This window comes from Cyprinus carpio, chromosome B15 (assembly GCF_018340385.1).
Source record: "Cyprinus carpio isolate SPL01 chromosome B15, ASM1834038v1, whole genome shotgun sequence".
In the NCBI taxonomy this organism is placed as follows: domain Eukaryota; kingdom Metazoa; phylum Chordata; class Actinopteri; order Cypriniformes; family Cyprinidae; genus Cyprinus; species Cyprinus carpio.
In genome coordinates, this window is record NC_056611.1 from 14547482 (window position 1) to 14674857 (window position 127376).

General features: G+C 36.8%; 2 protein-coding genes and 1 long non-coding RNA gene across 3 annotated transcripts; 1 reads left to right on the top strand and 2 right to left on the bottom strand.

Annotated features, from left to right (window-relative positions):
* Nucleotides 1-1355: 1355 nt before the first annotated feature.
* LOC122139805 lies at nucleotides 1356-11477 on the top strand. Its single transcript, XR_006156552.1, has 6 exons — nucleotides 1356-1449; nucleotides 1590-1643; nucleotides 1733-1863; nucleotides 2200-2288; nucleotides 2382-2518; nucleotides 11341-11477. It is a non-coding gene; the product is annotated as an uncharacterized LOC122139805 (long non-coding RNA).
* On the bottom strand, nucleotides 7167-36803 carry LOC109112562 (rho GTPase-activating protein 32-like). Its single transcript, XM_042739376.1, is given in 22 exon segments — nucleotides 7167-10262; nucleotides 10963-11613; nucleotides 11890-11964; nucleotides 13141-13286; nucleotides 13387-13588; nucleotides 13696-13841; nucleotides 13928-14035; nucleotides 14459-14542; nucleotides 14642-14785; nucleotides 15015-15117; nucleotides 15217-15366; nucleotides 17288-17372; nucleotides 17798-17894; nucleotides 17966-18090; nucleotides 18584-18676; nucleotides 20090-20227; nucleotides 21613-21699; nucleotides 32572-32589; nucleotides 32591-32657; nucleotides 32755-32838; nucleotides 32941-33036; nucleotides 36712-36803. Coding segments are annotated over 22 exon segments (5052 nt in total). The 5' UTR covers nucleotides 36801-36803; the 3' UTR covers nucleotides 7167-7998.
* Nucleotides 36804-48976: 12173 nt separating this feature from the next.
* LOC109104307 (protein turtle homolog B-like) lies at nucleotides 48977-117486 on the bottom strand. The gene is made up of 18 exons (XM_042739372.1): nucleotides 117188-117486; nucleotides 99751-99948; nucleotides 90747-90893; nucleotides 80914-81065; nucleotides 75753-75870; nucleotides 61313-61454; nucleotides 59561-59706; nucleotides 57514-57656; nucleotides 57285-57425; nucleotides 57068-57186; nucleotides 56175-56326; nucleotides 54215-54338; nucleotides 53756-53931; nucleotides 53434-53660; nucleotides 52933-53017; nucleotides 52178-52339; nucleotides 51929-51974; nucleotides 48977-50627 (listed from the first exon to the last, which is right to left on the bottom strand). Exons 1-18 carry the CDS (start codon nucleotides 117249-117251, stop codon nucleotides 48977-48979), a joined length of 3993 nt encoding a protein of 1330 aa, XP_042595306.1. The 5' UTR covers nucleotides 117252-117486.
* Between the last annotated feature and the right edge of the window lie 9890 nt (nucleotides 117487-127376).

Consider the following 127376-nt stretch of genomic DNA (forward strand, 5'->3'; position numbering starts at 1 on the left):
CACAGCGAACACTTCCTCCAGCAGATGTTACTGCAACATCTATTGCTTCTATAGCTGAGTGCACAGTGATTACCGTTTTGGCCATCTTATTTCTCTCCATTTCTCACTGCACATCACCTCTTCCTGCGGACAATCACAGGACAGGAAAATAGAACGCTTTATCCCCAAGAGGTCTGCTTAGATAGATGTCAGCCGAGTTGTGCGAGTCATCTTTTTGATCTGTTAGCCACAGCGGGTCGAGACAAAAAGACAAGTTATTTTTATATCTCATTGGGCAATCATAAATTCAGTGTCCACTTCAGTATGGTGATTGTTTATTGAAACGTCTACCACATGAGGTTTATAGTATTCATAGAATATAACTGCACTCGATGCACTATGACATCTGAGAAGGTGAGTGTGTTCATTTATGTACACAAGAGCCAATTATAACAGCAACAATTGACATAGGAAATCATATTTTAATTTAAGTACTGAGTACAAAATAGATCCTATTTTTTCCTTTTCATTGAATTAAATGAGAAGAAGAACTTTTTATTTTATTTTGTAGTTTATTTAAACAATTTTTTTTTTTGTTGTTGTTTTTGCCATAACATTTAAAGGGTTGCAAATTTAGCTTAAATTAAGCTGTCATTCTTAGTTTCATTGTCAATTTTAAGGAATGTAAAAAAATCTATATAAATATAAAAATTCTGGGCTGGGGAAAATTCATACAGTTGTCACGCTACGCTGCCGGAAGGTACACGGAGCCGAGAATAATTGAAAGAGTCTTTATTAATCCAACACATTGGTAACTCCAACATGGAGAACAGGAGGAAGACACACGTACTTAACTTGTAGACCCGACAAAACTGAACTGAAAGGACTAAAGGCAGGATAATTGCGGAAGAATGAGATACACCTGGGATCAAATTAACACAATCAAATAGAAGACAAAACTGGATCACAGGGGCAAAAACACACAATCCATAATCCTGACAACGGTTAAATTGTTGCACACAAAATTAGGGACATTATGCTAAAAATACTTTAGAATTCTTGCTATAATTAAATTACAAATAGTTTAATTCTATTCAACAGAATGGTAATAGATTTTTTTGTAAAAATTATGACTTTACTGTTTGATATTTTAGGTGCATTCAGGAGTTAGGCCTATTTAAACTACTGTTGTATACCAATGCTACAATGCTGTTAAAAGCTGTAGACCAGTGCTTTCCAAACCTGTCCTGGAGGCCCCCTTGCCCTGCTCTTTTTGTATGTCTCCCTTATCTTCACACCTGATTCCATTCATCAGCTCATTAGTAGAGACTGCAAGAACTAAATTGGGTGTGTCTGATTAGGGAGACATACAAAATGTGCAGGGCAGGGGGGCCTCCAGGACATGTTTGGGAAGCACTGCTGTAGGCAATCTATGGACGAGAATTGACGTTTTATTTAAATTACATTTAGGTATACTACTTAAGAGTTTTAGGGAGCGGTCTGCATAATTAAGTTATTAATTCTCTTACCTGTTCAACAAAAATCAACAGCACTCATTAATGTTTATGAACGTTTTTGTCTTCGTCAATCTTTCTGTCTCCTGGCTTCAGGACTTTTCTGCTTATTCGGCCATAAATGTACTGATTCTCCCGTTGTCTCCGCTGGTAAGTTTATTAATTATAGCTAAATTAGGTGTGTTACTTTGTCTAGTTGCCGTTCTTCACGTCACTAAATATCACTATTGTATCTACAGAGGCGGCATCTAATGAGCGTCGACAGGATTCTGGCGTTTAGCAAAACACTGCGATCACGTCATTTCAAGCATTGCGGAAATGCAAATTAACAAAATTAATCCCTTTTACAGAAAACTAGTTTTCATCTCATGTGAGTGTACACAAGATCACTCTTAACGAAATCACAATGTTTTTAATGTGAAAAACTTTTTAAGTGCACTGATTGGACTTTTAATTGTAGACACAATTGAGATCTCTCCAGAAAGGCAAAAATCACAATTAAACAACCTAGTTAGAATAGTTTATCTAGTTCATTTATTACATTTATTAGTTCTCACAAAAAAAAAAAAAAAAAAAAAAAAAAAAAAAAGCAATTTGTGCCTTATACTTTGGGAAAAAAATAATAACTGGATTGTGGACACCAAGGTATATCATATTCATGTAGAAACGGCCATAATTTATCCATTATCCCTTAACCTTTTGGCAGGCAGTGCTCTGCCCTGGCATACAGAGATATCAGTGGACATCTGGCTAAATGGCTAAAATGGACAGCAGCACACAGTTATAAACATTTAGGTCTACTCTTTTCTATTGTATTACCACATACATAAATAATGCAGATGAATAGTTTGCAGAGGTTTGTCAACTTAAACCCATTTTTCTTGATAGATTTTCTCTCCTGGAGTCAAGGCAAATCAGACCCCTGCATTTGCAACTGAGTTATTCCACCGAGGGTAAAAATGCGAATCAGAGCTCGGCTCGTCATAGATAATCAAGCCATCAGCATGCAGATGCCAAAGCCAGAGGTACAATCTCAAATGTATAATCAGGATGAAACGTGTGTGTGTGTGTTCAAGCAGCAACTGATCAGTGCAGACTGTGATATGGAATATCTGAACTTCCCTGCTAGAACTTGCTTTTTACATGCTGTGCTTTTAGTCCCATTGTATGCCTTTTTAGGCATCAGTGATGCTGGTCAAACATTGGCCCTGCTCACTTCAGATGGATTCTATTCTATTCCATGCTCTAATAGCAGCGTTTAACACTAATGACAGAACACAACAAGAAAGGCCAAAGGTGAGACTCTGTCTCTTTAACTGTCCATCAGCACTGGTTTGGTCACTCAAGGGCATATTAATAAAAGGACTATTTGTACTCTGAGGTCATTGGTGCTAGTCTTTTGATAACTCTGTTATTTCCATTTGGGGGGGGGGGGGGGTAAATAAAGGTAACACTTTACAATAAGGTGTCATTTGTTAGCATTAATTAATGCATTAACTAACATGAATGAACAATGAACAATACATTTATTACACGATTTATTAATCTTTGTTAATGTTAGATAAGAAAAATACAGCCATTCGTTGTTTGTTCATGTTAGATCACAGTGCATTAACGAATGTTAACAAGCACAACTTGTGATTTTAATAATTCACTAGTAAATGCTGAAATTAACATTAACTAAGATTGATATATGCTTTGGAAGCATTGTTCATTCTTAGTTAATGTTTACTAATGTTAACTAACTAATGTTAACTAATGAACCTTATGAAAGTGTTACCGAAATGACAAACATGTCTCTTACCAAGGATTCTATATAATTATGCATTACAGTAAAACTGTAATATTGAGAAATATTATTGCAAACACCCAATCTGCATTTATAAGGACTAGTTTTTTTTGCTCACTATAAGGCTGCGTTTATTTGATCAAAAATAAAGTAAAAACAATAATATTATCAAATATCAGCAGCATCAAAATCTTTCAGCAGCAATTACTCCAGTCTTCAGTGTCACATGACCCTTCAGAAATCCTTCAGATATGCTTATTTGCTGCCCAGTTATTATCAGTGTTGAAACCAGTTTTGCTGCTTAATATTTTTGTAGAAATATTTTGAATGGTATATCACAGTTTCCACAAAAATATGAAGCAGCAAAACCATTTTCAACATTTATAATAATACGAAATGTCCATATGCTGTCCAAATAACATATATTCCTACAAGCATATTTTAAATTGAGATAGTATTTCAGAATATTATTGTTTAAATGCAGCCTTGGTGAGCATAAAATCATGAAAAATAGTAATTACTAAAAAAAAATATTTTTGGGCAAAACTAAAAAGGACAGGTTTCATAAGATTGCCTGTCTTATTTTTTTGATTCTCTCATATATGCAAAGTTTTGGTTGATTCATTATTGAGGACTTTGGTTTTTAACGAAGGCACAAACACAAGATCCTTTGTTTGCCTTCAGAATTAGCCAGATAAGACGATAAAACGCAAGTTTTGGAGATTTACCAAGTGAACTTCAGCAAGCCCTGTGAAAACAGCACAGAATACACAAGTCCTGCTGCCATCCCAACATTCATCTCTCTGTAGAGCATGTTTGCATTACAAAATCATCAACACACTGGGAAACCAAGGCCATACGTTTTCCCCAAGTCCTTGATATGACAATTTTCCCCCATATATACTTCCCAGTGCTCAATTTACTCTAACTGATGCTGGCAGAGGGAAAACAACTTCTAAATCAGCAAGTTTTCTTATGTTTTGATCATTAAGAATACATAATGAGATCATTTATGATATAAAGTGAAGGGAGAGTTGACATAAAGTAAACAAGGTTCAGGCCAGATGCATGTAAATTTGGTGAGTCAAGACATTCATCACAGATTAGCACAATTAAAATTCAGTTTCTGGTATCTATGCAGGTTTCTCAAGTAATGAGATGAAATAAATTTGCCCACACACTGAATTACCAAAGCAAACTAAAATGTCTATGTGTATCTGGATCTTAGTATATTATGTATTCTAACATTCATATAACAAAAAATGTCTGTCTGTCAAAGAAAAAATATGCATGAGTTATTTCTTTGTGCATTAATATAAAACTATTATGGACATATTCAGCATTTTTATGCTGATCATATGACCAAGCTCATGGACAATTGTATATACTGTATAAGTTATATAATATGGTTGCCTAAACTGATTATTGAACATTCAACATTCAACTCACTTCTTTTTTTTTTAAATCTGACCCTATTGCAGTATAAAAATATAAAAAAAAACATTATCTGTATTCATTGTTCACATACTCTATGCATAATTCAAGAACTTCAACAACTTCACAGCATGGACTTTTCACTATTTGTCAATTCACTTGTCTGTGTTTGTATTTTCCAAACAGATTGTCAGTCTGTGTATTAGTGGTGTGGATTTTTCTGCAGGATAACAATGTATTTAGAAGTGAGTCATTTGAATCATTCCCTCAGCCGATTCGTTTAAACTGATTCGTTTAGAAAAGCATGTTGTGTGTGGCGTTGTTCAACTATTTTCACTGATGGAGAAAAGTAATTGGCAAGGTTGTGACTAAAATTTACGTTACCCAATGTTACCTTCTTTAGCTGTCATATAAAGACAGTGTTTGTCAAATTATGGATGAGTTGGAAAACTGTTTTTGAATTAAAAAATTTGAATTGAGGACCATTACATTCTTGTATGCTGGTAAGATATATTTGGCTCTACACACATTTGTAGACCTTGTGATACTTTTCTTCAGAGGTTGACAACTGGATTAATAAAGCTAATCACTGTCAAGCTTGTCCATGAAAATAAGGACACATAAGTCATTAACAATCTTTTTTTTTTTTTTTCTCTAACGCAATCATGATAACACTCAACAAAATATGCATATCTGGTAGATGCAGTAACTGTCATTATGCTGGCAAAAAGCATCTTTCTTCATCGACAGCCATTAAAAAAGTAGTCGTGTATTCTGATGAAATATATTTTATTATGATAGATATTTTACTAGTGCCCAATTTGTTTTTGAAAGGCTCCTAAAAGCATGAAATTGGAAGAAAATTCTGCTGCATTTATTTGTGGAGACTCTTTCATGGTTCTGGACTCACTACCCACACTCCACTGTATACGCTTTACTCTATATGTTAAGCTAACCTAAGCACACCACCCAAGGGCATTGCTCTTTATTTGACCGACGCACTTCCTCTGATCTGTGATTTACCGTCATTTTCTTCCCAGAATGCGTGTTTGCTAGTCGTGGCCCCAGTACCTGCACACAGAGCTCTTGCACACTGTGTATGAGAGTATGTCAGCGGGCTCTCTAGTGTAGTGCAGGCATCTGCTGTTGGCTCTAAATCTCCTCAAATAGCAGATTTCTGCAGCTGTTAGTGGCACTGGTACAATGTAGTGATGCTTTAGTGTTATACGGTACATTCCTGCTCCTAAATAGTGTCTATTTCATCGCCACTTTGACGCACAAAGAACGTAACTTGATTTTAAAGAGTGTGTTGATGCTGTTTTAGCCCAGGCCATGCAAATACTTTATAGGCTGAAAATGACAGAGGAGAGTCTATGGGCTGAATCACAGCCACTGTAACAGTGTTTTGTGGTTTACTTCAGTTCTAATTCAGACTTCAGACAGAATGAAAACAACATGAAATCATATATTTTCATTCTGCGTAACACAATGTGGTCCATTTTGTGTTCCACACCATACTGCTGGTGATCTCCTTTCTTCACTTCCAAACTCCTATGAATTATTTGGATTCAGCCTTCAGAAGCATTAAAAATTGCAGCTGGATGGAAGTATACGTTGAATAAAAAAAGAACAGATCTTGTGCTCCTCATGCAAGAGAATCCAAATCTCTTAGGACTCTATGTTTTATTCCACTGTAGACCAGATAGCTGTTATTTTAGAAACTAACAGCTAAGTAGATGAAAAATATGGTTTAAATGCAAAGGCTTTTTAAAGCAAGACAACTTGGTTCCTGTTCAATTCACTTCCCTCTGACTGACACACAAAGTGAAAACAATTAGCGTCTAATATAATAGAATCCGCCACGCATCGGTGTCCCACGAGTCAACACCTTGGTTTCATTCATGCCACCATCCTGACAGTTCAAAACCTTAAAACCAAAATGCCTGGAATAATATGGAATAAACGTCGTCTTGCAGAAATAATAATTGTATTGCATCAGAAACCTAGTGCCTCTGAACCTTTGATGTGCCCTCACGTTAGTGTGTATGGAGGAAACTTCAATGCATGAGCATCATTAGAAATGTCCTCCAGTGCTACAGTGCCCTCTGCTGTTCATTAAGCAATACCTGCAGGGGACTATCAAATATAGTAACCAGTGTCGGAGTTATTAATATTAATGAATAATAAAAAATGCATTAAAACGGAACAATAACTGGACAATATGTTAGTAATATAACTTCCTGACTTGAAGATTCATATTAAAATGCTTTAGGGTGCTTGGTATAATGACAAGACTGCCCAATAAACCTTAGAACAACAGTAGTCTAGTCAAAAAAAGAAAGCAATCTGTCTTCATATGCTTATGATTCTACAATGATTTACCAAAGAAACAAAACATAACGGTCAGCGCACTGATTAGGCATTTGGTGCAACAAGGGTACATGTCATGATTTTGAATAAATAACTTTAATGAGACTAAAGCAAAGTAAACACAAAATCAACTAAAATAGATAACAGTACATGCTTGGTAAAAACTAAAACAGCAGTTGATCAGAACAGCATATATTCCATATGTAACCATGTAATGATTACTGCCACTCAAATGAACGGTTTAGATGAAAGCTCACCCACATCTTTGACTCAATGAACATGATGAAATACAATGAAAAATCATCATGTCTAAAGTGCCCGTTGTTACATAAAACAGAGACCAACTATAAAGTGCATGATTTAAAAATGCAGAGGGAAAAACTTCTCGGGGTGGAGGGGGGTAGATTACGACCTTTCATAGTTATTCAGACCATATACGCTGATGTCATTGACATATAACTGTTTGATTCCACAGTCATGGTAATACCTCAAAAAACGTATACTCTTCACCCAAAAACACAAGGCAATGGCTCCTATATATTGCACCTATGATAAATTTTAAAAGCCTTTGTTAATTTTTCTCATCATATTTTGAGTATTTTTGCAACCTCTGACCTCTAGTAACAAAATGAGACAAGTAACACAACACTTTAACTAATCAATCAGAGTAGCCATAATAACCAAATACCATATCCTGTGAGTGAATTTCCAAATTTACGCAGTGTCTGCTTAAGTCATTTGAACTGTAATATATAGAGTATGCAGTGCATACAGTGAAAGACACCCTTCAGTGAACAAATACAGCATCTTTTTAAATATTATATTATCTGATTAACAATAGAAAACCACTGCCCTGCAGAGGTCATATATTTCTGGTTAATTTGTTTTAGGTATTTATTTATTTAAAATCTGTTATTCAGCATAAATCTGCATCTCGGGTCTGAGCTCTGTCTGATGAAAACCTGTGTGGCCCACAGCTGTGGTGTACAGTCTGTTACTATGAAGTGGCATGCAGCCGTAGTTTCGGAAAACACCCGATCGAGCTCGGCTGGCCTTAGGGACTTTTGGATGTATGGATCCATAGCTTTCGGAATAGTCAGAGTGAGATGGCACATACATACTACGAGTTCTTGTCCTGCTTTGGGAGGAGAAGGACAGTCTGTGATCCCGCTCCAGAGTCATTTTCGCTTCACCAGATGGATAGCGTGTTTTGACACTCTGCGATCTCTTAGACCTCTGAGGGTCCCTGCTTATTGCACAAATGTACTGGTAGTCTTCTTTAGAGTTGCTGAGAGTCTTATACATCTGCCTCTCCTGGTTGCGGTTTGCATGACTGAAACTATCGCTGGACCCGGTGTGTTTGAAGTCAGGGCAGCTGTATTCCTTATGTAGGGTGAGGTTGCGTGGCAGTACTGCAGACTCGAGCCTGTGTTGAGGATAGTTGTGCATGGATCGACTCTGCTTCATTATAAAAGCCGATTTGGCTCCCTGCCCACTGCCATGCCTGTCTGACTTTGAGGGCACAGGCATATCAGGCTCAGAAAGTGGGTGCTCTGGTGAGTAATGTGACACCATGGTCACCCTGTACTTCCCATCAGCCCCTTCAGTTGAAATCAGCATCTCCTTCCCAGAGTTTGACCTGCTCCTAGTGTGTGTTTCTTGGCACCGTTGGTCGCCCCTTACAAGATGGGGCTGGGACCCAACTGGACCCAACTGCCTTTCTTTGGCTGCGTTTTCCTGCCTAATGGACTGACTGAAATGTCGATCAGATAAACCAGAATTAAAAGCCTCGTAAAGAGAAGGGTTCTTCGTTCTTGGCTGGAGACTGGCATCTCTGGTCATGAAATCGGACTCGTTGTTCACCGGGAGGTTGCGTGGAGGCTTGTGGTAGTTCTCGGTACTATCCATCACCTTTGATGAGCGAGAAGGCAGTTTGCTTAGAGTGTAAGAGAAAGTGTATCCATGACTGTTCTCTTGGTACGGATTGTATCGAGCCTCTGAATAGGGGCTGTACCTGTACCGAACCTTTCCATCTTCAAAGTAAGGTCGCACTTGCTGGATGTCCGGTGGCGGTGGTTTTTGGTAAGGTTTGCTCTGGCTGCCTTGACGCTGAAGGAAGAAAAACTTGTCCTCTGGTGGAGTATGCACTGAACGCACCCTGCGAATAGTGGGGTAGACAGAGGCTCCATCCAATGGTGGATACCTTGGTCCTCCATGTTTATAGAGACCGACTGAGTAGTCTTCCCGTTGACCTTTATATTTAATGGACTGGTGCAGGGATCGTGGCGCAAGGGTATTGCAGTAGTTTCTTGAGAGAACTCTGGGATGGGGACGCCCATCATCAGGCTGATAATAAGGGGCGCTTTGCTCAACTGGACTTGACCATTGTTGGGAATAAGCAGACCTTTGGTCTCTGGGTTTGTACTGATACACCACACTCGCTGGAGTACTTGAAGCTTGTGGAAGAACTTCGTGCACCGAGGCAGGCATGGACGTTTCTGCCAATATGGCTCGAAAGTTGGAAGCATTAGCAGCCTGCTTGTTGTGCAACGCTTCAGTGGCTGAATGACTATCCAAGGAAGAGAATCTCTCTGAAGGAGTTGGCTGTAAACTTCCACGTACCTCCATCTCCGCATCAAGGCTTGTTCCACCTTCATCTGTACCAACTCCAACATGGCGGATGTTATCTCTCATTGTTGTGTGGCTCTCTGAAGCCCGCTGAATCACTGGATCTCTGCGATGAGAGAAATCCTGAGAGGGCACATGGGCGCACTGGCCACCAGCTGGTGCATCACAGCCATCAGAGAAGCTGAGTCCGCTCTCACTACCATGGCAGGCGCAGGTGCTGCGTAGGCTGCCGGCATCGGTGTGGCTCTCAGTAGACATGGTGCTTGATGGATCTGGGAAGGTCCTGCTAGACACATACCGTTCCTCTCTATCAGAGGACGTCTGTAGAGGAGGAGGAAATTGCAGTGTGAAGAGTGGGTTCTGATGATGAACTGGAGAAATAGGTGTGGGAGGTTCAGAGCTCCCACGTTTGCTGAGTTGAGTGGCCTGTTGGGCAGATTCAGCTAGTGCTAGAGCTAGCATACGAGCAGCACTCTTTGCTGCAGGCTGGGGAGTTATGAGAGACACAGACCTCACCAACCCAGGCGTGCATTCAAATGTCACCGCACCTAGATGAAGAACAACAAACCAAAATACTTTTAAACGGAGGAACATAGAGCTAAAATACAACTTAACAGGGTGGTTAAATGCTAGCTTGGTTAACTTTCAGTTTTTTTTCTTACAAATATCCTGTGCTAAATACCCTATACCAACATATTCCTTTAGGTAAAATACTAGCTTAGCTAACATTAGCCGCATCTCCATTACCCTTCAAATTGCGCAAACTGAAATTGTGAACTGATAATATGCCTAATGGAAACACATCAAATTTGCAAAACTCCCATATATCGCATGAGGTGGTTTTTCAGGCAATTTGAAAAAGGAATTTATAGCAAAACTGCAATGGTAATAGATTTTTCCGCATTTGGTCACCTGGCGTACATAAAAGTCACATGATCTTTCTTTAATGTACCATAACCTCCAAGAAACACCTCATACTGGTTCCTCTGAGAAGTTTTGATTTTGTTTTGTTAAACTAATATAACAAAAAGTAAAACATTTTGAAAAAATATTAGGGCTGTAAAAATATTTGAAGCTCTTATTTATTTTCTTTTGTAATTAACAGCTTAACACATCCAGTTACTGTTTTAAGGAGAGTAAACAAAATAATGAGTGTAAGTGTTGGGTTAGTCATTTTTTGTGGATGACACTTGTAGTGGAATATATTGATAATTTCATTACATGTATGAATACAAGAATGGTTCTGACCTGAGTCTGCTCTTCTGTGCTCCTTGACTTCTGTTGATCTACTTTCTGCTTTGCAAAAGCTTGCAGAACGCTGATGGCCTTCAACACCTTTTGTGGACACACTGGGCTTTTTCACGAGGGACATAATGTCAGAAGGGCAGGACACAGTACTACTCTTTGCCACTGAGCTCTTTGCAGTGGTCTCATGGCCAGTCTTAGAGGTGCCCAGTTCCAGATTATTTAAGGTGACTGGCACTTCAGAGGGTTTGTGATTTGCATCTTCAGAGCGCAGTGGGATAAGATCAGGTGGCTGGGAGGGACTTGTGACTTTGTCTGAAGTCTCCGACTCTGTATGGCTTCCCCCCGCCTTCTTGCGACTGCTTCTTTTCTTACTTTCAGGTACAGTGGGATCAACCAGCTGTGTGGACCGAAAGGCCAATGGGTCTGTGTCTAAGGAGGCTATGCCTATAAACTCAGCATCTGTTGCAGGGTGAGGTGGAGAAATAAGAGCTGGCACACAAGAGAAAGAGGAAACAGTGTCCTTCTTGTGGTCTTTGAGACTGGAGCGAGAGTCTCCAGTCAATTTGCTGTCCAACAGCTCTTCATTGAAGGAGACTGATAAAGCATCACTGGTGGAGTGCGGTCGACGTGGACGATATATATTTGATCCACCTGAGACAAAATGTCAGAGATCAGCCTATGGATGAGTAACAGCTGTAAAACAGCTTGTATTAAAATTGTATTAAAGGGTCTGTGACATTGCCCTTTCTCCTAAATCACACATAATAATAGCATGTCAGCAAAAACCGGAGACACATTAAGTCACAGAAACAGATGTGATATATCAGGAAGCATACTTCAGTGTTATGTGGCAGTAGTGACTGGTATAAAAAAAAGGTTATAGCACATTTAAGTATGGAATGGAAAAAAGTGAAACATGATTTTTACCCTCAAAGTTATGTGAAGAGGACAGAGATTCTTCACTTTTAGCAGATCGTAGTGTTCCACTGTCTCCTCTTCCACCTATCAAGTAAGCCAGAGTTTAACACCTTTTTTTAGGTAATTAATACTTTTATTCACAAGGATGCATTAAGATAATCAAAATCAACAGTTAAAACTTTTATTTTCCTACAAAAAGTTTCCATTTAAATTTAAATGTTGTTTTTTTTTATTTTGTATTTTTTATTGATTATGGAATCATATATTTCATAACATTAAAGGGATAGTTCACCCAAAAACGAAAATTCTGTCATTAATTACTCACCCTCATGTCGTTCCAAACGCGTAAGACTTTCGTTCATCTGCAGAACACAAATTATGATATTTTTGATGAAATCTGACAGCTTTCTGACCCTCCATAGAGAGCAACACAACTGAAATGTTCCCAGGTTCAGAAACGCAGTAAGGACATCGTAAAAACAGTCCATGTGACATCAGTGGTTTAATCCTAATTTTACAAAACTATGAGAATACTTTGATGTGATTTGGAGGAGAAGAATTGTTGAATAAAATTGTTATTTTTGTTTTCTTTGCAGATAAAAAGTATTCTCATAGCTTTGTTAAATTACGGTGAAACCCCTGATGTCACATGGACTATTTTAATGATGTCCTTACTACGTTTCCGTGCCTTGAACATTTCAATTACATTGCTGTCAATGTAGGGTCAGAAAGCTCTTGGATTTCATCAAAAGCATCTTAATTTGTGTTCCGAAGATGAACAATGTGCTCTTATGGGTTTGGAATGTCATGAAGGCAAGTAATTAATGACAGAATTTTCATTTTTGGGTGAACTATCCCTTTAAGCAGAACAACGGTTTTTGTTTTTGAGGATAAAATCAGCATATACAGTAAGAATTATGCCTTTACTGTGTGACCAAAAATGGAGTATTATCTGTTTCAGCTGTTTGATCGCGCTGGTGCCTCAAAGAATGATTTCTGAAAGATCACGTGAAACTGAAGACCAGAGTAATGATGCTGAAAAGTCTACTTTTCCATTACAGGAATAAATTATATTTCACATTATTATACAATTATAAAAAACAGTTTGGAAAATAGTTCTTTCTAATAAACAGTTCCCTCATTGCTTTTGAGCATTTCGTATAGTGTTAAAATCATGACTAAAATGCCCTCTAGGTTAGGCAGCTCACTAGGATTTGTAATAAATACAGGTTGATATTAAAAGGAGAGTCGAAGCTGTACCTGGAAGGGGAGTGGTTTTCATCTCATTGGGTTCACTGGGATGACGGTGAAGTTTGGGCTTGGCAGTGGCAGAGGACTTTCCCATATTAAAGAAGGAAAACAAGTTTCCCACAGGAGACTTCTTCACCTTGGTTGAGCCTTTTTTCCTACATTTACCAGCAACAGTAACCGGTTACTACCTCACATCTGCATTTTTTCTAAATGATGAAAATATCACAATACTAAAACCATTACAAACTGACAGACCTCTCAGAAGGGAAGTCGATGACGGTGTGGAACTTGCCCTGCAGGGCGGCAGGCCCCTCTCCCACATCAATATACTTGCTGTCCGGAGAAACAGGAGAGCTGAGCTGGGCTTGAGTTCGGGCCTGGGCTTCCTCTAGAGAAAGCAGCTTGGTGGATGGAGAGCTCACCAGTAGAGACTTGGGTCGAGCTAAAGTAGTGTGGCCTGTGGATTCAGGTTAGAGTTATGAGCTCATTTAAGAACCTCATTAGTAGAGTTTCATCTAAAAATCAATTCTGGTGGGAAGAGAATAGCAGAGGCTCATTTCTCACCTGTGCTGTGGCGGATCAGAGTGCTGAGTTTGGGACTGAACAGAACGTCAACGTGATTAAGGATGAACTCTACAACAACCGACTGAACACGCACTTCCATGAAAGCAGAGGTGCCGCTGAAACATGCCGACTCAATCTGTTTAGACCTGCAACAATTGAGGAACAAGGAATGAATGCAACATTTTTGACACAAATCGCATCTTTACAGACAATTTTACCAAAACAAAGTTACCTGAGAAGATTTGGAGCCCACACAATTGCAAGATTTTTGCAGTGCATGTTGGTGACGGCACAGTATGTTCCCATGCGGGATAAATGTCTCATGAGGAACTCGAGAGTCCTGGAAACAAAGAATAAAAACAAAGATTTCATTATGTATTAATGGCACACTTCACATTTTACTCTCCCTCGTGTCGTTCTAAATCTTTATGACTGTATTTCTTTTGTGGGAGAACATTTTTGTCCAAAACAACCACTGGCTTCCACTGACTTTGTATGAACAAAAAATATTGTTCTTCAAAACATCTTCTGTGCTCCACAGAAAAATGAAAATCAAACAGGTTTGAAATGAAATGAGTAAGCTAATGATGACGGAACTTCCATTTTTTGGTTAAACCATCACTTTAATTTTAAAAGGAAAAAACATTTACATTATTTGTCACATATTAACCCAACACCAAGAGCACAAAAGAATGATCATCTGATGAAGAGAAAACTGCACTTCTCTTTTTCATCCGTAGAGGATGCTGTGTGCTCATCTAACCTGTAGTGTGGTGGAGGCAGCTGCTGTATGACATCATGGACTTTGACCAGCCTCTCCTCATCAGTGGCTGCTGATACAGCATCCTAGGAAAATTTGCCAAAGCATCACCTCTGTGTTCTGATACTGGTACTACACAGTTACAGAACATTAGTGTGTCTGTGTAGAAGTGGTTGTTTGATTATTGATGATTTTTTATAATGATGGTGGTTGGGCAGTGGGTTGGGCAGCTCCCGGAAGTAGAGTTTGCACAGCGATCCCACTGAATGAATGTCCTGGACGTAGTTGTCCTTAGTGAGATCTGGAACATGCTCCGAGTCAAACTCGTGCCTATAGACACAAGAGGGTAATTTCAACATTGATAATAATAAGAAATGTTTCTCGAGCAGCAAATCAGCATATTAGAATGATTTCTGAAGGATCATGTGACACTGAAGACTGGAGTGATGATGCTGAAATTTCTGCTGAAAAAATTACATTTTAAAATATATGTAAAATGAACAGTAGTGTATTTTAATTTCTATCAATTTTCCAAGCATGAAAAATAAATAAACCTCACCTCAGTTTCTGAATGTTAGATGAAATCCCAGATAAGCGGTAAATTCCGTCCACGACTCCATGTTTCTCAATGAACTCAGTGCAGCTTCTGATGACCTGTGGAACTGTTGGAGCAACACATTAAATCTGCACTTTAAATATGAATTACACAATAACATTTCAATGAAATATTTAGATGCTCTAATGTCTCTCTCTCCTCTCACCATCATGGCCCGAGTTAAGCAAATGCTCTCCAAGGTCACAGCCGAACACTCTCTCTTTCAGGATACCTCGCTGTTTCAGTTTCTGCTTGGTGGGACGCGACTTCATGAACGTGCGCAGAAATGTGATCAGCTTGCCATGCTTTTTAGACACTACAGAAAATGAAAATAACAAAACTTTTAAATCAATGCTGCCAGCTAGTAACAAACCATACCTCTAAATACAGGTGCATCTCAATAAATTAGAATGTCATGGAAAATTTCTTTTATTTCGGTAATTCAACTCAAATTGTGAAACTTGTGTATTAAATAAATTCAGTGCACGCAGACTGAAGTAGTTTAAGTCTTTGGTTCTTTTAATTGTGATGATTTTGGCTCACATTTAACAAAAACCCACCAATTCACTATCTCAACAAATTAGAATACTTTATAAGACCAATAAAAAATTAAAAAAAAAAAACATTTTTTGTGAATTGTTGGCCCTCTGGAAAGTATGTTCATTTACTGTACATGTACTCAATACTTGGTAGGGGCTCCTTTTGCTTTAATTACTGCCTCAATTCGCCGTGGCATGGACGTGATCAGTTTGTGGCACTGCTAAGGTGGTATGGAAGCCCAGGTTTCTTTGACAGTGGCCTTCAGCTCATCTTCATTTTTTGGTCTCTTGTTTCTCATTTTCCTCTTGACAATACGCAATAGATTCTCTCTGGGGTTCAGGTCTGGTGAGCACACCAACACCATGGTCATTTAACCAACTTATGGTGCTTTTGGCAGTGTAGGCAGGTGCCAAATCCTGCTGGAAAATGAAATCAGCATCTTCAAAAAGCTGGTCAGCAGAATGAAGCATGAAGTGATCTAAAATTTCTTGGTAAACGGGTACAGTGACTTTGGTTTTCAAAAAACACAATGGACCAACCCTGCACCCCAAATCATCACAGACTGTGGAAACTTAACACTGGACTTCAAGCAACTTGGGCTATGAGCTTGTAAGAAGTTGATCAAGACTCTAGGACCTTGGTTTCCAAATGAAATACAAAACTTGCTCTCATCTGAACAGAGGACTTTGGACCACTGGTCAACAGTCCAGTTCTTCTTCTCCTTAGCCCAGATAAGACGCCTCTGACGTTATCTGTGGTTCAGGAGTGGCTTAACAAGAGAAATACGACAACTGTAGCCAAATTCCTTGTTGGCTCTTGATGCCTTGACCCCAGCCTCAGTCCATTCCTTGTGAAGTTCACTCAAATTCTTGAATCGATTTTGCTTGACAATCCTCATAAGGCTGCGGTTCTCTCGGTTGGTTGTGCATCTTTTTCTTCCACACATTTTCCTTCCACTCAACTTTCTGTTAACATGCTTGGATACAGCACTCTGTGAACAGCCAGCTTTCTTTGGCAATGAATGTTTGTGGCTTACCCTCCTTGTGAAGGGTGTCAATGATTGTCTTCTGGACAACTCTCATATCAGCAGTCTTCCCCATGATTGTGTAGCCTAGTGAACCAAACTGAGAGACCATTTTGAAGGCTCAGGAAACCTTTGCAGGTGTTTTGAGTTGATTAGCTGATTGGCATGTCACCATATTTTCTAATTTGTTGAGATTTGGATTGGTGGGTTTTTGTTAAATGCGAGCCAAAATCGTCACAATTAAAAGAACCAAAGACTTAAACTATTCAGTCTGTGTGCATTGAATTTATTTAATACACAAGTTTCACAATTTGAGTTGAATTACTGAAATAAATGAACTTTTCCACGACATTCTAATTTATTGAAATGCACCTGTATGCTAAGGCTGACTTAAAATTGCATTTGAAATTGAATAAATTATGTACCTATAACAGAAAACTGATATAGAGGAACATTTTTTTCTTCTGCCTTCAAACAAAGTCTTAGTATTATAAAAATAAAAATGTGTAATGTTTAAACACATTTTATTTTAGTACACTGATCATTTGATGAGTTAATATACCTTAATGAAGTAATGAAATAATAATCAAGCATCATCACTTTAATTAATGTCCTCTGGTGGAGTATGCATTAATTACACTATATTTTTACACACACAAAAAAAAGTGTGTACCTGGTTTGGCCAAAGAGTTGGTCACATTTGAGGGGATTTTCTCACTAATGAGTTCCACACATTCAGAAGGAAAAAATCCCACCTGTGAATGGAAAAATAATACACTGAATAAAACTAAATTCTACATCGCTCACTTCATTTCAACAAGGGCAAAATTTTCATAATTAGGCCTACTCTTTAAACAGTCTAAAATCTCTAAAAGACACAGCTGTGAATAAGTCTGTGAATCCCTATGTACATAACATTTACAATCTTGCTGCAGCACAATATGAATAATCCTGCATATCAGTAACAATTACTTCATGACACATTTATCACCGCTAAAATTCCTCCCTTATCAGCAATAGAGAAATATGACTGTAATGAGTGGATGTTTTGACTCAGATGTGACATAAAAGCTGCAAAAACAAGTTTCAGATGTAAAGCAAAGTGATGACAGTTTCCAACACATACAGGCTTTTTCATGAAACTTATAAAATAAAATAAAATAAAAAAAGACAGCATACTTGAAAATCCATGTTTGCCCCTCCACCAAAGCCCAGTGTCTTCTTTAGGAGGCATATCAATCACTGATACTATGTCTCCAACCTTTTAAAGATAAATTATGCTTCAGTTTACTAAAACCAAAATCCAAAAAATATATTATGCAACAAAATTAAAAAAAAAAAATATATATACCTCAAAGAAGAGAGTTCATCTGCTGCTTGGGCGATATAACGCTTTATGACATGGGCCGCAGCTACAGCGGGAACGTTAATAGAGGATTCGTCATGAACCAGCAGGTGATTCCCTTTGTTATCAACCTAGAAGAGTGAAGAAAGACTAATCAAATATATGAACACATGCATATAATCAGCAACCAATAAAACATCACCTTATGTAATGATTTCATATTTCCTTTTACGATGACTCGAAAGGTGCGACATCAGTGTGAAACACACACAATATGCTGGGAAAGAGCAATCTCATGCGACTGAGCACGCCGAGACATGTAAAGCCAGGTGTCTCTTATCCTTGTTAATGACTAACTGAATATAAAAAATGGGGTGTGATTACTTTTTGGTTTTATACACTAAATCCGAAGTCTGTCCTAAAATGGGATTGTGTTTTATGAGACACTGTGAGCAATTTACTGTTGTTAAAGCAAAGGTGTTAAACACACCTCTTTTGTTAAACACCGTGCCACGGTCAATTCGCTGTCAATCGCGTCTATATTTAAGAGGCAGGATTTAGGCAGGCAGCCACAGGAAGCATTCAGGTGTAGTGCAGGTTAAAAATCAGGAGTGACATTAATACCTCCATCCATGTGAGTGCTGGCCCGCAGTTGATCTTGTTATCAGCAATGGCTGAGAGACAGGAAATATACGCAGTAAGCATTTGGGAAAGTGTCTGTGGAGAAAGAATAGAAACCGAGTAGGGATAATAAACAAAGAGACAATTTTCAACACTCTCGGTTTGCTCCCTTTAAGATATAAGCCTTTGATCCAACACAATAGCTTGGTTCTAAAGCTTAGCAGGTGGCCTTGTTGTCTGCTATCCACAGCTATCTACTGTACCTTCATCAGTTAGGGAGTATCCTAACTGAAATGACCCTCAAGACACTGATTTAATATGATCTATATGGGCAGCAACACGATGTGAGACATAAATAGATCTCTGAACAGGAAGCATGTATGAGTTTGATGTTAGCATGCTGCTAAGCTAAATACACACAATACTCTTATAGACCTTATGTAGCTCCCATTTTGTTTTCTGTCTTCCAGATTGTATTTCCACAGTGTGAAGGAAAAATTTTACAAATTTATGAATTTTATGAATTCCGGTCTACTGCTATTTGTTATGACATCTTCTTTAAACATTAAGATGCTCATGATAACTTTTGTGAACTCTACAATAAGTAAATCCACTTCAACACCAGCTAATTACTCTTTAAACAGTGATGCTATAGAAATATATAGAACATCTGCAATATATACACAACACACAAATATTGCAGGAGGTGGGCTCACGAAGTAAAAATTACATTTTTTTCTTCATAGGGAAAGTGATTTTTGACAATAATCTTTTAAAGACAGACCTACTGTGAGCTATGAAGTTGTTAATAGTTGGTTTGTGTTTTTGTTTTGTTGATTAGCATTAGCCTGCATTATTTCAATCATGTTTAACAAAGCATGGTGGAAAAACTACATTACCCATGATTCTGCAATGAAATCTCCACCAGTCAGATAATCTAAATGAGCAAATTGCACCAAATGAACTCCCATGAAGTGCTGCAAATAATGTAATTGAGTACTACTTAAAGGGGTCATATGATGCTATTTAAATTTTTCCTTTCTCTTTGGAGTGTTTCAAGCTCTTGGTGCATAAAGAAGATCTGTAAATTTGCAAAGACTAAAGTCTCAAATCCAAAGAGATATTCTTTATAAAAGTTAAGAGTTAACCACGTCCTCCTAAAACGGCTCGTTCTAACACACCCCCACATGTCTACGTCACGATGTGGGAAGATTTGCATAACGGCTTCTTTAACTCAAAGAAAGGCGTTTATGCTCTCTGTTGCCGCCGCTGCCATGTTGTGGAGATGCTGTGTGTTTCGTTGTGAAAGCGAAACTACTTTGTTTGGCCTTCCAAAAGAGGACACGACTAGAAATCAGTGGTTAAGTTGTATTTACAAAACTGTTCCAGAACAGTTCAACCCAAATATTCAGATGTGTGCAGCACATTTTATGAATTTTCACTGCACTGGGATTGCCTTCACCAAGGATACTTGTAGACAGTCAATATATGTGTGTGTGGTGAACCAACCTCGGGTTTGTCCTTCAGGCTGTCTAATCGGGGCAGCTCAGGAAGCTGAGAGAATCTTCTATCATAGATACAGAGGTGGAGATGCTTGTCAAGGACACGAAACTCTTCATATGAACGCCTCACTGTCCACTTACGACCCTAAGACACACGAAAAGCAATAAGAGTGAATGTAGGAAGAACAGTCATTCTGAATAAAGAAGAGAGAGTTAGAATGACAGTCAAATCTCCTTAAGAAAACATTGGAAATGTGACCTTTTCAAACAATAATAATATTAATAATTCATAACTATTGCATATGTCATATGGTTTCCAAAATTTTCGGCTTTCAATTTTTTTTTTGCAATAAACTAATTCAGCAAGGACTCACTAAATTAGTCAAAAGTGACAGTAAAGGCATTGTTAAAGACATTGTATTGTTACAAAATATTTCAAATAAATGCTGTTGTTTTTGACCTTCATAAATGAAAAATAAATAAAAAAATTACAATTTCTAAAAAAAGCAAAAAAAAAACAAACAAAAAAAAAAACCCTTAAACAGTACAACTTCTCAAAAAAAAAAAAACCCTTAAGGAATGATTTTTTTTTTTTATTTTTTTTTTTATTATTTTTTGTTTTTTTTTATGTTTTCTGAAGGATCATGTGACACTGAAGACTGGAGTAATGATGCTGAATATTCAGCTCTACCATCGCTGTAATAAATTACATTTTAAAATATATTGAAATAGAAATCATTATTTAATTAGAAATACAATAATTTTCTGTTCTTTGTCAGATATAATTGTAATATTTCATGGTTTTTCTATGCAATTTTACTTCAATATGTAAACGATATTTACTTGGATATGTCCACTAGTCTCAGTGGTAGCGTATAGCAGAATCATAATCTCTCTTTTGGTTTATACATTTCTATTATTGCATGGTAGCATCATAACACCCAGTGTTTGGTTAAGAAGGCTGAATTCAGTAGCTTGTATGTCTGTGGTTTGTAGAGATCACACAACTGAAAAAAAAAAAAAAAAAAAAAAAGAGAGATTTGATAAAGTGGTGGAAAAAACTTTTAGGGATTTTGATAGATTTTTAGTTTTATATATCTTTTTGTCTCTTACACTTACCAGCACAAAAACGGCCTTTGATTTCATATTTTTAGAAGTTCTGTGGACGTGTGTAAAACACTCCCAGAGCCCTATTGTTTTAGTAAGAAATGAAGGACCAAGAGTATTTATATTTTGAAGTTTTTGTCTTCATCTTGGCCTCAAAATCCTCTTTTAAAATCCTGTCTTTTCCTAAACGCGGAAACATTCCATGAAGCAGATAAATTGCTGTACAAACTGCATGCGGTTGGTCGGCCTGTTTGATCTGAAGCTCTTAACGGTCTTTTTATAACTTGACAATTTTTCCTAGGCTTAGCTTTCGCTCTGTTGCCATAACAAATCAGTGATGCTGGGATGATATTTCTTCTGCTCTGTCACACAGAAAGGGCTACAGAGGTTCTACGTGAAAAATTCTGTGTAAAACAAGCTTACTTGGCAACAGATCTGGACCAGATACACTGACTCCTTTGAGTTAAGGCCATTGTGTGTGAGGTCGTTCTGATCCTCAGATAAAGACAGCTGTGGAGAGACATAGAAAGCAAGTCTGAATTTTCAGTATCCTTTCATTCTCCTATTAATATACTCCTATAATATATTCAACAACAAATGTCAAAGGGAGACAATAAAAGCAATAAATATTGTTATAGTACATACAAACCACACATCACAGTGCTCCATGTGGCACCAAATGTTTAAAATTGCAAAATTGTGCATGGCTTTTAAAAATAAAAAGTCACCAAAATATTATCATGGCTATATAAAATTATCATTTCAGCTTGTTCTCTGTTCACTTTTGTTTATTAATGCTGATCTAATGTTGACTTTTATTAAGCAACACAATAGAATCAAACAGCATGAAAACACAGCTAAATATTTTATAAAAGGCAGCTTGGGTTTCGAATGATAAATAATAGATATTTCTTAAAATGTAGTTCAAAAAAAGCATTGTGACATTTCATGCATCAGTGATTTCATACATCTATTAAAAATCACCTCAAAACTAGTTGATCATTGCAAAAAGAAGTTAGTTAATTGTCAGAAAAACTGTAACAACATTTATGTGTTATATATAAAAAAAATCAAACGTGAATTTTCAATCAAAAACTGTAAAATATCTGTTGGGCAACTGTATAATGGCATTTAAATGTAAAAAAAAAAAAATTGATGTGAAAAAAAATTGGCACACGTCTTCTTTAACCACTTCAAATCCAAAATTTAGCCTGCGTTGAAAAACTTTCAGCAAAATGCACAGATTGTGTAAAACATTCAAGGCTAAGACAGAAATGTGAAACAGTAGAAGAAAATGACGTATTATAGCTGAAATCATGCTATAAAAGCATTAAAATTAATAATGGCATATAAAAATCTTGATGAAAGGTCATCAGCTCCAGAGAGAGAAATACAAAAACAGTCCTGCTGCTGGGAAAGCAGTTGTAGCACAGCTAAAACATGACAATGGGTTTTTAAAGGCTGCTAAAACAGCAGGCCCTGATGACTGACACACAGACAACAAGACACCTACACACAACAGAAAGAAGAAACAGCTGCAGGTACACCACCCCTCAAAAGCGTCTGATTCTTTCTGGATTCACAAAGCCAACACATCAAGGAAAATTCCCATAACACTAGTGTAGCAGTTCCAGTGCAACTTTATAAAGGGTTTTGCTCAGTACTTTCCACAGCTGCTGGCTGAGCCAAACATTATATGATCCTCCTCTATAAAACATCACAACATCTACTTGTCCCTGCAAATGGATGCCAACCCATGAGCCCAAAAACTGATGTGATTCAGGGGATTCGATCTGCAAATTAAACATCCGGTAAGGCAAACTCCTTTGTAGTGTCTGCTGTAATTTACTTCTCTGCATCATCTCAGTAATGCAGACTCCCCATGCATCACTCAACACACACACATCAGCCTCCACATCAAAGACAAGAACTGCATCCCTTTAATTGATAGAAAATGCTGAGCCACTTCAAAGATGCATTAAACAAATGAAAGCATTGATTATTTATAGATAAAAACTTCCAGAAACCGACAAGCTTTAATGACCTACTTAAACACTGAAGTGCAGTAGAGTAATACAAACTGCAGGATAGCCACTTGAACATCTTTCACCCAAGCACAAATTACTGGACACAAGTCTATTAAAATACTGTAAACATTAATATATTTCTACATCCTAATACATCTGCTTGAATTAAACATTTTTGGATCAACAAAACTGGTTACAAACCACAAAAATGGCAAAACACTTATTCTTAAATACATTTTCTGTTTTATTTTCTAGTAGAAATACATTAAAATAAATAAACTTAAAGTAAATTAACTTGAAATGCAAAACAGTGTAAAATATTAAGGCCATTTTGTTTGTTGTGTAAAACTAATGTGACAAAATCTATTGAATCAAACTTGTCAATGAGGTAAGAAAATTAAACATAACATGACATAAAAAAATAAAAAAATATTATTTTAAAATCTGAAAATATTATATATATAATATAATATAAATAATAGAATATATTATATAATCTATCTATATATATATATATATATATATGAATATATATATATATATTGCAACTACAGAACATCACACAAAATATGTCATGCAGTGTAGTATATACAGTTTTTATGTTTTTAACACTACACTGCATGGCAGCAGAACCCCAGCCAACCATTTCTATATAATTATTCCTCTCTTATAATGAAATAGCGGATGGATACTCACTGATACGCCGTCTGTCTCGTCTTATCAACACGCTCAGGCCCATTCTGACAAATCCAACCTCGATAGTTCCCTATAGTCTCATACCTGAGCCTTTCCTTATTCAGCCTCTCTGCTGATGTTCTGCATGGCTGCTGCACGCAGACGCAGAAACCCGTCACTAACACACACACACCCAACCCCTCCCCCACAGACCAGAAGCCTGTGCTCAGTCAGCCCAGCTCATCAAAAACAAACCGCCCGATTCAGAGCAGAATGAAAATCAGCAATGCGCTGCAGTCAAAACACGTCCTGTCTGAGACACGGACCTTTTCCAATCTTCATCTCCTGCAGTAGAGGGATGTGCATGATGCTGTTCTAATTGCAACTGAGGAAGAGGACAAATATAGAAATGATCCCCCCCTCACCCCCCATCACTCCACCATCTTAGCCCCCTCCCTGCGCTGGATGTTGGTCCTCCCTCTGAATCCATGCAGAACGGAGCTGCGCTCTCAGATACCGACCTCAGAACAGGAGGACATGTGCATCGTCTCTGATGATGTTTTTGGAGTTTAGTGCTGCAGTTTTTTAAAGTGGATGTGGGATTTTTAACATCAGGCATCCATTGGTGACAATTTTATTACCAAAATTGCCTTATTTTACAAAAGTAACTAAAAACATCCATAAAAATCAAACACTAACATTCTTATTAGTTATAGTTGTGAATCACTGAATTATGCAGTTTATTGAGGAGAGGTGTGCTGTGACTTTTATAAGCATCGGTGTGTACGATGCTTGCACAGCGGGTGAAAAATTGGGCAAAAAATTGGGCCATAGACTTAACATTGGACCGAATTTTTGACATCATACCTCTGCATCAGAACGTTGTAGAGATTTGGGGGTGGGCTCATTTCACTCGGCCTAGCAAGCAGACAATAAATGGTGACATTTCAACTTCCTAGCCATGCCCTAGCAACCAGTTACAAAAACCTTAGAAACCAGCCCATAGACTTCCATAAAAAGGTGAGAGGTATGTCTGTGGAACAAAACATTGTAGAGACAAGTAGGTGGCCTCTTTTGACTTTTGGAATGGGGGTCGGTTTATATCATACATACTGACAAGCAGCATTTGGAATGTCATAACTGGCAGTTGCCAAGCCACTCCCTAGCAAACCAAAAGGAGTACCCTAGCAACCGTTTAGCAAAACCTATATCTCTGCATTAGAACATCATAGAGATATGGCACTTGGCTCTTTTGACTCATGCTAGCAAACAAGACTTCCGATATGCTACTCATGCTAGCAGTGAACAGTCACATGCTAACAGAGATTATCTAAGTGTTAAAACATGCTATGGTAAAATTCCTATCTTATTGTTAAAACATGATTAAAAAAAGACCTTAGTGACAGGACCCTAGTGATAAAAAAGACCCTAGTGACTGCACAGTGCTGCATATTATCACATGAAGTACATATCTAGTTATATTTATTCTTCTTTATTATTATTACTATTATTATTGTTTTATTATGCTTAACTAATAATTATACACAAAATTATAAACATTTTCCAATATCATAGACCGCTTTTTACATTCGCACGAGGCATCGGCATCAACGCTTGACAGAGGGCATGTCTGAAGCTTGGCGCTGACCGTCATAGTGACAATAGCCAATAACATTGGACTGCAATTGGCCAGCGACTGAGCTAGACTATTTGCATACGGCGATCTGATTAGCTGAAGCTTCCGTTGGGGCTATTTGATGATTACTAGTCTAGTGAAAAGTTGGGAAGTTTTGTGGTTCTGATGGGAGCAAAGTTAATTTTAGGAAGTGCATGACGTCACCCATTCAAAGTAAATGAGAAGCTTTAACAACGACGCCCCGTGCGTTTCCACTACAGCCTCAAATACCTTCCATTTTCCATCATACTCCTTCCGTTTCCACTATACTCCCTCACACATGCATATATTCCTCTTTTACAGATAGATATTTTCTTTGGACGTACATGCATTTTCTTCCTACACACATTTATTTTTATAATATTAAATGTATGCTTTGAATACATTTGCATATCAAAATGTATAAATGTGTGCATAAAATATATGAATATAAGAGATAAATATACGAATGTGTGCATTAAAATGTGACTATGAAAGCAAAATGTATGAATATGTGCGTTAAAATGTGTGATTATGAGAGCAAAAATATATATGAAAGGAGAATGCAAGTGTGTTAAAGTAGAAATATATGTATGTGAAAAGAGAATAAATTATGGCTTGTACAGCCACTCATAGCATATATTTTGAAAATATTTAACTGTATTTACATGTATATATTATATTAATGTAATTTATATGTATAAATATAATTATATTGTATATAATATATTAATGTAATTTATATGTATCACATCCAAATAAAAGTTTTTTGTTTACATAATATATGCGTGTAGGCTGTGTATATTTATTAATGTATATACAATTACAAACACATGAATGTATACATTTAAGAATAAAATGTTATGTTTATATATTAAATATATTTATATATAAATAAAATATAAGAATATAAATATATAAATGTATATACATGTAAAATTTTATTTTCAAAATATTTACTGTATGTGTATGTATTTATATATACATAATAAATATACACAGTACACATACATATAGTATGTAAACAAAAACCTTTATTTTGAATGCGATTAATCATTTGACAGCACTAAATTATATATAAACTTAACATATTTTTCTAAAATATATACATGCAGGTGTGTGTATTTATATATAAATAATAAATATAAACAGTACACACACATATATTATGTATACAAAAACTTTTATTATGGATGCGATTAATCGCGATTAATCGTTTGTCAGCACTAATATATACATATATACCAGGGGCATTCCCTCCAAGGATGCAAGGGAAGGCAGTGTCTCCTCAAACAATTGGATGACAAATAATCGATATTACAAACATAAAAATCGCAAACATTAATAAATATTGCATTTAAAGTATAATAGTCACTCGTTTTTATAAAGTAACACTGTCCAAAAGTGAACACCCGCAGGTAAAGTTACAGCGGAGGATTGCCTCCCTTCAGTCCATAGACTTACAACAGAGACCCCTTAGCATGGCGTGACTTTTCTGGAATGGAGGAAAGTCACGTGAGAGGAGGCAATGCCTCCATCACGCTATAACTGGATATGATCGGTTATGATTGGATGTGATTGGTTCGTGTGATAAATCCCGCCTCTTGTTTTCCATGCGAGCTCTTGGCCTAAATAAGAAAAATGGCGTTATTGACTAATTATAAAGTAAGTCAACAACTCTCCCACTTAGATACAACGACTCTGTGTCACGTCAAAATAAAACTTGAAATGGTCTGAAAGCGTGATGACTGCGTCAGTTTTTAGTGAGCATTCAGCGTGATGAAATAAAAGATACTGTATATCTTAATGTCTGTGGCAGTGTTTACAGAACTTTTATGACGATGATCCGAAATAAGTTGACTATTAAAAGAACAGCTGAACATCAGTTCACAAATAAAAAATACTGGTAACATTTCACAATAAGGTGTCATTTAACATGTTAACAAACAATGAACATTTATTACAGTATTTATTAATCTTTGTTTACAATAGTTAATACAAATATAGTTGTTCATTGTTAGTTCATGTGTTCATTAGTTCATTAGTGCATAAACTAATGTTAAAAAAAAAAACAACTTTTGATTTTAATAATGCATTTTGATTTTGATCATTTAATATTAACTAAGATTAATAAATGCTGTAGAAGTACTGTAGGCTATTGTTTATTCTTAGTTCATGTTAACTAAAGTAGTTAACTATTGTTAACTAACGAAACATTATTGTAAATTGTTTCCAAAATATTGTTCAAATTGTTACTGCCTTTAGTTATTATTTTGGAATGAATATGCCCAAAAACACTATGAAATATATAATTAGTATTAAAAATATAAAATAAAATAAAAAAATTATATTAATAAAATACAAAATATAATTATATTTGTTCTTTTTTATGTACTATTTATTTAACCAGGAAAATGTGACAACATTAAGTGTAACAGGGACATGAGAAATGTATGAGAGATACAAATTGCCCAGTGAGCCCATGTTTTTCTGACCATAACCACATTGTAATTATGATTTCGCAACTAGGAACTTCCCATGAGTCATCAATATTTTTGGTTCATATTCCCAGAAAAGAAAGACTACACATTTGTAACTGTGTATATTATTTTGACAACTACAAGAAGAACACTCACATACAGTACAGATAACCTCAAAACAGTGAATGCTACGGAGACACTTTGTAACCTTCCAATGACAGGCCCTGTCTAAGCCACTGGTTTGGAAAATTCCTCCAGAAAAGCATGCTGAATTTTTTTCCTTTAGCTGAATCTATGAAATCCCAGATCAGCTCTAAACTTGTTGTAATACTGAATAAAAGACACACACATTTAAGATTAAAGCACCTGGTCTGGTATTTGCAACGGTTGATGAAAATGGGTAAAAAGCAGCCACCAAAGGTCAACGGCCGCAGCTTTATGTCACACAATCTGTGGATTAAAATTCCCCTTGTATAATAAATTGCAGCAAAAGCTTTTTCAGTAGCAATAATCCACAAGGGAATTCCTCAAGCTAGAAAGAGTAACCCAGTGATCATGAGTGGACCTTTCTCCATCTGGAGTCACGGCTAATCTACAGTGCCATAAACTACACAAGGGTTGTCAGCTATTCACTCACATCATGCATCTTCTCTTAAAGACACATACCAGGTTTATTCTTATGTCTTTGAGATGAGCCCAAAGTCTTAGAGAGCAAAAGTTAATCAGATTCCACTTCAGTCAAAATATGATAAATCATAATCCAGCGCTGACCTACTTCATTTGTGTAAATCCTGAATCCGGATCCATCTATATCATATTCTACGAGTTACACTACAAACCATGATGTTGCTCAACCTTGAAGTATCAATATTTAAAGATCAATCCACCCATAGAAATGCCTTTTCTCACACATTTCAGCAGCACTGTTTTGTTTGGGTCCATTCTAATGAAATTGTGGTGAGTGAGGGCTCCCTCCCTTCTGTCCGAGACACATAGACTTAATCAATGCCCCAACCAACTGCTCATATAGAAATGGAGGTGACTGTTCTCAGATCAGTGAAAGCTCATTACACCATCATTGAATTTGGCGCAGTTCTTCCTCCATCTCCTTCTCTCTCTGCACTAGTAGGGAGGAGGCAGGGATCCTGAAAGCTCCTCTTTAAACCTGAGCCGAGGAATGTGGAACATGCACACCACCTCTGGGGAATGCAACCAAAGGTCTACATAAAGATGGAACAGAAGGGATGTTAACTCAATACCCTATTCTTGAACTAAAACACAGGCAAGTTTATTCTACAGTGGTATAAAACAGTATTCAGATACATAAACTACAATTCAAATTTATAAAAGGCATTGTTATATTTAAAATATAAAAGCAGGGTCAGCTGCAAACAAGTACTGTACTTGGTTTGGGATAGTTATTCATGTTTCACCGAATAAAAGAACATGCTTATACAATTTGCTTTTAACATTACTGAAACTTAAAATAAGAGTTTCTGTGTGGTGTGATATCTGAGCAAATGAAAATAAGCATCTGTCTCACATTTCATTTATTTTTTTGTCTCAACAAAAAAAAGCACACATTATTTTAGTATCATACTATTATAGTTTTTGTTAATATTTTTAATTACATTTTATCTGTAGAATTTCTGCTTTTATTTTAATTCTGGTTGACATTGTAGTTTAAATTTGTTTGTGCGTTTTTGTAATGATTACTTTGTTTTTTTTTTTTCAATGTCTATGTAGTTTTATTAAATTTTTATTTCAGGTTTAGTTTTTAGTTATTTACATCAAGTTAAACTAAATGAAAATGAGAAATGTTTGCATTGGAAACTATCTGAAATAAAATAAGTTAACATTTTATTTCAGTTAACATTTATTAACAAGTTTATGGATTTGGTTTTAATTTTAATTAACTGTATTAACCCTGACACACATTCAAACAATCATGTTTACATAAAATAAATCCACCACAAATAATAAATAAATAAAATCAAAATGAATTTTAAAATGTACAATTTTAAACAACACAAAAAGAGATTCATATAGTCCCAAATTAAAAATACAGATACAAAAAAAAAACTGTATGTGTTATTAAAATACTCTAATTTATTCTAAATCTGTGTGTCAGTAATTATGATCAGGACTTGGACACATACATTGTTTTGTTTTTTTTTGTTTTTTTTTTCTCAATTGTCCTCAGTACAACAGAAAAGCTTCCTATCTTCTCTGCATATTTTTTTTTATTTTATTGTTTTATATTTTTTATTTTACACCAGACAGACAAAAGCACCATGGCATGAAACTGCTGTTATCTGATACGCATTCATTGATATCCCTTCAACTGCTGAAATGTGTACATGAGCTTTTGAAAGCAGCAAAAGAGAAACCGAACTAAAGGACATTCCTCCTGAAACATCAAATTACTTATTTAACTGCCAAGTTTTTGAGTAGGAGAGTATCTGGACTCCGCATTCCTCCAGCCCCTGGCCACAGTGTGTCATGTGAAGTGCTCAGGAGACTGAATGTGTTCTAATAGAACAGGATTCTGTATGACCTTGAGAGCTGAAATGCACAGGATGATGGAGGCGCAGAGCACAGAGCTGTAGGATGGGAGGGCTAACTTCCTGTTCCTCAGTTATGACGCCATACCCTGTTCATGATGCATCGAAACCAACACCCTCGGTTCTCAGAACAGTATACTGCTGTACATACAGCAAAGACTGAGGAGGGGCTCAGTGATATTTACTGCTCTCTGCTGGAACCCATCAGCATAACAAACAAAATCTGGCTGGACAAAATGTGTTAGGTGCAGATTTGCTGAACTAAAAATGGAGAAGCTCAGATTGATGTTATATCAAAGATAGTTAGAAGGATAAGACGGGGAGGAGACTAATCAATTATAGAAAAAAGAAAAAAAAATATGGTGGCAAATATGGAATAGAGATCACATCTTTCAATTGAAGTGCTATTTCCTTTTCTGATAGAGTTTGTTTGTTTACTGTAGAATGCACATGCACAATAATGTATATATATATATATATAATATATTATATATATATATATATATATATATATAATGTTATATATATATATATAAATATATATATATATATATATATATAATATAAATAAATATATATATATCTAAATATATATATAATATATATATATATATATATATATATATATATTATATATATATAGATTTATTTATTATTATTATTATTATTATTTTTTTTTTTTTTTTTGGCTGCTGAGTAAACTGACTTTCCTTAAAGGGACTTTGTGTATGTTAGAGTTTGTCTGCAGAGAACCAAAGCAAATCTGCATGGCTAGTCCATCTCTCGGCCTTAATCATCATGGCACCTATTACCATGAACATATTACAGTGTTACCACCCCACATTTACATATCATCACATTAGTATGCTGCAAAAATTGCACAATCATAGATTGCATAAGAAGTCTTAAAGGTGCAGTAGCAAAAACTACCTGATTAAAGGATAAAAACTAAATTTGGCTATTTTGGAGTCTTGATGATCCCTTTGATTTACTTTATATACCCAGATAAATATAAAAATGTAAGGGAAATGTAGAGGGGACAACAATAAATAATTACATTTATTAATGAAAGTTTGATCAATATGTGCATTTTCATGTTCAAAAGTTTGCGGCCAGAAATATTTTTTAAAGAAATTGATAGTTTTTATTTAGCAAGGACACATTTGATTGATCAAAAGTGACTGTAAATACCTCTATATGATGAGTATAAATACTTGAACATTGTTTAAAAACAAATACTTTTCAAAAAGTTATTTTAAACTTTTAAAAAAAAAAATAATAGTAGAATGTTTTATTAATTTTCATCACCACATAACAAAAGCATATTAGGCAGCACAAATGTTTTTAACATTGATAATAATAAATAAATGTTTCTTGAGGCATCAAATCTGCATATTATAATGTTTTCTGAAGAACCATGTAACACTGAAGACTGGAGTAATTGCCTCTAAAAATTCAGCTTCACCATCATAGGAATAAAATTACGTATTAACATATATTAAAACAGTTATTTTAAAATGTAATAATAATTTCACATTCATAACTGTTTCACTGTATTGTTAATCACATAAATTCAGTTTGGGGGAATATAACAGAATTCCCTTCAAAAAAAAATTAAATAAATATTTTATAATTTTATATAGAGGAGTCTTCAGTTTATAAATATTGCCATTATCTGATGAAATGGACAATGTTAATGTTAAAGACATTTTGTATGAATATAACAGCTTGGGGAGGAACAATGACGTTGAAATCCAAACAGCAAGCCAAGAATGTTTTCCACAGTCTAGCATATAACCTGACAGAGGCCAATGGAGGTATTGCTTGTAAACTTAAAACCGCAGCCCTAATTTCAAAATGATGGATAATCTGCCACCAGTGAAACCAAGACCACAGCCAAGAGCCTAATGAAAAACACATTCCCGTCAACCCTGAGTGATCATGGCCTTCAGCAGGACTGCATTTACCATAAAAACCCTCACCTGCACAGAGCCAAAGTCACACATTCTCATAGTGGAAGTGGGCACATTCTGCCAGCCTGGGGAAATGGCCTTTAGTGAGGGACAGTCTGCAAAACAAAAAGAGCTTATCAGTATTCTGCTTCGTGGGTCTGGAAGAGACGAATCAGAGAAAGTACTCTTCCCTTGAACATATAAAACACCTACTTTTTGACGTTCTTGACCTTCATGCTGGCCGTGCTGGCACATGAGCGCAGAGAAGATTCGGCAGGCAGCTCAGGGACCATCGTGCTGTGCTCCTCGTGCCTGCATAATACGAACAGCACATGTAAACAAACAATTACGCAGCACTCTAAAGGCATGAAGTGTGACATACAGAAAGCCAGCACACACGCACCATAAACAGCAATGGCGTCCTCCCAGCCTGCCGTCTCTGCTGGCTGCAAGCTCCTATCTTCCCTCTCACCCTCATCCTCCTCTGGGTGGGGCCTTAAGAAAAGAAAGGAGGTACAGTATGTTGAAATAAGCTTATGCTTATGACATACATACATACATACCTCTGCATGTTGCATCGCACAAGCAATTACAACACCAATGAAATTGCGGAGACTAAGCGATTGTTTTAAAGGAATAGTTCAACCCATAATGTTTCAAATCAGTTTGACTCTTCTGTAGAACACAAAATAAGAGTTTTGCAAAATGTTCAAGGTTGCTCTTTTACCCACCATTGAAATCAGTTAGTGACCACACGTTATCAATCCTTAAAAAAACTCCTTAAAAGTTCTTCTAAAGCCATAAAATGGCTTTTGCCCTGATTTGCAGTCTGGAGGAATCTGCGCTAAATTTGCATAGAAGGAGTTGACAAGTTAACAGAAAAATCATAATTTTTTAGCTTTTATAGTATGAATCTGTCCAGTTGGAGGATATCGAACATCTTAATATGCGGATATCAAGGAGGATATCAAACATCTACAGTACATATTTGGAGCTGATTTAAAAGCACGGATGAATGCATCTCTCAACAACGAAATGTGTTTCTTCTGTGACTTTGTTGTGTCCGGAAACAATTTAAAAAAGTGTGTTAGTGTGTGATCCTCATTTGGGTTTGTGTATGATGCCATTTTTTTCCTCTAATCGTTAGAAAATGAGCAAGTGTTTATTTTTTAAAATATTTGGAAATTTTCAGTTTTGTATTTCAGCTGAATGAAAAAATATCCCTCTGTGATGATTCTCAAATCTCATTCACACTTATGCATATTCAAACTTTACACACCATATGTTGTGACACAAAAGAAATACATGCTGTATTAGCAAATTAATAACTTCTATTAATATATACACTACCATTCAAAAGTTTGGGATCATAAGATTTTTCACATTTTTTTTTTAAGTTCTTGTGCTCATCAAGGCTGTATTTATTTGACCCAAAAATACAAAAAAAAACCCTGTTTATTTTGGGAAATATTACTGCAATTTAAAACAGCAGTTTCTATTTTAATAATTTTTAAAGATATAATTTATCCTGTGATGCAAAGCTGAATTTTCAGCATCATTACTCCAGGTCTTCATTGTCACATGATCCTTCAGAAAATCACTGTAATATGCTGATTTAATTATCAATGTACGAAATAGTTAATATTTTTTGGGGGCCTGTAATTTGTTTTTTTTAGAAATTCTTGATAAATAAAAGAGTTAAAAGAACAGTGTTTATTCAAATAGAAATTTTGTGTTACAACAACACAAGTATTTAAAAGTTTTGGGGTCAGTACATTTTTTTTTTTATTAATATTTTTTTATTCTGCAAGGATGTGTTAAATGGATTAAAAGTGATAGTAAACGACTTATAGGTGTTAGAAAGATTTCTGTTTTAAATAATGCTGTTCTTTTTAACTTTTCATTCATCAAAGAATCAAAGAAAAAGTATCACAGGTTCCACAAAAAATATTAAGCAGCACAACATTTTCCTACGGAAAAGAAATCAGCATATTAGAATGATTTCTGAGGATCATGTGACCACTAAAGACTAGAGTAATGGCTGATTGAAAATTCAGCACTGCATTAAAGTTTTTTTTTTTTTTTTTAAATCCCAATTCTTTTTGGGGACCTAACCTTAGATCTTAGAAGCCACAGCTCTTATATGTCCCGGGCCTGTTCAAAGCCCACTGCGCCATCTGATACATTCCTTCTGGTCCATTTCTTGTTTCTCACTTATGGCTGCCTAATCTAGCAGGACCTGCCGACGAATACTAACCACGTTGAGAGGCCACCACTCATTAACACTGAACTCATGACGCAGGTGAAAAAAATAACCAACCAACAGCTACAAGTTCACCAAGGCCGAGCTGTGTCAATAACACAAGAGTAAAAGCTGCTCACAAACCACACAACCATCCTAATGCATTTGTGAGTGTGTGTTAGGATTCTTGTATTAAGAAAATTGAAAAAATCGATTTGTTAATGAGGGTATTGAACCTCTATATTGTCTTTAATCATTAGTAAAGCTGTTTAGGATGTGTAGTTAGTTAAACTATCAAGATAGTACACAAACCTATTATGTGAGAAAATAACACTTTAAAAAGCCATCATAATGAAAGAATACTCAAAAGTTACATTCATTGTTAGTCTCCAAAGTTAAAACCGCCCCATTTCACATACACATCATGAACTTTCGAAATGATTCTGTCCATTTCAGAAAATGTCCAGGGCCATTACCCAGGTCCCCCTGCAGCTAAGAACATGGCCAGGAGGGTCGAAACAAGGAGGGACGTTTACAGAAGATCAGAATTAGTGGCAGTACAAAAATCACACGATTGTATGTTTTTGCAAAACACAAGGATATCGCTTCAATCATCACATCAGTCCGGTCACAAACTGAATCCACCCTAAATCCGCAAGAAACAGGGCTAAGTGTTAAACACTCCTGGGGTAAGCTCGAAAGGTGAGCGGAACAGCTTTAAGCATTGGGAAAGCCTTTAGAAATGGGATAAAAAGGCTGAGAGTTCAGACGATTCATTCGGTAGACAAAGAGAGTGAGTGATTTGTTCCAGAAACATCCACACCTCCGCCTTCCTCCAACAGATTAGGACCACCGTGAATATTGACACGATCAATGCCTGATCCTGTTCATGGAAGAAACGAGGCAAAAGTTTACTGCCATTTTCAAAAGTCACACGCGTGCAACATAATGAGTTCTAAAAAATTACTAACTATGGTCAATGATTAATGAGAGTGTTCACCAGTTAAGTAGTCGTTTTACTCATATTTAGTCAATATTTAGACAATGTTTTGGTCTACTGGTTTAGTCAATTAAAATTGTTGACATTTTAGTCACATTTAGTCATGCTGCCACTATAATGGGGGTTAACTTACAAACTGATAATCATTTTGATCAAATTATAATTGCAATTATCATGACTGTTGTCATTTGAAAAAACTGCTGCTCATATCATCCAGTGAACAGGATATTTGGAACTTTTTACTGCAATGGTCTTTACATAGTTTTTTGTTTTGTTTCCCCCATCATGTTTCTGCATATTGGTTGCATAATATGCATTTTAATCTGGAGGGGTGGAGGGGGGGGTTCAATTTAAAAAGAAAAAAACATGTTTGTTTATGATAAAAAAAAGGTTTTCCTTTCAAGACTTCTTTTTAATCCGGCTTTTTACTTTATCGTGATATCAGAAAAGTTATCACCCTGCTATTTTTGTTTGTATTTAATTACATATTTAATGAAATAAATTACAGATATATAAAAAGATTGTGTCATGTCACTGACTATTACGTTAAACCATGCCTGCTTCCTTGGGGTGGTACAACACGTTCATTGATGACCATACTGTCCTTGTTATCATCTCTGTAGGGCACTAGTTGCACACAAATCTCCACTATAATTTACTCCTCAGGGGACAAATTCACATCTGCTGCATGCAGTGCTGCTGAAATATGCGGTCTCAGAAATAGAATAAGGTGACTGGTCACATGACGCACAAAATGCCTGTGTGTGCAAAAACCATGCTCTGCACCTGATTATGCAGCGGTTCAGGCCGAATGTAAAGAAAATGCCTCATCTAACCTTGCAAAGACACACATGCTATACGGCATATAACCATAATTGAGCACCGCAGCAGCCAAAGCACACTGAGAAGTACGCAGGCTGTTACTCACCCTTCACAAGGATCATGACTGCATGCATCTCTCAGAGGTGTTGGAGCTCTGCCGTGTGTCGTTGCTGCAGTCCTGCTGCACGCCTCCATGATACTGAGTCACTGCAAGACAGCTGCCCTTCTGTGAGGGGAGGGAGGAGACCGGACTTCAACAATAAACCTCCAACCTCAGCAAAGGATTGAAGGCCTGTGGCAGAAAAATCTGAAAAAACATATTTTTGGGTTGACACAACAAATGAATGATATACAGAACTAATATAATGTTGAGGCGGTAAAAACATGTTTTGCACCCCTAATAATGTGTGTGATAAACTCCCTGTGTAACTCTAGTGTGATGCAGATAAACTTAACTAACCACCCTTTACACAAACTTGTTACAACAGCTAAAGGTCCAGTGTCCATAAAGGTACCAAATGATCAGTAAACGTTTATAAAAATTTACAAATCGTGAAAAGTTCCAACTTTAGATTGGGTATGGCAAAAATATGAACAAATAATTAAAAAGTGATTTGTAAAGATGTGTAAAATAAGATGCATTCAGGTCATTTGAGATGACCTGCTCATAAAGGTACTAATAAAATGATGAAAGTTTAATGACATTTGTAAGCATTAACTACTGATCTATTAAGCATAATGTAACATTTGTTACTAATCAATGAAGCTTTTACTCATTGTAAACCATCTGTCAAAATAATTTTGAAGATTTTTTTTTAAAAAAGTGCATGATTATATGAATTTAAAATTAAATGACATTTGTGAAAGCATTCATTAATTATCTGTTACTCATAAGGTAATGTTTAATAAGTATATTAGTAAACATCAACAAGCACATTATCTCATATTTCTAGCTATGTGAATATATTAAACAATGATCTGTTAAGTAGTATTTGTTAATAGTTTTATTAATGAAAGTTGTTATAAAGTGTTACCATTTATTCCAATATATAAATTTATATTATGTATGTTATGTTGTTATGTATGTAAATGGTAGATTTAATTACTTTATATTGCCATAACAACTATATGTATATACGTATATCACAATATGTATATATGTATGTATATTAAATTTAACAAAATAAATGTTATGCATGAACATGTTGGATTTATTTACTTACTTTATATTGCCAAAACAGCATCAAATGCTGTATTAATTTCAATAAAATAAATACATAAATAAATAGATAAGTAAAGGTTATGTAATATGGTGGATATAAATGTTGTTTCAGCATATAATGTAAAACAGGTAAAACATCCATTTAAAAACATCCATCTGTTATTTGTTCATTTAAATTGTATATTGCTGTTTTTATTAATACAGTTATTAAATCAGTCATACTGATAAAGAAAGCACTCGAATTCATGCAAAAATAAGTTGGCTAAATGGCAACTGTGGACCTTGAAATGCAAATGAACCTAAAGAAAATCAATGATGAGAACGGTTTGTGCCATGTTCAGTGATGCATGAACGTGATGAATACAGGACTTACACAAGACTTACACAAGCAACTATACGCTACGCCATTAATAATTCAAGTGTGAAGTATATAAACAAAAGGAATCCCGGAATATTGAGACACACCCACAGTGACAGTTGAACCACGAATGACATGCACAGAATGTATGATATATTGGTTCTGATAGAGTAACGAGATAGAAACGACAAAATATTCCTCTCACACTCCGGCCCTACTATCAGAAGTGCTGACAGGGAGAAGCTTGATGTTGACTCAGCAGAATGAACCCTCCCTGACAGGACAGACAGCTCCATGTGAGCATGCAGGCACCTGACAGAGTTAACTTTACCTTGAATACATAAGCACACAGTAGCTCTGGTGACTAATCCAAAGCAATTTACACAGCCTGTGTCATTATTTAACTCTTTTCATAAGGTTGTGAGAGGATGCTTTGGAATTCAATATCTCAAAATATGAGCAACTCTTTGTGGTCTGTATTCTTCGATTTGCAACAGAATACACTAGGGTTTAATACTACATTAAAATTGGGATTTAAAATGTAGAATTATAATAGAATTATTAATAATAATTTATTAGCCTATTTTAATTGTTAGTATTATTATTTCTTGTAGCGTGTATATATGATATATATATTATATTTATGATTAAAATATTTGGAAAATAATTTTATTAATATTATTAATTTTGTAAATAAATTGTAATAATAATTAAAGTTCAAATATATAATAAAAATGTATAATATTACTATGTATTATATTATTTTTAAACGTGTGTGTGTATAATATATATATATATATAAACAACACACACACGCATTTTTATTAACGCCAATTTTATTTTGCATATTACTAATATTAAAAAATTATATAAAAAAATATTTATTATATACATATATTAGTAATAGAAGGATTTTCGCTGATGACATCATTTACACAACTTGTGTGAGGGACTGTGTGGAAGCTGTACATTGATGTGGTTGCTAAGCGACAGACTGTCTTGAAATCTGAAAATCTGACGTGGAATGTTTACAGACAGGAAACAATATTCATGCAAAGATGTGGGTTTATTGTTATGCGACTAAGGAGGTGGAGAAGTAAACCTTATTCTATAATTATGTTGAAGTCTTGCTTTTGGATGGTAGTAATAAAATGAGCACTGTTGTCATGGGCAACAGCATGTGACTTTAGCACTTCCGGTCAGCGTCTTTAGAGTTTTGTTTTTTTCTATAATGAAGACTCGTTGTATGGGTTTCGTATTTAGGGCTAAACGGTTTTAGAGAGCTCGTTCTTAACCACGGCTAGTGAATAAATTGGAAGTATTTATGGAATTTATAATGGCGCAGCTATCTGACCACTAGCAAAAAGACGCAATGTTTATTCATGGATAAAATACGATAAAATATTGTAATATTTACAAGCGCTGATGCTTTTTAAATCGCCAGCAAACAGAGGAAAGATCAACACGAGCCACTCACCTGTCTGTGATTGTTTCAGCGTTACTTCCCCAAATCAAATCCAGCAGTTTCCCTCTAGAACAGATCCATTATTGTGAAAAAGAGTCAAACCAAAGCCTCCTCCATCGCGTGTGAACGTGAGTGAATGAATGAATGAACTCGGTCTCGATGCAGGACACAGTAAAAGTTCGCTCTCGCGCATCACCTGATAAACGGACTGCGTGTGTGTTTGGGGGCGTGGCCAGGAGCAAGGTACATATCAGTAGGATTCATTTAACTCTTGCTTGTCCATAGAACAACGCCTGAGATTTGGAGTCAAAACTGACCAACATTGAAAACTTAAAATATTCAAGATTATTGTATAGTGGGTCTAAATACTTCCCTCAAGGAAAATGTGTTGATACCACTGATCTATAATAGAGAATATTATATATAGCTAGATCAGTGGTTAATTCATTAAATATTGATGGAGAAATACAATTTTAAAGAATTCTGGAAATTCTGAAAGAATTTACATATAAAGGGTTACATATAAAATAATATATAAAGTGCATGTTGTTTCAAATCTTGTGAATTTCTTTTTTCTGTGGAACATAAATGATATAGCCTATTGAGAATTACTTTTTTTTCCCCCTTCATTCTTCCAAATATCTTCTTTCGTGTTTCACAGAAAAAGTTATACTCGTTTGGAACAACAGGAAGATGAGTAAATGACAAAATGTTCATTTTGGGGCGAACTATCCCTTTAAACTAAACCAAACTATGAAACTATACTATTGAAACTATACAATTTCATAGTGGTCAGGTCTAATTTAGTAGGCTAAACAAGAAATCTACAGCTCCATAACATGTTGAATGGTCAAAGATAAAAGGACACAACTGTTTCACCTCTCAGATTCCATCAAAAATATTTTAATTTGTGTTCTGAAGATGAACGAAGGTCTTACGGGTTTGAAACGACATGAGGATGAGTTATTAATGACAGAATTGTTAAAGATTTTTGGTTTTTGGTTCTGGAAGAGGGTGTTGGGGTTTTGAAAAAGAAGGTGGTGGTTTGGAAAAATTCAAGATTTATGGTTTTGCATTCTGCAAAAGAAAGTAAAGCAGATCCAACTCCTCCCACCTTACATATACCTAAACCTACCCGTCTCCACCCCCTGATCCCTAAACCCACCCACTGCCACCCCTAAACCTACCCATCTCCACCCCTAAACCTACCAATCTCCACACCCCCCTGGGATCTTGTGTTCTGCAGTGAGGGACTGCTGGTTAAAGGTGCTGTATGTAGGATTTACACCTAGTGGTTGAACTAGGTATTGCAGTTCAAATTCAAAATATTGGAGAGGGTTTTTTCACCTGGCCCCTCCTCCCCAGACTTGATGCACACACACACAGGTTGTCAGATTGACCACACAAACAGGAACGAGCACACTTGACGATGAATGAATTTAAATAGGCTGTTTTCCGCCAACTGGCAACCTAGGGTGGCAAAACGTGCCATTTTCGCAGGACACGTCCTAACCAGGATTTTTATATTGCCTATAATATCTACGTGTTGCCTTTGTTTGTGCTGCGCATACCAATTGTTGTATAAAGTACCGTGAGAGCTCTAGAGAGCAGACGGCTTCTTGTGCTTTTGAATCGCTCTCATGGTACTTTGATGTCATACACCGATCTGTATGCTCAGTGCTGCTTCCAGTCCAACACTAATATGTACACGTATTTGCATTGCTTTGACCGTTCTCTGTAGATCCCACCTTCTTACGCACCACGATTGGTCGATTACATACAATGTCTGCATGTTATTGGTCAAACAATCATTACATTCATTAAGTATGAAAACAGGAAACCAAAGCCAAAACCTGGATATTTTAGGCAATATAGAAATTCTGGCCAGGAATTGTCCTGTGAAAATGGCACGTTTGGCCACCCTATGGTGGATATTTTTGCCAAAATACAATTGGGTAAACTGGCAGTGGGCGGGTTTCACAAACCAAAACAGAGACCTACATTCAGGCCCTGAACGCACATTTTCAAAGGAGAATAACTGACTGTAGCATTGTTTTTCAGATAAACAAGTATGTTAACTTAGCATGTTTCTTAAATATCTGCAAACATTTTATGGTATATTTATGCTTTAGTAGAGTCGAAAACTTACTTACAGCACCTTTAACCAAAACTTAGCAGAGACCATCTCAACTTTTCCTTGGGAAATCATCATCATCATCATCATGATAATTAGCCTATTCAGTTATCTGGCCAATGCCAAGGCGCTGGCTTTGAGACCTATGCCAGGGCCACAGTGTTATCTGTTTTGTGTTAGTCAATCACTTTAGATAAATAGGTGTGTGAGAAGGAGCTGTGTTGGTTGAGGACTTTGCACAAGGATGAACACTTAATTTCCTATATGACAGCATTACCAGTCAAACTTCTGGAAAACACCTTCCCTCTAAGGCATTTTGCTTGATATGTAGAAACAAAATTCATTCAGATTTAACATTATGCAATAGTGGCCTCTAGTGGTCATTGCATATATAAACAGTCAAAAATCACTCTTAAAGAAATAAACACATTCTTATATGTATATTTTTTTATTATATCAAAATACAAAAAGTTTTACGGGGTTATTACATGGACCAAAGCGTTGGAAAATGTCAACCTAATAGAGCTTGCCAAAATGTGCATATCTGGGCATCTGGTGATGTAAACAATGCAAATTGAACGGCTCCACTATACAGAATTTAAGTTGGGCTGTTTAAAGACAGCCCACACACAAAAACACACACACACACATTTAAGACTCCATATGTTTCATTCCCAGGTCTGGTATTGATGTAACTCTCAAGGACAATTCGTTTGTCATGTTAGCATATTCTTTTTGATTGGGGTCTTATTCTAGAGCAAGACTTCTTCATAAATGTTTAAAAATATGATGAAAGCAATTGAATAAAAATAAAATAACAATGGGATTTCCTTTATTCTCTAAAAATGCCATTGCTTACTGCAGGGTTGTTCCCTTTTAATATCAAGAGTGTCCAGCTGAGTTATTGTGGAGGTCAATGTCATACTTCAGAAGTTGGTAGTACAGATACAAAACATCTTTAACATTTACTCCTAGCAGCATGAAGACACACCAGGCACCATATCTTAACATCTGAGTATGTGGAAACACCGAATGCCCAAGAAAAATACTGCAAAGTAGCCTACTAATCAAGGACGAGAAGATAGAGGCACACTGCACCTTGTGTCATAATCAGAGTCGTCTAGCAATTTGGAGAATTCCTTAGCAGTGGCAGAAGAATCAAACAACGCATCATAATAATAGACTATTGTACATAAGGCTTTGGTACAGCACCATACTGTTTTAGAATAATACCTGAAATAAATGAGATTAATTAACAAAAGAAGCCTTCGATCAAGTCATTCAATCAAATCAATCTGAAAGAAAAACAAAACTATTATTCTATGATATTTTTCTTCACGTAAGAACAGTCTCTTATTCATTGCATGTAGGGTGATCAGAATGAAAAACATGTTTGCCCAGAACACATCTTTAGATAACAGACTATGTAAACAATGTACAACACAAATTCAAAAGCAGTTAGAAAGCACAATGCAATTTGAGATATGCTTCCAATAAGCTCTAAGAATGAGGTTTAATGTTAAAACAGTCGTAAATGTGCATAATGCAGTATTACATTCTAAGTTTTCAGTGCTGGTTAATATGAACAGCAAAAGAATCAAGAACAAAAAGATGAAACGAGACAGGTCCGAACGAGTGAAATATCTTGATTATGCAAGGTTAGTTCTGTTCAATCGACAGAAAAAGGAAACAAAGCACCATAAGAGGAAAGCACAAAACTTAATACAGGCAATTAAAGAGTTGATATGACACTTCCTGCAAATGAGCCCTCTTACAGAAGCAAAAAGGGGGCGTGTCTACCTGTACAGTATCATAGCTATATATTCAAGAGAAACATTTCAGTCGGGTTCTCCCTTCAAAGACCAGTGGAGCTAGTCAATCACCATCCACAGATATACAGAGTCACCGCACCTGCATCTTAAATCAGCGTGACAGCTTTATGCGAGGATGCGTCACTTTGTCGTGTCCAAGAAAAACGCTATAAAACAGAAATGCCACCGCTTGACGCATCAGACCACCACCTGCTCGAGTTACCAGGTTCTTCCCATGCTAAATGAAAAGTTTACTGTCATACCTTGGGTACATTTTGTGGATTAGGCCTATACATTGATATGCTGCCTCCTCAAGACTGGCGAGCTGTCTAAATGCACGGGTTTTCATTCATGTGACACTGAATGTTCACGCGATAACGTAAGCACATACTGAATGTCAAAGCCGAACTTTATTTAACCGTTTTCATATTGAAAGATAGATGAGCGCACAGGACCTGCCCTGTGAGATTGATTTTATTGCTTGCGGTCCTACTCACCAGGAGAACTCGAGAACGGAAATCAAAACAGAGCTAGTTTAGTTAGTTTAAGACAGAGGACTGTGCGTGAGTTTGTGTGTTAACCTCTGAACCACAGCACCACAAGTTCAAAAAGACATAGCACCAAGTCATAATGTGTACAATGTGCCTACATCCTTGCACGTGATATTTCTAGATTATGTAAACTTTATGTGGTTGCTGTAGGACTTGTTACCAACTAGTTCTTGACCGAACTTGACAAAACACGTAGCAGAAACAAAGTCTAAGTTGAACACTTCTCTCCCGACAGCTAAAGGCAGGTAAGTTAATCAGGAATATCTAAAAATAAACACTGCCCTTCTCCTCTCAGAGACTACATGATTAAAGCGAAGCAGCCTTACGAATCGCACCACTTGGGGTGGAAAAAGACATAGGCCTACATAGAAATAAGCAATGGAGTCTGCTGACCTAATACTGATTAGCTCAAATACACTGTGAAATGTTTGAGCATTCGTTTTCACGTCGAGGAAAATAGTTGTGTACAAAAAGAGAGAAAGGAAAGACAAAAAAAGTCAACACTTAAAAGTCAAATCCTCTAAACTCAAAATGGCTACTACGAATCTCTACGGACAGAAATTCATCCCAGTGTTTCCTGCTTGTATATTCAGCCTTATTCAAGTACTGCATGAGATTTCATTCGATTTCCTATTAAGTCGTACCTCGTTATTAAATTCCATTCGCAGTAGAAGATTAATTTTGGAGTTGATCGCATTGGCGCATAAATGAGCTAAAAGAGAGGAACATCACACTGAAAATATTCAGATAAATCTGAATTCTTAGAGCAAATCATACATTCACCATCGGTTAAACTAAACTAGCATACGCTCAAGTAGCTTTCACTTTAGGTAGCAGATCAGCAGCTGTTAGTGAACTCTAGAGACAGTTAACATCCTTCAGAAATTGGCTACTAAAGACATCATTAATTCAAATAATACAAACTTTGCTATGTCATCAGATGAGCTGTGATGGATGGCAAATAGTAAAGATTACAATACAGTTTACTTAATTTTTTTTTTTCTTTTCTAAAGAGTCAAGCTATTTAGGAGGTCCACTTTTGTAAGTAAAAAGTAACCAAGAAGACTGGTAATCTTTTTTTCCCCCCAACTGATTAGAATAAGGACTATTTCAAATTTTCTATGTTATATTGATGACTTCATTAGTCTGCACAATATCTACTGTACTTCCTTGGTGTATTGTACGTATGTCCAAAGCAAACATATAACAAATTATTTACTTCAAGGAAGTGACAAAAATATTAATAATGCATTTCACCACTTCTAACTACATTTGTGCAAGACAAGGACCGAGTAATTCTACTTCAGTTTAAATATTACATTTGCACCTATGCCATCTGAACATGTCAAAAAGGATATTTCTAAAATTGACCTGAATCTTTTCTTCAGCAGGGGGCTAATATTAATCTTCCTCCAACCACAGATTAAAAAATGCCTTAAAGCTGTCCAATGATGTTAGTCAAATATAATGTCAGTTATTTAAAAAAAATAAATAAACAAAAAAGCAAGTTTTCAATTCCACCTGCCTTTGCATGGATTTTTAAAAATCTGAGTAACTGTTCAAACATTGTCGCAGGACCAGTCTAGTACTGCAATCATTCTTTTCAAGCTTACAATTTCTATGATATTCTGTGCTTTATATTTCATGTTTAGTATTTTATAAATAAATACATTGTAATTTCTGGGTTTACATTAATCTGTAATGCTATCAAACTTGTCATCCAAAATTAAATATACTAGCTTGCACAAAATATGGTAGAAGTGCTGAAATATGTTCCAGATCATTTATTCCTTTTTTTTCTATTCTCTTTTTTGAGGTATATTTTGTAGAAGGAAGAAAAGAAACCCTGTATTAACTATCATGTCTTGAGAGACATATTTGTACAGAGCATTTGACTCTATCCTTCACAATATACACAGTTCTGACAACATTATGACAAAAATCGAAGTGGCCAGCAAGATTTTTCCTAGCATGTAATGCAATGCTATTATTTTGTTTTTATTATCAAATGAAAAGCTTTTGTCCTGTCCTTTTCTGTTTCTTCCAAAAGAGCACCCCTGTATGTTTTTCCTTTGTGTAAATTTACAGAAAATACAGATATGTGTAGTATATTGTGCCAACCAAAGAACATAATAAATCGTATCTAGTTTAGACTGATTACAAAACAGTACTGAGAGCTTGTCCATTGTACATTTTTGCTAATGGACAAGGAGACGATCCACCCCACAGGATAAGTTTTAGTGAGTTTTTTTTTTTTTTGGGGGGGGGGGGGGTGCTCTCAAAGCAGAGAACCATAGTTTGAGGGGGCAGAGTCCATACTGGCCAGGAGGGATTTTCTGTCTTCTCTGGGGTGAAGCCAGCGCAGCAGAGAGGACAGATGAAGACAGGGGGACTTTCTAAGTGTACTTTTCCACTTTTTCTTTGAGGGAGAGCTGAGATGTTCTCTTTGCTCAGAGGCCTGAGATGCATGCGGCTGCTGGGTCTGAGAGGTGGACACATCTAGAGACAGCAGAGCAAATGAGACACAGCAACAGAACAGATTTTTAAATTTTCGTTGCCTGTGCATGCAAACCTCACTGCCACAATGTTAAGGAATTGTGGATGGTTGTTTTAGCATGTTTTGGGTGGTTTCTTGTAATTATTAAGCAAATAAGCATGTAGTCAGGACATTAGGAGAGACAACATGTCCATTTCTCCCAGTATGTAATGTACGGGTGAAACTGACCTGTCCTGTTCTTGAATCTGGAGTTGTTGTTCTTGTTGGCTGTTGATTTCTTGGCTTTATTAATACAATAATAAATCAGTGCTTCAAAGCTCTCAGACCCTGCAGGGACTCTCACTGCACCTAGATGCTCCCTGTGAGAGACAAACACAATGATGCATTACTTCACATTGCCACCAGGGTGCGCTGCTCTCCACCGGCCAGATCAAACTGAGCTTTAGCCCCGACAGGGCGCTCTTTGGCTGCCCCAATGCCAAGTGCAAAGCCTTCATGACAAAAGTATACCATTCATCAACATGTACTGTGCAATTTAGCATTTAATCAACTTTGTTAGATATTGTTTAGAAAATACTGTTTATCAAAAAGAAATCTTCTTCATTTTAATTGGCCACATTTCATTGGTCATCAGAATAAAAATTAAATACCAAATCATTTGTTTTTAAAGAAAAAAACAAAGACTCTTCCTCATTAGATGGGTACTCTGCAAATTAAAAGCACATTGTATTAGTTGAGTTAGTCTGGTGAGTTGAATTTAGCATTTCCCCCACTCATTTACTACGGAATACACCTAAATTGACATGAATAAACCTTTACCTCATGTTGTACACTGCTGCCATGCTGCCAGCACTGTCCAATCAAATTACAACTAGCCAAAAGCTCCTGTTTCCCAGTAAGCTCAATGGTTTCCTATAAAAGTGACCACAGAGGTCACGTTTCTTGTAAAGTGATGTCTTTTATCGCACATGTCATTCCTCTATCATGGCAGAGATCATGACACTCAAACGTCCATACTGAAGAGTCAGCCCACAACTCATGGGTTCACAAGGCACAGAAACACAAAGCGTTTACAGACAGTCTCCCCTGCTGCTGAGGCTGTGGAAAGAGAAAGTGAAAGTGATTAATAGAGGGGGGTGGTAGACATGACTGAGCACTAAAGTCCGCCACATCAAACACACTCTGGTTACCATGAATACACTGTACAGTGGCTTCACCATGCTGACAGGAGAAGAGATGGCAGGGAGGGGAGAATGGCCAGTAAAGAACAGTCACATAAAAGAAAGGAACCAAACCACTAGGACGACAAAATGTGACAAGAAATTTTAGTTTGAGAATTGCTGTTACTGATTCGGCATCGAGGAGAAGAGTATTTAGCATGCATGATATTTTTGTACATGGAAACAAAATTTTAAAGGGGAATATCCAAGTGTGCCTCTAAAAGGGCAAAATTTCCATGAAAAAAAATATTGCCTGTATTTAATAATCGCAAAAAGTCTTTGATAAGCAATACTGAAAAATGGCATTGTTTATATTCCAGAAATAAACCTATCCTTTTTAGGATATTTGCCTAAAAAGATAATGTATTATTAATATCATGTAATAAAAAAAAATAAAAAAATGTAATTCCCCTTTAAATGAGAATGATTTAAGGCCCCGCCTGCAAACCCCTCCCCTTTCAGACATGGATTCGACCCTTACCTATTGTGGTGTAGAGGACCTGGTCACAACAATGCTGCCCAGATAGCTGAGATCAATCAAAAACAAAGAGGGTAAGACTACCAGAGTCTCCAGAGAAAAGCGGCGTCTCTACTCTAGATGAGGATGAGTGTTGCAAGAGATGAGCGCACTCTCATCCCTGGCAACGAAGGCCGCCTAAGAAGGCCACCGTGATGGTCAAAGCCCTAAGTTAGAGGAAGTGAGAGAAATGGAAGGAAATGAGCTGGAGAGGGTGAGTGATGTGATCAGCCCACAAAAGAGGACAAAGAAGGAAGAGCCATGGGATCATCATGAATGCACTAGAAAATCCTTAATCATGAAAAATGTTATACACTACGATAATTTCCTATATCAAAATTACACTGTTTAAAGGTTAAAGGAGAATAGGATTTGAAGAAAATAAAGAGAAGTATGGTAATTTATCCTGTAAACCCAATTAGGAGTTATACTGGAGGACATGGACATTTGTGCATATGTAAATAGTTTATAGTAAGATGTACATGTAAAAATATTTTAACCGAAAATCGCAAAAGCATGAAAGCATTGCTTTTGCAGTACAGATGATGAATAACAATCTCCTTTGTCATTTTGGAGCCTCCAATGGTACAGTTCACCTACCCTGGAGAGGGTTCTGAGGGGAGCATCTCCTCATCTGTCCTTCTCTGAGATGGCATCTGGCCGAAAGCATCACTGCTCTCCACAGTGGGTGAAGGGGACTGGGAGGGGTAGCTGGCCGCGGCTGTAGCAAATGCCATGTGGGCACGGTAGCTGAGACTGGGCCGCTGGCCGCTCTGGCCTTGGGTAGGTGAAGTGGCAGGGGAAGAGGAGAGAGACCTTCGGGAGAAGGAGACACTGGCGGGGTGGCGGACGCTCTCGGGCATCTCTTGAGAGCGGGAAGACCGCAGGATGCTGGGACGGGGAGGAGGGCGGACGAGAATGTCTGGAGAGCCGGCGTGTGAGCTGGGAGGGGTCTGGGTGAGCGGTGAGAGTCGTGACGGCTGCAGGACCACCTGCTGCAGGCCGAGATCCATCCTTCGTGCCGCCCTGGGGCTCAGCCAAGGCTGGGCCTCAGACCTCCAGCCGTCAGAGCTCTCACTGTGCAGTGTGCTTGGGCTCCCCATGCGGGCCGTGGCGCCTGAGTAAGGCAACACTGGTACGCCCATACCATGGGCAGTGTGTCTCAACTGCCCCAGAGTCTGGGCCTGTTGCATAGTTATATGCTTGGCTGAAGGGCCCTGAGGCGGAAACCTGCCGGGAGTTCTGCTCAGGTGGGCTCTAGGGGCCTCCAGCTGGAGGAAAGCAGAGCTTGAAGGGAGCTGAGAGGTGGTGCTAAGAGTACGACTATGGGAGGGGTATGGCGGGGGCTCGGGGAGGTCCCGGTGGAAATATGATGAATGGCGTGGTGGAAGAGCGAGACGGGGACCCTCCTGACCTAGAAAGGGGAAGTCAGGAGGCTGCCAGATCTCGGTCGAGCGAGAGGAGGGAGGGCTATGCACCAGTGGGAGGGCGTGGCCGGAGGCGCCATACTGATGGATCCTCAGCTCCTCCCTCTCCTCTGGGATGGTTGGATGGCGGAACGGCCCCTCAGGGGGGTATGAAGGTGAGGAGGACATGGCAGAGCTACGTGGACTAACATCAGGCATGTAAAAAGGAGGGTGAAGCTCCACCTCAGCACCACTACCTAGATAGCCATAGAAGGGGCCTGGAGGGAAGACCCTGTGAAAATGGGAGACCCGGCTCTGCCCTGTGGCCGGAAGCCGACTACCCTCCGAGATGCTCATACCTTCCATAGGCCTCTGGAACCGGGGGCTGTAGGCTGGGGGCTGCATGTAGGACTCCTGGCTGGAGGACACAGGGGATATCTGGGGCCTGAGGGTGGCCATGACTGGGGGTAGGGGCCCTGGGTCATCGTTCTCCTCATCTGATTGGCGGAACTCAGGATACAAGTCTGATTCCTCCACAAAAGGAAAACCCTCAATGCGTCGTGGCTTGAGGGACGTGTCGATGTCACTGGGGTCCATGACGAATCGGCCATCAGGTCCACGGCTGATCAGCTCGATTGGCGTGGTGACCTCAGCCTCATGCTTAGACACGCTGTACTTCTTACTGGTTATTGCTCTCTTGGTTTTCTTATAGAGGGAAAGCTCTTTCTCTTTCCTAGGGCTTGGCAACTTCTTAACGTAAAGGCCATGGCCACCCACGCTGGCCAGAGATGAGGGTCGGGAAGAAGCAATGCTCTCAGGACTGATCTTCCCAGAGGACAGCCTATCAATTAAAAAAGACATGTGGCTTAGGACTGAGCCCTGGGGAATACCAGAACTTAAAATCAGCATAAAACGGCATCAAAACAAGAATCACTTCATCTTAAAACATGGAATATAATTCAAAAGGAAATGGCATGGTATTACACTTTCTTGTGCACTTATTTTAAAATTAACCAAATTCAGGGTAATTAGCCTTTATCCACATGCTTTTTTATAACAATAATTAGAATAAGCACTGATCTTAATTTAAAGGCCATCTTAAAAGTGAAAGACGATGTCAGGGTGAGAGATAATGGAGAACAACAGAATGGGGACAGGACATAGAAACAGATAAGTCAGTACAGGCACCAATGAGCTAACATAATATCAGCTAAACTATTTCGTCACCCAGCTCTTCAATAATAATCCATCTTGCTGGCTATAAGTGGTCAAACAAAATGTCAAAATTTGGAGCAGCTGAGGCCTGAAGTTGTCTATTCCCCCAAAGAAGCTGTTTAGCTCTGCACCACTAACTGACGTCATGCAGCTACGGCAGACAGGCGCATGCTAGCGCCTGCTGCAGAGAGAGATGCAGGTGCAAGCACTCACTGAGGGCTGGTGGATGGGGGCCTGTAGCTGCTCCTGTCTGGCTCTTCCCAGTAGGGCTCAATGCCAGGCAAGGGGGTAAGAGGAGGCCTGCGGTGACAAAAACACAATAGAGACGGGGCAGAGTCGACCGTCAACCAGACTATGGTTCCACACTGCTATGTGGAAATGGGTGGGATGGGAGCATGAGACTGCAGCTCTATGAAGACCACAATGGAATCGGATAAGAGCGTGAGTCCCAGTTTGAACTGGGTTGGAGATGCTAACCTTAATGTTCTCCTTCCTTTAGCTCTGGTTATAAATGTGAGAGTGACATGCTGCCATGCCTGCACTGATCAATTCAGAGGAGCTGGGGGATAAGCTTCATGTTTATAATATATTCTTATGCTATTGAAAGGTTCTATCACAACCTGACTGGACAGCAAAAAAAAAGAAAAAAAAAAAGAAAGAAAGAGCTTGAGAAGATTGTTTGTAATGGCAAATCAATGCATCTCACTGCTGAAAAGCAGAGGTAAGCACAGATGCATTTATAGCAGCCACTTTAGTGACCACCTCCATGCATCCCTCATGGTAACACAGCAGCTGCTAGGTTCAGCTGTTTGATTTCCCAAACTGTACATGCTCTCTCTCTTTCTCTCTCTCAAGCCATGTGCCTCTTAGTCAACAGATTTACAGAAGTGCAAAGTATGATGGAAGTTACCATGCATTGGTACTTACGGAGATTCAATGCTTTTCCTTGTGTGCGTAATCGATAGTGGAGGGTCTAAAGACAAATCACACAATGCCACATCAGCATGACAATATGCTTCAGATCTTTATCTCAACCACTGCAATGCTGAAGCTGGAATAATGCAATACAACTGAAAAGATGTATTTTTTTTTACAAATCCGATGAAGTTGTGATCTGTGCAAAAATTACTAATTAACAAGAGAGATTACTGTGTCTTGAAGTTAAAAAGGACTTACCTCGTTTGCGTTTAAGCTTGCGACGATGCTGCTTGTTGACAAAACATGCAGCGAGCGTGCTGAAGAGGATAGCAGCCGCCAAGAAACAGATGGTGGCCACGATGCCGGCCACAACTGGCTTGGCCAGCCCTTCGTCTGAGATCTCTGTGGGAGGGAAGGGGTCTGAGAGAGGAGACACTCCAGAACATGAAATTAGGATGGGAGAATGCAGCAAGCGTGTATTCACAAAGCAGGTTAACGTGATTGCTGACAGTGATTCAGTTAGTGTGCATTATAAAGCAGACTATAGCATATTGCAGCCTACCACAACAGCAGCCTACCAGATCAGAAGCACCTTTCCTATTTAGATAGAGAGGGCATGCGGCGTTCAGATTTTTGAGCAAAGTGGATTTTGAATGCAACTTCTAAAAACAAATGAGTAGCTTTAATAATTAAGTTTTTTTGTACATAGGTAAGGAAAACATCCTGTTGCAGCAATTACATCTAACTTTAGTCAGTCCTAATAACTTCCATTTAGAGCAGAAATTAAACACTTCAGCTTTATCATAAAACAGAAATGGCTTAAATAAGCCAGGACTGCCACTGATGCCCCCTCCAAAAAAATAGGTGCATGACACCCTTGTATCACATCTACAACAGCAAAAAAAAAAAAACATACAGTAGGGCACTAACTACAATGAGCAGCAGAGGGCAGTGAAGATCTAGGTGGATAAAGCAATGAATTGGTGCATTTTAGTTACGCCCCTTATTCTCACCTGTACTTGACACTCCCACCACATTACTGCTCTCACTGACAAGATCATCCATTACAGCTAGCGCTCGGAATTCATACCAAGAGTCCTGGGAGACAGAGAAACAGGTCAGTGGGTCACAAATCCTGTGAGGCCAACAGGTTGAAGTGTCAGATCTACCAACAGATTTGTAACAAGAACATTTGTAGCAGACTCCACTGTGTGTCAGACTGAATTAAAATGACATCCTCTGAGCTTTTCAGCGGAAATGCATTCCCTCACTGAGTTTCTCTAAATAGTCACAGAACTGCCATTCTCTTAAACAAATGAATGTGCACAAGACAGACATCACTAAATTGAATTTCTGTAAATTAGATATTTTCACTCAGAAATACATCAAATGACAGAAGTAAATTGGATTTCAAACTGCAAATAGCATTGACTTTAATTTCACCTCTATTATTTATAGGTAACTTAAAGAGTACCATACAAAATAGGTAGCGATATTAAAGTAGTAAGTATTACCTGAATAAGGTCTCTTGCTATGATCTCAGTCTCTGTGGCAGGAATCAAGTCATCCAGAACCTCCCACCTTTCTCCCAGACGGAACTCAATGATGTAACGGTCAATTGGTGAAGAGTGATTGGCCGGAGGAAGCCATGTCAACAATACACCCTGCTGTGTCCGGTTGGCTGTGAGGCACCGTGGTGGAGTTAGAAGCACCAGTGGTTCAGGGGTACTTATGGGATACCCTAGGAAAGATAAAGGGAGGTTGTAAGTGCATCTCATTTAGATGGTCATTCAGAGGTTCATTACAAGATCTAGTTTGTGTAGAAGTGTCCCCCACCTCCTGTAGTCACAGTGACTACCTCACTGAAGGGGCCAGTGCCCAGCTTGTTTTGGGCCAGCACACTAAATTGATAGGCAGTCTTTGGCTCCAACCCCTGGACCACCAACCACGTCTGAGAGCCGGGCACAGGTGTGGACAGCCAGTCATGTGGCCCTAAATCATTTTTCACCTTTCTATTGGATTATACCAAAGAGTTCCATTAGAAAACTTCAATTGAGTACAATGAAAAACTTTAAAAAACAAAAACTTTGCATGATATATATTTCTTGACAAACAGTGAAATGCAAATAAATTGAGATTAAACATTCGATTGATTCATTCATTGCATTTACATATCCATTTAATCCATAGCTTTAACAGCTGGTCTTTTTAAGAAAAGACTACATCAAGTCACAAGTACATTTAGAAAAAAGTGAGGAAGGAACTATATTTAGTGGGGGTTCTGGCAGGACTTACACCGGGCCGTACCAGACCGAGAACGTCTGTTCAAAGCCTCCGTCATATCCAGGTTCCCAGGAAACATTAGCAGAGCTTGTGGATGCTGACACGTGGACATTAGTTGGCGCATGTGGACTAGTGCCTGAAATGGTTATTTTTAATTAGTAGTGTCTGCAAATGCTAGTACTATTGCTCACACTAAATATTATGGATTTGAATTAACCACTAACCCTTAGCTCTTCTTAAATGATACATACAATGAACACCTTAGCAAGGTTTGCACAGGCTGACACCTTTTTGTTTTATGCATTTTTTCTACCATTTGTATTTATGCCACTTAGGCAGAAACTCTCAATAACAATTAAAAAACACAAAATTACTGTTCAAAAGTCTAGGGTTGGTACGATTTTTAAATATTTTTGAAATAAGTATCTTATGCTCACCAAGGCTGCATTTATTTGATCAAAACAATAAAAACAGTAATATTGTAAAATATTTTTACAGTTTAAAAAACTTTTTAATCAATTTTTAAAAAGTCATTTATTCACATGATCCTTCAGAAATCATTCTAATATGCCAATCCATGCTAAACTGTTTTTGTGGAACCCATGAAACACTTTTTTCAAGATTCTTCGATTAATATAAAGTATAAATGAACAGCATTTATTGGAAATAGATTTTTTTTTGTAACAACGCAAGCCTTAACTGTCACTTTTGAACAATTTGATGTGTCCTCACTGAATAAAATAATACATTTATTTTAAAAAATCTTACTGACCCTAAATTTTTGAACAGTAGTGTATAATCATGAGTGAATCAATCACATATCTACCAAAACCCATTAGCAAAATGAGACCTAGCAAAACAGAGTCCATTATATGCCATGCTGAATATAATGCGAAGGAACAAATTCACTAAACATTTACAAGCAGCAGGGTCATTGTTAGGGGAGACATCCGGGAACATTGTCTATTAGTGGCCGCAATTCATTCTTAGTGATTAACCCAAAATCTTTAAGGTCTAGGCCAGGCAGTTTGTCCCAAAACAACTACTTTCCAAGATGGATTTAGCCTTGTCAGACACAGTTAGAAAGATTTATGAGAAACTGAAGAACAGGAGATCTATTGTCTGACCTGAACCTCCTCTCACTTATGTTTTCTGACTAGACAATAAACTAACTCTGTGCACAGACTGACCCAGTCTGATAATAGCAGGAGAGCGCATGATGATGGAAACATTGAAGTGGAGGATGGATTCAGGAGTTTCATCACATCTCTTATCGGCACCTAGCAGCTGCGGAGGATCTGTTAATTGCTCCCTCATTAAGCATAATCTTTAGACTGTCATGACACCAGTCCATCACCAAACAAATAACGTGTGTGTTGGGTTGTGTGCCCGCTGACACATCACTTGTCATCCGAGGGCGAACTCTCAGATGAGACAGCTGAGTTAGAGCTCCCACGAGCTACATGGCCCCCCTACTGTAATGACTCACTTGTGCCACTTGGCTGGGAATCGTAATGTCCTAGCCTACACTTCCTATCTGGCACATGTTGAGAAATCACACATCTGACGTATTTTGTGTCCTGAAGAACCTTCAAAATTGAACATAGTGTGCTGACCTGGGCCAAAAAAATGTACAGTACAAAAATGTAATTAAAAGAATAAAAATATTGTATTTAAGATGATTTTACAGTGTGAAACACTAAAGCCTTCATATTTAGATAGATAGATAGATAGATAGACAGACAGACAGACAGACAGACAGACAGACAGATAGATAGATAGATAGATAGATAGATAGATAGATAGATAGATAGATAGATAGATAGATAGACAGATAGATAGATAGGTAGATAGATAGATAGATAGATAGATAGATAGATAGATAGATAGATAGATAGATAGATAGATAGATAGATAGATGGAGGACAGATAGATAGATTGTAAGATAGAAAGTAAGATAAGAGTCATTTACCTATTACAAAAAGGCGTGTGCTGGCAGTGATGCTTGTTACTACGTTGGTGGCAACACATTCCCACTCCCCGTGATCCTCTTTGCTTAGAGACACGAATTGCAAGCTACCACTTGGTAAGATGTTATGTTTGCTTCTGCTGGGCTTCCCGACCGACAAAGGAGACAATAATAAACAATTCAAGATTAACTATTTATGAAAAGGGAAAAAATAATATACCTGAAGGGGTCATCGGATGCCCTTTTTTTCACAAGTTGATATGATTCTTTAAAGTCTTAATGAAAAGTATATATATAAACTTAGGTTAAAATTTCTCAGTGGTAGTGTAAAAAACACCCTTGTTAAAATCAGCTTGTAAAGCTGATTAATAAAAATAAATATACATAAAAGGGGGCTAGGGTTTTTTCCTGTAAATCGTATTCTTCTATAAAGGACAAAAGATTTATTGCATTTTTCTTTTTCATCACTTTAAGGGTGTAGACAAGCTCATTATAAAATGCACAAAATGTTGGTTTCACTTTCAAGTACTTAGATTTGTGTATATAAAATTTTCCCAGCAGAAGTGGGCTATGTACCCAGTCATCTTTGTTATTGTTTGATCGGGAAGGACTTATTATAGACCACAATATCAGCATGATCTTGCGTTATTTCCTTATCACTTCTCACGTGCATTTGGTTATGAAACGTAGTTTGCGGACCAGACAGAGTTGTCAGCGATTTTTCCCTCTGTAAAGTCATGCAGTGTGTAACCTCCTGTCGCCAATCTATCGTGCAATGTGAACACAGTAGCAACTGAATGCTACCCCAATAGTCTTGCAGTGTGAAAACTGATGATCCGATGATTTTGAAAATCATGCAGTGTGACCCCTTTAATGTTGTGGTGGGTTATGGTACCTTTCTCCATACGATGGTTGGAATCTCAGGGTCTCCAGAAGCAGCGCAGGGGATGACCAGCTCTCTCCCCGCCTCCTGACGGTACTCCCCCCCGGGCCTCACGTTGAAATAAGGGGGGTCCTGGGGTCACATGATGATGTTTACCTCACAAACCACACAACACATCTCAAAAATTCAAGGAAAATGTGATTCTTTTTAATTAAGATGCACTGACTCACCTTTAGCACCAGAGTGGCCGGAGGGGACTGTCCCATGGTACCTAGGACATTGTAAGGCACACAGGTGTAGGTGCCAAGGGAGTCTTCAGTGACCTCTGCCACCCGAATGCTTCCGTCTGCCATCTGGCTCCATCCAGGATACTGTGAGAGAAACATCAGAGTACTGGAATGTTGTCAAACAGTCAAGAGTCTTGACATTTCAGACATCAGAAGTCCATGCATTACAGACCTTCTCGATTCTGAGGGGGTAGCCATCTTTCTCCCATCGGACTGACGTAACTGGGGGGTTGGCATCCACTGGGCAGCGAATAATTCCTGGCAACTTTCTTGGGACGTAGATGACAGGTGGCATGTTCACAACACGGGCAGGGTCTGCGGAGAGAATACGGTCCATACAGGAATGAGGAACATGGGTAATAATGTTAGTTATGCTAAAGCAGATACCACAAATGAAGTAATCAAGTCAGTCTCGCTATGCTGCCAAAGTACTTTATCCATCATAGGACGGTTCATAGCAGTTATAGATTTTAAAGTCTAAATCTAAAGTCTCTCATATTTTAACTGCAAAATCGCAGTGTTCGGGAGCCTGTGTAAGATATGTGTGGCAACGGAACATGTAAGTGTTATTTAAAGCCCTTCCTGTGAAGTTCTCTCACCTGCAGCAGCCCTGGGGTGTCGCTGACTGATGTAGCACAACCCCAGCGGCACAGAGGAGCGGCTGCTAATGAGACAGTCAGCCATTGCTCGGCATGTGACACAGTATAATGTGCTTTTCCACAGCTAATCTCTTCTCCCTTCAAACTGCCTGGCTATATTTCCCCTCAGTTAATTCATTAAGGACCCATTGTCACCCCTGACCTCTTTTCTGCTGTGATGATATAGTGGGTCGTCATGACATACTGTTCTGGGTGGCAAAATGAGAGAAACAAGCCATCTTTTGAATTCTATACGCCCCCTTGCCTGCTGAAAATTCACGTTCGAGGAAATACACATTTTCTCTACACATTACACTTTCTTCTTGTTGTAACAATAATTACTGGCTTGAAATATTGTCATTATTAGGCAACTATATATATTTTTTTTTCAAGGCAGATACCCAACTACATCTACAGAACAGGGCTGCTGAGGGTTGACTTGTATAATATAATATAATATAATATAATATAATATAATATATATAATATAATATAATATAATATAATATAATATAATATAATATAATATAATAATGACAAAGGAAACATGCAAAAAATGAAATAATAAACTTATAATTGTATTTATTGTGTGTGTACACAGTGTCAAGCGCATAATGCAGTACAAATAATTATTTATCTTAATTTTGTAATTCAGTAAATATAATATAATTTGACAAAAGATTAAAACAACTAAATTATGAACTTAGAAATGCATATGTGTGTGTGTGTGTGTGTGTGTGTGTGTGTGTGTGTGTGTATGCAGTGACAAGGTTGTTCAAATAATTATAATTTAATTTCTTAATAATATAATATAATATAATATAATATAATATAATATAATATAATATAATATAATATAATATAATATAATATAATATAGAGAAATTATATATAGAACACCCAAAATTCATTAAAAACACTGAAAAAGGAAATGATTATTATACAGTGACAAGGTTGTCAATACAAATATTTGTATTTCTTAATTATGATAACCTCAATGAATTACTACATATTTAACTGTAGGTGATATTGTAGGCTTGGAACATTGATTTGCATTCACATCTGTGTATTTCGTCTGTGTTACAGCGGCTTCCTTTTAGAATTCAGAGCTGGAACTATTTGTTTTCTAATAATGAATTGAAGTTGCTTCAGTGACAATTCTTGGCTGTCATTTATAACTGTCACGGTTCCAATTTTTCATGGTGACCGCAGTATGTAAGGCTTCTCCAATCTGTCTTTTTTCTATCCAAGAGAGACAGACAGACAGACACAGAGGCAGCTCAGACTCGGGGCTTATCCGCCACTTCCTGCAGCACCACAAGAGTATTGGTGCAGATGGAAGCGAGCTCTCAAAGCCTCCAGAGAGAGGCAGCAACTAGAACATCTCAGATGCCTAGCAGCCACCACGGCATCTCAAAGAGTGTAAATAGCTCTGTCCCTGTACGTGAAAGATACCAAATACGCGCTCTGATGATAGTATACTAGACATAAAACACCTCAAAGGCACACAGGACATAGACTGAGATTTCAGACGCAGGCCTGGTGCTGCAGGTTCTTTAAGGGGTTAAAGGTGAAACTCACATTGCACGGTCAGGTAAGCTGAAGCAGAGGGGGAGATGCCCAGGCTGTTACTTGGGCTGCAGGTGTATTTCCCAGCATCCTCTGGCTTCACTCTGTAGATAATGAGGGTTCCGTCAATAAAGATGCGAACGCGAAGCTTTAGATCACTGCAGGGAAGAGAAGAGAGATGATCCGTTTGAAAAATATTATTAAACGTGTTTGTACACCGAGAAGAACTGAGGCTGTTACAATGTCTAATTTTTGTGGCAGTCTGTTTCTGCCTCAGAGTGAATAATAAAAAAGGCAATTGTGAGAAAGTTTTAAATGAAACTTATTGTTATAAAACTTATTGATAAAAAATAAACATCAAAACAGTGACAAGAATTAAAGCTACATTTGTGAAATATAGATGAAGAGTGCAATAAAAAGAAAATCACAAGTATGACATTTTGAAAATTTTTATATAAAGTCACAGTTATGAAAGAAGAAGTAATAATTGTGATATAAAAAAGCAATATTGAGAAAGTCACAAATATGATATAATGAAAGATTTGGGAAAAAGTAGCAATTTAAGAATCAGAAGTATGAGACATTAAGTCACAATTATGAGAAATAAAATTGCGAGACAAAAATGTGAGACAATGTCAAAGTTATGAGAGTGATAATGTTGGATAAAAAACACAATTATGAGATAAAATCTTAATTATGAGAAATGTATGAGACATTTGTAAGTTATAAAAAGTTGCAAATGCATAATGTAGTTGCAATTACGGGAACTAGATACATTTGAGAGGTTTAGAATTGCAGTTATTGCAATTATATAGACAAATTTGTGAGTATAACATCACAATTATGAGATATAAAGTCACAGTTATGAAAAATAAAGACATATACGATATATATATATATTATAATTGATGGGAAATGGCATTCAGTTGAATTGTAGCTTCTTAACTTTGGCTGAAGTTAACTTTAGATTTTTTTCATCAATAAACTTTGTTCTTTTCACAATAAAAGTAAAAAAAAAAAAAAAAAAACAATAAAACAAATAAATTAAATAAAAATTAAATTAAATTAAATTAAATTAAATAATTTGAGATTAGGTAATATTTGGCAACCCCCCTGCAGTATTGCTTTAGACCCCTGTTAAAGACTTCATAATCTACAACCCTGAGGATGTATGTATGTCTGCAGATTAAAAAAAAAAATCACTTCTAAGCATAAAAATGTTGATTCTTATGGTTAATTTTACAAATATCAGTGTCTACTAATGTGTTTTTACACAAAGTGGTAAATTGGCCAGCAGTCTGAATATTCCCATGAACATCCTTCCGCCCCTCACAGTTCAATAGTACCAGAAACCGTTATTTCGAGACACTATTCTGGCCGGTTTCCACAGAGAGGAACAGACCACAGCCCTACATATAGAGGGTCAATACGGCCACGCTTGGGGGAGTCAGAACACCTTCTGGCTTGGCTTCAGATGATCAGCATGTTTTTTTAGGCATGTGATGACACAAGCACAGTGTCACAAGATGTTCCCATCCTGGCACAAAAACCTGCTGTGTGCGCCTCCGCGTCACTGCGCTAGCATTTGCCTTAATGCAGCTGTAGAGGGCTTGAGATTCAGGGATTCTGGGTCTAAAAATATATGAGGCTCTAATCTAAAACCGACAGACACACACACACACACACACACACACACACACACAGCAACTTCTGTGTTTAAGACTCTGAGACTTGGCACAGTAGTGAACTCGATCATAACTTTACTTCTTGAAGTAGACGTTGTCCTCCTCCCAGTACCAGGTATAGGTCAGGTTGCCAGGATACGCCTCTGCTTGGCACGTAAATTGAGCATTCTGGGATATGTTAACAGTGATGTTTTCAGGTGGTGACACGATGTATGGAGGACCTGGTGGAAGCAAACAGCGAAAAGGGTTACAGACAGACAAATAAGCAAAAATCTAAACAGAAAAATTAGGGTTATTGTTTAGACTAATGTGAGCTGTACGTAAAGTTGCAATTGTGAGGGAAACAATTTTGAGAACTTTTTGAGATAAAGTCACAGTTCTGAGATGTAAAAATTATAAGAAATATAACTGTAACTGTGAGATATAAAGTCACAATTGTACAATCATAATTGCAGTATGTGGAATAAACACATTTGCAAATTTGCAATTACAAGATGTTGCAATTATGAGAAGTAAATTTACATTTGCAAGAAATAAATTTACATTTATGAGATATAAAATTGCATGTACAGCATGAGAAAGATAAATGGTTGATGTTTATGGGATAGACACATTTGTGAATTAAAGTTACAATTACGATATATACAGCAACAGTTATGCACTGTTTTTACAAAATAATTTTGTCATTTGTGTTTGCCAGAATAATTTTTTAAAAAATACAGAAAAATCAAAGTTCATCACAGGTAGCTTTTCCACAAGCTGCAGTATATATTAATATACAGAAGGTGCATAGAGTCATTCATGGAAACACAACACACCATCATGGTAACACACATGACGCATAAATAATGCAATAAATAGTAATCAAACAACAGAAGATGTACTATAAAATCCTAATGTACCTAACTGATAAAACTATTAAGTAACATGATTATTCAAACAAAACACTTTCAAATGTGAATTATCACACAGGGAATTCTGGGAATATCACTTTACAGTTTTTGACTAAATTATACATAGATTTTCTCTTTTTTACTTCTAAAAACTACAATTAACAGCATTTTACTGTAAAATTACATGAAATGTCTGGTTAGATCTTTTACAGTTTTTCACTGTATATAGTACGGGAACTTACTGTTAACCTACTATGGATGTTTTTTCCCCTAGCGTTTTTACAATATTTTACCATTAAAATTACACAGTGTGAAAAATAAAGACACATCTGTGAGATGTTATATTATTTTATTTTGTTTTTATTTATTTTTTTTGGAAACAGGCTTTCATTTGAGCTGATGGCAAATAACTAGCATTCAGTTCAAGTTTATCATCTTAAAGTCTGAATTAAATAAAAATGTTCAATATTTATTTTGTTACCACACATTGCTAGTCTTAAAGGGATAGTTCACCCCAAAATGAAAATTTTATGTTTATCTGCTTACCCTCAGGGCATCCAAGATGTAGGTGACTTTGTGTCTTCAGTAGAATACAAACGAAGATTTTTAACTCAAACTGTTGCAGTCTTTAAGTCATATAATGGAAGTGGATGGGAATCATGGCTTTGAGTCACATCACTTTTCCGCAATGTCTGAACTGTTTGAACTGTCCTGAGAGCGTCCTGAGCACGTTCTCAACAGCAAGCGCGTGAAGCGTCTTCTTCTTCTTGCTTTATGGCAGGTCGCAGACCGCCACCTATCTCTCAAGTGGACCATTGACACTCCTAATTGAGATTGTAGATAGAGTGTCAATGGTCCATTTGGTGGCGGTAATGCACTTATAAGTCTGCGTTCCGCTGTAAAGCAAGTAGAAGAAGAGGCGTCACGTGTCTGCTGTTGAGAACACGTTCAGGACGCTCTCAGGACAGTTCAAACAGTTCAGACATTGCGTGAATCAGAGGTAAAAAACGATATCAATACTGTTTAGCTTCTTACACAGACCGATCATTTCATGTCTTTACACATCAATGTATTGTCATGAGCCGCAAGGTTTAATTTGGTTTTGTTTGTGTATGTTTTTTTGACTTTCAAAGCCGTGATTCCCAACCACTTCCATTATATGACTGACAGACTGCAACGGTTTGTGTTAAAAATCTTTGCTTGTGTTCTACTGAAGAAACACAGTCACCTACATCTTGGACATCCTGGGGGTAAGCAGATAAACACCAAATTTTAATTTTTAGGTGAATTATCCCTTTAAGGTGAAAAATTAATCCGTGCAAGTTAATCCACAGAAGAAAATTATTTGTCTTCGTAATCTTTAATCAAATCTAATCATTTGCTTCCACTCTGGAATGGCATTCCTTCTCTGATGACGTCAGTTTGACGGCCATGGCTTGGGCAGAATTCACTTAACCATGCCCCTACAACCGTTCCTTTGCTGCGAGTGAAAGATGAGAGGAGGAGCGCAAAAATAAAACCCTGCCCTCTATTCTATAGTTCCTGCTTCCCCTTCCATTTATTCTCTGATTCTGTGCCAAACAAGATAACAAGACTAATCAAGAACAACCAATTACAACATAAGACTAATTAAACAAAACAATAAACCAGTGACATGACCGGAAAACAAAAGGAAGAGGTAGCAAGAACTAAAAGAATAGAACTTTTAAAGCAGATAAAATAAACATACATAAACCAAACTGTGATACACAACCCAAAACCCCTTTAGTATTCATATTATATTGATGAGCAACTTGTTCAATGCTAACAAGCTAGCATGCTAATGCTTTCATTTTTGTTTATATACACAAGGGAAAGGAATTATTGTCTGTGGTAATCAACTGTATGCCATAGATGTGGTATTCTTTGCAATTATCCTAATTCTCCTCCATGTTTATGCATTTATATAAACCTGTCTAATAAAGACAGCAAGGATACTACCTTCCCACAGAGAATATTATCCTTCCCACATGAGGCTGTCACTGAAATTGCCAATAGACTTTTAATTAGACGTGTGGGTAGGCAGGAATACTGTCGTGACACTCGGACCGCTGTGAGATTTGTGGCTGCTCTGCAGAAAGATCCAGCATGAGTGCTACTCTTTGCACAAACAAACCCATGACTAGCTGTGAAATGTCTTCTAATCTTAATGTGTGGACTATGCTGAGAGCTTCCTGGATGTTTCCTTAATGTGCAGTAAATGACACTGCATCTAAGGGGATTATTGACAGTAGCGCAGCTTTGCTTATTAAAATGAAATCGGAAAAGGCATCACTTTTTAGCATCTAAAAATATCCCTGGCATTGCTCATGCTCGTGTTATTGAAGCAGGTTTTAACTAGAGTGCCTCTCCAGAGGCTTCATGAGAATATTGCTTTTTGTAAAAACAATATTGCTAGTTTACTAAACAAAACAGCCCATGGCCAAGTCAATTTTGGCTCGGCACAGTTCATATGTGTCTCCATCTGACTCGTTGGTTAGAGCAGACGATCCTCTTCTAAATCACTCCAACTAAAGCTCTAAATTCCAGGTAGGGCAGATGATATTGCTTATACAGTATATATATATATATATATATATATATATATATATATATATATATATATATATATATATATATATCAATATGATCAGATATGATCAGATATTCAGTTTCAGTGTTTATGTACTCGGAATGGCTTAAATTGGTAAGATTTAATCCATCAATTCAATTAAGCAGACATTGTTGCCAAGTGGATTCAAAAAGTATAATGCAATTAAAATCTAGTAAAAAACTACAGCAGGTAAAATAAGTATTGAACATGTCACCATTATACCCAGTAAATGTATTTGTTGTTTCTATTGCTGTTGACATGAAATTTTCACCAGATGTCGGTGACAACCCAAGTAATCCATACAAATAAAACAAAACAAATAAGTCCAGAAATTAAGTTGTGTGTAATAAAATGGAATGACACAGGAAAAGTATTGAACTACTGAAATTTATTTAATTCTTTGTACAAAAGCCTTTGTTGGTAATGACAGCTTCTAGATGCCTCCTGTATGGAGAAACTAGTCGCATGCATTGCTTAGGTGTGATTTTGGCCTATTCTTCCACAGAGTCTTCAAATCTTGAAGGTTCTGTGGGCCTCTTCTATGAACTGTGATCTTTATTCCTTTATTTCTATCCTAGGAGCTTTATTTTCTTTTTCTTAAACCAACTGAGAGTTTCCTTGGCTGTGTTTGGGATCACTGTCTTGCTGTAATGTCCACCCTTGTTTCATTTTCATCATCCTGGTACTGTGGGTGTTGGGGCTGAACCAGCTAATATTAATTTCCACTGACTAGGGACAGAATTGCTTTCTGATTACTGATAGATTTCTGCTGGTGTCTTGGCTTTCCATGCCTTTTTGCACCTTTCTTTCTTCATGTGTTCAATACTTTTTCCCTGTGTCATTCCATTTTAATACACATAACTTAATTTCTGAACTTATCTGTATTGTTTTGTTTGTACGTATGGATTACTTGGGTTGTCACCGGCATCTGGTGAAAATTTCAAGTCAGAGGCACCTTTAGATATATATTTACTGTGGAAAATGGTGGCGTGTTCAGTATTTTACCTGGTTTATATATATATATATATATATATTATATATATATATATATATATATATATATTATATATATATATATATATATATATATATATACACACACACACACACACACACACACAAAACATTATAACATATACTAAAACATTTTTAAAAAGCCTCACACTGACTTTTTTAATTTTTAAGTGATTTTATTCAAACTAATGTTGAAACATTTATTTGAAATTAACAATTACATCCGATTCAAGGAAATGAATTAAATTATTCTTATTCTGATTATCTTGTTACAACATCTCACACCAAAATATGGCGAAATAAGTCTAATGTCTAGGCCAGTGCGAGCCAGTGCTTTAAACGGGCCGGGAGGGGCTAATAGCCTCTGACCTGTAGCACCGAGGCCAAAATCATGCTGTGTTTCCACCGCCGGGCCAGAAGCTCTGCTGTGCTTCACTAAAACCTATTATTACACGCCTATCAGGAACAATGTCATGCAAACCCATAATTTCACCAACAAAGAGAAGTTATCAAAAAACTAATAAGAAATAAGTCACTGAAACTAGCGTGATCACAAAACAAACATGATAAAAACAGCCATTTGTTTACATGCTTTGTTAAAGATTAAAAATCCAAAAGCATCGATGTTTTAAAGGAGTCATATGATGCAATTTCAATTTTTCCTTTCTCTCTAGAGTGTTACAAGCTCTTGGTGCATGAAGAAGATCTGTAAAGTTGCAAAGACTAAAGTCTCAAATCCAAAGAGATATTCTTTATCAAAGCTAAGATTCTGCCACGCCCTCCTGAAATGGCTCGTTCAAACACGCCCCCACATCTCTACATCACTTTGTGGAAATATTTGCGTAATGCCCCCCAAATGTTCACGCAAAGAGGAGGTAATTCTGCCTTTGCTACGACAATCTGGCGCTTCTGAATCAGCTACTGTAAGTATGTTTTGTTATTAAAGTAATTGCTATTTACTGTCCAAAGTGGAGTTTTGCACGTTGTGTGTGTGTGTGTGTGTGTGTGTGTGTGTGTGAGAGAGAGAGAGACAGAGAGACAGGGTCACACAGTGGAGTCAGCTGTCTTAACCGTCTGTGGCTTGTGTACTGCAAACACATAGGAGCTTCATCACTGGGTCTGTCACGCGACTCTGTTCCACTTTCAGGCTTGAACTGATGGTAAAATTAAGGACATTATTAACTGTCTTTACATTTATTTAGAAAGATGAAGCTCGCGATTATGGAAAGGGGTGTTACATTTCCGACGAGTGCTTACAGTGTTCGGCCAATCACAATGCACTGGGTCAGTTGGCCAATCAGAGCAGAATGCGCTTGTCAGAAGGAGTGACTTTGTAGAAAACGACCCGTTTGAGAGAGGCGGGGCATAAAGGACCTACAATAATGTACAGTATTTGAAAAATAATGTGTTTTTTGAACATTAAAGCATCTCAATATATTCTGTTACACCAAATACACAAAATAATGATCTTTAAAAAAGCATCGTATGACTCCTTTAAAATAATAAGTGATATATTGATCATAATGAACTAGTTTATCAGGATTGAAAATAACACAGAAATAAAGCAGTATGAACACAGACTACTTATTCAGTGGAGTCTGTTTCTGTTTATTTGTAGTCAGAGTATATACATCACATTAAGAAAGAATGATAATTTCTATATTTTTATAAAAGCTCCTGAACAAAAAACATTATATTTTTATGACATACGCGGAGCTAAACTCTCGAGACAAGACTTATGACAGATAAAATATGTTACTTAAAATACACGATTGTGATAGAGAATAAGAAGGTGACGCCTGATTTTTTCAAGTGGTAGAATTTACCATGTTTACTATGGTAACATTAATGGCTAGCGTGCATAGTCTTTTGGATCGCTTATAAATATTTTTGCCTTGTATGGTGATCATAATCCACATCAGATCAAGTTATTTCAAACACTCGCTGTTATCTGAAAGTGTTTTGAAATAAAATTATTCTAAGTCTTTAAAGAGATACTCCATCCCAAAATGAAAATTTTGTCATTAATTACTTACTCCCATGTCGTTCCAAACCCGTAAAAGCTTTGTTTGTTTTATGTATTTAGTTTGTTATGTTTTGGATTGTATGATGGTTGGCTTTAGAATGTTAAATGGATTGTCTAATAAATAACAGTGTCAAGGTCCAGGAAAATATAGAAACCATCATCAGAATAGTCCATCTGCCATCAGTGATTCAACCGAAGCGACGAGGATACTTTTTGTACACGAAGAAAACAAAAATAACGACTTTGTTCAACAATTCCTCTCCTCTCCCTTACGAAAAAGAAGTTTATTTAAGTGTACTATTGTACTTCTTTTAATCTAAAAATAGGAAAGTATGCTTTTAGTTTACTTTTTATGTACTTCTCAGAAATGGGCTATATGTACTTCTCAGAAATATACTTAAAATGACATTTAAGTATACTTGATATACTTACAAAAAGTTTAAAAATATTTGAGCTATACTTGTGCTCCTAGAATCCATGTTTTCATTGTTATAGGGTAGAGGGCGCTAGTACACATCTTCTGTACAGAATTTCCAAAAAACACAAGTGAAGAAAAAAAGAAACAACAGATAGTTTCACATGTAACACGATCATCTGACATGAAACAGCATCAAAACTGTAACGTTATGGAATAAAATGTCGACCGATGAAGAGGTAATAATTACAGTCAAGCTTTGGGGTGTTGATCGACTCCATCTATGTTTTGATTATTATTCTGAATCCAATTCATAGTCTTTTTTTCAGCTTTTTGTTCAAAATGTTATTTTTTAATTTTTTTATGAAACTTACCCACATTAAAGTGTTTAAAAAAAGAATGTATGAAGCTATAAATAGAATAAATATAGAATAATTTTTTTTGTTTACAAGCAGATACCCTGTTCTTTCTTTGGATGTTTTGTATGTTCAGATATTCATATAACAAAAAATATACAAATTTAAACCTAAATAGGGACATAGTTGTATACTTAAAGTATGATGTAAAGTTCACTTAAAGAAAACTTGTGAGTATACTTGCAGTATAAAACTACTAAACTAGTAGTTTACTGAGAGTATACTTCAAAGTGAACAAAGTATTTAATTAGTAAACTGTCAGTATACCTATAAGTTTTAGTATAATTACAGTACAAACTACAAACATACAGGTAAACTAGTTGTGTACTCAAAGTCTGCTACTGTTATACTTAAAGTATACTGAAAAATATACTTTTATATACTAGAAAGTGGGGCAACTTAGTCCCAAGGAGTACTGAAACAGTACACTTACAAGTATACTACTAGAACACTGATATTTGTATACTTGCTACATAAAGTATACATAAAAATATACTTGAACTTTACTTAAGTATACTTTAAAAAAATAAACTTGAAGTATACTACTTTTTGGTAAGGGCTGTGTCTCTCCAAATCAGCGTAGCTGCATTTTTGCAAATCTGAGCTGTACGCAGGCGGCGTATGCTCTTCTGTGTCAGCCACGCCACAAGGATACGTTTTTTACGTGTATTTACGCTTTGATTTGAAAGAAAACAGTGCAGCGCGGCTGACACAGAAGAGCGTACGCCGCCTGCGTACAGCTCAGATTTGCAAAAATGCAGCTACGCTGATTTGGAGAGACACAGAGGAGAGGAATTGTTGAATAAAGTCGTTATTTTTGTTTTCTTCGTTTACAAAATGTATTCTCGTTGCTTCATAACGTTACGGTTGAATCACTGATGGCTGATGGAGTATTATGACGATGCTTTTCATACTTTCCTGGACCTTGACACTGTTATTTATTTGGCAGTCTATGGGACAGTCTCAAGCCTACCGGTTTTCATCCAAAATATCTTAAATTGTGTTCCGAAGACGAACAAAGCTTTTACGGGTTTGGAATGACATGGCGGTAAGTGATTAATGACAAATTTTTATTTTGCGGTGGAGTAACCCTTTAATGCTGGTGTTATAACTGTTAACCTTATGAAATGATCCGTGGCGCTGATGCTCTCCAGACGCTGAGAAACTCCACATTTGTTCATAGCCACTCCTCTAGCCCCAGCTGGCCCGCTTTCGTCGGGCCAAAAAACCCGGACAGTTGGCCCAGAGGAAGCACTGACTAGGCACAATCAAGCTTTCATGCATTAGATTTCATTAATTAAGGGAAAAATATTAAATTGTTTTAAAAGCCCTCCATTAAAATTATAGTGATATTCAAGACATTGCTTCATTTTTTGCCAACAAATCATCACAAATAGGCTATATTATTACTATTCAGTATATATTAGCCAGCTCTTAGAAGGTTATGTAGGCAGTATGGACAAGAATGTTGTCAGTATGCACCACGATGTTTCCTGGTGCTCTGTGATCACAAGCGTCCTCTAAATTCTCTGTTTCCCAGCGCAGGCTGTGTGTTAGCGTGCTGCTCTGTATTCACAGCCATGCTCCACTGCCATAAATCTGACTGCAGTGAAAGCCACAAAGCCAGTGACAGACAGCTTGCTCATGTTTGCTGTCATACTGTACATGGCCCATGGATAATAAACCGAACCACTTCATCATTCTGTACTAATGCAGAGGCCATATGGGGAGAGACTGTGGTACCAGTACCAGGTGCTGACTCAAAGCGAACAACCATTATTCTGTTTGCATGTGCATGAAACTCACACAATTATCAAACAGATCCCCTCATATCCATCATGAAGGAGACAAGACAGGCAGATATTTTTCCAGGTGACGTTTGATCCATGGCTTCAATGGACCAGTGTGATGATGACAGATTTTTTTTCCCCCTTTAAAGAAATAGTTCACCCAAAAATTTGAATATTGTCATAATTTACTCACCCTCATGTCATTCCAAACCAAATGTTTGGAACTTTCTAAATGAAAATATTTTGAAGAATGCAGGTCCACAACAGTTGTTTGTCCCCAATGACTTCCATAGGGAAAGAAATACTATGTAAAGCCTGATTCGGCCGGTAATTGTTTCTCATGTGGACGTCTGTGGAAATAAAACTATAGATTCTATGATCTATTCACAGAGGAGGAGTGAGTTCTGTGATCTTACGAACATGGGAACGTGCTGCTAACGAGACCACTCACATAATTGTCTGCTGTAAATAAAATGAATTTTATTTACAAAATTGATTCTTATTATTCAAGATTCAAGATTTTTATTTGTCACATACACAAAAATGTATTCTTATTATTCCAAGCATATTTTACAATATATAATCCTATTTATTATTTGATTATTTAAATCTCCTGTTTAAAAAGACGCTCTAGTTGCATATAATTATACGCAATATAGTTATGTAGCCTATATATCTGCTTATAATACACATTTTAAAATGGTATTGTGTACCTGCTGTTGCCATCATAAAGATCCATTTCGAATGTTTGCGTGCTTTTCTTCTCTTTCTGCTCCCAGTCGCTGTGAGCAGTTAAGTATTGTTCTTTTAAATACTTTCCAGCATTTCAAAAATAAATATGTATGCAAATTAGTGCAACAGTTAATGTACCTTACGGTGTTCAGGAGTGCTCAAAAAGGGTTTAAGCACTGAATTTTGAATCAATTTCTTCTCGTAAACTCAGAGATGTCGATTCAGACTTAAATTACCACACAACCTCTGTGTTTGTCAAAAACAATAGGTAATTTAGCCGTGGATTTTTACGGGGGTGTTAAATCACCCACTACCCCCTGTAAATGGTGAAAATCACTTACATCCCCCTGAGAAACAATTTCCATCCGAATAGGGCTTAAGTCTTCTGGGAACCATCAATTGTTTGATTACCAGCATTCTTCAAAATATAATCTTTTGTGTTCAACATAAGAAAGAAAATTTTCATTTATGGGTAAACAATCCCTTTAAAATCACTATTTAATCTTGTTCTCAGAAGGTATGTAGGCCCATTTCTGCCATTTAAGAAAACAAAATGCTTTGGTAAATCATAATTATGAGATAAAATGTCATAATTTTGTGATTAATTATTTTGATTTTGAGTTTCTTAGTTGTGGTTTAGATGGGGATTTAATTATATGATGTACAAAGTCATAATTATAAAGTCTATTATTATAGTAAACATTATGACAAAATTAAGTAGGAATCATAAGAAAAAGCTGAAATTGAGATAAGTCAATTATGTGTGTATATATATATATATATATATATATATATATATATATATATATATATATACATACATACACATACACACACACACACACACATATAATTGACTTTTTTTGTGGTGAAAATAGATGCTGGTCCACAAAATGAAAACAGAAAATATAGAATTATTGTGAATGCTGATAGCATAGTTATTAAATAAACAAGCCACTCTGAAGGTGAATGAGTGTGTACAAGACATGAGCGGTAACTGTAAACCTGCACTATATCACCTCCATCGCTCCGAGCAGGGCTGTAAACAGCTTCTACTGGAAGGCTCCATTAGGAGCTGAGTGACAGGAAGTGATCTATGCAGATGGAGCGGACTGAGCGTATTGACTGCGGCAGATGTGCTTACACAGAGTGACAAGATGGAAAGACCTGACTTTGACAACACTGATGTGTCCATACACAGATTCACTGAAAGAGACTAATTAACCAGGGAGCACCGAGGGCTTTGCACCTTTTCACCTAGTATCGACGGGGTGCGATGACCACAGTAGCAAGAAAAGGACAAATATTGACAGGGAAGGACACTTGCTTGCTTCTCTAAGGGTTTCTGCAGGATTTTTAAGCTCAAATTTAAGACTTTTTAAGACCCTTTTCAAAACCTGCACAAATAAAATTAATACCATATGAGCGGGGCAATGCAATGTCTATAGTAACATATTAAACTGTAAAATTACTGTAAAAAGCATAATTTACAGTTCAGATACAAGTTTTCACAAAAACAATAGGTTTTATAAATGATAAACTTTACATTTCAGCCTTTAAACCATTTTTAAGAAAATGGATGAGTCAAAAGTATTAATCATTATATTAATAACATTATATCACATGGTATACTTTAACATGTAGTTACAAATGCATGAATAATATTTTGATATTTTAAACATAAATCATTAAAAACTGATGTTTGAAATTATTAAAAAAAAAATGAAAGGATACTTTAAATGTGAAGTTAAAACTGCCAGTAGGTGAAAGTAAGTCACTGGTAATAAGTGAGTCATTGCGATTGAAATGAAGCATTTAAACGGTTTATTCATTCAGGAACGAAACACCGACCTGTTGCTCAGAGTGCTGTGTTTGGAATTATTTTTGTTGGCGAAATAGAGCAAAAACAGGAAATTTGGTGTCTAAAACGCAAGTCTCTTAATGTTAACTTCTTGTTTAGTGAAGTGTTGTATAAAATCAATATCTCATTTGTAATCATGCTGATTTTTAGAGAGAGAAAAAAACTGCACTTTTCATGTGATATTAACTATATGAAATTATATAAATATCTACATTTTCTGCCCCCATATCTTGAAATATGTGATAATTCTAAATGCATTTTTAATAGACTGATTCATGCAGTGAAAAGGCACTTTAAATGCATACGTGCACTAGTTTAACCTACACTTCATTACGTATTGTATGTGTGCACTCTGTAGGTGTTTTGTTTGCTTTTCGTGATATACTCGATAGTGTCAAATCGCACATAGTTAAAACTACAATTAAGATATTATTGCAGACCATAGGCCTATATTGCGCAACCTACTGTTTAGATTTTTAAAATGCATTGTCTTTTTATCGATCCACCAGTTTACATTTAAAGCTCTGTGTGTTTGCAGGGTAAAAACATGGGTCGATTTTTGCATTGGTCTGAACTCTGAACAAAACAACAGTTGTATTGAAAATGCACATTCATTCTCTACCAGCAGGTGGAGCATTTGATAGAAATATAACTGTTTCCCTGGTAATGGCAGAACACAAAGCAGCACAGCACCAGACTTTTAAACGTGCACCGCTCATGTTTCATAGCCTTTTGAAGTTTCATCGTCACATTCAGCCATATCGCAATTCTGGCGCTGCCATATTGCACTGATTTGGGACCAGAGTCTGAACAGTAGGGAACTACGACCCGCGTCTGTACAGTAGAGAGTGAAGTGGAGCTGCGTCTTGCCCACACTCCATAGAGTCGATTACAAGCACACGCCCCTGACCCTTTTTAAATTGACTGACTACTCCAAATTTTATCCACTGATTGCCGTACAAGAGGCTTGTGTTGAAAAAGGTAAATACAACTTCAATCTTCTCCTGAAAATCCTAAAAAAGTTGGTTGCCACCTCAGTTTGCTCAGAGATTGACAGGCTGTCAATCATAACATCACACTCCCATTTTTATGGCATCAAATAACTAATTAAAACCAAACTTATTTAACCTGTTAACCCACACCTGGATGCAGTGCACTGGATGCTCTTTATTTGCATGTGTCAATGTTTACGAATAGAATGAAACAGGACAAAATTAATCTTGACAAACTATGTATCATTATAAAGGTCTAAGCCTCAAGCATCGACGATAGATCGCTGTTTTTCAATGGAAAGCTTATAAGGAATGTATTTGCTAAATTTGTGTAAGAAGTACACAGCAAAACATGCATAATAAAAACGCAGTACATACCAGATTCGTCTTAATAATGTGGATAATCACAATCACATCCACTGCTAACTGGTAAAGCCCAGTTTAGGTAACAAGGTAAGGGTCCACTGAACAACATCTCATAGAGCACATTTAGTCCAACGAAACAATAACATTGTAATATGGATGGTTATTACTTTGTTTATGTCTCGTTTCCTCTGGAAGAGTTATTGTTTGTATCCATTATGGAATAACTTGCACTTAAAAAACTGCGTCTTGGTAGTAAAAAGCAACATGGTTTGTAGGATACAGTGTTACAAACAGAATGAGACCATCCACTTAAAAAAAGGTCAACGATACACAGAATCTTGTTTATTTAAATTCTGGCGCTCTCTCCTGATGCATGCTGTGACGCACCTGTCATCTGATGGGAGTGTATCGATTGGCTTTTTGCACAAATATATATATATTTTTTCCTATTCAACATTTTTTATTTATGTGTGCGTGTATTGTGGGGAATATGGCTGTATCTGTATGATTATCATCTGTATGACTGATAATCAGCGTGTGATTACTGACTGTATAACATCTATCAGTGTGAATGTGTCTATATGAATGGCTATTAGAGTGTGATTATTAACTATATAGCCAGCAATCTGTATGATTACCATTTGTATGACTGCACATCAGCATGTGATTACTGACTGTATGACCAGCAATCAGTGCGAATGCTGTATGTCTGCTAATCAGAGTATGTACTTGACATATAAAGCTAATTCTTTTTTCTTCTTTTTTCTGTGGATAGAAATAATCTCAGAAAAATGGTTGCATGAATCTCATTTTTTATGGTATCTTTGGCAAATTGGAAATATAAAGTCATGAGACATGTGACTTTCAACCCATTACTTTTCTGGACTGCTCCAGGACTTATTTCATGTATTTGTATATGAAAAAAAAAAACATTCAGTGTGGTTTACTTTTTTTCAAGGCACTTCAGTGTCTATAACTTTTTATATTTTCAGCATTATCAACTCTGGATGATGGATAGTAAAGCCCAAAGAGTCTTCTTTCCAAAGACAAAATTGTGTGTGTAGCACACTGCTGTCAGGAACTGTTATCATTTTACATTGGGTAGGTAATATTCAGCTCTGAGTCCCAAAACGGGGGGTGCAGTTTAACAGGTTAAAAACAAATACTTGAACTTGAACCATCTTTAGAAAAAAAATTTTTGAAGTGAAATGTAATTATTTAGTTTCTCTCACGTCCCATTTAGATTACATGGAGAGGGCGGGGTTTATGACCTTTACTGGGACCAGCCACCTGGGGTCGATCGAAACGCTATGGCTTCCCTTTTGAAGATTTGTGCAGCTCACTTGGTTGAATCACAGACATTGAAATCCGTGGATGCTTACCTTGCACCAGAAGGCGGGTGGTGTGTAGCGCCTCCCCCTGGTCACTGTGGGCACGGCAGCTGTAGGCCCCCCGGTCCTCCCGCGTGATGGCCTGCACCGTCAGACTGCCGTCACTCACCTGTACAAAGAGTATATGTATTAAACATGGGTTACACAAAAAGGACAAAATGGTTAAAAATCAGTGTGGTAACTAGTTGGCATAGCATGTCGCTAATATGCATTGAGTTCTTTATATCCCATTTTCATCCTATGAGGACATAAGGGGCCAGAAGGAGATTATTTTGTTTAACAAAGTATATTTTATGGGACTGTCAATTTTACATACTTTACTACGATATTAATTAATTATGATTAATGTATTTTTTTCCCCATTTTCTACTTTATCAGTGCATTTTATCAAGTGATTTACAGTAAAAAACATTAAAACATTTTTAAAACAAGATGATCTTTATAATATAATATAATAGAATTTTAATTTTCAAATAATGCATACACTGAATTTAATTTCGTGCTTTCTAAAGACTGGTTGGAAATTGATAGCACTATTTTTAGCATGCTGTCTTCAAAATTTATACGGTAATATTTTTATTCACAGCATAAATGGGTCTTTGTATGTGATATTAATTATTTTAAGGTCCTTGTCATCAAAAACTTTGAAAACCCCTGCATCAAAATAATAAACAAAAATAATAATAATAATAATTTATTATGCATTTATTGCTGCATATATTTGTTTGCTTTCTACCATATTCAATCTTCATTCAATGCAAAAAAGTATTGCTACAATAAAAAAAATACATTTATAAAATATATTAAAATTAAATATAATATGAATATAAATATATAAAATATTATTATAATATAATTAACATAAAATAATATAATGTATAAAAATAATATAGTGATGTTCAGATAATATATATTACTTTTAATTTCATCTCATTTTGTGCTGGTTTATAACTGTCACATATATTGTATGGGAATGTGTGTGTGTGTGTTTGTGTGTGTGTCTCTCTCTGTGTGTGTGTGTGTGTGTGTGTGTGTGTGTGTGTGTGTGTGTGTGTGTGTGTTTCTACAATATTCCATTTTCATTCAATACTGAGAAGTGTTGCTATAAAATGGTTAAAAATTAAATGTATAAATTAGTTTAAAATTAATATTTAAATTGAACTTTAAAGCACATTTTCAGAAATCAGATTTCAAATGTAATTTATAAAATAGTTTCAAATTAATTGAATTTTAAAAATGTATTTTCAAAAATCTGATTTCAAACCAAGTGTAAAAAAAAATTATTTCTTGTTTTGCTTGTGCACTTCGTAACAAATCAATCAAATTAAATCAGCATCCCCAAATGAGATTAAAAGTGCAGCTGCATATTCTGGAACAACACACGGATGACATGAAACATTTCCTGACAGGACATTTTGGAAGAGGAGTGGGTCGAGCCTTATTCCCTGCACGTCGATAGCTTTAGCCAAAGGAGACTGGCCTTATTGTTCCTCCCACACAATATCCCAAGGTGTGTCAAATCCTTCTGGCCTGTTCCATCACCATCCGGTCACTGACAGACACGTCACACTGATGACCCAGACAAGAGCAGGTAATAAACTCTCTCAAGCACTGTGTGTGTGCGGAGAGCTTTATTTAAACACACTGCTGTGTAGGAGGGCAGGGTGAGAAACAAGCTCTGTGCATCAAGATGAGACTTCTGTGCCTCTTGCTCTTTAGCGTGTGTATTCCCTCACCGCATTCCTCCATTTCTCTAACTTCTAGCCATGGAAGCAGGGAAAATAATGGAGGACCACTGGCCTCCACACCACTGTTCTCAAAGGTAAGGTCACGACACACTTCTTTTGAGTAAATGTCTGGGACTGTGGCTGGTTAGCGGTGGGAATGGCTTTTAAGAGTAAGAGCCAAGAGCCAAAGCTGAGTGCTTTCTCCCTACAGAAGAAATAATTAAATATAGATTTGATACAATCTAATTGCAGCTGAATCAAGATTAATCACAGCGCATGGGGCAATTTACTAAATGTGATGTGGAATTTCCTAGCCTTCTGCCAGCAATCACATTCACTGACAAAAATCAAGTGTGATTGTTTCTGCGGAGCGTCAGGAATTAAGCATACAACGACCCCCAAAAAAGTATATTTTGCACACTTAAGCCACTCATAAAAAGCTATGTTTAAGGCTAAATAATGTTTATATATATATATATATATATATATATATATATATATATATATATATATATATATACATTCATATAATACTACTTGACATTTAAAAATGTGTAATAAATTCTAATGTTTTAAAATACTTTTTTTAATAAATAAGTGGTGGCCTAAATTGTTTAAACACTTGGCATATTTAAGAGGTTTCAGTCGTTTTTGTTTAATTGCCCATTATAATACCCATAAAACAAACTATTTGCGGAACTACCTGTACCTGAGATGGAAGGAATCTGCTGGAACACTGAAAATGATAGACTGGCCCCCTCAAATCCGGACCTCAACCCTATTGAGTAAATTTGGGGCGAGTTGGAAAATAAACTGGACAGATCTATTGTACATTTAAAGGAAAGACTTTGGCTTGAGTTGCAGAAGGCATGGGATAACATTAGTGTTTGAGTTCTCAGGAAATATATTGACACTATGCCAGAGATATGTGCTGCTGTAATTGCTGCAAAAGGTGGACATACCAAATATTAAAGTTAAAAGTGGATAAAAAAACAGTACGACTCACTTCATCTGATATTTATTGTGCGTCTGCATGTTTCATGAACATTATGAAATGAAATCATGTTCATGTTTTCATGTCTTTTATTTTGGAGTTTAGTCATGGTCCCTGTCTAATCATGTGACTCCCTTGCCCTTATGTTATCCAGGGCTGCGTTCAGCTCCGACAAAACGGTGCAAAACGTTTTTTTTTTTTTTTTAATGGAAACGCTGGTGCGTTGAACACCCTGTTTTGATGACACAAGAGTTGCAACTATGGCAGCTGAGAAGGCCATTCTTTGTGTTCTTTCTGAAGAATTTTTGGAGCCTGATAAAATCAGTCTAAATACGTGTTTAAAACTGCAAAATACGCTCAATGTTACTGTCACTGACATTGCTGTCCAGAATAAAGGACAACATCCCTATCGAGTGAAGGGATTTGTGGAAACTGTGCTTCCTAATTACTGTGATCCAACATTTGCCTCGCATTACAGGATGAAAAGACAAACATTTCAGGTGAAGGATAATCCACTTCTTACCTCCAAGACTGTCATGATCTATATGACCCTATTATTTTTATTGTAAGTATTAGGCTTATCATTATTGCTGATCACTGCTGTTGTGCTATGATATTGTATTATTAACCATTATATAATCAGAGAAGTAGACTATAGAAAGGTTTATGAAAGTCGTAGTCATATTAAAAATTGTCTTTGATCTTTCAAGTTCTATCGTTGCAGTCAGCGGGTGTTGCATTGCTTCAGTCCAAAAGATTTGAAATAAAAAGCGCCCATCCATAAAAATAAAAAAAAGTGTCTCACATGGCTCCGGGGGGTGAACAAAGGCCTCCTGTAGCGAATCAATGTGTTTTTGTAAGAAAAATCTATATTCAAAACGTAATAATCAATGCAACACCCGCTGACTGCAATGATAGAGCTTGAAAGATCAAAGACAATTTTTTATATAACTCCGACTGGATTCGTCTGAAAGATGTAAGTCATATACACCTAGGATGTCTCGGGGGTGAGTAAAACGCAGCCTAATTTTTGGGTGAACTAACCCTTTAATAATAATTTTAATAACATTCCAATTAAAACAATAATTATCAATATTTTAATAAATGTAACATTTTAATAAACCTCTCAAAGAAAATACAAATTAACATTAATTTTGTTATATTTAATAAATTATTATAAATTCTTGTTACTATTAATATAAGATATAAATTCCTAAATTATTACAAATATTTTTTATTAAATATATTTATATATAATTAAATCTCTATATTCTTTATAAATATATATTTATTTTAATTAACATTTTAATTACAAAATTTATTACTATACTATAAATTAATACTGTTACTATAAATTAAATAACTTATTAAATAATTATTTTGAATGTTTTCCTTGAAAAGTTTATAATATATTTGAATAAATACCAGCGTGTTTGCTATTTTATTATATAATGCAAGCACATGCTAAGGACATGCATATACATTTATATGGGAGTTCACAGGCTTTGCACCATCTTCACGTCTGCACCTCACCCATCAAACAGTTTGCAAGACATAACAAACGTGACCTTTAGGGAATACACTTCAGTGCCGTGGAGTGAAGGAGGAAAAGAGCAGCCACGGGGTTGGAGAATAACCTTGCTAAGAGCGGTCACGAAGGAAAAACAGCAGCCAGCCATCACTTCCTGTTCAATGTTCATCAATCCCCGGTGAGCGAGAATGGCAGGCAAAATAGGGCAAATGGCACTCAAACACGCCTCGTGTAAATGCTAGCTGTGACCAAAAGCACGCTGGGAAATGCGGAACAAGAAGAGCACGACTAACAAAGGTGGTGCAGGTGGCTAGTCTAATACAGATGAAAGTGAACATTCAGATGTAAGACAGAAGCGGCTACACTGTCTCTCTTGTCTTTTATTTGTCTGTTTCCTCAGGGATCACTCCTCTGATGTGCTGAGAGGCAATGCCTACTGGAGCCAGACTGACTGCCTATTCTGTCAAATCCTGCACCGCCTCCTCCCTTGCAGCCCGCATGGAGTGTAAGGTGGAAACACGCTTGTCAGTTTTTCTCCATTCCCACTGCAGGCGTGAGCTCTTCAACTGTCAGACCCCCGACGCGGGGCCCGACTGACAGAGCCTTTTCTTACAAATAGCTAGTGATGATTCATGCTTCCATTTCCAAAAGAAAAATGAGACATACAATTCACTGCGGATCAAATTCATGGCTAGACTAAATTCATACTGGCTTTATTTGGAGACAAAAGTACATTGTCAATTTCTACTTAATTAAGGCAGCAGCTAACCAAAAAGAAAATGCTCAAACTAAAAAAGTTTTTCTTCTCAAGCAAACTGATCTTGTTTTCAGGATACTCAGATATTTTTAATGGAAAACAAGTCAAAACGCTAATCAAGGAAGAGAATTCAACCCACTTACCGTGTATTTCCTGTTGCTGGTCAGCTGATCCCCCTCTCTCAGCCAGGTGACCACCGGCTTGGGGTTTCCAAAGGCAGTGCAGGTCAGAGTAATGCTGCCACCCTCCCTCGCCTCCACGTACTGCGGTGGCGTGTCCGTGAACGTAGGGGGCGCTGTGGGGAGAAACAAAAACATGACAAGCTGAGTCCAGATTCTTTCATATTTAATAATCTCAAGTCTCTTTGATGTCATTCAGACCTCCTTTTTAGTGAAAGCCTATGGTGTTGTATTGCCACCAATACTGTACATCTGATTACACTGGATGTGTAGAACTTTGTGAATGATGGCCATTCCATTTGGGCATAATTCTGCATAATCACACTTATGTGTACCTATCTATTAAGTGCTAATTCAAGTCTCTAGGAATATGCATTGTGCAGTTTCAGCAATCAAATCCTAACTTCCTCAGCATGTGGGTCACCGTTAACCTATAGCAGTTTTGCTTTCAGCAGCACAAACACCTGGTGATAAACAAACAAAGCAAGCAATTAATGCCTCTGAACATCTGTCCATCTGTGCCTACCATAAGCTTTATCATCCACACTACAATCTGTTGCTGGCTAAACACAAGGGAGAAGAATTTATAGCCCAAAACGTCTTGCTGAGATCAGCATCAAATCGCTAAAAATGTGTATTTCCTAAGGATGGGTCACAATAGTTGACTAATCCAACCACAAACTAGTCTGCTGTTGAGGTTGACTAGTTTATAAAAAAAAATTCATGCATCTCGTTTTATTTTTTTTATTTTTAGCGGTAGTGCTAATTAATGTGCTGACAGCATGTCAAGAAATTTTCACAGTATAAACCTTTCAGAAAACTTGCGTTTTAAAGGAATAGTTCAGCCAAAAATTAACCCATGAATTACTCACCCTCCTATGTGTATATGACTTTTTGCTTTCAGATGAATATAATCAGAGTTATATTAAAAAATGTCCTGGCTCTTCCAAGCCTTATAATACTGTAGCAGCGAATAGGGATCGAGCTTTTGAAGCCCAATAAAGTGGATCAATCCATCATAAAAAGTACTCCACACGGCTGCGGGGGTTGGGGTGGAAATGAGAATATAGTAGTCCCGTGACAACCAAGACTTGTTTACAGCAAAGAAAAACCAGTCTCCTCTTGGCTTAAATTGAAATCCTTTGACATATTTCTTAACAAATCCTTTTTTTGTACTTCTAATTTGTGACCGGTGTATTGTTTTGCTCTCTTCTCTGCGCTTCCTCATTGGTCACCGCATTTTCCAATTTCATGTGAACACATGTACAACAGATAGCTGAAGCTAGAGATTACAGTTTATAAAGTTGTAAATATGGACACTTTTCTTAGAAAAACACATCCATTCACTTTAGAAGGCCTTTATTAACCACCCAGAGCCATGTGGAGCACTTTTTATGATGGATGGATGCACATTATTGGTCTTCAAAATCTCAACCCCCATTCACTGCCATTATAAAGATGGGAAGAGCCAGGTCAAGTTTTAAAATAACTCCAACTGTATTCGTCTGAAAGAAGAAAGTTATATAGGATGGCAAGGATGGAGTAAATCATGGGATAATTTTCATTTTTGGGTGAACTATACCTTTAAATTCATCCCCTTTAAACCACCACCACTATAGTCTTATACATCATATCTCACATTGTTATTTATGTTATAAATAGTCCAGATTGTAAAAATTCACAACTTTCTTTTCCATTCCAACACATCCTACATTGTTTTTGAACATGTCTTATGTGAGTGAATCCTAAAAAAAACCTAGTTGTTTAGGCATCCCACCAAGTCTAATCTGACACTATGCTGTTTTGCATATCCCTGATATTGACTTAAAGTATTTTTTTTCTTTCTTTTCACTATTTCCATATCTGTTTTTTCTCTTAGGACTACTCTTTGATAAATATTTGAAGGTACTTTAAGTGACAAACAAACTCCATCACACACCTGCCCTACTTTCTGGACTCGTCTCACTATGTGTTTTTGGGAAATCTTGGGCTCACACTGTGAATGACAAACAGAAGACATATTTCAGAAGGCACTTGTCTGAAGGTCTTTCCACATGAACAGATGGTCTGGACAGAGCTCAGTGACTAGACGCTCAACACCTCAACTTTTCTCTGTGCTTCACACCAGACTTTAACTTCTGGCAAGCAAACAACCTTCGCTCTCTAATACTGATTGATGTCTAATTAATAATACCTAAATAAAATGATTCAGGAAGAGCTATAGAGTGTTCACAACCTAATTTCCTTTTGAAAATGAACTGATCTAGAAAACCACATACACATGGACAATGATGTAGATACAGTATACATATTCTTCAAAATATTTTCTTTGTGTTCCATAGAAAAAAAGCATGCAGGTTTGAAAAGACATGAGAATGAGTAAATGATGACAGAACTTCCATATGTTGGCTGCATTATTTCTTGTTCAAGGGCAGAGTGATTATATCTGATCCATTGTGGGTTCAAACCTGCAACCTTTAGGTTACCAGCTCCGATCTTTAACCACTAGGCCTTACTATTGTGGTTTGGATTGGATCTTAGTATCAGAAGCTAATGATCTGTGGCCACTATGGGGGTGGGCAGGATGCTCTGAGAGAGACGAGTGTGACGGCCGCACTGATGAAGGAGGTCTGTGTGATGACCTGAGCGTCTCCACAGTGCCACTACTGTTCTCTGAGCGGGTACATCTGCCCGGCTGACACCTGCTGGGAGCACGCAGGCAGCTGGCCACCCTCACACTCGTCCAGGCAGGAAGAACAGCTACTACCCACATAGGATTCATACACAAGTGGATGCTAATATAGCCTGCTTCAGGAAACCAGTGCTGTCAGACTTTCTGCCCTTGTGAGGCCAGACAGCACCTGCCCCAACAAAGACGCTTTTGGACAAGTGGGGCAGTCTGAATACCAATGAACACCAGTGTTTCTTACAAAACTTTTAAGATAGGCTTAAGCAGTGTGACTAAGGGCCCTATCATACACCCGATGCAATGCGACGCAAGGCGCAGCGCAAGTGTGTTTGCTAGTTTCAGTCCGGCGGCGTTCGCATTTTGCCGTCCAGCGCCACGTCGTTTAATTAGCAAATGCATTTGCGCCCATTTGTGCGCCCATGGGCATTGCTGGCGCATTGCTATTTTAAGAAGCTGAAAATAGACTGCGCCATAGACCAACTCAAACCTGGTCTAAAGTTGTGCGCAATGTTTTTTCTTTGTTATTTAAAGAGCGTGTTAGTATAGGCCGGTCCACAATGCGCATACACACTGCTTATTAAACACAGGGACGCACAGCAGCACACAAACATGCCAAATATTAAAAATTAAAGGATTGCAATGCATAAGAATTTTTGTAGACTAATTAAATGTCTACATGTCATAATGGATAGTCATCGCATGTATCAGAATTAGGCTATCTATTTGCTCGCACACGAGCAGCTCCGTTTCATCTTGGAGACGCGTTCTGTCTTTGCGCTTGAGTATTGAGCATATTATGCTGTGATGTCTCTTTCTAAAAATTTTAATAATGTGGCAGTCTCATGGTGCAGTGATAAACAGTGACTCTAAAACAAAACTAGGCTGCACAAAACAAAACTAAATAAAGCAAAACAAAATGAGTAAGCAAAAAACATTGTGGTGCAAAACTAAATGATATTGCCCGAACTTGACAGAACTTGAATTTTCCAAACAGAATGCACAAAACAGAACTTGACTGTCAAAAACAAAACCATATTGTGCAAAACAAAATTTGATTGCACAAAGCAACACTGTGCAAAACAAAAGTAGAATGTGCAAAACAAAACTCAACTGTGCAAAACAAAATTTGACTGCACAAAATATACTTTGCACAAAACAAAGCTAGAATGTGTAAAACAAAACTAGGCTACATTGTAATAAATAAAAAGGATTGCACAAAACAAAACTAGGCTGACAAAATCACAACTATATTGTGCAAAATCAAACTAGATTGAGCCAAAAAAAATAAATAAATGACAATGTGCAAAACAAAACTAAAATACACAAAACAAAATACTGCAAAAAACAAAACTAGACCGTGCGAAACAAAATGAGATTCCACAAAGAAAATAAAGCTAAGAATATGGTAAACAAAACTGGGGTACGCAAAACAAAACAACATTCTGCAAAACAAAACTAGACTGTACAAAACATTACTACATTGTGCAAAACAAAATTTGACTAAGCAATAGATAATACTAAAAACGCAAATTTCATGAACGCAATTCAGTTTTATTTATTTTCATATGTGTGAACTGAAACTATGCAGTTTATTACACACTTCACACAGATGTTGAAGTTTATGAGTTTTGAAAAGCTATCAAGCATCCACAGCATTGCAACATTGTTGTTCAGTCAGCGAAAATGCGGACCAGCACCAATTTGGTGGAAAAGGCATACTTAAAAAAGCAAGCTAAATGTTGATGATTATAAAAAAAAATGATTTTAGAGTTTAGTTTTTATTTTCAACAGCAAGACTTAAGTATCCACATAATAAATGCACATAAAGCATTTCATCACAAACTGACCAAGTCAGCTAATGGAATACTCCTTAGAGGATCATCTTTAAAGGGATGACAATGCATGCTTATTAAAAGTCATAAAATGGTTACATCCCATAAAAAACTAATGCCAAAATCTACTGGAAGGAGCAATATCTACCTCTATCTTTTTCATTTCAGTCAAAGACTACCATGGCTGCAGGTCCGCAATCAAAGCAATGTAGTGAATTTCAAGCAGGCATTATGTTGTTTAGATTCAAAGCTGCATTGCTTGCAAATCCGACCATGAGCCATTTAGCCAAAAGGCTGTTATACGCGCTTTATCGGAAAACGTCCTGATGACATATAAAAACCACACACCATCTACACGCCGCAATCACTGATATTGACATTTCAGAAAGCACCTAAGGGCCAGGAGTGTGTGTGCATGTGAGGGGACGTGACTGAGTGAACCGCCGAACTGACCGTGAATGCAAACGAGGGAGGGCATGAATGGCCACTGCGGCAGTAAAGAGGAAATAGGAAGCCGTGAAATAAACCCTCACAGATGTTCGCACAAGCGCCACCCGCCACAGCTGCACAGGTGACATTTCTCCAGCTGAAAAAAGACGACCCAGACACTGAACTCATTCACCCTGGGCCAAAAACACACACATACACAAACACGCACCCTGCATGCAATAATACACCCTTCTCTTGTGCCTCTCGCTCACTCGATCTCCCCGACGCAGCTCTGAAATGGAGAAACAGCTACTGTGCACTTTCCAAATAAGTCACAGTGATTTCTGCAAGCAAACGGCTGTGGACTTTCAACATGGAGGTGCAGCAGACTGTTAACCTTGCTAGTGTCATTGTTTGAAGTTTGGAATATGCATGAGTCTCACCTCACAGGCATATGTTAAATATACAAATAGCCTGTGCTTACGGAGAGCTGACAGCACTGTGCTAATTATACTGTTCCTGTGGATGACACCTCAACGTCTGACAGCAGCCAAATAAATATCAGGTGCTGCTTCATTTCACAATGAATAATCAGCATAACTGTACGCTGAGATACAAATAACCAAACTATGTACATCACTGCAGCAAACTTGTACTCATTGCCATATATATGACTTGTATAGGAATGACAAATGAATTACTATGTGATAAATGAAAACGGCTAGTGCTCTCTTCCTAACATGTTTGGTTTACTTCAGACAGTACTAAAGGAAACATCTGTTTGGGCTGGTATAAATATTTCTTGTGAAGTAAAAACAGGTTAGGGGTGCAAAGGAGTGCTGGGGGTCTGTGGAAAAGTTTAGTGAAAAACAAAAGAAAACAAAACAAATGGTAAACAAAAGAAAAAGCAAAACAAAAACCAAACCAAAAAAAATAAATAAAAAAATGAAGCAAGACGAAACAAAACAAAACTCAAGGTAAAATTCACCAAATTTGACACTAGTACATTGTACACTGTGCAAAACAAAATGATATATATATAAAAAAATTGCAAAACAAAACTACACTGCAGCAAACAAAAATAGAATGCACAAAACAAAACTCAACTGTGCACTAAAAAAACTACTTTTTAGTAGTTACCTAGAATGTGTGTGTGTATATATATATATATATATATATATATATATATATATATATATATATATTCAGGTGCATCTCAATAAATAAGAATGTCATGGAAAAGTTCATTTCAGTAATTCAACTCAAATTGTAAATCTCGTGTATTTAATAAATTCAGTGCACATAGACTGAAGTAGTTTAATTCTTTGGTTCTTTTAATTGTGATGATTTTGGCTCACATTTAACAAAAACCCACCAATTCACTATCTCAAAAAAAATGGAATATGGTGACATGCCAATCAGCAAATCAAATCAAAACACCTGCAAAGGTTTCCTGAGCCTTCAAAATGGCAGTTTGGTTCACTAGGCTACTGATCTGACAGTTGTCCAGAAGACGATCATTGACACCCTTCACAAGGAGGGTAAGCCACAAACATTCATTGCCAAAGAAGCTGGCTGTTCACAGAGTGCTGTATCCAAGCATGTTAACAGAAAGTTGAGTGGAAGGAAAAAGTGTGGAAGAAAAAGATGCACAACCAACAGAGAACCACAGCCTTATGAGGATTGTCAAGCAAAATCGATTCAAGAATTTGAGTGAACTTCACAAGGAATGGACTGAGGCTGGGGTCAAGGCATCAAGAGCCATCAAGGAATTTGGCTACAGTTGTCGTATTTCTCTTGTTAAGCCACTCCTGAACCACAGATAACGTCAGAGGCGTCTTATCTGGGCTAAGGAGAAGAAGAACTGGATTGTTGCCCAGTGGTCCAAAGTCCTCTTTTCAGATGAGAGCAAGTTTTGTATTTCATTTGGAAACCAAGGTCCTAGAGTCTGGAGGAAGGGTGGAGAAGCTCATAGCCCAAGGTTGCTTGAAGTCCAGTGTTAAGTTTCCACAGTCTGTGATGATTTGGGGTGCAATGTCATCTGCTGGTGTTGGTCCATTGTGTTTTTTGAAAACCAAAGTCACTGCACGCGTTTACCAAAAAAATTTGGAGTTCTTCATGCTTCCTTCTGCTGACCAGCTTTTTGAAGATGCTGATTACATTTTCCAGCAGGATTTGGCACCTGCCCACACTGTCAAAAGCACCAAAAGTTGGTTAAATGACCATAGTGTTGGTGTGCTTGACTGGCCAGCAAACTCACCAGACCTGAACCCCAGAGAGAATCTATGGGGTATTTGTCAAGAGGAAAGAAGAAAACAAGAGACCTTGACAAAAAATGGAGATGAGCTGAAGGCCACTGTCAAAGAAACCTGGGCTTCCATACCACCTCAGCAGTGCCACAAACTGATCACCTCCATGCCACGCCGAATTGAGGCAGTAATTAAAGCAAAAGGATCTCCTACCAAGTATTGAGTACATGTACAGTAAATGAACATACTTTCCAGAGGGCCAGCAATTCACTAAAAATGTTATTTTTACTGGTCTTATGAAGTATTCTAATTTGTTGAGATAGTGAATTGGTGGGTTTTTGTTAAATGTGAGCCAAAATCATCACAATTAAAAGAACCAAAGACTTAAACTACTTCAGTCTGCGTGCACTGAATTTATTTAATACACAAGTTTCACAATTTGAGTTTAATTACTGAAATAAATGAACTTTTCCATGACATTCTAACTTATTGAGATGCACCTGTATGTCTCTCTCTCTCTCTCTCTCTCTCTCTCTCTCTCTCTCTCTCTCTCTCTATCTCTATATATATATATATATATAATTTTTTGGGGGAGGGGGGTGCTTTGTGCTTTTTTTTTTTTTGCCACATTAGTATTTTAATTTTTCTAAGTATAAATGAGTCTTTATACATGAGGGAGTCCTGCAAATTTCCTATTTGGGGGTCACATTAAAAAACTTTCACATTAAAAGTATCTAAAATAACTTTTTTCTGCTTGAGCAGCTTTTTAGAGTTGATTTGTTTCTTTCTTCCAAATATACCGGTACCTCTTCTTGAGTTGAAGGGTCAATCCCGCCTGTGCAATTTCAGCCAGGACGACCATGATCATTGACTGCACACTTTTATCACTTCCTCTCTGCTGCTGTTCACTGAACGGACACATATCTCACTTGTGATTCAATTAATGGACACTATAAAGGACCAACAGAGTTGCTTATCACCAACGTACCAACACATGCTAACGATTTCTCACCAACGTGAGAAGAGACAGTGGTTCCTTAATGACGCCCATAATTATCTTTAATTCCTCTGCCACTGCAGCTCATACATGTAATGTGATGTACAGTGAGAATCAGTATGCAGTGCAACCAAATACAAAAGACTCCACTATTGGAATTAATCTGCTGCGTCAGCACTTGATTTAAGCCTAGCTGTGTTACGATACTGTTAATATGCGACCGAGGGCCTTTTGGATATTGACCCCCAGGCAATGATTACTGAGCTGTGAATCATGATAGTTTACATATTGTCTTAATGGATTGTATTAAATTCATCATCTAATAAACTGCAAACACTCACCGTGGAGGAGATAATATATTTCCAGCGGCGCTGCACCATGCCCATAAATAATAAATCAGGCAAAATGTGATGTTCAAACGGAATGAGAGGGAGGAACATGACATGACCAAGGCCTTGAGCTACCCCAAATTTGCCTCTGTAGTTTGGCACCATGGAAGACATCTCCATTAGTGTAATGGAAATGATAAGGGCTCTGCTGCCTAGTGAAATATTACTCTGTTTATTAGACATAAGGGCATGCAGATCTCCAAGCGGGCCGATGGGTTTCTTTTGAATGCTGGCCCATACCCAAAGGCTCATAATATTGAGTGTAGGCTTCATGAAATCACTTGACAAGCACAAAACAGGAAGTTTTGGCAGGGCATATCAAATGATAGCCCCTTTTATTTCTAAACAGCCAGGGTTTTGTTACAGTCACATGAACTCAAATTTGCTACTTTCTAGTCTGTTTCAGAAGGGATTGGAGTGAATTTGATTGGATAAATATCTGTGTAGTGCAGGATGAGAAGAATCAGTATTTTTATTCATTTTCCTAGAAATGTGTCGACATTTAAGAGCTAACTAACATATAGATGACCTTAAAGATTACAGATATGGATTAAATAATTAACCCAAAATAAAATCATTACCTATTATTGCTCAGTGTACGACAAGAATAAAATATTGGCTCTAACAAGGGAGACTGCAATAACGTTTTCTGAGGGAAACAATGGCAGCAGACCTAGACCACAAGGGAGTAAATTGCTCATTTCTGTAGCAAGAGCATGAAGGCTGTTTTTTGTTGGGCCTACCACACATATTAGTCACAGCAGCAGCCAGTCATGAGTGGTAAGAGACACATCCTCCTCCACTCCTCACAGCTCTGATTTACTGCTGATATTAGAAATGAATATGAAATCAAGCCGCGATTAGTCCTACTCCACCCCCAAAAGCAGACGTTCATTAAAAACGAGGGGGAGGGGAAGAGAGCACACCGAAAGAGAGAGAGAAACAAGGAGAAATGCATGTCAGTCCATCCTGCAGTGTTACAGAGTCTCAAGAGAAACTGAGTAGGCTACATACATTCACATATGCAGATATAAGCAAAGCCTTATACATAAACCACTGCAACTAGAGATAGATATGTAGCATAGATAGATAGATAGATAGATAGATAGATAGATAGATAGATAGATAGATAGATAGATAGATAGATAGATAGATAGATAGGTAGGTCTGTCTTTCACAGTACTAGTGTGGAGGGAGTGGCGAGGTTCTCACCGTTGACTGTGAGGTGAACCCAGCTGCCGTTGTGGAAGGTGTCATATTGTTGCTCCAGCATGAGGACCCTGCACTCGTACCAGCCCTGGTCTTCTGAGCGCACCTGGTCAATCTGCAGAGATGCCTTGCCATGCAGACTGGCTCTACCTGAAAGTGCACAGGAAAAAAGGAGAGCTGAGTCGGACTGCTGCAATGGACTTACTGCAGTCAAAGACAAGCTCGCGTGCACTAAGCATGCATACACACATATTTCATTTCTCATTTAGAATGATCTGTATCTCATTAACATTAAAAGGAGAGTATGAACAAATTTATGTGTGCATGTGTCAGTGAATCAGGGAACCTTTTTTTGCATACAGAGTTATTATAGTTATCTAAAAGTAATTATTAGTTAATTAAATTAATTAATTAAAACACTTTTATTATTTTTATTTTTAGGAATGTTGGTTTGGGAACTAACTGAGATAAGTTTAAGCCAAAAGATTTTAAATAAACTGGAACTATAAATAAAACTTGAATAAAAAACTGAAATAAATATAATTAAACCTAAATAGTAATATTTGAAATTACATTTATACAAAATAAAAAATTGTAACAATTAAATTACTGTATATTAAAATATTATATAAACAATTCAATAGTAAAATAATAATAAAATTAAGAAACTTTTAAAATACAATTAAAATAAAAACAAAATATAAAAATAAAGGGTATCTCAAAATATTAATAAAAAATGTAATATATAATACTGAGTCTACTATATAAATAGTACTGAAATAACACTTGCACAGCTGTAGGGACGCTTTGTAAGTAAGACCCAAAGACTTTCAATTAAAAGAGGAAATAAATACAAAGTTTTTATTAACCCATGATGAGAATTTCAGTCTAAATTGTACATGAAACCATTCTTGCATACACTATCAATTCGAAGGGACAATTTAGGTAAAAATGGTTTTAAGATTTTCATTCTTGTGTTGCATGGAAAAGGCTCATTGCAATGTGTCACACATTGTGCTAATGTGAAGAATGTTGCATCCAAAAAAACTGACATGACAGACAGCAGAAACCAGTAAATGACAATGTAAACAAATGCACCGACGTTAACAAACAAGATAGATGCATTTCAGGGTCTACAGTTTAATCTGCCTTGTTTAAAACGATTCTTACTTTGCTGTCACTGCATACTGTGCTCTGCTGAAACAGGAAATTTATGTTTTAATTAGCTGTCTGTGTAATATTGGTTGGTGGAGATTATTATTAGTTGCTTTCTCTATGAAATAAAGCCCAGTATTTCCATTATGATTAAGTTAATCACTCCAGCATATAAAGAGAGAGAGAGAGAGAGAGAGAAAAAAAACGCCCACTTAATGTTAAAATAGTAACTCCATGAATGTTATATATGCTACTGTATATAGCTTAAAGTCTATGCAAAATAAATAAATAATGTTATTTAATAAATTATTCATGCATTAGTTAATTTATTCTCACATGTTATTCCATATTGATTAATTTAATTTATTTCATATAGAAACTTTGTATTTTTATGGTTTCACCAATGACAGTTTCGCAGTTCACAAAATGATTAAACGATACACAGCAAGCCAGCGTGTGGAGCAATGTATAACATTACTAGCAAAGCAATCTTCCCTTGATTTCAGCCCTCCTACACTATCGAATGAAGTGTGTGCTGCACTTGAAATAGAAAAGAACAAAGTATCACAGCTCACATCTGAGTGTTACACGTTCTGTACTAAGAGGCTTAGCAACACCGACAATACAAATAGTCACAGAAAGTGAGAAAAATTTGGGCAGTCAAGCATCTCTCTGACTGAACTGAGCCATTCCAGAGCTGGTCACTATCAAATACGGTATCTCATTTGCCTATTTGAAGACTTTAGCTGGGATTTAATGTTTTGGGATATTCACTGTGGCCTTCATACTTCATATTGCTGTGTAGTGAGCACCAGATATCATAGCCCTGGGATCACAGCTGCACCTGAGAGAGGAAACGGCAGGTTTCCAGAGCAGAAAATCAATACGGCACGGGGCAGAGGAGGCTGGAGTCTTGCAGTAAAAAAATAAGGCCTTCAAAATCACAGCTATTTTCGTGCGGGGTGATAAAGTACTGATGGGATCGGGCATCGGCATCAAAGTTAGGGAGCATCTTCACACTGAATGTTACAGCAAATAAAAGGTGTTCTCGAAGCCACTGCTAACAGGACTGCATCTGCTTTCCCACTACAGGCTTAAATCTCATTCAGTGCCAGTGTATTTGAACATGTTTTAACATGGTCCATGCCAGTGTATTTTAACTTCATGTGATTTCATCTAATCTGATAACTAATCAGTAGTCGCATTTTAGTCATTTTAACCACCTTTTGTTTTTATTTGTATTTTAGTGTTTTAGTACATAGCGCATGTAGTCAAATATACCTGTTTAGTAACACTAAACCAGAATATTGTTTCTTGCTATTCTTACAGTATTATGCCAAATAGAAGCAAAGATATCTTCATCACAAGAACAAAGTAAATGTGACATATTGCATGGCAGATTGCAAATTTAGAAATAAACTACGAATTCTATGATTGGCTAATAGTTGTGTATGTTTGATAGAGTACATTCCTCACAGATGGTGAATCACGCTGTTATTTAGGTAAAAAATACATAACACTGTTTTTCCACAACTTGGCACTGCACAGCGTCTTGTTGTCTTCAGAGTCATCTTTATCATTTAGTTGTGTAGACCTGCATGTTCGCCTCTCTCGTAAACACTATATGCACGAATCAGTGGCCTGGGCTAAACAGGCAGCGATATAGAAGCAGGCGTTGATCTTCTTCTGTGGAGGCAGTGTTTAGCCACACTATTACATCATAGCGTAGAACATTCCACAAACTGTCGTTTTGGCAGATTGCCATCAATATAAGCTGTTTTTAGACTAATGAAAAAGTGTTCTGAAACTTTTTTTAGTTTCTCAGTTCATGACCCCTTTAAACTGATCAAAAATGACAGTAAAGATATTTAACGTCATCAGCATTGATAATAATAAGAAATGTTTCTTTAGTAGCCAATTAGCATATTAGAATGATTTCTGAAGGATCATGTGACACTGAAGACTGCAATGATGCTGAAAATTCAGCTGTGCCATCACAGGAAAAAAAAACTATTTAGAAAACAATTATTCATTAAAAATTAATAATTTCACTATATTAATGTTTTTTTTACATTTTGATCAAATAAATACTTATCCCAAACTTTTGAATAATGGTTAATATATACAAGCTTCATACCAGCAGAGGTTTGTGAAGGCTCACCTCAGTAGATCACATTTTATTCATAGCACTCAATGTTTTGAGCACACAAGGCCATTCATTAAGCAAACTCGTTAGGCGCTTAATTACCAAAATCCTCCTGCAGGCCTCTTGCCAGCAATGACTGGGGATGGATTTGTACATTGCGTTTTAGGGGCCCATAAACAGGCCCGTCCTGAATGAATACAATCTGCCTCTAGCTAAGAATCACTTTAGGAGAGCCTGTGTAAATCACATCTAAACTGCTGCAATGATTGCCGCATAGATTGTCCGTCTGCAAGACAATGAGGACTCAAATACGCTAAATTGGTGGAGGAATCAGACCCGGAGCTCTAGCAGTCGCCAACAGGGAGAGAGTTTGGGAATTTCTGCAGCAGAAAATTGCATTGTGAGTTACAATAATAGCCTTTTGGAGTTCAATGGTAATTGTGTGCGGGTCCAGCCAAACTGTGAGACTAAAGCCTCGTGGTGTAAAGGAACAATATGAAATGAGCTGCCATTGCAACACTGTAGTACCCACAGGAGACAATGATATACAGTCACACCGATGGGAAGCCTGGAACTGAACATTAGATCTCATATCTAATTTAAAATGCAATGAGGCCACAACTACTGTAAACAGTAGAATGATTGTTAATTCACTTCCCTCTTACTCTCCCTTACTAAAATCAATATTTTATTTTATGGTTGGAGAGGATTTATGAGAAATTGCAAAATAAAGATGTGAAGCACAAGTCAGTTCTTTCCTGGCCTTCTTTTGAGCTTCAGCTTCTCATTCAGAGAGGGAAAGGTTCAGTTGAAACCCCACATCTGATAAGCCACCACAGTAGCTCTGTTCCAAAACCTAGTAAGCTACATAACTAGTAAACATGTGAAGGCATCATAATTGCACTCTTGACATGAAAACTGTTCATTAGACAAATAACAAACTGGGAAAAGTTATAATATTTGCAGCTAAACAGAGGGCAAACTATAAATATATACTGATTTATTTTTACTTTTAAAAGTGTTACAAAAATATGTGTGTGTGTGTGTGTGTGTGTGTGTGTGTGTGTGTGTGTGTGTGTGTGTGTGTGTGTGTGTGTGTGTGTGTGTGTGTGTGTGTGTGTATTAGTGCTGGGCAACGTTTAAGATTTTTTTTTTATTTTTTTATCGCCATTAATCGCATGAATTTCTGCAAATCATCACAATTAATCACATTGTAATGCACAACATTCAATAATGAATTCAAAGGTAGTGTGCACCTTTTTCATTTAAAAGTACTGCTATATGACCAAAAAGGCAATAACATTTGGTTTGCCAACACTTATAACAAATAAGATGTTGTTTTCCCAGCAGTATTCCTTTTACATAGTAGCAGTTAAAATATTTCTTGTAAATCTCAACTTATAACATTAAATTAAATATAAAACCAAAGCTATGTGCCACTGCCAGGCATTAATGTTTTTATAGAAAATATTTTATAGTTTTGTTTTAGAAAAACAAGTTATGCTCAGAGTCCAGAGCCTCAGAGTAGAGACCTTTGACTTATATTAAAAATATCCAGGCAAATTAATTATAGGTAGGACACTGGAAATTTGGCAATTAGATGTTTTAGTAATGATAATTATCTACACTAAAAAATTTTGAGATTGAGTTTTACACCTATTTTGAAGTTACTGTACTGCCTGCCTTTTCATTGTCTGCAAAAAGTGAGAAGTCACACTAAGGCAAAAGGCAGTAACTACCACATTATCAATATTGGTGGCTGATCACCCTTTACAAAATCGTTATATTAACACTTGTATAAAATCTAGTGATCATGGGCTGTCTCATAGGCTATTGCATATAGTAATGTGACTGTATTACAGTAATTTTTTACCGTAAAACGCAGATATGAAGTTAAATATGTGAGTGGATAACCGTTTTGCAAGCAATTTATCTGCAATGTTTCAGTAACATAAAATAATGCCAGACATAGCGTAATTGCTTTTAAATTGACTTGAATGAAAACAGCCTAGCCGAACGACTTGGGGATTGATGTGAACGCCAGCAAGCAAAAATGCTCAGAATGCTTGTGGATTAAACATCTCCAATGACTTTCATCACCATGGATTGATTTTATCGTGGTTACAAGAAAAGGTAGGATTTAATTGCGAACTGTTAGTACTGATTTCATAATGGCATTTGAGTCCACACGCATCCAACTAGACGTGACAGCCTAGTGAATAATCTCTGTTATAAAAAGGAAAAAAAATTGTCAAAGATTATTCACGATTACGTATTGCTGGCAAAGTATCTAGTCTTTACAGTGCTTGGTTATATTGAGCTGTTTGGTAGATTGCGATATATTTAATTCGTTTGTCTAATAAAGGTTTAAGAATCAGATATATGAAAGTATACAAGTTGCGTAATTCAAATGTGGCAGACTTTAATGGACAGTAAAACAAAGGCAGAACATTGTGTAACTCCAAGCCATATTGACGTGCGGCTAAACAAAGGCAGAATGCCATAACTCATAATTATGTTATATACGTATTATTATATAATTAATGTATAATATAATATACATGTTTTTAAATATAATAAAATACATATTTTTTAAATATAAGTTTATATAATAGAAAGTAATTTAAGTTTAACATAATGACTACTTTACTCAATATTTACACTTGTTTTTGGAACTGAGTTCTCTCGATGTAGAAAGCAACAGAAGTTTCCAATTTAATAAGGTGTGACATAGCAGTTAAGTGATCAAATAATCTCAGACAATCAGTGAGATGGATGTGTCTCACGCAGCTCTGCTCCCTGTGTCGTGGAGAGTGTGTGCTTTGAGAAGTGCTGACAATAGGTGATTTTTCACCCAGACAGCCAGCAGCAGATCTGCAGTAATTAAGGTTCTGTAATGCACCTTGAAAGGGAATGAGTGCCATGCTAGCAGGCAGCCATTACTAAAGCTTTTCACAATCCATGTCAAGGGCTGCTCAAATTCTCTTTTTCTCTGGGTCGGACAAAGGGCTCACTTTCGCGTTAAGTAGTAAACATAGAAAAAAACGTGCTTTCGCTCAGCCTCATACAAAATGAGCACATTAGATCACACTTCTGAATTCAAAAGGAAGACTAATGGTGTGACTGGAACTTTTAATGGTTTGTTTACAGTTAACAGCTTTCTCTAAATCTGTCACAAGCAGGTAAATTTGATCAAACCCAACCTAAAGCCCTCGGCTCAGTCTAAATTCACATACTGTTCCTGCTGCAAAGTACACAGTGAATTTCCATCCTGGTTTAGGCCGGTTTATGCTGGTTCATCGCGGTTTTGACGAGGGTGCACTGTGATTTACTTTTTAGCTAGAATTATTGGATTCATAAGGGATCCAAAAGTCTGAAAATCTGTAATTCAAAATCGAATTTCAAAGCGGAAATAACCTGAAAGACATCTTAATTTCTCAATTTAACTTTTCATTCAAGCTGAGATGACTCATGGCTTACATTGGGGTTTTGTCATTTTTTTTTTTTTTATAAATATTGCTACATAGCTGTCACATGTTCTGTGTGTTGTGCTCCTATGCCCTTATTTGGTTCCCCTCCTGTTCCTATCCTGATTATGTTCTTTAGTCCCAGGTGTTTCCCATGTTATTTTATGATTACTGATCCCATGTGTTCCTCGTCTTCCCCTCGTCCAGTCCTGTGTATTTATAGTCAGTCCATTTCTAAGTTTCTTTGTCTGGTATTGGATGTCGTCATGTTCTACGTTGGAGTTCCTGGCTGCCCTGTGTACACCTTTGTTTTGATTATTAAAGACTATTTTTTTTTGTTTATTCCACATTCTCATTTTTCCTTGCTACTATGAAGTGGCAGACCCGTGACAGAATACCAGACCCAAACAGATGACAGCTGAGGACAAGCTGTGGGGTTTGCGGTGGGCTGGTCGGAGGTTGGAGTGGTATGTGGAGAATTTCCTTGAGCTTGCTAACCAGCTGAGCTGGCACGATGGCGCTCTTGGTGCAAGCTTTCAGCTGGGACTGGTTGACAAGACAATCCGCTGCGATCTTCCCATGTGTAATTATCCCCTGATCGAGCTGATTAATCTCGTCCTGTTCTTAAATGGTTCAGATTTTGAAGTGGAGGAAATGTTTCAGTCTCGTCGTCCAGCCCCCTCTGAGGCATGCCATGTCTCGCCAGCTCACCCCACACCTAAAACCCCCACATATCTTAGCAATGGCTCGAACCGCCTACCCAGCCCAAAGCACCCCTGAATCCTCCGAAGCTCCACGATAGTCCTCAGCCCAGAAATGCCGGCTGCTCCGATGTCAAGCCGCCGGCTGTGGCTCACACAAGCCCACCAGCCATTCAGCACTCAAGTTCGCCGGTCTCAGCCCAAAGGATGAGATTGCGGAGGTAGAGACTGTGGGCTCCAGCCCCAGAGCACACTCCAGTGCTGGCTCCAGCCCCAGAGCTCGTTCCACTGTCAGCTCAAACCGCAGAGCTTGCTCCAGTGTCGGCTCCTGTTCCTGAATTTAGCCCACGGGGGCTCCTGTTCCCGAGTTTAGCCCACAGAGGGCTTCTGTTTCCGAGTTTAGCCCACGGAGGGCTCCTGCTCCCTAATTTAGCCCACGGAGGGCTCCTGCTCCCGAGTTTAGCCCACGGAGGGCTCCTGCTCCCGAGCTTCGCCCATGGAGGGCTCCTGTTCTCGAGTTTTGCCCAAGGAGGGCTCCTGATTCCCCCGTTGAGCCCAGGGAGGGCTCCAGATCCCCAGTTAAGCCCAGGGAGAGCTCCACTCCCTGGTTTCTGCCCCGAGAGGGCCTTGGGACCCGTTATCCTCTCTAAGTGTTTTTTTTGTGGGGGGGGGGGGGGGGTGTAGGGATCCAGCCATGGGGCTGGGGCTGCGGCCTCTGAGGCTGCTCTGCCATTGCCTCCTGAGCTCCCTGCTCTGCCATGGGCGCCCACCCCTCCCTCCCTCCCTGGTGGAATTGTTACGGCATGGGACATGACTTTTGGGAGGGGAGAGTAATGTCACATGTTCTGTGTGTTGTGCTCCTATGCCCTTATTTGGTTCCCATCCTGTCCTGATTATGTTCTTTAGTACCAGCTGTCTAATCCCAGGTGTTTCCCATGTTATTTTATGATTATTGATCCCAGATGTTCCTCTTCTTCCCCTCGTCCAGTCCTGTGTATTTATAGTCAGTCCATTTCTAAGTTTCTTTGTCTGGTATTGAATGTCATGTTCTACGTTGGAGTTCTTGACTGCCCTGTGTACACCTTTGTTTTGATTATTAAAGACTGTTTGTTTTGAGTTTATTCCATGATCTCCTCTTTCCTCGCTCCTACGAATTGGCAGACCCGTGACAACAGCTTTAATCTTCTTTTTATTTCAGTTTTAGCATTAGTAATTTTAGTACTTCAACTTAAACTTTTCTTATTTTCATTTCAGGTTTCTTTTTTTGTTTAAAGGATTAGGAGGTGACTAAATTATCAGAAAATTTTAATTCTGGAGTGAACTAATCCTTTAAGTTAATAATATTTGAAAAGCTGAAATAAAACTGAAAATTATTTTTAATCATTTTAGTTAACAATAACAACATTGTCTCATAATTTACTATTGGAAGTTCTGTATATACTCAATACACTTAGTTTTCATTAAATTAATTGTCTTGTCTTCTACATAACTATTAATTTGGATTAAACTCTGGACATTACAAAGATGCTGGTGCTTACCGGCGTACTCAGGGTCCACATGAGGAGGATAGAAACGGAAGTTGATGAAGAAGGGGATAGGCACACCGAATTTGAACCACTCCACCACATAGGGAGTCTGCTGGCCGTTTAGGGGGTGGCTCACGTCACATCCCAAAACAACACTCTCTCCTGCACGGGCCGTCACAAACTGGGGCTCCTCTCTCACTCCGTGGGCACCTGGACACAAAACACACACACACATTTTCAGCACAGTGTAAAAATAAAATAAATAATTTTACGTTTTATTTAATTTACTAATGAGGAAAAAATGGGGAGTTGAATCAGGAACTTTAGCAGGCCAGGTTTGCACACCACCAAAAATTTTACAGATTTAAGTCAACATTTGTCCCTAAAAACTACATTCAAAGTGAGGTGTCAAACAGCTCATTGTCCCATTTAACAAACATTTGTTGTTAAGACTTGGATAGTTTCCCAAATGCTGGACTTGTGAAAGTTCTCAGGTAATTATTACTTAAAAGGAACGGCCAAGCACATAATGAAATGACAAGAGGCTTATCCACGCACCTCATTGATCTCAGCTAATTCACATTTGGATGGCTTTTACAATAGAGGAGCCAGAGTTTAAGCAATCAATGCACAAGCACGTCACATGCCTGTGGATGACCTATCGGAACACTAAAGGTCATTGTACCTGCCTCAGCAGAAAATATATTGGGGGAATGGATTTTCTTCAGCAAGCTCCACCACAGCCATTGAGCACTCTCTCCTCTATCAGAGTTAGCATGGCTTCAGCACCTCAATGAAGGGGAAAATCACCTCTGGGATCAAAGGACCTGCTGACGGTGCATTCTCCACCATGTAGACACTGTATGGAAAACTAAGTGATTCAGTAACAGTAAAATGTAAGAAATAGTAGGTTACAAAAACAGTGCTCTCTGTCTTTCCTTACTACATATAACAAATTACTTTGATCAAAAGAAACAGTTAAGACATTTACAGAAAAAAATACCTAGCAGCAAAACTCTTTTAAAAATTAAAAAAAGATAAATGTTTCTTGAGCACCATGTCAGCATTTTAGAATAATTTCTGAAGGATGTGACACTGAAGTCTAGAGAAATGATGCTGAAAATTCAGCTTCGCCATCACAGTAATAAATTACATTTTAAAATATATTAAAATAAAAAAATTGAAATTAAAAAGTTCACAATTATTTTTACAATATTTTTGATCAAATGAATATCACATTGTCCATCTTTTCTCCCTTATCACATTGAAGTAAGAAGCTCACAAGTCAGGTAAAATGATTTTGTAAAAGCATTGCTTCTGTAGATTCAATTAATGACATCAGTGCAGGAAACACTTTCAGAAATATTTTAGCGTTTCGATCGCCATTGACAGAAAAATGCAGACATTCCAAAACCATAAATGCAACTGAACATTACGGCTATCATTACCTTTCAGTATGTTTAAAAAAATAACCATTTTGCAACTTTCTACCAAACTCATATGCAACTGTGATTTTGTTTACCAGTTTAATCAGCTTTATCCAGTGGAAGAGTTAATCCACTTTCTTTGATTTAGCTCACACAGGTTTTGGACTGAAACAGTGCAGATTTAATCAAATTACTCCTTTCCTAAAGTAAAGCTTGCACCCTTCAGTCACGGGCCTGGGCCCTGAAATCCGCTCTACTATTGTGAGTGCAGAAGATCGCAAAGTACCACAAAGAGAGCAGCTTAACTTTAATGAGAGACCAACAGGGTGCATGCATACTTATAAACTCACTACAATTTGCACATGACCAGGTTCATAAAGAGCATTTCAGAAAGCTGTAAATGTGAGGGATGTGGGTTTAGCCTTGTTAGAATGGACTAATTGTCATATTGTAACACTTTTGCATGGTTGGGAGTGTATATACTGTAATAGAAATGTTGCAAGATCAAGAATTGTACATTGCACATTGGAATCTCACATAATTAACACTTCACTTAGTCTGTTAACTAGCAATATAGCTATATTTAGACAGCTTCTTTTTATTGCCCCTACATACTTTTTCTTATTGTTTTTTTTTTCCCTCTACTGAGATACACTTGTAATTGTATTCACTCTCTGATCCTTTGAATTAGAAATGGAAAACTTTCCTACTGTACTTTCCTGCCTTACTTATTGTTAGTTCTCGTCATTTATAAATATTATCTAACCTGCTTCCTCCTTATTACCTCACTGCAGGGCTCCAGACATATTACATATTTTATGTTCTACATATGGTGGCACCAGCACCTGATCTGACAGGAGTGAGGGCTTATAAAATGAAAAATGTAAGGACAGAAACCAGTAACAATGGCGATTTATTGTATTTCACAAGTAAGAGCAGTTACCAGTAATATTCCATATTTAAACTAATTCGAAAACCACATTTGATTCAACCATAAATCACTATAATTCACAAATGTCCAGGCTCTACAGTCCATGATTCTACTTTGCATTTGCCCACTTAAAAATAAACCATAGTTTGTCCATAGTATCTATACTTTTAAATATACACACAGACGAGTGTGACATCATATACCACTGTAAATAAATACAATTTAAATTCACGTCTTGCACACTTTAATGCCCTTTGAATGGAACATATACACTCGTTTCGAACCAGAATCATGGCGGAATATCTGGTGAGGTCCACTTCGCAGGGCACTTTTACGGTAAAATAAAACAAACGTCGTACGTGATAAGAGGACTGGGATTGGAAAATGCTGCCTTACCATACTGTGATGCCATGTCCCAGCGTGACAAGACAAAAACAATATAACTCATTATAAACGAGGCATTTGTTGCATCCAGTGGGGACATAATTACTGATTATAATGACTTATACTGTGTTTTTACACATTGCGTTGCGTATTGCGCCGCGTAAACATAAAACCATTTCTGCATTTGTGATCAGAAAAACAACAAACAACAAACGCTACTTTACACTGCTCAAAACTCACGTTTGAATCATCAGTGCCAAATTCTTTAAATATGTAAACATACTTCGTACTTACAGACTGTGAGTCAGAAGCACCAGGACTGTTTTTGCAAAGTTGAAACTGCCCCACTTTATAGAAACAGACACTGGCACTGTAGGCTACTCTCACAGGAAACAGTCCTCGTGCTCCATAAAATGCGCTGCACACATCTGAATATCTGTTGTAAATACAACTTAACCACTGATTTCTAGTTGTGTCCTCTTTTGGTAGGCCTAAGTAGTTTCGCTTTCACAACGAAACACAGTGTCTCCACAAAATGGCAGCGGTGGCAACAGCGCGTGAACATTTGGGCGGTATTATGCAAATCTTCCCACATCGTGACATAGACATGAGGGGGAGTGTTTAAACAACGCATTTTAGGAGGGCGTGGACGAATCTTAACTTTTATAAAGAATATCTCTTTGGATTTTAAACTTTAGTATTTGCAACTTTACAGATCTTCTTTATGCACCAAGAGCTTGAAACACTCCAAAGAGAAAGGAAAAATTTAAATCGCCTCATATGACCCCTTTAACAATAATATGCCATTGGTGTGGTCACACTAGATTTTGAGCAGATGAAATTTCTGCAGACACTAGTCGTAATATGGCATCACACTCTTAATCTGTGAGGCCACTTTGACACCATCTGTATTGTATAAACCACTATAGAAATGAACGTGACTTGACTCTGTGGGTCTTTTTTAAAAAACATAATTCAACATAAAATACATCCAAAATATAAGAAATATTAAATCTACTCCACTTTACTGCAATGCTGCAATCCTGAAGATTTATAGTTTGATTACTCTTTATTCAATTAAGAGGTCACAATGCGACACATCCATCTTAGTCACATCTTCACATGATATGAATTAGCACATCAAAGTTCACCAAACTTAAACTTTGGAATGCAGCTAAATTTGCATAAGCTTGCATTTCCAGTAATGGAAATCAATGGAACAAATGTGTAGTGTATCCGCCTCTATATTCATAGAGCTTTGCATCCAAAACCATGCATGACTTCTCACAACTATGATTAAATTTAACTATGGTTTCTATAAAGCTATTCTATAAAGTTATTTCTGATGAAAACAGTGGTCTAAACTAAAATAAAAAACAAAAAAGGAACTGCCATACACCCTTACGAAAATTAACTATGGTTTCATTATAGTAGTAGTAACCATGTTTTTGGTGCATTGATCACCATTTGTAGAACCAGACACAGTTCTGTTATGACAAATCTCTGAAGATTTTAGCATGATAATGGATATGACAATGTTAATGTATTTGGTCTTGTCGGAATAGATCTACAGTACTATGCTGCTGCTGCTGAATTGCTGCTGCTGAATTGCTGCTGCTGTTGTTTATGCTATAGTTTTAGATTATTGCTACTGATGCTGCAAGTGCAAAAACTTGCTACTGCCAATGCATATGGCGATACGGTGCTGTGAGTATTTCACACATACTGCTGCTGCACAAATAGCATATTAAATAACCCGTAGCAGATCTATACGGGTGGAGCTGGGGAAGGTGGAGGGTTTCAGAGGAACTCTGAAAGCGCACTGCAAAATGCTAGAGTGAAAACCAGCCATTTAAATGTAAAGCAGTAAGCTCATTGGCTACGAATGCAACATGTACCAATCAGCTTGTGCCAAGTCCTTTAATGCGGTGAATCTTAAACCATGTTACCATGGTTTAACTGTGGTAACCATGGTTATTTGGTTTTATCTGTAGTAAAAATGGTTAATTTTCATAAGGGTAATATCATAGCAATATTAAATTATATTCACTTACTCCCCAAATATGCAATGAAACAAATGATAATATGATAATTCACCCACACTGTTTCATTACCATTTAATATTTCTCATTATAGTAGCTTTGCAACTGAATCAAATGTCATGTTTTGCACAGCTATACATTGTACGAACTGCACATTATGTGGCTACACCAAAGGTATGAAACATGGTTTTTCTATTTTATGTCAAAGAAGAACCATTTTGGTTCCCCAAAGAACATTTCAGTAAACAGTTATTAAAATATATATATTTTTTTTTAATGTGAAGAACATTTAAATAATGTAAATCATGTTTTTCCACTATAAAGAGCCTTGTAAAAAAAAAACAGCAGTCATGTACCTCAAAGAAGGGCCTAAAACAGACTACAGCAAATGACTATATGGCAGGCAGGGAACATGAGGATTAAAGGTGCTGGACCCCAGTACCAGCTCACCCCTTAATCCACTTGTGTCTGCTTTCACTCCCAAAGCCACAACAAAGACACATGACCCTTTCAGCGCATATAAACACACCCATCACTCACACCACACATTTACACTGCATTATATGGGCCCTTGGTGATCCGAATGGAGCGGATATTTGTGTTATATATCAGCGGTTGAGCTCTTAGCTCAACTGTTATGGTTCAGAGAACCTTCAAAGAAGAAAATAAGATTTATTTGACATAAATTGCTACAGAGCAATGTTTTGTACATTTTTTTATACTACCACAACTAGAACTTACCTTTTTCTACACAGTCATTGCATCAAAAAGCTACATATATATATTTTATTTTTCAGTTTGTCTGATCCTGGTCAGCGAGAGATATGATGACCTGTACAGCTCGGATGAGAATAATTTTCAAGGTCAACATGCCACCCAACCCTTTTTGAGGTCATATTTAGGGGAAGAGAAACATGGCATGGTCAGTTTATCAAAGGAAGGTGGAAGCTTTCTGTGTAGATTAATACTGTCTGTGTGTATATTCATATGCTGAGGAAGCCAAACATCCATATACTTCAAGCTCACATTCCCCATTTTTGACTGAGCACAGAGGAGATTGTGTTGCGATATCATCCAGATCATTATTTATGCAGCCCTTTTATTTTGAAATATAAGGAAAAAGCATGGAAATAAATAAAATACTTTCCCAGGCTGTTTTATTTATAATAGTTTTACCAGGAAATCAAGGACTCCGACGGAATCCCTTTTCAAATGAGGGAATTCATAAATTATTAATTGTTGGAAAATGCAACATTTATACAGAAGACAGACTAATTACATCAAATATTTACAGGATAAAAATTATCTTGATACCAAAGAATCAAAATTAGGGTTGTGAGGCATTTAGTCCATGTCTATTATCGTTGAGATTATCTATATTTTTTTCAAATAAAATAATCAAAAAGAGTACAGTCGAAAATTTCAGGAGTACCTTCAAATCAATAATCAAAAATAATGATAAAAAATTAGCCTTTCCATTACGAGGTGATATTTGACTCCTTAAAGTGGTGTACAAGGAATTTAGTTTTTACCTTTGTAATGGCATTTTTCTAACTTTATTAAAAGTATGTCATCTTTTATGTCAAGTTTTTACCTTTGTAATGGCGTTTTTCTAACTTTATTTAAAGTGTGTCATCTTTTATGTCATAATTAGAATAATTTATATTTTATATGAAATAAGTATTTAAAAATAATTTGTACTATAGGTGTCACCGAAGAACACAAATGTGGCTTTTACCTGTTTTTTAAGAAATTTATTTAGGATAAGAGGTTTATTGGTTTAAGTTGTACAGAAGAACAGTGTGGACGATTTGTGTTTTTAATTATAAATTTTTGAATATAGAAATGTTAAATGATTTAAATAACAGAAAAGATCATTTAAAAGTGAAACCAAATATCTGCCAGCAGGTGGCGGCAAGTCACTGATTTTATTACTGAATCATTCATTCAATTGATTAATTCGAACAGCTGATTCATTCAGGAATGAAGCAACTGAATCACTGACTCCCTAGTCGCAGTAGCTATGTTTCCATCCATCTATTTTTATGCACATTTTGGAATATCACATAAAAAAAAAAAACGCTGGATGTAAATGCCAAGATGCACATAAAAAATGATGCTCACATTTGAGTAGGTTAAACTATTTTATTATTAAAAATGTGCATTAACTATGATGGAAACACATTTACCTAATAAATTGCGACTACTCAGTCAGTAGCTATGTTTGCATCCAAAGATTCGAATTAAACTTATATGTGCAAAACTGGAATATCGCATAAATCATATATTGTCGTAGTTGTGTGTTTATTAGTCACACTGAACCAATGAAAGCAGTTAAGTCTTCTGTTTATTCAGCAACCGCTATAGGGATTTCCAGGATTTCTTCTGCAGGGCGTATTTGGAGTTTCAGCATGCAAGCGCCCTCTGGCCTTCGGATGGAGATTTACTGCGGATCACAGAACCGTGCTTCACTGACAAGGTGCGCATGACAATCACAGATTTTGCGATTTCATTGCGATTTATCATGCACCCCTACAACAAAGTATCTCCTTTTGTGTTTCACAAAAGAAAGAAAATTATACAGGTTTGGAACAACATGAGGGTAAGTAAATGATGGCAGAATTTTTGCGTGAACTAGCCCTATAAGTAACACTATTCAGTGTCTTCTGTCACATCTAATTAAATCATCTGTTCATATTCACTGAATGCTGGTTCCACATAAAACATTGATATCAAACATTACAGAGCTGACTAAACCACTACAAACCATGAATGAGTCGACTCAAAGAGGAGCTCTCAGTGGTGTAACTCCCTCCTTTTCTGAGACACAACAAGCAAGCTGAATGGTTACTAAAGCTCAGACAATCTTGTACGTAAAAACCCTTTCCACTAGCAGATGGAATTATCCACTATCAGGATGAATAAACTAATGCCAACATGCTGGAAGCCGACGAGTAAATTTGTTTATATTCATCATAATTAGATCCAGTTATACTGATTATACCATTCACTATACAGAACAGTCTTTTCATGCTCTCTAATGGTATAAACTAATACTATATGATGGCAATTACTTGGCACATCAGCAGCAAAACCACACGTTCCTGGGATCAAGTGTAATCTGTGCGCCGAGAGGCAGCGTTAGTCTCCCTGCCAACAGGGCCATTGGGACACATCATGAATAGGCAATCAAATGGAGAACAGAGCAGAGGTGGGTTCTCAAGGACACCAACCCACTCAGCTGCACAGGCCACTGACAAATCTGTAATTGAATGCCAGCCTGTACATGATGAAGGTCACTTCTCACAGAGCAATGTGTCAGAGCTGCCCAAAGAAAGCAACACATGCCGTGAGGATGAGTGACAAGGGTAAAAACATCCGTGCGAGTGAAGATATAGACATACTACATGCCTTCTCTAACTGACTTCATTGATGCTCTTGTGTCTGAATGGGAGCAAATTTCTCAATCCATGTTCTTACAGCATCTACTGGGAAGACTTCTCAGAAGAATATAGGACTAACTCCCAATCAATGCAGCTCATATGTGAATTAGGTGAACATTAAGAGAATGTTTAATAGTCAAGAGTATTTTGAGGTAACATTATAGTTGAATTGAAGCAAATATCCTTTGTATTGCATGATAAAAGTAATAGTGCCCTCTCCATGACTCTAGCACAAAAGAAAAAGTTAGCAGATGAAATAAGAGACCTCTGGGATACCAGATGGCCACTTTGCTCAATGGAAACACAAGCCGCCATCACTGTAACAGGGTCGTAGGTGTCCATCTGACGGAACGCATCGCAAACTCATCACTGTGGTCCATCTGGAGGCTGGTGTCTCTGAACTTACCGATCTGTTCGTAGACTCAACATGGATCTGATGGCATCGTATGATACAGATTTCCAACTAGCCAATGGTTTAGAAATACTCTGAAGATTGTTAACAATGCTTTTAGGATCTTGAGTGGGCGAAATCTGATAAAGGAATTCACTCAGCCACTGGCCCATTCATTCATTGACAACACACACACAGAGAGAGAGAGAGAGAGAGAGAGAGAAGAATAGGATTTTATTTTTAGCCATTTTCATACTGTATTTAAAACTATTTCCTTGTATTATTTAGGACTGTCACTAATGATTGTTTGGCAATAAAACTAATGTACAGTACGCATTATAACATATGACTGCAGAGGACACCAATTAACGACCTGACTTATCCTTGTTTATTATTGACTTAACTTTTAATTCAAATATTCACTTAATATTTAATATTTGGCCATTTCTTTATGACAGATATTCTACAGCCACTGTAATTTCTTGAATATGTGGACATCAAAAAGTGTAAACTCAGAGCGAGGGTTTAAACTTTTAATTTGAAATCGCGATGGACAGTTAGTATATTGAGAAATATATTGATGTATTCTCCTGTGTTTGTGTAGGTTTATGAATGATTTACCTTACAAAGATGATGAAATGGCGTTCCCACATGAAAATTATATCATGCAGTCTTGGAAAATGATCTAATAATGTGTTTCATGGATTCTCTCCCCTGGAATGTGTCACTTCATTTAATTTGCCACTTACTCAACACAATCAAGGTTTTTTTTTTTTTTTAAATCAAGTACTCAAATTGAATCAAGGAATCGTTATGTATAATATAATAATACATTATATAATATTTAACAATTATAATTTATCGTATTCATATAATTATTAATTCCTATTATTTTATATCACTTTTATTTAATGAAATCAAAACACTGCAAGAAACAGCTTATATTACAGTTCCATGATATTTATAAATTCATAAACACACTTTGGCCGGCAAACAAATATGATGCAAAACTTAAACGATAATGCTTGTAATTTAACTTATCTGGCAAACATAGATGAATTTTCAACTGGAAGAAGTTGTGATCATCTTGAAATGGAAGCATTACTTGAAATGGGTTGCAAATTTCAAGCATTATCATATTCTGCATCATATTCCTATGCAAGCAAAAGTGTGTTTATGAATTTAAAGTTGTCCAGCTATTTAATTTGAATAGTTATAATTGTTATTATAATATATTATTTAATAATAAATTATTTATAAGTATTAAAATAATTATCATATATTTTGGAAATGTAGTTCTTCTTTCTTTCTTTCTTTCTAATTTTTTTTTCTTTTTCTTTCTTTCTTTCTTTCTTGTGTGGCCAACTATGTTAGCCCGCTAGGTGACATATTTAATAAGTTAGAATATTTTCAATATCAAAGTTTATTACATCACGTAAAATAAAGTGTTTATGTTTGTAATGGATGAACAACCATCCAAGCCAATGTAACTCAATAATGGCCCAATAGGCCATGTAACAGTTCCATTAACTGGCCAAAATTCCCTCACCGGCCCCAGAACACCAGGCCGCACAGCACAGCACAGGGTATATCAGGGTATATCAGCAGGAAATCCCATCTTGAGGAAAACAAAAGCAAAAGCATCAGCATGTTTTTCCACATTACACTAAGGTACGATAAGATCAGAAAGCATGACGACATACCCACCACACAGAACAATGCAAAGTATCTTCTTAATAAGACGTCATCTAAAATGATGAATAATGAAGCCGGCCAATACAGCACCACCACTGCGGAGTTCTCGGCTATAAAGTAACTACGCCTGAGGTAACGGGAGAGTTGAAGATATTAAAGCGTCCCTCAGGGAGGAACAGAGATTCTTGAGCTTGCTATCTCCTAAACACAAAGCCATCAGCGTAATATTTCACAGGAACAATGCGAAGAGATATGCGGCAGAAAACTAGCCCAATGCATATCGCTACATAGTACACCCTCCGACAACAAATAGCTAGCTAATTCATCTGTATAAAAGAGCTCATTTTAATGAGGACAGTCTTCATAGCAAGTGCACAGTCGAGTGCAAAGGGCTCTTCTAATGTACTGCATTGTGAAGTCCGGTATGTCTGAGTGGACTGTTGAATATTTCATGGCGGTGAGGGAAACGGCACGAGCCGCACCGACGGAGCCCCAGCTGATGGAGGACTGGAAGGAGACAGACTGTAAGGTGAGACTGGGAGAGGATGTAGGCAGCACCGTGGCAGCGTGCCTGACTCTAGCAGAAGCTACTGTCTCAGCTCGGCCTAAAACACCACTACATCTCATCCCAGCCTCACAAGGGCTGACAGCAGCACTGTGCTTTTACTGATTGACCCGCACAGGCTGACAGTGGATGCCTATACATATCTCATGGCTTTTTTGACACTATAAAAAAACTGAGGTATTGGCAACTAAAAAAATTCTTGTGTTTATAATGGCTAGTGTGTAGGGATGTAACAATATTATCAATATCGTGATATCGCGATAGCAAAACAGTCTCAATATTATCATGGTCACATGACAATATGAAATGATCCAAGTCCAAATTCAAAATATTTCTTTCAAATGTAGAAATTAGGAAAGAAGTGCTGTAATTTCCTTACTCTAGTGTAAAGCAAAATAATATACCTATGAAATGTTCATTTTCATTCATTTTAGAGTGCAATTGTTTTAGAATATGGCTATTACTATCATTGTTTTTATTATTATTATATTCTATTTTTTTTTTCTTATTTGTTTGTTATTTTTGTTTTTATTTTTGTTTGAGACAGTATACCACAAATAAAAAGAGGGTTGAGTCCCTTTTAAAGTTTAGGTACAAGTCAATTCACTGACTTTTTCTGATTAGTTTTTTTTAGTTAATTATTTGGTGACTTTTAAGTTTTCTTAGTTAATAACATAGAAGTTAAATTCACTGACTTCTTTGTTGAATTTTTTCATTTTTTTACAATCCTTTATTTGTCTTTTTTTTTTTTTTTTTAATATCGCAATAAATATTGTATCGTAACCTTAATATCACAATATTATAGTATTGTGATATTTTGATATTACATCCCTACTAGTTGGTCTAATAAACATCCTGTAAATTTATACATTTGAGTTGTGCATATTTAAGAATTTGTAAAAGGACATGCCGCTCATGTTGTCATATTTATTAATTTATTACATTTGTTTAAAAAATATTTCAAATGCAATCTTGTATCAAAACTTTTGAAATGCATGACTTGCATACACCTATCAAGCATGTTTTTAATTTCTGCATTAAATTAGTTTGGAATTATTATATATTATCATAATGAAGAAAAAATATATATTAAAATAATGACATTTTAAGTAGTTTAGTATAAGCTTTTATTGTTTTAGAGAAATTGTATTTTTTATATTAATAACAATATTTATTCAGAGCTAACATGGAATGCTTTCAGAACTTGGCTACCGTTCTGGAAAGGTTCTTTTAAAATTATGAACAAACATTCAAACATTAATGTTAATAGAACATTTGTTTTAAATTCATATGGTCTTTAATAATGCCCTTAAAATAATATTAGCACCAATGCTAAACAAAACTTAAACCTTTTTTAAATTTTAGTTGGACATTCATGTGACATCTTTAAAATGTTTCAACTTGTTTCAGAATGTTTAGAGAACATTAAAAAATAACATTCCCATAATGTTTGCAAAATGACAAAATGGAATGTACACTTAACATTTTAAAAAACATTTAAAAAACTGGACTAACGTTTTCATGACTTAACAGGAACATTAGTTGGGTTCATGCTCATGGTGGTTGGGGGGCTTTTATGAAAAGTGGAAGTAGGTCTTCCATTGATCAGTTCTGACATATTACTCTTTTGGCATACTGTTATTCAGACACAGCGATAGTTATGGTCTTTGATGTGAATGGCCTTAATAGAGGAAATGATGTCACAGAGGACCCCTGCAGACCCTCATGATAGGTCTCTTTGAATAAATAATTTTACCTAATTATCATAAGACAAGGTTAGACAACATTGTTTTTTCACACGTCAATTCTGTGATTTTGAGCTTTTTGGTTTTTCATAAAGTATTGTTTTAGACTAGTGGATGAAAACATGCACTTTTACAGACATACTGTACAGTATTTCACCCAAAAAGGTAAAATTCTGTCATTGCTCGCATTTCTGCATTCCTCTGCTTATAACAAGGTGCAGCGCAGTCATGACTCTCATGAATGTGTGTTGAAGGCTGACGCAGAAGAGAAGAAATTGTTGAATGAAGTCTTTATATTTGTTTTCTTTGCACACAAAAAGTATCCTCGTAACTTCATAAAATTATGGTTGAAACACTGATGTCACATGGATTATTTTAATGATGTCCTTACTACCTTTCTGGGCCTTGAAAGTATCAGCTGTGTTGCTGTCTATGCAGCAACAGAAAGCTCTCGGATTTCATCAAGAATATCTTAATTTGTGTTCTGAAGATTAAAGATGGTTTTACAAGTTTGGAACAACATGAGGGTGAGTAATTAATGACAATTTTCACTACTATCCTTTTAAGTGTTTCTTTTATACTTGATCTATTTTATCTATTTTTATCATGTCTTTTAAGGCCCATTTCTCCTGCACTGAGCTAAAAATCTCCATTTCAGCAGGACTTGCATGTATAATAATATTATATTTATATATATATATATATATATATATATATATATATATATACACTGAACAAAATTATAAACGCAACACTTTTCATGTTTTTCATGAGCTGAACTCAAAGATCTAAGACTTTTTGTATGTATACAAAAGGCCTGTTTCTCTCAAATATTGTTCACAAATCTGTCTAAATCTGTGTTAGTGAGCACTTCTCCTTTGCCAGGATAATCCATCCACCTCACAGATGTGGCATATCAAGATGCTGATTAGACAGCATGATTATTGCACAGGTGTGCCTTAGGCTGGCCACAATAAAAGGCCACTCTAAAATGTGCAGTTTTATCACAGACCACAATGCTACAGATGTCTCAAGTTTTGAGGGAGCGTGCAATTGGCATGCTGACCGCAGGAATGTCCACCAGAGCTGTTGCCTGTGAATTGAATGTTCTTTTCTCTACCATAAGCCGTCTCCAAAGGTGTTTCAGATAATTTAGCAGTACATCCAATCGGCCTTACAACCGCAGACCACGTGTAACCACACCAGCCCACGACCTCCAAATCGAGCATCTTCACCTTCAAGATTGTCTGAGACCAGCCACCTGGACAGCTGCTGCAACAATCGGTTTTCATAACCAAAGAATTTCTGCACAAACTGTCAGAAACCATCTCAGGGAAGCTCATCTGCATGCTCCTCATCCTCACTGGTGTCTCGACCTGACTGCAGTTCGTCGTCGTAACCGACTTGAGTGGGCAAATGCTCACATTCGATGGCATCTGGCACTTTGGAGAAGTGTTCTCTTCACGGATGAATCCCGGTTTTCACTGTACAGGGCAGAATGGCAGATGGCAGACAGCGTGTATGGCGTCGTGTGGGTGAGCGGTTTGCTGATGTCAACGTTGTGGATCGAGTGGCCCATGGTGGCAGTGGGGTTATGGTATGGGCAGGAGTATGTTATGGACAATGAACACAGGTGCATTTTATTGATGGCATTTTGAATGCACAGAGATACCGTGACGAGATCCTGAGGCCCATTGTTGTGCCATTCATCCACCACCATCACCTCATGTTGCAGCATGATAATGCAAGGCCCTATGTTGCAAAGATCTGTACACAATTCCTGGAAGCTGAAAACATCCTAGTTCTTGCATGGCAAGCATACTCACCAGACATGTCACCAATTGAGCATGTTTGGGATGCTCTGGATCGGCGTATACAAAAGCGTGTTCCAGTTCCTGCCAATATCCAGCAACTTCGCACAGCCATTGAAAAGAAGTGGACCAACATTCCACAGGCCACAGTTAACAACCTGATCAAACTCTATGAGAAGGAGATGTGTTGCACTTTGTAAGGCAAATGGTGGTCACACCAGATACTGATTGGTTTTCGGACCCCCCGGGGACCGCCCAATACAGTAAAACTGCACATTTTAGAGTGGCCTTTAGTGTGGCCAAGCCTAAGGCACACCTGTGTAATAATCATGCTGCCTAATCAGCATCTTGATATGCCACACCTGTGAGGTGGATGGATTATCTCGGCAAAGGAGAAGTGCTCACTAACACAGATTTAGACAGATTTGTGAACAATATTTGAGACAAATAGGCCTTTTGTGTACATAGAAAAAGTCTTAGATCTTTTAATTTCAGCTCATGAAAAATGGGGGCAAAAACAAAAGTGCTGCGTTTATAATTTTGTTCAGTTTATATATAAATATATATATATATATAATATATAATATATATATATATTATATATATATATATAGATATATATATATATATATATATATATATATATAATAGTTTATAATATAAACTCTTTTTAAAGCCTGACCATGTTATACTCTTTAGGATCATAGATACACAGTAGTAGACGTGTGTAGCCGTAACCCAAGATCTCAGAAAGTTGTCAGTTTTCACTCTACCTGAACCGGGACCAGTGGTTGCACCCAACGATCAGAAGGCTGCAGGTCAAACAAATACTGCTTGGCAAGGTAAGGGGGAAGGGAGCTTTGCCAGAGGTGTCCATTACCGACAATCTGCAAACTGTGCCAAGAGCCGCTCTTCACAGCTTTATTAAGACTGAGACTGTAGCTGGTCCTGCTTATTGTAACACTCCGTGTGTGGCTTCACTGCAGAGGATGATGCTTGGTATCAGGCTGTGGGAAACTTTGGTCACCACCATTACTTTGCTTTTCTGAGATGACAATCCAGCTGATCAGTATGAGTATTTTTTTTACCCTTCTATGTCCATAAATTAACTCATAGCTGATATTTTCTATAATTTCCTTTTTTTTTTTTTTGGTTCAATGCTTTTCTAAAGGTTCGAAGGATTATCAAATCTACTCACAGGAATCTTTTAGGATCACTGGGGCAATTTAACACCTAGATTGTAAATTCAGATACTTTTTGAAGCTACTCCAGTGTATACATTATTTTATTGTTCAGATAACCAAAATTGATGGCACTTAAATAACTCTTGCCATTATATTTCCTCACAGGAACGTCTGATTAGAATTTTTTTTCCTTGACTGCCTCAGCTTTTGTTGCAGCACATAATCTCTTCCAACATCTCATGAGTGTCAAAAACACATCTCGTTCTCTCAAATAAATCATTGTCTTTGAATTTTTGTGATTCACTCTCAAATATGAAACTGACTTTTTGTCTTGAAGCTAACATAGTCGTTCAACAGACACAAGAAACTCTGAGGCTCGGGCACATGTTGGGCAGCAGTATAATTTTGTCAATCAGAGAAACTCAAAGCAATGAGTGGTGCTCTTATGAAGGCCTAATTTATGACACTTGTGCACTAACACTGTCTCATTACAGTGTGCTTGACGCTCCCTAAACGACAGCTTCAAAATGGCTGATGGTGGATTTGGGAGACAGGAAACGGACTGCGGCTATTATTTCATAGAGTGCATACAATTACAGGCAGAAAGCTCTCAAACAAGCATCTAGGCATGGGATTCCCTGTTGTTATTTATTTTTTTTATTTTTTTGCAACCCACAACAACAGATAACTGATTTTATTCACTGCACCTTCAAAGTGGTGGCATTGAACTGTATAAATATTCACCCAAAGGGCTTTTATAACTTTATTTTATTTTTTTATATTGCTTTACAGTAAAGTATAGACTACACTTTATAAATTTGACTGTAATACAAAGTTAAATAATTAGAATAAATGCTGCTCTGTGATACACTAAAGAAATACATGCCTATATTTTGTAATTTTGCTTTTGCAAATGTCAATTACAAGTTTAACTGCTTCATTTAAATTAGCTACTGTTTGTTCAATTAGAAAATCGCTGTAGTTAAAGGAGGAAACAGCTCCTCCTACTGGCCAAAGATGAAAAAGCAAGGTTAAGTCAGTCCATTCGTCAACAAATATGGGCTCCCCAAATATTAGAAATATATCCGGGAAAGGATATAATATCAGTGAAAAGGACGAAACAAGTTAACGAAAAGACCATGCACATCGTTTCTTCCAAAATATACACGCATATGTGTTTTGAGGCTATGCATTTGAGCTTTTATCATCATAAAACACAAAATAGAGCATATATATATATCCCTGTGTAAACAGGCACGACAGACTGTAGTAGTCCAGACAATCGCAGCATGTCTCCATTCAGTGCCGCACGCCCCTTTTCAACACTAACTGCAATTCTGGACAGTCTTTCATCAGTGATATTACGCATTAACGCATACATCATGGATGATCAATGAATGCATGCATGCACAAATGTTCTTTACGGCAGACAGAAAGCGTCTGTCATCAAAAGAGCATCAATCGATTGTAATAGCGAACAATACACGCCTTCAATTGTCTCGCTCATGCCCTAATATGAGATGATGCAAATACTATCAGAAAGGTTGAATAGCAGGTTCTATCCCAATTGAATATATGCATTTAATAAAATATATTAAAGAAATCTGCTGATTGTCATATACATGTAGCTCAACTGGTAGAGCATGGCGCTTGAAATAAAAATGTATATTCTAATAACATACTAATAAAATGTATAGATTGAGATATAACGCACGTCGAATCCATATATAAAAGTGGCATGTAACGCATCTAAGGCTTAAAACACACAAATGTAACGCCTGTGTGTCTTTCCCAAAATGATGCAGAATAAAAATACTGCACTTCAACTCACCTTGAGCTGCCGTTCCTCGGGTGCTGAAAACACTTGCTATCAAAGTGGCCACATACCAAATCATAGTACTATTGCCGACCAGGAATAATAGCTCAAAGTGCCCCTTTCAATAAATCTTTCATATTCAGTTTCCTTCGTTTCCAGTCTGATACCCTGCTTATCATATCCTGTGCTCTCCTCTCTCAGGGTTTTCCTTCATTTTTTTCCCCTGCCCGTCCTTCCTATGGCATCCACCCCCGAAGAGACAGAGCACCTGCACCAGCGCCTTTATGGAAGACGGAGATGTTCCGAAGTGCAAAGTGAAACCAAGTGTGGGAATGTAGCCATTGGGTCCGCCCCCGCCGCGCTCTGATTGGCCAGCGCCAGGCGCTTTGGGGCGTGTATTGGTTAATCATCCGCCCCCTGGTAGTAAAATGGCATGGCAGATGCTCTTATTCAAGGTGAGTTGGAGTGTGCTGGTGTAGTACAACTGCTGCAGTATCATGCGCATTAACAGAAACCAAAGTCCGCACCTCTTTGGATCTTCTCTATTGTGTCTTTTTTTGAATGGCACATATGTTGTTCTGGATCTATGCAGATATAGACGACACTGTTGTGCGCATGGGTTATAATGAGCTTTGATCCGTGCGGTTTTAAATTCAGCTTGTAATGTGGCTGCAAACTTCACTTGTGCACATTTCCTCTCGGGCATGACATTTTGATTCTGATGGAAAGAGTGCATCAACATTACACACACACACACACACACACACACACGTACGTACGCACACTAAAGCAATGGGTGTGGCAACCAGTATCATCAGAGTTTTAGATGTGTTATAGTCTGCATTATTTAACTAACATTATTTTTATGTTATTTTATTTTATTGTAATGTATTTTTGTTGTTGTTGTTTGCACTTTCACCAGAACAGGGGGAAAAAAGAGTCTGAAACTCTCTCTTCCCACCATGTACCTAGAAAGTCTAGTTGTCAAGAAAACAATAAACAGTTGCATGCCAGAATTTTGGTTATTTAAATGATAAATTTAACAAACATAATAAAAAAAATTACATTTTATCATACTTTTATTAATCTATCTATCTATCTATCTACCTATCTTATAGGATTTCACATACCGCAGATAAATAGGAAACTAAAACTAATGTATGTATGATGAAGTATGAGGCTTTATTTATTTATTTATTTATTTATTATTTTTAGATGTATCTATGTTTTGTGTTGAATGCATTTGTTGTTGAATGCAAAATGCAATGGCTCTTATGTTATTACATTTTATGGTTTATTTACTGTAATTTTTTCTGATAGGTTAATTTTATGTTAGATAATAGTTTATCAAACATATCTAATAGGTTTCACAAAATAAATACATAAATAAAACATGGGATTTGTGTTTTCATTGTTTAAAGAAAGTCATAAGACACCTGGAAAGAGCCAACAACAGTCTCTGAAGTAGTGTTCTTAAAATGTCAAGCTGGGAAAATACACATGATTTTACAATTCATGGTCCACATTATCAAACAGCTAGAATTCTAAATCATGCCAGTCATTAAATCATGACATCATTAATCATAAGGACCCAGATTTTCGTTTTGATCTCAGTCTTGTCCTTGCCAATGTCAAGTTTTCTACTGTCAGGGGACACTGACTGCAGGCAGATAGTTAACAACCCACTTTTAATTTTTAAGCTGAACTAAAGCTTTATGTACAGACAGACTGTAAACCTATATTTTGTGAGACAGTTGTCCTTTGTGGTCCGTTCAGTCCACAAGGAAACAAAACTGTCCCATGAGAAAGCAATTATCTAGGATAATAAATGCGCTGAACCAGAAAATACAGACTATAAACTGCACTCTTTGTGCTTGTGTTTGACAATCATTCTGCTTGGAGGCACCACACATATCTGCATGTGAGCATTAACTACACATCAAATTAATGTAATTGTGGTTTTTTCCACAATATTAAGATTATAGATGCCAAAAACAATCAAAAAAATTTGGAAAATAACATATCATATCTATAGATTAAACTGTTATTACTTGTGTTATTTGGTGTTTGTAAGTCAATCATCTCCGATTCTCATAATCTAAAGATAATTATTCTTAGTCCTAATATAGCAGATTTCTGTGTTTATAAAGTCGGGTATTTAGACTGTAAGTGCTGTAAGTTGATATTCCAAACACAGAGTATCTGAAAACATTGGTATTCAATCATAAGATGATTGAGACTGAATAATTTGAATCAGGACTATGCGAATCTGTTTATAGTTACATCACCACATGTCCCGAGGGATTGATTTTGCACACTTCTAAAAATAAAGGTTCCGAAATGGAGTTTACACAGCGATTCCATAGAAGAAGAATCTTCCAAAGAACATTTCAGTGAACAGTGAAGAAGAACGTTTTACGGATTTAAAAGATCTTGTGCAATGGAAAGATTCCATGGATGTTAAAGGTCCTTTATAGAACCATAGAAGCCAATAAAGAACCGTTAAAGGCGTTCATTTATGTCCCTGATTAAACTCTTAAAAATAAAGGTTCATTATTGGCACCTGTACGGTTTCATGAACATCCATGAAACCTTTCATTTCACAAAACTGGTTCCTCATCGAAAAAGGCTCTTTAGAATATTAAAATGTTTGTCACACTAAGAAAATAATGGATATTTCAAGCAGCTTCTTTTGGTAACTAAAGGTATTCTTCTATGCCATGAAAACCTCCTTTTTGAACCTTAATTTTATGAGTGTATAGAGCGTTTGCATTGGTGGCAACACTTTTTAGGTGTCTTGGCATATGGTATATAGAAGGTATTTTAAGTCATATTATGTTTATGGACATCATTATTAATTAAACTAGACATTATTTCTAAAATCATCCTAGCTTGTTCAGAGAGATGTGGGTTAATGAAGTAAGAATGATATGACCATCTGACAGCTAATAAACCCATCTTTAAAGTTACTGAAGGGATAATTCACCCAAAAAATAAAAATTCTGTCATAAATTGCACCATCATGTTGTTCCAAACCTGTAAGACCTTCATTCATCTTCAGAATACAATTTAAGATATTTTTGATGAAATAAGAGAGCTTTCTGACCCTCCATAGACAGCAACGCAACTGAAAGGTTAAAGGCCCAGAAAGGTAGTAAAGACTTTGTTAAAATAGTCCATGTGACATCAGTGGTTCAAACATAATGTTATGAAGCTACAAGAATATTTTGAGCGAAAAGAGAACAAGCAGTTTCAAGTCATTTTCAAGCAGAGGAAAGCACACGTATGCACTGGAAACTCTCGTGATCGCATGTCAAAGACAAAGACGGAAGAGAAGAAAGTCTTTGTTTTTGTTTTCTTTGTGCACAAAAAGTATTTTTGTAGCTTCATAAAATTACGATTGAACCCCTGATGTCACATGGACTATTTTAACGATGTCCTTGCTCTGTTTCTGGGCATTGAACGTGGTAATTCCATTGCTGTCTATGGAGGGTCAGAAAGCTCTCGGATTTCATCAAAAACACCTTAATTCGTGTTCTGAAGATGAACAAAGGTCTTACAGGTTTGGAACAACATGAGGGTGAGTAATTAATGACAGAATTTTCATTTTTGGGTGAACTATCTCTTTAAGTAGAACTCCAATATTTGATACTTTTGACTTCCATTCAGTGATTTTGCGTGAACGCCAAAGTGTCACTTCTTATTCATTTATAATCACTCTGTCACCTTCAGAAATGCTGACTCATCACCTTTTAATCAAATATCTTTGCATTTTGTCTTGGAGAAAACTAATTATTGGTAGTTGCAGGCCTTTTTGTCACAGTGACACTAACATATCTGAATTCAATCAATTAATTTCATAGAACAGAAATGAATTATAATGCAAAGTTCATCAAATTAGGTCAAAAACTGGGTGACAGACATCTTTAAACTAATGACAGTCCTGTCATGGTCCAACTATCTGCTTTCGGGCGTCATCTGCCATGGAAGAAGTGCCAAAATGCAACGGCTCTAATGTGTGTAATCCTTGCCTCACGTGATTCCTACAAGGGCAGCTTGAATTAGGAATTAAACAGCCTTTCCCAAATGCTTACAGTGATGCCTCTCCAACAGATGCTTTTCTAAACATCTGTTGTCCTAAGCAAGGACACGCATGATAAAATCCACCATGTTGCAATAAAGTTGTATCAATTATCTACCGCTTAAAAGTGGAAGGCTCAGTGACTTAATCGTATTAAAGATACACACATAAATTAGTATGAACCCTAATTTGGACAGGCCCACATTTTCTGATCATATTAGAATATTTACAGGATTTACAGAATCACAGATTCTTAGGGAAAAATAAAAGAAAATAGTTTTGTTAAATTAAATAAAGACAAAAATGCTGTCATTATTTTCTTTTTCTTTTTTTATACATTCATAGACTGTGCTGAATGAACGTGATTAAAATAAATAAATTGTAGCCAATATACACTGTTATACTAAATTAAATAAAAACATAAAAGCTGCTTTCTTTTATTTGATTTGATTTACATGTATATAGACTGCGCTAAATAGATGTGATAAACATAAAATAAATAAAATAAAATCATAAATAAAAAAGGTTAGAAAAAGCAAATAATGGCTAAAAGTACAGGCCTCTGCCGCTCAGAGTTTAAGCATTTTTGGGAAAAAATATGATGGGAATGTCTTTTTGTCCTTAATGTCAGCAAAAAAAGTTTAAGTATTTTTACCCTATGTATTTCTTGTTGAAGCATGAGCCCTTGACACATTCTGTTTCTATAGGGATGTGAGGTTGCCAAGTAATACCAAGAAAAGACTAACTCTTGGCAACTGCAGCATGTCATGGCCTCTGCTACTGATGCTGAGCAGAACAGACATTTTTCCCTCAACTTCATTTGTCCATTTAAAAGAGTGGGTGTAAGTACGTGAGCATGAACTGTGCATGGTGTACTTTCACTAATGTGGCAAGAGAGCATGTTTTCATGCTCCCAGTTCAGGCATGAAATTGCAATGGTACGGCTGTTTTGTCAGACAAATATGCATGATTTTAGACATGTAGCTGCAAAAAGGTTTTACATTAGCTTCACTTGAATATTTAAGCTGCTGAAAGTGCACTACTATGCTGCATCTTAAATAAACTAGTGCATCTTAGTAAAAGGGTATGACTTATTCCACATATTGTGCTGAAAATCATTGAAGATATGAACATTTTTGGATTGATTTTGTTATTGCAGTGGAATAGTGTTGCTGATACCTTACAAGGTAATGATTTTTTTGGACATATTTAAATATATATTGTATATGTGCATCTATAATGTATAACTCCAATCAATAATTATAAACCTATACTTTTTATACTATTTATATTATTCTTGATTATTGTATGATTTTTATTATTTGTATATTATTATTATTATATAATTCACATATATATTAATATATAAACCTTTAAATATATATTATACAATTATTATTTATATTATTTATTTATAACCTTATTTTCATCCTTGGTGCCACAATTTGATTAACAGAAATACTTCAAATATTATACATGCATACTATCTATGAAGTCATCTGTATGCTATTGTACTCCTAAAAGTGGATGAAATAATTTAAAGTAGATATATACACATTTAAAAAAAAAAATCTTGAAAGCAGACCAAAAATATTGATCATACACTCAGGGGCGTGTCCTAATGTTTGTCCAATCAATTAATCTCTAATATAACCTGCAGCTGACTAGCAATATAAATCTTTTTAACACATCAGAACTAAAAGTCATCTGATATTTAAGCAATTCAGCATTTTATGTCAGGGCAAATCAATCAATCAACCTGATTCTGTGATAGGTTGCTGACCAACCATCTCTTTGGCTGTTCTCCATTATAGTGCTATAGCCAGATCGATTCTGTTGGTTGGTTTTACTGTATTTCTAACACTTTGAGCTGCCATCTGTGTACTGCAATCTAGTTCAAAACCATCCACACCCCCAATGTTATGAAAAATGCATATGAAAATAAGGGTGCCATAATGCATCACAGTAGCTGTAAACCAATAAAAACTTTAAAACAAGACCTACAACTGATGTTACAGACTTTATGTTGCCGATTAATTACCGACGTAATTATCAGAGTGCATCTTACTAATGATGTCAGAGACTGAACTTGAGTGGGAACTGCTGTGTATCCACTGCAATCAAAGAGCACCATAAGTTGAGCCTTGGCGAAAATCCACTGTTACCAAGCAACCAAACACACCATGAAACATAAGAAACGTGCTGACTGTCAGGAAGGTGTGTGAACTGCCTAATGTGATTGTGCTGTGATGGAGGAGGCCCTAATGACATGACATCTTTTGACACATGAAAAGCTTATATACATTAGATAAAAGCCAGACAAAATGTCCATTTGTGAGGTATTTATATGTGTAATTCTGTCCACTGCAAATTCCTCCCATATAGGGATAACAAAAACCCAAATACCCATGACTAAATCTCTAATCCACTTTATCCTGTAATGATGTGTCTCATAATAAGCCAGCTATGGTAGCGGTACTGTCCAGACATGCTCAGGAGGTCCACACTAAAGCATCCAGCATGTGATTTTCCAAATATAAGCTGGAGCTACAGAGTAAAACGAGGTGTTTGTTGCTCTTTATATACAAGTTTTATTATGTGTTGACTTTCTAGCACCTCCCTGTTTAAAAGGGACCTAACACACACAGTTTCACCCAATCTCGTGTTAATCTTGAGTATCTATAAAGTAGTATTGTATTCTTCATATCCCCAAAATGTCTTTAGTTTTATCATATTTATAAAAGAAAGATACAGCTTTCCAATTCTTTTCGTGGGCGGAGCTAAAGAGTGATGAGCACTTGAGCGCTGATTGCCAACAAAACACAGACATTTGTTGCGGTTTCACTTACTGTCTGCAGTTCCGAATCATGACCTGGATCTTTTATAGATGGGACCGCTTCCATCTTTCAATATCAAACAATGTGCAAATCAAGTGTCGAACTAGGCCTCGTTTATTCAGACATTCATCAGTAAACACACTTGCGAAACCCTTGATGCCCCGATAAAACAAACTGCATCCACTGTTTACATAACCCTGGGTTCTTCGGGAAGCTGAACAAGGTTATCTTCCCCTTACAAATAAAAACACACTTCTTTGGAGACATTCTCCCCGAGAGAGTCCCATGCAGTGCTGCTGAATGAAGCGCATTGATTGGCACACTCTTGCTCTTGCTCTGGTCCATGTGTGTGCGCGGGTGTGAGAAATGCCCATATAAGGAGTTCCACCCTTCATTATGTAATGAAGAGCCACGATCGAAGAGCCATGATCTTTGATATAAGCAAAATACTTAAACATATTAATCCAATAAATACAAATATTTACTAACCAAATTTGTAGACTGAGACAATTTTTAAACTTTGTGGAGCTCACCAAGATGGCTGACGAACTCTTCTTCTTCTTGGCGTTTAATGGCGGATGGAATACAACTTTTAGGTGCATTACCGCCACCTTCTGATTAAGAGTGTGGATCAGGACCGTAATCTTCACTAAATTCAATTATATAATCCTGTGTCCTTTAAATAACGCATTAAAAAAAAACAATTTTTATCCCCTGATTTATTCCCCAAAATGTTCATTAAATTAAGTTTTCTTATTTTCCTTAAGGACATCAATCAGTATCTTTTTCTTTCCTTTCCATATCTTGGACACTTAATTATAACATGCTCTACATTTTCCTCCATATTACAATATTCACATTTTCCAGTTTCATGTCTCCCCATTTTCTTCAAGCTGCTATTAAGAGCAGTATGACCAAATCTAAAAACCTTCCTCCTGTCTATTTCTTCTTTCCTGTTACTCTGTACTTACCAACAATTCTTTGAATGCTACAAAACCATCTCCCTGTTCTTTTTTCTTTCCCAATATTTCTGCCATCTATTCTTCACATGTTGTTTGTTTAAACACTTCATTTCACTCTTGCCATACTTTATCTGCATATCTATGTCTACCTTCTTTGTTGCTTCCTTTGCATATTCGTCTGCTAACTCATTTCCATTTACTCCCACATGCGCTGGTACCCAACAGAAAGCTACATAAATTCCCATCATCTGGATCCTATATATTGTTTGAAGAATCTCAATCATTATATCTGCTCTGCTCTCTGAATGACGTTTTAATTGTAATTAAAGATGAACCTGAATCAGAACATATGAGTGTTATTTTCCTCCACCCATTGCAATGCTAGTAAAATTGCAATCATTTCACCAGTGTACACTGACAAATTATCTGTGATTCTTTTACTGACTTTGAATTTAACTTCTGGGATACTGAATGCCACACCTACTTTGTCTTTCATATTTTTCAATGCATCAGAATATATTTGAACATAACCATAATAATTTTCAGGAATGTGTATGTGTTATTTGAACATTTGATTTTAACTTATCCTTATTTTCCTCACTTAACAATGTCATATCCACCGTAGGTTGAGATATTAACCACAGAGGGGTTGTTGACCATGGAACTGTAGGGCTTATTGGAGTTTCACCAATTTCCATTTCTTTTACCACTCTAGGCACTTCCCATCCAAAACTTTTGATTTCTTTCTTTCCTTTTTCCCAGAAAGGTTTTAGAACTACCCTAACTTGGTGTTCTTGACTATGTCCTAATATACTAACCCAATATCTTAGTGACAGTTCGATTCTTCTAAGATCTAAAGGCATTTCTCCCATTTCAGTCTGAGAGGCTGCAGTTGTAATAATCTAAATGCCTTGTACTGGATTTTGTCCACCTCTTTTAACACAGTATTAGCAGCAGATTGATACACTATACTCCCATAATCAAATACAGATCATATTAAACCCGTATATATACTAAGAGCCATCCTCTCAGCCCCCCATTCTTTCCCCACTAAACATCTCATAACATTCATTACCCTTTAAAAAAATAATAATAATTAAAACATGATACTCTTACTATATCTTGACCATATAATTTAAATTTTACCTCTTTACTAATCCTACATTTTTTTTTCTCAAACAGAGAATCTAAAACCCCACTTATATGACCACCTCTCTACTTCTGTTATTGCTTCTTGCACTTTCCTTACAACAAACTCTAAATTCCTCCCTCAGTTCCAGATTGCACCATCATCTGCATAAAGAGATATTCCTATTCCCTTTTCAGTACTTAAAAATACATCAACCATAATAGAAAATAATAAAGGACTAATTATACTCCCTTGCGGTGTTCCATTTTCTACCTTTATTATCTCTGAAAATTCTTTCCCAATCTTTACTTGAATAGCTCTTCCAAATAGAAAACCTTTAATCCATCTTAATAATTTTCCTTTACCTACTGCTTTTCTCAATTTAATTATTAACCCTTCTTTCCACATCGTATCATAAGCTTTCTCAATGGCTGACGAACGTCTTGGTTACTTATGGTAAAAACCTCGTTCCCTGAAGGACAGAATGGAGACGTCACGTAGGTGACCGACTAATTGCGATATCCCTGAAAGGGAACTCTTCTGTCAGCAACTGTCTTTACAAGATTTCGCGATAAGTGATGTTGAGAACGTGATATTGTTATTGAATTGATTCAACACATTTTTTTAAGCTGAGGAGGCAAATACACAGCTTCAGTCAACTTACAAACTGGTTGAGACAGTGAAACCTAAAATGTTAAGTTAAATGAACAAATTCAGAAACTGCATTTTATTTTTATTTTTTATTTATTTATTAAAAATTAACTGAAACAACTAAACTGCGAAATAAAATTTTTACAGCATATTTACGACATTGAATTTAACTGTAGGGGGCTCCAAAGTCGCAAAAACACACAAAAACTACAGGTGCATTAAGGAATGACATCACAAATTCTGACAGTAATTAAATAAATAAATCATGATTTTAATAGTAAAAATGCTACAACGAAACCTGTTAATTACGGCAAGCTCTCTTACTATATGTGATGAAAAAATGAAATAAATCTAATGGTACATTTGTGTCATTTTACAATAAAATTCTGTTAAATTCATGTTTTTTTTGAAAGTGAAAAAGAAAAAGTCATCTTATGATCAACAGTGAAAAACCATAAATTGGCATTGTCAGAATTTTCTTTTTTTTTTATTTCTCTTTTTTTCGTTTTTTTTTTTTATTGAAACAAGGCCTGAGTTTTTTTTA

Excerpts from the sequence above, each read along its gene's own strand:
- LOC109104307 (XM_042739372.1), bottom strand. The coding sequence starts at position 117,251 with ATGATTTGGTATGTGGCCACTTTGATAGCAAGTGTTTTCAGCACCCGA. Across the intron at positions 53,932-54,214 it reads TCGGTCTGGTACGGCCCGGT|AAAGGTGAAAAATGATTTAG; the intron begins GTAAGTCCTGCC and ends ATAATCCAATAG. Across the intron at positions 51,975-52,177 it reads CAAGCTTAAACGCAAACGAG|ACCCTCCACTATCGATTACG; the intron begins GTAAGTCCTTTT and ends ATTTGTCTTTAG.